The sequence below is a fragment of the Dendrobates tinctorius genome, unplaced genomic scaffold, assembly GCF_039654945.1.
Source record: "Dendrobates tinctorius isolate UK_male_01 unplaced genomic scaffold, ASM3965494v1 ptg000103l, whole genome shotgun sequence".
NCBI lineage: Eukaryota > Metazoa > Chordata > Amphibia > Anura > Dendrobatidae > Dendrobates > Dendrobates tinctorius.
This window is the reverse complement of record NW_027361771.1, coordinates 21,151,450-21,295,628: the sequence shown is the minus strand read 5'-3', so window position 1 is coordinate 21,295,628 and position 144,179 is coordinate 21,151,450. Positions and strand designations below refer to the sequence as shown.

Sequence of the window (144,179 nt, the reverse complement as noted above, 5' to 3'; positions counted from 1 at the left end):
CCCAAAAGGATCCTGTAACATCTAAAATGAATCCCTGTGCTTTCTTTTCCCGAAAGTTCTCTCCATCTGAACGTAACTATGATGTGGGGAATCGAGAACTGTTGGCCATGAAATGGGCATTTGAGGAGTGGAGACATTGGTTGGAGGGAGCTAAACATCAAGTTGTGGTCCTCACTGACCACAAGAATTTGATTTACCTAGAGTCGGCTAAACGCTTGAACCCTAGACAGGCTAGGTGGGCCTTGTTTTTTTACACGTTTTGATTTTGTGGTCTCTTTTCTTCCTGGAACTAAGAATGTCAAGACAGACGCCCTTTCTAGGAGTTTCTTTGCTGATTCTCCTGTGGTGACCAAGCCTGCTACCATCTTAGGCGAAGGGGTAGTTCTTTCTGCCATCTCCCCCGATTTGAGACTTGCTCTGCAAGAGTTCCAGGAGGACAAACCTGAGCGTTGTCCCAGTGGAAAGTTGAATGTTCCTGACCAGTGGAAGAAGAGAGTGATGTCTGAAGTTCATTGCTCTGCATTGGCTGGTCATCAAGGTATTTTTGGTACTAGAGATCTGGTGAGTCGCTCTTTTTGGTGGCCCACCTTGTCTCATGATGTCAGGAATTTTGTGCAGTCCTGTGGGACTTGCTCCCGGTCTAAATCTTGTTCTCGCTCTAGTGGGTTGTTGATGCCTTTGCCGGTCCCCAGGAGGCCATGGACCCATATTTCAATGGATTTCATCTCTGATATGCCGGTCTCTCAAAGAATGACTGTTATTTGGGTGATTTGTGATAGGTTCTCTAAGATGATTCATCTTGTACCACTCCCTAAGTTGCCATCTTCCTCTGAGTTGGTGCCCCTGTTTTTGCAACAGGTGGTTCGCTTACACGGGATTCCTGAGAACATTGTATCTGACAGAGGAGTTCAGTTTGTGTCTAGATTTTGGAGGACCTTTTGTTCCAAGCTGGGAATTCAGTTGTCCTTCTCCTCTGCTTTTCACCCTCAGACCAATGGGCAGACAGAGAGAACAAACCAGACCTTGGAGTCGTATTTGAGATGTTTTATTTCCGCTGATCAGGATGATTGGGTTTCATTTTTGCCCTTGGCCGAATTTGCTTTAAATAATAGAGCTAGTTCTGCCACTTTGAGGTCACCTTTTTTTTGTAACTTTGGGTTTCATCCTCGATTTTCTTCAGGGCAGGTGGAGCCTTCTGCCTGCCCAGGTGTTGACACTGTGGTGGAGAGAATGCACCAGATCTGGGACCAAGTGGTGGATAAGTTATCTCTCTCCCAGGAAAAGGCCCAGCGGTTTTCCAATCGACATAGGACAATTGGTCCCCAGTTTAAGATTGGTGATATGGTGTGGTTATCATCAAAAAATATTGCTATGAAGGTAGCTTCTCCTAAGTTTAAGCCTAGATTTATTGGACCTTACAAGATTTTGGAGATTATTAATCCGGTCTCTTTTCGTTTGGCTCTTCCTGTTACATTTAAAATCCATAATGTGTTCCATAAGTCCTTGTTGAAGAGGTTTGTTGAACCAGTTGTTCCTGGGGTGGCACCTCAAGACCCTGTATTGGTTGAAGGTAACATGGAATATGAGGTAGAGAAAATACTGGATTCCCGTCTGGCTAGACGGAGACTCCAGTATTTGGTTAAGTGGAAGGGTTATGGTCAGGAGGATAATTCCTGGGTCTCTGCCTCTGATATTCATGCCAAAAGATTGGTGCGTGCCTTTCATCGGGCTCACCCTGATCGCCCTGGTGGCGTGGTTGAGGGTTCGGTGACCCCTCCTCAAGGGGGAGGTACTGTTGTGAGTTCATTTTCCCCTTCGTCACTGAGGTCTGGTGAACTCCCTATTCTGGTAAGGGAAGGTAATGAGCTTGATTACCAGGCACCTGAGCCTAATGAGGATGATTGGCTGAGTGGAGTCATGGACTGGATATAAGGCTGCCGACGCCCTTCTGCCCTGCGGGTGATTTCTCTGTGGACTTCTAGGACACCAGTCTGATTCCTGCTCCTCTAAAGCTAAGTTTTCTGCTTTGCCTGTTAGCATTTGTGTTTTGTTTTTGTTTTCCTTGCTTTTCTGGATTCTGCCATTCCCTGCTGGGGTGAGCTGAATCTCCTTTTGCCGGTTGCTCTGTCTTCAGAATATTCCTGAGTACTGACATAGCTTTTTGAAGCCTAGCGTCTTCAGGGCCTTTTTCACTGTCAGTCTGTTGGCTCTTATTTTCATAGGGTTTTTCACAGATTGCAGACAGCAGCCTTCCTGTCCTTTCCTATCCAGATAGCTTGGGCCCCGTCTTTGCTCAGTCTATCTTTCTGTCTGTGTTAGTGTTTTCATCTTGCTTCACCGTCATTATATGTTGGGGGCTTCCTATTGCTTTGGGGTCTGCTGTGGGGCAGTTTAGATTTCCCCTTTCTTTCTTTAGGCCTATTTAATTCTCCAGCTGTGATCGAGGGGTCTAGGGCATCGTAGGAACCCCCCACGGCTACTGTTAGTTTTTGTGGATAGGATCAGGGGTCTGCAATCCGATAGCTGCCAACCTGTCTGGTTTTCTGGACTTAGCAAGCATTTCTGTTTTTGCCTCCTACGGTGACTCAATCATAACAGAAGTGTCAATGGGGATGTTGAAGTCGCCCATGATGATAGTAGGGATGTCCGCGGAAAGGACATGAAGTAGCCAGGTGGTGAAGTGGTCAAAGAAGGTGGTGGCTGGTCCTGGGGGGCGGTAGATGACAAGCAGTTGGAGGGGGAGTAGATGCGCACAGAGTGCACCTCAAAGGAATGGAGGGTAACAGAGGGTGGCAGTGGGATTGGGGTGAAGGAGCAGGTATCTGCCAGGAGAAAACCAACTCCTCCGCCATGTTTGCTGCTGGGGCGGGGTGTGTGAGAAAGGTGGAAGCCACCATATGAAAGTGCAGCAGGAGAGGCTGTGTCAGAAGGGGTGAGCCAGGTTTCGGTGATTCGAGGAAGGAAAGTTTGGTAGTAACAAAAAGATCATGGATGTAGGAAAGCTTGTTGCAAACAGAGCAAGTGTTCCACAGAGCTCCTGTTAGTGGGACTGGGGAAGCGGGGGCTGGGTGAATGGGTTTAAGGTTGGAGTGGTTACGGAAGGTTGTGATAGAGCGTGGATGGGAGGTAGAAATGACTGTGGGAATGTGGTGAGGAGGACCAGGATTTGGAGATATATCACCAGCAGTGAGAAGGAGCAGAGAAAATGTTAGCAGGTGGGAGCAGGAGAGGGCATGAGGGGGTTGTCTGTGTTTGGAGACAGAGGATTGTATGTTAAGGAACAGTTTTGACGAGGACGTGAGGTGGATGGGGAGGATTGAAGAAGAGATGAACAGTTCCTTACTAGTGGAATTAGCAGAAAGTGAAGGATTATTGGGGTGAAAGTGAAAACAAATAGAAACATTGTTTACAGTGACTGTGTACAGTTACCTTCAGTTCCAATTCTGATTTTAATTCTAAAATTTATCTTCACACTTCTAGAACACACTTATAGGAATCACACTGCAGACTGAAGTCTATGCAGACTTGAGCTATGCAATATATGTACAACTAAGTGCAGTCAAGTGTGAAGCAGAGAGGAGTGGTCTCTGCTCATCTTGGTCACACAATTAAGAGTGGACCAGATGCATATGATCAAGCCAGAGAAAACAAGGTCATAAATAACTCTGGGGTAAGCTGGGGTTAGCTGAAAGGCATACCATGTGAATGCTAGGTGCAGAGGCAAGTCTATGTGCAAAGCTGTGTGATGTACTATGTGCTCTTCATAGACAGACAGCAGGAGAGCTGGGTGGATGAACATACCATGTACCATGTGTGTATGGTATACTCCTGGCAGATAGATGTGTACCAGTGTGTGTATACTGCTGGCAGGTAGATGTGTACCAGTGTGTGTATACTGCTGGCAGGTAGATGTGTACCAGTGTGTGTATACTGCTGGCAGGTAGATGTGTACCAGTGTGTGTATACTGCAGGCAGGTAGATGTGTACCAGTGTGTGTATACTGCAGGCAGGTAGATGTGTACCAGTGTGTGTATACTGCAGGCAGGTAGATGTGTACCAGTGTGTGTATACTGCAGGCAGGTAGATGTGTACCAGTGTGTGTATACTGCAGGCAGGTAGATGTGTACCAGTGTGTGTATACTGCAGGCAGGTAGATGTGTACCAGTGTGTGTATACTGCTGGCAGGTAGATGTGTACCAGTGTGTGTATACTGCTGGCAGGTAGATGTGTACCAGTGTGTATACTGCTGGCAGGTAGATGTGTACCAGTGTGTATACTGCTGGCAGGTAGATGTGCACCAGTGTGTGTATACTGCTGGCAGGTAGATGTGCACCAGTGTGTGTATACTGCTGGCAGGTAGATGTGCACCAGTGTGTGTATACTGCTGGCAGGTAGATGTGCACCAGTGTGTGTATACTGCTGGCAGGTAGATGTGCACCAGTGTGTGTATACTGCTGGCAGGTAGATGTGCACCAGTGTGTGTATACTGCTGTCAGGTAGATGTGCACCAGTGTGTGTATACTGCTGTCAGGTAGATGTGCACCAGTGTGTGTATACTGCTGTCAGGTAGATGTGCACCAGTGTGTGTATACTGCTGGCAGGTAGATGTGCACCAGTGTGTGTATACTGCTGTCAGGTAGATGTGCACCAGTGTGTGTATACTGCTGTCAGGTAGATGTGCACCAGTGTGTGTATACTGCTGTCAGGTAGATGTGCACCAGTGTGTGTATACTGCTGGCAGGTAGATGTGCACCAGTGTGTGTATACTGCTGGCAGGTAGATGTGCACCAGTGTGTGTATACTGCTGGCAGGTAGATGTGCACCAGTGTGTGTATACTGCTGGCAGGTAGATGTGCACCAGTGTGTGTATACTGCTGGCAGGTAGATGTGCACCAGTGTGTGTATACTGCTGGCAGGTAGATGTGCACCAGTGTGTGTATACTGCTGGCAGGTAGATGTGCACCAGTGTGTGTATACTGCTGGCAGGTAGATGTGCACCAGTGTGTGTATACTGCTGGCAGGTAGATGTGCACCAGTGTGTGTATACTGCTGGCAGGTAGATGTGTACCAGTGTGTGTATACTGCTGGCAGGTAGATGTGTACCAGTGTGTGTATACTGCTGGCAGGTAGATGTGTACCAGTGTGTGTATACTGCTGGCAGGTAGATGTGTACCAGTGTGTGTATACTGCTGGCAGGTAGATGTGTACCAGTGTGTGTATACTGCTGGCAGGTAGATGTGTACCAGTGTGTGTATACTGCTGGCAGGTAGATGTGTACCAGTGTGTGTATACTGCTGGCAGGTAGATGTGTACCAGTATGTGTATACTGCTGGCAGGTAGATGTGTACCAGTATGTGTATACTGCTGGCAGGTAGATGTGTACCAGTATGTGTATACTGCTGGCAGGTAGATGTGTACCAGTGTGTGTATACTGCTGGCAGGTAGATGTGCACCAGTGTGTGTGTACTGCTGGCAGGTAGATGTGCACCAGTGTGTGTATACTGCTGGCAGGTAGATGTGCACCAGTGTGTGTGTACAGCTGGCAGGTAGATGTGTACCAGTGTGTGTATACTGCTGGCAGGTAGATGTGCACCAGTGTGTGTATACTGCTGGCAGGTAGAGGTGTACTAGTGTGTGTATACTGCTGGCAGGTAGATGTATACCAGTGTGTATACTGCTGGCAGGTAGAGGTGCACCAGTGTGTGTGTACTGCTGGCAGGTAGATGTGTACCAGTGTGTGTAAAATGCTGGCAGGTAGATGTGTACCAGTGTGTATACTGCTGGTAGGTAGATGTGTACTAGTGTGTGTATACTGCTGGTAGGTAGATGTGTACTAGTGTGTGTATACTGCTGGCAGGTAGATGTGTACCAGTGTGTATACTGCTGGCAGGTAGATGTGTACCAGTGTGTATACTGCTGGCAGGTAGATGTGTACCAGCGTGTGTATACTGCAGGCAGGTAGATGTGTACCAGCGTGTGTATACTGCAGGCAGGTAGATGTGTACCAGTGTGTGTATACTGCTGGCAGGTAGATGTGTACCAGTGTGTGTATACTGCTGGCAGGTAGATGTGTACCAGTGTGTATACTGCTGGCAGGTAGATGTGTACCAGTGTGTGTATACTGCTGGCAGGTAGATGTGTACCAGTGTGTGTATACTGCTGGCAGGTAGATGTGTACCAGTGTGTGTATACTGCTGGCAGGTAGATGTGTACCAGTATGTGTATACTGCTGGCAGGTAGATGTGTACCAGTATGTGTATACTGCTGGCAGGTAGATGTGTACCAGTGTGTGTATACTGCTGTCAGGTAGATGTGCACCAGTGTGTGTATACTGCTGGCAGGTAGATGTGCACCAGTGTGTGTATACTGCTGGCAGGTAGATGTGCACCAGTGTGTGTATACTGCTGGCAGGTAGATGTGCACCAGTGTGTGTATACTGCTGGCAGGTAGATGTGCACCAGTGTGTATACTGCTGGCAGGTAGATGTGCACCAGTGTGTGTATACTGCTGGCAGGTAGATGTGCACCAGTGTGTGTATACTGCTGGCAGGTAGATGTGCACCAGTGTGTGTATACTGCTGGCAGGTAGATGTGCACCAGTGTGTGTATACTGCTGGCAGGTAGATGTGCACCAGTGTGTGTATACTGCTGGCAGGTAGATGTGCACCAGTGTGTGTATACTGCTGGCAGGTAGATGTGCACCAGTGTGTGTATACTGCTGGCAGGTAGATGTGCACCAGTGTGTGTATACTGCTGGCAGGTAGATGTGCACCAGTGTGTGTATACTGCTGGCAGGTAGATGTGCACCAGTGTGTGTACACTGCTGGCAGGTAGATGTGCACCAGTGTGTGTACACTGCTGGCAGGTAGATGTGCACCAGTGTGTGTACACTGCTGGCAGGTAGATGTGCACCTGTGTGTACTGCTGGCAGGTAGATGTGCACCAGTGTGTGTATACTGCTGGCAGGTAGAGGTGTACCAGTGTGTGTATACTGCTGGCAGGTAGATGTGCACCAGTGTGTGTACTGCTGGCAGGTAGATGTGCACCAGTGTGTGTATACTGCTGGCAGGTAGATGTGCACCAGTGTGTGTATACTGCTGGCAGGTAGATGTGCACCAGTGTGTGTATACTGCTGTCAGGTAGATGTGCACCAGTGTGTGTATACTGCTGGCAGGTAGATGTGCACCAGTGTGTGTATACTGCTGGCAGGTAGATGTGTACCAGTGTGTGTATACTGCAGGCAGGTAGATGTGCACCAGTGTGTGTATACTGCTGTCAGGTAGATGTGCACCAGTGTGTGTATACTGCTGGCAGGTAGATGTGCACCAGTGTGTGTATACTGCTGGCAGGTAGATGTGTACCAGTGTGTGTATACTGCAGGCAGGTAGATGTGCACCAGTGTGTGTATACTGCTGTCAGGTAGATGTGCACCAGTGTGTGTATACTGCTGGCAGGTAGATGTGCACCAGTGTGTGTATACTGCTGGAAGGTAGAGGTGCACCAGTGTGTGTATACTGCTGGCAGGTAGATGTGCACCAGTGTGTGTATACTGCTGGCAGGTAGATGTGCACCAGTGTGTGTATACTGCTGGAAGGTAGAGGTGTACCAGTGTGTAGATGTGTAACACGTCTGTGTTGGGTGTAGACGTGCAGTGATGTCATGGTTGTACACAGGGTGTGATGTACATGTGTAGATGAGGGGATGCTCTACCTGCAGCACAGAATGGATGGACACGTACGGTACATGATGTATGGATGTATAGGAGGGTGCAGCCCGGATGATACAGGAGAATTACCCCCGGGCTCCGCCTCTGCATCACTATACACCCGGCGGGTCACAGCACAGCTGCCCTGTAACCACTCACCCATCTCCCACTACCACGCATTTGATGGCCTGCATTTCCCGGGCGAATGTGAAGCAGCTGAAGGCAAAACACCGCAGATACCGGGAGCTGGGAAGCCTGGAGGAGCCGAAGTGAGAACTGACACATCCGAATGGTCACGGAAAAAGCCGAACGTTTGTCCGAATGCTGCCGGAAACAGACGAGACGGGGTTCAACTGGAGGTATAAGGAAACGGAAATAGCCGAGTGCCAGCACGAATGCTGCCGGAAACAGACGAAACGAGGAGCCTAGAAATGGCGGAAATAGCCGAATGTTCTATGGCGACTAGTAAGAAGTAGTTGTAGAACTGAGGGGACTGGACGTGGCTGCAACAGCCCAATCTGCCATACGGGTGAGAAAGTGTCCTCTGCTGGATTAATAACAGGCAATATTACATACGTGTCTGAGTTATGAAAGCAACAAAGCATGGCCCACTCGGCTGCTTGGAAAACTTCTCCAGTCTCAGTATATGCTTGGAATGGCAAGGATCGGAATACCCCTCATCAGGAAACAAGGGAAGACCCCTTATATATGCTGTAGAAAACGCCGGAAAATGTGAATACTACTGTATTATAGGAGAAGAGGGGAATAACTCTTTTACATTTTATGAGAAAATGGAAGAAAGATGCTACCCTTTATATGTTATAGGAAAACAATGGAAGATGGAAAAACCCCTTAAATATGAGAAGAAACCTTGGGAAAGGGGATCACCATATATATATATATATATATATATATATATACACACTCACTGGCCACTTTATTAGGTACACCTGTCCAACTGTGTGTTAAGACTTAATTTCTAATCAGCCAATCACATGGCGGCAACTCAGTGCATTTAGGCATGTAGACATGGTCAAGACAATCTCCTGCAGTTCAAACCGAGCATCAGTATGGGGAAGAAAGGTGATTTGAGTGCCTTTGAACGTGGCATGATTGTTGGTGCCAGAAGGGCTGGTCTGAGTATTACAGAAACTGCTGATCTACTGGGATTTTCACGCACAACCATCTCTAGGGTTTACAGAGAATGGTCCGAAAAAGAAAAAAAATCCAGTGAGCGGCAGTTCTGTGGCCGGAAATGCCTTGTTGATGCCAGAGGTCAGAGGAGAATGGGCAGACTGGTTCGAGCTGATAGAAAGGCAACAGTGACTCAAATTGCCACCCGTTACAACCAAGGTAGGCAGAAGAGCATCTCTGAACGCACAGTGCGTCGAACTTTGAGGCAGATGGGCTACAGCAGCAGAAGACCACACTGGGTACCACTCCTCTCAGCTAAGAACAGGAAACTGAGGCTACAATTTGCACAAGCTCATCGAAATTGGACAGTAGAAGATTGGAAAAACGTTGCCTGGTCTGATGAGTCTCGATTTCTGCTGCGACATTCGGATGGTAGGGTCAGAATTTGGCGTAAACAACATGAAAGCATGGATCCATCCTGCCTTGTATCAACGGTTCAGGCTGGTGGTGGTGGTGTCATGGTGTGGGGAATTTTTTCTGGGCACTCTTTGGGCCCCTTGGTACCAATTGAGCATCGTTGCAACACCACAGCCTACCTGAGTATTGTTGCTGACCATGTCCATCCCTTTATGACCACAATGTACCCAACATCTGATGGCTACTTTCAGCAGGATAATGCGCCATGTCATAAAGCTCGAATCATCTCAGATTGGTTTCTTGAACATGACAATGAGTTTACTGTACTCAAATGGCCTCCTCAGTCACCAGATCTCAATCCAATAGAGCATCTTTGGGATGTGGTGGAACGGGAGATTCGCATCAGGGATGTGCAGCCGACAAATCTGCGCCAACTGTGTGATGCCATCATGTCAATATGGTCCAAAATCTCTGAGGAATGCTTCCAGCACCTTGTTGAATCTCTGCCACGAAGAATTGAGGCAGTTCTGAAGGCAAAAGGGGGTCCAACCCCTTACTAGCATGGTGTACCTAATAAAGTGGCCAGTGAGTGTATATATATATATAAAAATTGAGAAGATGCGGATACTACTTACATAGTATAAGAAACCATGGGAAATGCCTCTTATCTACTAGAAGAAATGGGAATCCCCCATATGTGTTATAAGAAATCATGGGGAGATGTGGATACTAGAAAAGGGCGAACTCGAACAGTAAAGTTCACTATGGAAACAACAAAAACCCTAACTGTTGCATTGATCCACTCCCGCCTGGATTACTGCAACGCTCTATTAATTGGCCTCCCTGTCACTCGACTATCCCCTCTCCAGCGGTTTTATAGGGAAAACCGCTAAAAAAACTGCTAAAAAAACGCTGTGTGTGAACACAGCCTTACAGTTTTTGCACACATGATCACTGCTCTGATGGGGCTCACAATCTAAATTCCCTATCAGTATGTCTTTGGAATGTGGGAGGAAACCGGAGTAGCCGGAGGAAACCCACGCAAATACGAGAACATACAAACTCCTTGCAGATGTCCTTGGTGAGATTTGTATTGTCTGGTGACATGAATCCCACAGCTTAGTAATGGAGAGGAGTCTATAAGACACCTATCCATTACTAATCCTATAGTTATATGTAAATAAAGACACAGCCAAAATAAAGTGTTTTATTTGAAATAAAACAAAACACACTTTTACTTTTTACTCACCTAGCGCCTAATTCCACCGAATCCTTCGTCTCCTGTAAGAAAACAAAAATATAAAACAACCACATCCCTCACCTGTCTATCGTTCTGTCCAATGTCGTAATCCATGTCTGAGGATTAATAGTTTTCAAACTGGACGGTGCCAAGATGCAACCGTCCAGGCTGAAAACCACTGGTGAATTGGCTGCTGCGAGCACAGCATCAGTGACTAGCGGTGACGTCATCGAAGATACCTCCGGTCACTGAGGCTGCGTCCCCAGCCGGACTAGTGAACTGCGGTGACCTCGTTGAGATCCTCACTAGCACCGTGAGACTCATCGCACCACAGTTCAGCACGGCTGGGGACGCAGCCTCAGTGACCGGAGGTATCTTTGATGACTTCACCGTTAGTCACTTAGGCTGCGCTTGCAGCAGTTCATTCACCAGTGGTTCTCAGCCTGGATGATCACACTGGATGTTCGGACCCCTCATTCAACAGTGAATGAGGTCCGGGTCCTGTTCTGTGTTCTGGTACCCGAACCCGAAAATTTTGAAAGGCCGGAGTCACACTACCATAGAATACGGATGAGTGCTATACGAGAAAACATCGCATAGCACTCGGCCCAGTGTTAGTCTATGAGGCAGTTCACATCATTATTTTCTCGAGCGTATTCAGCGTGCATGTAAAATTGCAGAATGCTGCAACTGTCACTGAGACTCGGCTAAGACTCACCAATGCAAGCCTATGAATGCGAGAAAAAAAAAAATCGCACAGCACTCGGACCATGCAAGTGCTGTCTGATTTTTACGCATCGGTGTCCTTTGAAAAGCCGGCAATTCATGTGCCCGCCTAGAGTAGAACCACAGTGACAGGTTAGAATAGAATAGATATATACACATAGAATACATAGATGTATAGATGTTAACACACACACATATATATATGTATAAATATCTATGTATTTATATTACATAGAACAAAAGCCGGTAATTCATCTGCCGTGTTCTGTAAAATCACTGCAGGAGCCGACAGGATAGAAAAGATGGATTACATACAGTAAATACAAATAAAATAGGTAGATATATAGATGTCTAGGACAAATACAATTAGTATAGTGTGTGTGCAGCTTAATGTACATGTATTTAATTAATAAAAGATTATTTTTCGGAAAAAAATGGCATGGGCTCCCGCGCAATTTTCGTGAGTTCATTGGCCACTTTCTCACGCTTGCAGTGTCCTCAGATACGTAATAGCAGTTCACAGGCAGACACTGAGCACATGGTACTCAGTTTCTTCGCTGGATGACAGGTTGCATGGTCTCACCATGCAGGCTGCCATCTAGTGCAGCAAATCAGGATCCATCGTGGGACTAATGGATTATAAGCATCTCTGCGGAAAGGTGAGGAATACTGTTGTTTGTTTTTTTAACCTCTTTTGCAGATGTTGAGGATATCTGTGGGAATGGGCAAGGTCGTAAGTATGGTTAATTAAGAATATTAAAGGAGTCTTTGTCATTCTTTCATTTAAAGTACTTTTTTCTGGGTGTCTGTGTTTTCTTACAATGACTATGGGGTTAGTAATGGGGGCTTCTTATTGACACCTCTCCATTACTAACCTCGGGGCTTGATGTCACCTGACAATACAAAGGTGACATCAACCCCTCAACTATCACCCCACTTGCCACCGCTACAGGGCAAGAAGGAAGAGCGAGGCTAAGTGCCAGAATTGGCACACCTTAGAGATACGCCTTTTCAGGGGCGGCTGAGAACTGATGTTTTTAGCCTGGGGGGGCAGTATCCATGGCCCCTTCCTAGGCTATTAATATCAGCCCGCGGCTGTCTGCCTAGCCTTTGCTTGTTATTAATTATAGCGGGACCCCACGTCATTTTTGGGGGGCATCCCCCATTTTAATAGCCAGTAAAGGCTAATTAAACAGCTGTGAGCTGATATTAATAGCCTGGGAAGCTACATGGGTATTACCCCCTTCCCAGGCTATAAACATCTGCCCTAGGCCATCGGCTTTCCTTCTGCTGGCTACGAAAATTGTGCGGGAGACCACGCCATTTTTTTTTTCGAAAAATAATCATTTAATATTTAAATACATGTACAGTAAGCTGCACACACACTGTACTAATTGCATTTGCCACAGACATCTGTATATCTACCTATTCTATTTGTCTTTACCGTATGTAATCCATCTATTCTATCCTGTTGGCTCCTGCAGTGATTTTACAGTACACAGCACATGAATTGTCGGCTTTTCTTGTACCCATCTATGCAATATAAATACATATACAACTCTGGAAAAAATTAAGAGACAACTGCACAGTTTTATAAAAATCAGCTTATCTACATGTCTGACCGCCATTCCATTCCAGTGTCAGTTGAATTCCAAACAGAATACACCTCATTCTACTTAATGTGCTTCTGATTAGGTGATCACCTGAACCAAATCTTATTTAACAAAGCAAAGTATAAAAAACCCTGCTGTGGTGTTCACAATCGTCTTGCAATAGGACAAGCTGGATGGCAAAACAAGTGCTAGTAATATCCCAAAAGTAATAGGAATGAAAAAATAACTTTTAACCATGCCAAAGGAGTTGAAAAGAAAAGTCTTGAGTGAGGAAAATAAGGGCTCAATTCTGGCTTTACTAGCAGAGGGATACAGTGAGCGTCATGTTGCCTCCATCCTTAAAATTTGTAAGGCCTCTTTCACACTTCAGTTTTTTACAATCAGTCACAATCCACCAGGGTTTGAAAAAAACGGATCCTCAATTTTCTTTTGAGGATCCGTTTTTTTCCCCATTGACTCCCATTAATGGCGGATTGTGACGGATTGCTGTCCGTTGCATCCGGTTTTTTTGAGGATCCGCCAAAAGTTGCTGTCCGTCACCATCATCAAAGATTTCAAAACGGAGCTTGTAACGTTTTTTCCTCTGGCGGATCCTCCAGACACTCATTTAACCCAAAATTCTTTCTGGGTGCCGGACAAAAAAAAAAAATTCTCTCTCTCTCTCTCCCAGCAGTTCCTTTAAATTTCCTCATTTTCAGGATCCGTCTGAAAACGGATCCTGTGCCATCCTATCACATCAGTTGAGAACGGATCCGCTTGTCTGACTTTTTGGCGGATTTGAACTGATGCAAAAAACTGAAGTGTGAAAGAGGCCTAAGACAGCATTACATTACAACAACATCAAGCAGCAGACATTGGGGACAACAAAGCTACAGACCGGCAGAGGGTGAAAACGACTCTCCACTGACCGGGATGACTGTCATCTTATTCGAATGTCACTCAGCAACCGCAGGATGACATCAAGTGACCTACAAAAGGAATGGCAAATGGCAGCTGGGGTGAAGTGCACAGCAAGAACAGTTTGTAACAGGCTCTTAGAGGCAGGGCTCAAGTCATGTAAAGCTAGAAAAAAGCCCTTAATCAATGAGACGCACAGGAAAGCCAGGCTCAAGTTTGCCAAAGACCATAAGGGTTGGACCATAGAGGACTGGAGTAAGGTAATCTTTGATGAGTCTAATTTTCAGCTTTGCCCAACACCTGGTTGTCTAATGGTTAGACGGAGACCTGGAGAGGCGTACAAGCCACAGTGTCTTGCACCCACTGTGAAATTTGGTGGAGATCGGAGATGATCTGTGGATGCTTCAGCAAGGCTGGAATTGGGCAGGTTAATCTTTGCGAAGTACATATGAATCAAGCCGCATACAAGGTTATCCTGGAAAAACAGTTGATTCCTTCTGCTCAGGCAATGTTCCCCAACTCTGTGGACTGTTTTTCCAGCAGGACAATGCGCCATGCCACACTGCTAGGTCAATCAATGTGTGGATGAAGGACCACTGCATCAAATCCCTGTCATGGGCAGGCCAATCTCCAGACCTGAACCCCATTGAAAACCTCTGGAATGTAATCAAGAGGAAGATGGATAGTCACAAGCCATCAAACAAAAAACTGCTTCAATTTTTGTACCAGGAGTGGCATAAGGTCACCCAAAAGCAGTGTGAAAGACTGGTGGAAAGAATGCCAAGACGCATGAAAGCTGTGATTGTGGTTATTCCACAAAATATTGATTTCTGAACTCTTCCTGAGTTAAAACATTAGTATTGTTGTTTCTATATTATGTACTTGTTTTCTTAGCATTATTTGAGGTCTGCAAGAACTGAATTTTTTTTTGTTATTTTGACCATTTCTAATTTGAAATTCGAAGACATGTTGTCAGTAGTTTATAGAATAAAAGAACAATTTACATTTCACTCAAAAATATACCTATAAAGAGAAAAATCAAACTGAAAATTTTGCAGTGGTCTCTTAATTTTTGCCAGAGCTGTATGTATATATATATAATAATAATAATAAATAAATTTTATTTCTATAGCGCCGACATACTCCGCAGCACTTTACATTTCAGAGAGGACTTGTACAGACAATAGACATTACAGCATAACAATAATCACATAGATCATAACAGATGCCAAGAGGAATGAGGGCCCTGCTCGCAAGCTTACAATCTATGAGGAAAAAAAGGGAGACACGAAAGGTGGGTGGTAACAGTTGCCCTGATTGTATGGACCAGCCATAATGTTAAGTGTGTAACAGTACAGACACAGAGGGCTAATGGATGTATAAAGCATGTGGGAACATGATGCGGGAAACCTGGTTATGGTAAAAACTTTTGGCTGTGCCACACAGAGATAGATTAGGTTAATGTTTTGAGGCGGTAGGCCAGTCTGAATAAATGAGTTTTCAGGGCACGCTTAAAATTGTGATTGGGGACTAATCGTATTGACCTGGGAAGTGCATTCCAAAGAATTGGCGCAGCACATGTATAGTCTTGGAGACGGGAGTGGGAGGTTCTGATTATTGTGGATGCTGACCTCAGGTCATCAGCAGAATGGAGGGCGCGGGTAGGATGGTATACTGAAACAAGGGAGGAGATGTAGGGTGGTGCTGAGCCCTGGAGAGCTTTGTGGTTGAGGGTAATAAGTTTGTACTGGATTCTGGAGTGGATGGGTAGCCAGTGTAATGACTGGCACAAGGTAGAGGCATCGGTGTAACGATTGGCGAGGAATATGATCCTGGCAGCAGCATTCAAGACAGATTGGAGGAGGGAGAGTTTGGTAAGAGGGAGACCGATTAGAAGAGAGTTACAATAGTCGAGACGAGAATGAATAAGAGAAACAGTAAGAGTTTTTGCTGAGTCAAAAGTAAGAAAAGGTTGAATTCTAGAAATGTTTTGAGGTGCAGATAACAAGAGCGAGCCAGTGATCGTATGTGGGGGACAAAGGAAAGCTCGGAGTCAAGTATGACCCCAAGACAACGGGCATGTTGCTGGGGAGTAATAGTGGAACCACACACGGAAATGGCAATGTCGGCTATAGGTACATTAGTAGCGGGAGGAAACACAAGGAGTTCAGTCTTTGACAGGTTCAGTTTCAGATATAGTGAGGACATGATGTTAGACACAGCGTTTAGACAATCGCTGGTGTTTTCTAGAAAGGCAGGAGTGATGTCAGGAGAAGAAGCGTATAATTGGGTGTCATCAGCATAGAGATGGTACTGGAAACCAAATCTACTGATTGTTTGACCAATAGGGGCAGTATACAAAGAGAAGAGGAGGGGGCCTAGGACTGATCCTTGAGGAACCCCAATAGTAAGGGGAAGATGAGAGGAGGAGGAGCCAGCAAAAGATACAGTAAAGGAGCTGTCAGAGAGATAGTAGGAGAACCAGGAGAGAACGGTGTCCTTGAGGCCAATGGAATGGAGCAGTGAGGAGGCGCTGATGATAAACAGTGTCGAATGCAGCAGAGAGATCAAAGAGAATTAGAATAGAGTAATGACCATTTGATTTAACTGTTAGTAGATCATTAGAGACTTTAGTGAGGGCAGTTTCAGTGTAAAGAGCGGAAACCGGATTGGAGAGGGTCGAGAAGAGAGTTATCAAAGAGATAGCGGATAAGACGGGAGTGGACCAGGCATTCCAGGAGTTTAGAGAAGAAGGGAAGATTAGAGACATGTCTATAGTAAGCGGCACAGTTTTGGTCGAGGGATGGTTTTTTAAGTAGTGGATGTATGATGGCATGCTTAAATGAGGAGGGAAAGATACCAGAAGAGAGAGAGAGGTTAAATATTTTAGTTAGGTTTGGGGTGACAGCAGGGGAAAGGGACTGGAGGAGATGTGAAGGAAATGGGTCACTGGTGCAAGTGGTTGGGCGAGAAGATGCAAGAAGCCTGCTTACTTCTTCTTTGACTGGTTCAAAATCAGAGAGTGAGCTAGATGCAGTGGGGAAGGGAGGACAGTGCATGGTATGAGGTGATTGGGAGATAATTTCCTGTCGGATCTGGTCAATTTTTTCTTTGAAGTAATTGGCCAGATCGTCAGCTCGAAGCTCCGTGGTTGGGGCCTATACTCTTGGATTGAGTAGAGAATAAAAAGTGTCAAAGAGACGTTTAGGGTTATTGGACAGTGAGGTGATGAGGGTGTTGAAAGAGGTTTGTTTTGAGAGGTGAAGGGCAGTGTTGTATGTTCGAAGCATAAACTTATAATGGATGAAATCTTCGGGTAGGTTGGATTTTCTCCACAGACGTTTGGTGCACCTGGAGCACCGCTGCAGGAAATGTGTTTGCAGGGTGTGCCAGGTTTGTCGCCGTCTGTGTTGTGGTGTTCTATGTATAGGAGGTGCAAATTCATCCAGGGCACTTTGAAGTGTTTCATTGTAATGCTTCAATGCAGAATCAGGACATGAGAGGGAGGAGATAGGGGCCAATGAAGACTGAAAGTTCTTCATAAGTTTCTGGGTGTTAATGGCCTGTATGTTTCTATAAATATGGACAGTGGGGGTGACCTGAGCAGCCTGGCAGTTCTTGATAGAGAATGAAAGAAGGTTGTGGTCAGAGAGCGGGAGAGGGGAGTTTGCAAAATCATCCACTGCACAAAGCCGAGAGAAGACCAAGTTGAGGGAGTTTCCGTCTTCATGAGTTGGAGAATTAGTAAGCTGCAAAAGGCCAAATGAGGAGGGTAGAGATAAAAGGTGAGTAGCAGATAGAGAGAGGGGAAGAGCAATGGGGGTGTTGAAATCGCCCATGATGAGGGTAGGGATGTCACAGGATAGAAAATGTGGAAGCCAAGTAGCAAAATGATCCAGGAACTCATGGGAGGGGCCGGGAGGACGATATACCACCGCCACTCGTATGGAGAAGGGGGTGTAGAGTCTGACGGCATGGACCTCAAAAGAAGGGAAGACTAGTGAGGGTAATTGAGGAATAACCTGAAAGGTACATTTTGGTGATAGGAGCAGACCAACGCCTCCACCTGCTCTATTGTCTAATCTTGGGGTATGAGAGAAGTGTAGTCCACCATCACCATAAGAAAGAGCAGCGGTAGTGTCTGACTGCTGGATCCAGGTTTCAGTAAGAGCCAGAAGGTTAAGAGAATTAGAAAGGAAAAAGTCACGAATGAAGGCGTGTTTGTTACACACTGAGCGAGAATTCCAAAGGGCACAATTAAGAGAGACAGATGGCATGCAGGGAATATTAATAAGATTAGAGGGGTATTAGAGGGTATTGTGATGCAGTGACTGCTGTGACAGCTAGGGGGCACTGTCTGGGTCATGCACACAGGCATCTCCATTATTGTGATGGAGAAAGGATGAACGACAGGATGGTAAATGACTGTTATGTATCCCAGGGTGGGTGACCCTGGGTGGAAGCTGAAATATGTGGTAATCAGCAGAGGTAATGCTGAGTGTTTGTTACTATGTATCAGGGAAGGCTTTCAGGTGGCTTGGTGAGATGGGCAGAACCAGTCACCTACAAACCCACCCAGGGGCATGTGTCTGAATTCCCAAAGTATATGTGCGTGTATGGTTGGGTGTCTAGGACCTGCAATGAGGTCATAGCCATGTGATCTGGTGGGCGTGACTACAGACCATATAAGGTGACCAGGGTAGGTCACATAGGGGAGAATGCCTGGATCTGACTGGTCCATGTGGAAGGTCCCGGAAGGCCATGTGTGAGAGCAGAGTCTGTGACAGACTGTGTTTGGGGAGCCACTGTCTGGCTGTGGTTCTGGAACCGTGAGGCGGCCTGGTGAATAAGGCACTGTCCGGAATGGTGAGCCTAGTGCGGCCGCTTCCCTGAGAGAAAGGACTAACCGAGAGTCGGCATCTGGAATATGGAACAGGAGCTCTTGCGAGGTAACCCCCGGACATGTAGATATAACTGTTGGTGCCTGTGAAATTCTATGGACATTATTGAAGTGTACAGCGTGTTTCCACCTACGCTAACTGGACAAAGAGGTCCAGCGTGTTTAGTGACAGCGTATCCAAGCCGTGTACTATGCAATTTTATGAACTATGTATGAGCCTGTGAAGTATAACATGGCTTACGGTGCGGTTTATGATGGCACAATAAACTGCATTGAACTGTTTTAAGTGAAAGTGTTCCTGTGTGCATCAATACTGCAGCCAAGTGAGTGTCCCCCAATACACTCAGTGAGCACTACCTTACAATATATACCATATATACTCGCGTATAAGTTGAGATTTTCAGCCCATTTTTTTGGGCAGAAAGTCTCCCTCTCGGCTTATACGCGAGTCATATACCAGGGGGTCGGCGGGGGAGGGGGAACGGGGGTGTCAGGTCATACTCGCCCCCCTGGCGCGTTTCTGTAGCCCCCCTGCTTCTCTCGGTCTCAGGCTCCTTCTTTCAGCGGTCACATGGTACCGCTCATTAAAGTCATGAATATGCGCATATTTATGACTTTAATGAGCGGTACCATGTGACCGCTGAAGGAAGGAGCCTGAGACCGGAAGAAGCAGGGAGCTGCAGAGACCGCGCCAGGAGGGGGTAAGTATAAGCTATATTCACCTGTCCCCGGCCTATCGCTGTGCGCTGCTTTCCACTCCGCGTCCTCTGTGATGTTCAGGTCAGAGGGTGCGGTGACGTAGTTAGTGCGCGCTGCACCCTCTGCCTCAATGTCACTGACAGAGGGACCCGGCAGACAGAGAGATGCGCAGCCATGGAGCGGGGATCGGTAAATATCGCCAGTGCCGGGATCCTGAGCCAGCGGTGACATCAGAACCTGTCCCCGCCTGCTCAGGACATCGGCACCGGGCCCCCAGCAAAGAGGTGAGAATGTAATTTTTTTTTTAATTTGCAGCAGCAGCAATATATGGGGCATAAATATGGAGCAGCATATAGGGGCATAAACTATGGAGCAGCATATGGGGGCATAATCTATGGAGCAGCATATGGAGGCATAATCTATGGAGCAGCATATGGAGGCATAATCTATGGAGCAGCAAATGGGGGCGTAATCTATGGAGCAGCATATGTGAGCATAATCTATGGAGCAGCATATGGGGGCATAGTAACATAGTTATTAAGGTTGAAGGAAGACTTTAAGTCCATCTAGTTCAACCCATATCCTATCCTAACTTGCCCTAACATGTTGATCCAGAGGAAGGCAAGAAAAAACCAATGTGGCAAACAGTAAGCTTCACATTGGGGAAAAACATTCCTTCCCGACTCCATATACGGCAATCAGATCAACGCAATATTAAGGAAACTAGTGTACATACCCTGTAATATTATGCTTTTCAAGAAAGGCATCCAGTCCCTTCTTAAATTTTAGTAGGGAATCACTCATTACAACATCATATGGCAGAGAGTTCCATAGTCTCACTGCTCTTACAGTAAAGAATCTGCTTAAATCTTTCCTCCAGACGTAGAGGATGCCCCCTTGTCCCCGTCACAGGTCTAAGAGTAAAAAAATCATTTGAAAGGTCTTTGTACTGTCCCCGCATATATTTATACATTGTAATAAGATCACCCCTAAGTCTTCGATTTTCCAAACTAAATGACCCCAAGTGTAATAACCTATCTTGGTATTGCAGACCCCCTAGTTCCCTAATAACCTTGGTCGCTCTTCTCTGCACCCGCTCCAGTTCAGCTATGTCTTTCTTATACACCGGAGACCAGAACTGAACGCAGTATTCTAAGTGTGGTCGCACTAGTGACTTATATAGAGGTAAAATTATGTTGTCCTCATGAGCATCTATGCCTCTTTTAATGCATCCCATTATTTTATTTGCCTTTGCAGCAGCTGCAGAACACTGGCCACTAAATGTGAGTTTGTCGTCCACCCATACACCCAGGTCTTTTTCAGTGACAGTTTTGCCCAGTGTTTTACAATTAAGAATTAAGCACATAATTATACATCTTTGTTCTACCCAAGTGCATGACCTTACATTTATCCCCATTAAAGCTCATTTGCCATTTATCAGCCCAAGCTTCTAGTTTACATAAATCCTCCTGTAATATAAAATTGTCCTCCTCTGTATTGATTACCCTGCAGAGTTTAGTGTCATCTGCAAATATTGAAATTCTACTCTCTATGCCCCTACAAGGTCATTAGTAAATACGTTACATGTTAAAAAGAAGCGGGCCCAATACTGACCCCTGTGGTACCCCACTGCTAACTGTGACCCAGTCCGAGTGTGGTCCATTAATAACCACCCTTTGTTTCCTATCCCTGAGTCCGCTCTTAACCCACTTACACATATTTTCCCCTATCCCCATTGTTTTCATTTAATGTATCAACCGTTTGTGTGGCACCGTATCAAAAGCTTTTGAAAAGTCCATGTACACCACATCCACTGCATTCCCTTGGTCCAGTCCGGAACTTACCTCTTCATAAAGGCTTATCAGATTAGTCTGACAGGAACGGTCCCTTGTAAACCCATGTTGATATTGGGTCATGAGGTTATTCTTCTCCAGATACTCCAGTATAGTATCTCTTAGAAAACCCTCCAGGATTTTACCCACAGTTGAGGTTAAACTTACTGGCCTATAATTTCCAAGTTCAGTTTTGTCCCCTTTTTGAATATTGGCACCACATGTCCTATACGCCAGTCCTGTGGTACAGACCCTGTTATTATGGAATCTTTAAAGATTAAAAATAATTGTTTATGGCACGAAAGGTACTGGCACTGCGGTGGATGGGAGGTTCGCATCCCTCCCTTAGGGCCTGGATTGAATTGGTAAATTCGATTATACCATACAAGCGTATGCTGTACCAAAACAGGGGATGCCCGGGTTAATTTGAGAAGATATGGGAGAGGTGGAATTCCTCTCATTTCACTTTGTAGGATGGAGATATCGCATGATAAATAGCTAATTATGTGGACACAGACTGCAAATAGTTGTTGTTTTGTAGTTATAGTAATGGTTCAGAGGTTTGACAGGCTTTATTGTTTGAATAATACCATGCAGACTAATGTAAGGTAATTGACATTATGCATTATTCTGTAAACAACCGGTATACATACACTGTTTGAAATTAATGCTTTGTGAAACATACGCTTTATATGGTATTTCTCATCATTTGCCAGTTTGTATATTGTATACCCTGTCTATGGTTTAATAAATGAATTAAAAAAAAAAAAAAGATTAAAAATAATGGTCTAGGGGGGCGTGGCATGGCAGGCGAGGAGTGAGGACGCACTCTGGAGAGCTCCCGCTCCCACACCGGTAACCGACCCGAACAGAGCCCGATACAAATCCCCTTACCCCGATGTCTACCAGGAGGAACAGGGGGAGCACATCCGCCAGTCCCGCAGCACCCGATAGCGCTCCTCATAGCATTTCCCGCTACTTTACAGGAGCGTGAAGAAAGAAGGCTGCGGGTGCCATGACAGATGCGGCGCGCAGAGTGCAGCAGGCCCTATCGCTAACAGGAAGTAAGGCACAAGAAGTAGGGGAGCGGCCCGGGGAGACGGAGGACCACAGGGGGACCCCTCGGAGAACTGGCAGTGCGACCGCAGAAGCCTCACAGATGAGGAGGCGCTCTCCCCAGGACAAAACTATCAAGCCCCTGGAAGCCAGTCTTTCACAGGGGAACCCCGCAGACAAGACAGCGCAACCACGCGCCAGTAAACCAGGTTGTGACCCGGGGGAGATGTATGTGGAACCCCTCACACCACACTCACAGGGAGAAAGTACTACCCCCCCAGATACCGACATGGATACCACCGGTGATTCTACAGCATTGGGGGGAGTAGATTCCATGATGAGAGGGCAGGCAGACTACGCCATGACACCTGCTCCTCAGGCTGGTCTGCCATCTAACACAGCTCTTCCACCTGCTCACCGACCAGATGTATCCCCAACGCCTCAGTGCGGGACGTCGACTTCTCTTTTGACCAGACACTCCGCAGCACCCATGGGAGCTGATTTCAATCTACTATATAACAAAATAAAAGATATCCCGACGAAACAGGATATGGAGCAGTACATTGCCCGTCTGGAATCTTCCTATAAGGCTGAACTTTCCATACAAAAAGATGATATCCAACAATGTGGTGAGAAAGTTGAATCCCATGATCAGCTTCTAGCCTCTCTGAATGAAAGAATGGAGGCTCAGGAAACTGTTACAGCCTCTCAAGCTAGACAGCTGCAGACCCTAGCAGAAATGCTGGATAACTCTGAGAACAGGGGACGCAGGAATAATATACGAATACGGGGATTACCCGAATCTATACTTCCCTAGGAGCTGAATACCACTCTGAGAGGCATTTTTAACTCGGTATTAGGCCCCAAGACACCCCACTGGAACTAGACCGCGCCCATAGGTCTTTGGGCCCACGTCCCGGCGAACAGAACCCACCGAGAGATGTGATATGCCGGGTACACAAGTACCAACTTAAAGATGCGGTCATGGGGGCAGCCAGGAGAGCAAAGCCCATAAACCACCTAGGCTCTCGCATACAGCTCTTTCCAGATTTGTCGAGATGGACATTACAGAGGCGCAGAGCTCTTTGCCCTCTCTTGGACGAGTTGCGGCAGCATGGCCTTCCTTACACATGGGGATTTCCATTTTGTCTTCGAGTTCAGAAGAGAGGCAGAGTGCATCGTTTAAGTCACCCTAGTGGTGTTCCAGCATTCTCGGCTGCCTTAGATATACCTGAGGTGGATATTCCTGACTGGCCACCCTTACCATCATTTTATAGAATGGAAGATCCCCGCAGAGGCCAGAACCCTCAACAACAGCGCCGTCGCGGGAGACGGCCCAAAGGACCGGGGCGCATACACCTAGAAGAAGGAGAGGCTGACTGATTAACCTGTCTTATTCTGATTTGGAGATTGTTTTGGGGTGTCCTGTTTTGAGGGAATATGTAGTTCCTAAAAGTTTATACTGGTTCAGAATTACAGACTGGGGTACCTTTAAATATTGTCAGATTTGATGATACTCAAGTTAATTACGAAATGGGATATGTTTCATTCGTTTTTATAGTTAAGATAAGATATATATGGTCTTTACCCGTTAAGCTCTCGTTTCAGGGGAACGCGACTGTTAGATCATTACGGGGTTGGGATCCGGGGGAGACGGTGTCTCCGACTCCTTTTTTGCTGTACACTTGACCCCTGGAGGCGCTGCTTCGCCACTGAGGCATGCAGCTATTAACGTCTACCTCCACCAGGTTGATTTGTCTATTGGAGTGTGCCTATCCACACTCGTATTGTTAAAACTTCTTCTACCTTTGTCTTCTTTTAACCTTTATCTACTTTCTTTGGTTATACCCACCTCCCCTATTAGCTTCTCCCTCCCCTCTCAACAGCGGGCGTTGGACTCCGGAGCCGATCCATTCTTGTAAGCGAGACTTGCATCATCGACCCCGCACTACAAACACAATGCCGGGTAAGACTGCCGCACAAAAGATCATACTGGGCTCTTTGAACACTAGAGGCTTTAATATCCCGCAGAAACGGTCACATATTTTATATGGTATGCACAAGAAAAGAGTAAATGTGCTGATCTTACAACAGACACATTTTAAAACTGGACATGTTCCTAATATTCACGATCGTTATTACACAACCTGGTTCCATAGCGCCAAACCGAACTCACCATCCCGAGGGGTGTCTATAGCGCTACACAAATCCCTCCAACATACCATATTGGACACACTGGTCGATACGGAGGGCAGATACATGATCTTGAAAATTCAGATTTTTTCAACCGCATATACTATAGCGGGATGGTACGCCCCCAGCCGAGACCAAATTCGAGCTACTAGATCTTTCTTGAGAACCATGGCTGATTTTGCTGAAGTGGTTGTTATATTAGGGGGTGACTTTAACTTGACTCTTAACCCGACATTGGATTCCACAGCGCCAAAGTCTTACTTATCTCTTCGTCAGCTGTCCTCTTTGAAAAGGGACCTTCATGATTTACGGCTCACTGATGTCTGAAGACTTTTTAATCCCAATGGGAAAGATTATACGTTCTTCTCCACACCACATAACTCACATGGCAGAATAGATTTCTTTCTTCTTAGTCATTGCGCACTGGCCTAGGACCCGAAACCGTCCATTGGAAGTTTTCTGTGGTCGGATCATGCTCCAGTCTTTTTGGACATTAGTCCTCCTGACTCAGTGATGCGACAGTGGACGTGGAGATTGAACAATAACCTTTTAAGGCTGAGTGCAGACGGGGTTTTGAGCCCTGCGGATTTTTCCGTGCAGAATGGAAGAAAACCGCAGGTCAAATGACCTGCATTTTTCCTGCGGATTTCTTCCATTTTTCACGCGGTTTTCATGCGGATTTTGTGCGGTTTTCCATTGCGGTCTTCCCCCTGCGGATTTGGTAACAGGGGAGATAGAAAACCGCACAAAAGAAGCAACATGCTGCGGATTTTGTACCGCAGGAAAACCGCGCGGAAAAATCCGCAGCGTCTGCACAGCGTTTTTTTTCATTCATTTTAAAGGTACTGTACATCACAATGCGGATATGCAACGTTTCTGCGCGGTAAAATCCGCTGCGGAAACGCTGCAAATCTGCAACGTGTGCACATGGCCTAAAAGATAATACTTGTGTGGCCGATATTAAGACTACTATAGCAGAATTCCTACAAGACCATGCACATTACACTACTGCTATGCCTATCAAATGGGAAACCCTTAAATGCATCCTTAGAGGGGTACTCATTAAGCACGGATCTCGTTTGAAACAAATAAAAAGTAGGGAAATTATAGACCTGACGGAAAAAATTTTAACGTTAGAGACGAAGCATAAGATGAATAAGGAGACGGAGACGTTGACTGACTTGATTAAATGCAGAGACGATCTGAAGTCCCTGCTAAATGAGAAGTACCGACATCATAGAAATCGTTTTAAGAGTATATTATGTGGTCAAGCTAATAAATGTGGACGTCTGTTAGCTAGATTTCCACACCCACGTAATCAGACCACATACATTTCATATCTCCAACGACATCGGGGCCAGACGACGTCGAACCCGACAGAAATCCTGGACATAATGCGACGTTATTATCATACATTATATAACATCAACGGAGATCGCCCCCCTCAAACACCCCTGGATCCTCAACCACACATAGAATCTTATAAACGGGACACCGCCCTTCCGACATTGGCCACGGACTTGACTACACCACTGGACAATGACTTTATGACTGAAGAGATTGATGAAGTCATTCAAAATACCCCGGCTGGTAAAAGCCCGGGACCGGTCGGGTTTTCCCCACATTTTTATAAGATGTTTCGTGAACAACTTAACCCCATTATGACGCTGGTGTTCAACTCCATTGCGGTTGACTCTCCGTTTGTTCCACAATCTTTAGAGGTTTTTATTACAGTAATACCGAAGCCAGGGAAGGATCCTAAAGTACTAACAAATTATCGCTCAATATATCTCATTAACGTTGATATAAAACTATACGCAAAAATCTTAGCGAACCGACTGGCTCCTCTTTTACCTTTAGTAGTACATTCGGATCAGGTGGGGTTCGTGCGGGCAAGAGAAGCGAGAGACGGCATAGGTAAGACTCATCTTGACTGCACATGCTAAATCAAAATGTAAGCCGTTGGCTTTGCTATCTATTGACGCGGAGAAGACCTTTGACCGTGTGCATTGGCGCTTCATGTTCTCGGCCCTACGACAGATGGGCCTGGGAAACCGCTTCCTGCATAGGGTCGCAGCCCTATACTCTGGTCCTTCGGCAAAGGTTAAGGTTAACGGGGCAACGTCAGAGTCTATTGCCATTGGAAACGGGACCCGGCAGGGATGCCCTCTGTCGCCCCTTTTATACGCGATAGTTATAGAACATTTGGCGATGACGATCAGGAGGAACCCCAGTGTGCACAGTCTATGGGTGGACAGTGTTCATTATAAGGTCTCTCTTTATGCGGATGACCTCCTACTGTATATATCCCAGCCACATATTACCCTCCCGTCATTGATGGAAGAGTTTCAAAAATATGGAGCAGTCAGCAATTTTAAAATTAATTTTCAGAAAACCGAAGCCCTTAACATATCCCTAGGACAGACAGAACTCACAAGAATCATGGGAAATTTCCCCTTTCGGTGGAAAACCAGGGTCATTCAATATTTGGGCGTTCAAATTCCTACTGGCATGACTGATCTATACTAACTAAATTATGTGCCTCTCTTAGAATCGACTTTGAAACGGTTGAGGGATTACGGATGGAAGAATATCTCGTGGTTTGGCAGGATGAATTAATTTAAGATGGATATTCTCCCCAGGTTTTTATACCTGTTCCAGGCGGTTCCGGTTGTACCGCCGAAGACATTCTTCCAGACCATTAGATCTGGGGTAATCCGCTTTATCTGGCAGACCTCTAAACCTCGTCTAAAATATTCTATCCTAACCGCCCCGAAGTCCAGAGGTGGGGCGGATCTTCCTGACCTGGAACTCTACCATAGGGCCTCCATACTCGCACGTTTATTTGACTGGCAATTCGGCCATCGCTCTAAACAATGGGCTCAACTGGAACAGACATCTTATAGTATCCCACTGCGCCATCTTCCATAGATCCGACGCTACGATTCGGTTGCAAACGACTTTGAGGGACCCACTGGTTTCTTGACTCGAGAGGTTTTACAGATTTGGAATCGTTTTAAACATAAAAAGAAACTGATCAGCACTCTGAATCCGTTGACACCAATATTTGGTAACCCGGATTTTCCTCTAGGGTGTCACAGAGACCAATTTTTGGGTTGGCATAGTAGTTCTGACTTACGACTGAGACAGGTACTGGTGGAAGGGAACATTCCGACATGGGATGCCTTACGGGAAAAGTTTCCCAACAGGACACTTTCCTGGATGGAATACAATCAGCTGAGATCGTTTATCCAGGGACGTTTGGTCGACCGTACTTCTCGCCCCCCCATGACACGGTTGGAAACTTTATTACAACTGCAGGACCCTCCCTCTCATCTGATTTCTCTTTTATATAAGGAATTCAACTTAGGAGACTCGGACGCGGTTCCGGGCTACATCTGAGCATGGGAGGATGAGATGGGATATAAATTTTCAGCTGAAGACCTTGACAAAGCATATCTCTTTACACACAAAATGTCTCCGGCTGGGGGCGCACAGGAGAAAAACTTTAAGATACTGACCAGGTGGTATCTGTCCCCCGTCAGATTAAAGTCCATTTTCCCGCCAGTAGATGATACCTGCTGGCGATGTGAAGCCGAGAGAGGCACGCTATTCCACATATGGTGGCAATGCCCTGCTGTACGACCCTTCTGGGAAAAGGTGTTCTGGGCCTATCAAAAGATTTCTGGAAAATATGTTCTCCCTTCCCCACAAATTGCCATCCTATCAATTCTCCCGGGTTCCATATCCACTCAAAAGAAGAGTCTTCTTCGGTTTTGCATTACCGCGGCACGCATGGTAATCCCACGCCACTGGCGTTTGACGACATCACCAACTATGGCAGAATGGTTGTCAGAATTTGCAGACATTTTCCGTATGGAGGAATTATTGGCTGAATTGGAGGGAGATAATACCCGTTTGGTCCGAGTATGGAAGCCTTGGATCTTATTCAAGGAAACTCCCGAACTACTTCGATTGGTTGAGGACGCTCCTTAAGGGTCGGCTCGGAGATTCGAAGCCCGCTTTCTTTCTTCCCCCTCCCCCCTTTTTTCCTCACCCCTTTCCTCTCCTCTTTTCCTTCTCTACTCTCTGTAAGTTTCCTCTCCCCTTTCCTAACTTCTCTCTTTCTTTGTTATTTGAAATACACCTCCACTGGTTACGAGTAAAGACGTTGTTAAACATGCTCGCAATTATTATTTTTCATATTTGACAACGGATGATGCTGACATACGGGAGGACACGCGGGGAGGAGTGACGTCTCTTCAGATTGTTTCATTATACACGAGTAAACATCGCATGGAAAATATTCATACAGCTGAATTTATCAATCTGGGGTAACAAATTCCTGTTTGTTCTCTTATATAAAATAGGTCTGATGAATATGCATCGATTTCGTCCAACTGTGACATTACGAGCCTTTGGGCCGGAAGACATCTTGCCTTTATAGGAGATTGATTATTCTGTAATCTAGTATGGCATGGTGTACAATTCTTGTTGTTTTGTATATTATATGTCTAATTGTCTTCAATAAAACAGATTCAACATAAAAATAATGGTCTATGACTGTGCTTAATTCCTGCAGTACTCGGGGGTGTATCCCATCCGGGCCCGGGGATTTGTCAATTTTAGTGATTTTTAGATGCCGCCGTACTTCCTGCTGGGTTAAGCAGGTGACATTTAATGGAGAATTTTTATCCCTGATCATGTTATCCGTCATGGGATTTTCTTGTGTAAATACTGTTGAAAAAAAGTCATTTAGCATATTGGCTTTTTCCTCATCCACCATTTCACCCAGACTATTTTTAAGGGGACCAACACTATCATTTTTTAGCTTCTTACTATTTATGTAGTTAAAGAATATTTTGGGATTATTTTTACTTTCTCTGACAATGAGTCTCTCTGTCTCAATCTTTGCTGTCTTGATTTGCTTTTTACAGAATTTATTTAATGCCTCATCACTACCTACTTGCTTTAATTCTCTAAATGCTTTATTTTTGTCACTTATTGCTCCCCTTACAGCTCTATTTAGCCATAGTGGTTTCCTCCTATTTCTCGCATGTTTATTCCCATCCGGTATATATTGTGCACAGGTCCTATTCAGGATGCTAATTAACGTCTCCCATTTTCTTTGTGTATTTTTATGTCTCAGGAAATCGTCTCAGTTAATTGCACCAAGATCATCTCTCATCCGTTGGAAATTTGCCTTCCTGAAGTTTAGTGTCCTTGTAACCCCTCTACTACACATCTTATTAAAGACTACATGAAAACTTATTATTTTGTGATCACTATTACCCAAGTGACCCTCAACCCTTACATTTGATATGCGGTCTAGCCTGTTGGTTAATATTAGGTCTAGCAGTGCCCCCCTCTCTTGTTGGGTCCTGAACCAGTTGTGAAAGGTAATGGTCTCTCATAGTTGTCAAAAACCTATTACCTTTGCTGGAACTGCAGGTTTCGGTTCCCCAATGTATTTCAGGGTAGTTGAAGTCCCCCATAATAATGACTACTCCTTGAGTCGCCGCTTCATCTATTTTCTTTATGAGGATATTCTCTGTTGCTTCCATTATTTTTGGAGACTTATAACAAACCCCTATCAGTAATTTATTATTTTTCCCCCCTCCCCTTATCTCTACCCACAGGGACTCTACATTTTCATTAGATTCATATATATTATCACGCAGGATGGGTTTTAAGGATAATTTTACATATAAACACACGCCTCCCCCTCGCTTATTTGTACGGTTATTTCTGAACAGACTATAGCCCTGTAAATTAACTGCCCAGTCTTGGCTCTCGCAGCATATGGGGCATATTATTCTATGGAGCATCTTATTGGGATCGTTGTTAACTGGGGTCATTGTTAAACTTTGTGCAGCATTATATGTGGCATATTTTGTATGGAGCATCTTATGGGGCCATCATGAACTGTATGGAGCATTATATGGGGCTCCTGATTCAATATGGATATTCAAAAACATTTAACCTACTGATGTCGCAATTAATTTTACTTTTATTGGTATCTATTTTTATTTTTGAAATTTACCAGTAGCTGCTGCATTTTCCACCCTAGGCTTATACGCGAGTCAATAAGTTTTCCCAGTTTTTTGTGGCAAATTTAGGGTGGTCGGCTTATACACGGGTCAGCTTATACACATATATATATATATATATGTGTGTGTGTCACTGATATATATACAGTTGTGCGCAAAAGTTCACATACCCCGGCAGAGTTTTTGCTTTCTTGGCCTTTGTTCAGAGAATATGAATGATAACACCAAAACTTTTTTTCCACTTATGGTTAGTGGTTGGGTGAAGCCATATATTGTCAAACTACTGTTTTCTCTTTTTAAATCATAATGACAACCCAAAACATTCAAATGACCATGATCAAAAGTTTACATACTCTGGTGATTTTGACCTGATAACATGAAGTTGACACAAATGAGTTTGAATTTCTACCAAGGATAACATCTTCACCTGTGACCTGTTTGCTTTTAATCAGTGTGTGTGCATGAAAGCTGAGTGAGTTTCTGGGATCCAGATGGACTCTTGCATCTTTCATCCAGCCACTGACATTTCTGGATTGTGAGCCATGGGGAAAGCAAAAGCATTGTCAACAGATATACAGGAAAAGGTAGTTGAACTGTATAAAACAGGAAAGGGATACAACAAAAAGATATCCAAGGAATTGATGATGACAGTCAGCAGTGTTCAAACCGTGATTAACAAATGGAAAATTAGGGGCTCTGTAAAAACAAAACCACGGTCAGGTAGACCAACAAACGTTTTGTCCACAACTGCCAGGAAAATTTTTCGTGATGCAAAGAAAAACCCACAAATAACATCAGCTGAAATACTGGTGTCCCTGAAAACTAGCGGTGTGGCTGTTTCAAGATGTACAATAAGGAGGCACTTGAACAAACATGGGCTGCATAGGTCGAGTCGCCAGAAGAAAGTCATTACTGTGCAAATGCCACAAAGTATCTCGCCTACAATACGCAAAACAGCACAGAGACAAGCCTAAAACTTCTGTAACAAGGTAATATGGAGTGATGAGACCAAAATTGAACTTTATGGCCACAACCATAAACGTTACAGAGAGGTCAACAAGGCCTATGATGAAAGGAACACCATTCCTACTGTAAAGAACGGAGGTGGATCGCTGATGTTTTGGGGATGTGTGAGCTACAAAGGCACAGGAAACTTGGTCAAAGTTGAAAGAAAGATGAATGCAGCACGTTATCAGCAAATACTGGAGGCAAATTTGCAATCATTAGCCCGGAAGCTGTGCATGGGACATACGTGGACGTTCCAACATGACAACGATCCAAAATACGAGGCCAAGTCGACCCGTCATTGGCTACAGCAGAACAAAGTGAAGGTTCTGGAGTGGCCATCTCAGTCTTCTGACCTCAGTATCATTAAGCCAATCTGGGGAGATCTCAAGCGCACAGTTCATGCTAAACAGCCCAGGATTTACAGGAACTGGAGGCTTTTTACCAAGAAGAGTGGGCAGCTTTACCGTCTGAGATAATAAAGAACTTCATCTACAACTACCACAAAAGACTTCAAGCTGTCATTGATGTTAGAAGGGGCAATATATGGTATTAAGAAATGGGGTATGTAAACTTTTGATCAGGGTTGTCTGGATGCTTTGGGCTACATAGTACATGCCACATAAAAATAACCAGAGGTCCAATAATGTATACTATGTGGCATGTACTTTGTTACAACCCATTTCAGCAAAGGTTCACATTCTTATTACTGCCATTCATTTAGTCATTTTGCACTGGTGATTATATTAGTCTGCATGATTAATAGACAACTATGATCATTTTTTATTATATTATCTACTTTATTGCACATGGCACTTTCTTGGTGCTATTATATACAGCATAAGCCACACTTTATGGGTATTGCTATTTTTGTATAGCTGGTGCAATGTGGCACCCCATGGTATGAAGTCCTTTTTCTAGTGATCCAAGCACCTTTCTATTTTTGCACTTTTTGTACATTGTTTTATCTTGAATTAATAAAAAAAAAGTTTGTATAAACTACCTTTTTGTCACCATTATATTTATGTGTGTTTGGTGATATTTTTGTGATTACCCTTATATATTATAAGGAATCATGGGAAGAAGGGAATACTAATTATATATAAGAAAACATGGTAAGAGGGGAATAACTCTTTTATGTTTTATGAGAACATGGGAGAAAATAGTACCCTTTATACATTATAAAAAAAAAAAAAACAGTGGAAGATGGAAAAACCCTTATACGTTATAAGAGAACATTGGAGGATGGGAACACCCTTATAGAAACTGCACATTCTCATCTAATACTGATTACTGAATGACTACAAATAAATAAGATTCTTTTACATATATGTCTAAGAAAACATTGGATTCATTTTGTGCTTGCTGTAAAATTAAACTGGGTTCAGGAGGTTAATTAAACAATATATTTAATTTTAGCACGGTGCTTAACCCCTTTCAGTCATGTGACGTATTATCCCGTCCATGTGCCCTGGGACTTAATTCCCAGGGACGGGATAGTACGTCACAGCGATCAGCGGCGCCCACGTGGTGAGCGCCGCTGATCACGGCCGGGTGTCAGCTGATTATCACAGCTGACACCCGGCACAATGTGTCAGGGGCGGTCACGGACCGTCCCCGACACGTTAACCCCTTGCACACTGCGATCAAACACGATCGCGGTGTACCGGGGGTTAAAGGGAAGCATCGGCAGGGAGGGGGCTCCCTCCGTGCTTCCCTGAGCCCCCCACAGCAGCGCAATGTGCAGCGCTGCTGCGGGGGGCTCCATCCCTGCAGGTCCCCGAATCCAAGATGGTGACGGGGACCTTCGGGGACCTGCACGGAGCTGGCTTCCTCATGCCTGCAAAGCGCAGGCAAGGAGGAAGCCTTGTGTATAGTGCCTGTGACAGATCGCTGATCTGTCACAGTGATCTGTGATTTGACAGATCAGCGACCTGTCACAGGACAGTGATGTCCCACCTGGGACAATGTAATAAAGTTAAAAAAAAAGTAAAAATAATTAAAAAAAAAAAAAAAAAAAAATTGCTAAATAAATAAAAAAAAAATAATTCCCTAATAAATTCATTTTTTGGAAATAAAAAAAAAACAAAAAACCAATAAAAGTACACATATTTGGTATCGCCGCGTCCGTAACGACCTGCCCTATAAAACTGTCCCACTAGTTAACCCCTTTAGCGAATCCCTTAAAAAATAAAAATAAAAAACTAAGCAAAAAATAATGCTTTATTATCATATCGCCAAACGAAAAGTGCAATAACGCGCGATCAAAAAGACGCATATAAATATCCATGGTACCGCTGAAAACGTCATCTTGTCCCGCAAAAAATGAGCCACGATACAGCATCATCAGCAAAAAAATAAAAAAGTTATAGCTCGCAGAATAAAGCGATGCAAAAATAATTATTTTTAATATAAAATTGTTTTCATTGCATAAAAAGCACCAAAACATAAAAGAAGACCTAAATGAGGTATCGCTGTAACCGTACTGACCCGAAGAAGAAAACCGCTTTATCAATTTTACCGCAGGCGGAACGGTGTAAACGCACCCCCCAAAAGAAATTCATGAAACGCTGGTTTTTGTTCATTCTGCGTCCCAAAAATCGGTAAAAAAAAGCGATCAAAAGATGTCACGTGCCAGAAAATGATACCAATAAAAACGTCAACTCGTCCCGCAAAAAATAAGACCTCACATGACTAGGTGGATCAAAATATGGAAAAATTATAGCTCTCAATATGTGGCGATGAAAAAATTATTTTTACAATAAAAAGCGTCTTTTAGCGTGTGACAGCTGCCAAACATAAAAACCGCCATAAATAGTAAATCAAACCCCCCGTTATCACCCCCTTAGTTAGGGAAAAATAATAAAATTAAAAGAAAATGTATTTATTTCCATTTTCCCATTAGGGTTAGGGCTAGGGCTGATATTAGGGTTAGGGGTGTGTTGGGGTTAGGGTTGGAGTTATAATTGGGGGGTTTCCACTGTTTGGGCACATCAGGTGCTCTCCAAACGCAACATGGCGTCTGATCTCAATTCGAGCCAATTCTGCGTTGAAAAAGTCAAACGGCGCTCCTTCCCTTCCTAGCTCTGCCATGCGCCCAAACAGTTTTACCCCCACATATGGGGCATCAGCGTACTCAGGACAAATTGCAAAAGAAATTTTGGGGTCCAATTTCTCCTGTTACCCGTAGGAAAATAAAAAAATTGGGGGCCAAAATATCATTTTTGTGGAAAAAAATGACTTTTTTCAGTTTCACGCCTGGGCGTTATAAACTTCTGTGCAGCACTTGGGGGTTCAAAGTGCTCACCACACATCTAGATAAGTTCCGTGGGGGGTCTAGTTTCCAAAATGGGGTCACTTGTGGGGAGTTTCAATAGTTTAGGTACATCAAGGGCTCTACAAACGCACAGGACACCCGCAGACCATTCCATCAAAGTCTGCATTCCAAAACGTCACTACTTCCCTTCCGAGCCCTGACGTGTGCCCATACAGTAGTTTTCTCCCACATATGAGGTATCAGCGTACTCAGGACAAATTGGACAACAACTTTTGGGGTCCAATTCCTCCTGTTACCCTTGGGAAAATAAAAAAATTGGGGACTAAATGATCAGGTTTGTGGAAGAAATACGATTTTTTTATTTTCACGCCCGGGCGTTATAAACTTCTGTGAAGCCCTTGGGGGTTCAAAGTGCTCACCACACATCTAGATAAGTTCCTTAGGGGGGTCTAGTTTCCAAACTGGGGTCACTTGTGGGGAGTGTCCACTGTTTTGGTACATCAGGGGTTTTCCAATCGCGACATGGTGTCCGATCTCAATTCCAGCCAAAAAAGTCAAATGGCGCTGCTTCCCTTCTGAGCTCTGCCATGCGCCCAAATAGTCATTTACACCCACATATGGGGTATCAGCGTACTCAGGACAAATTGCACAATAACTTTTAGGGTCCTGTTACCTTTGGGAAAAAAAAATTGGGGGTGGAAAAACATTTTTTTTGAAAAAAATGATTTTTTTAATTGTATCGCTGTACGTTATAAACTTCTGTGAAGCCCTTGTGGGTTCAAAGTTCTCAAAACATATCTAGACAAGTTCCTTGGGGGGTCTAGTTTCCAAAATGGGGTCACTTGTGGGGGGTTTCCACTGTTTAGGTACATCAGGGGCTCTCAAAACGTGACATGGCGTCCGATCTGAATTCCAGCCAATTTTGCATTGAAAAAGTCAAACGGTGCTCCTTCCCTTCTGAGCTTTGCCATGCGCCGAAACAGTGGTTCCCCCCCACATATCAGGTATCAGCGTACTCAGGACAAACTGCACAATAACTTTTGCAGTCCAGTTTCTCCTGTTACCCTTGGTAAAATAAAAAAATTGAATCGGAAGTATTTTTTTGTGAAAAAAGTTAAATGTTCATTTTTTTTTTAAATATTCAAAAAATTCATGTGACGATCCTGGAGGGTTAATAAACTTCTTGAATGTGGTTTTGAGCACCTTGAGGGGTGCAGTTTTTAGAATGGTGTCACTTTTGGGTATTTTCTATCATATATACCCCTCAAAGTGGCTTCAAATGTGATGTGGTCCGTAAAAATAAAATGGTGTTGCAAAAATGAGAAATCGCTGATCAACTTTTAACCCTTATAACTTCCTAACAAAAAAAAATTTTGGTTCCAAAATTGTGCTGATGTAAAGTAAACATGTGAGAAATGTTACTTATTAAGTTTTTCGTGTGCCGTATTTCTGTGATTTAAGGGCATAAAAATTCAAAGTTGGAAAATTGCGAAATTTTAAAAATTTTCACCAAATTTCCGTTTTTTTCACAAATAAACGCAAGTTATTTAACATGAAGTACAATATGTCACGAGAAAACAATGTCAGAATCACCATGATCCATGGAAGCGTTTCAGAGTTATTACCTCATAAAGGGAGAGTGGTCAGAATTGTAAAAATTGGCCTGGTCATGAACGTGCAAACCACCCTTGGGGGTTAACCATCGGTGAGGCTTAAGGCTATGTGCACACGTTGGAAAATGCTGCGGAAATTTCCGCAACTCCCGCCGCGGGTAAAACGCATGTAGAGTTCGCATGCGTTTTCCCGCTAAACACAAGCGTTTCGCAAGCGTATTTAGCTTGCAGAATGCTTGCGCTTTCCAAGCAATTTTAAGCATCGCTTGGAAAGGTGATTGACAGGATGGTCACACTTGTCAAGCATAGCGCTTGACAAGTGTGACCAACTTTTTACTATTGATGCTGCCTATGCAGCATCAATAGTAAAAGATAGGATGTTAAAAATAATTTAAAAAAATTTAAAAAATGGTTATTCTCTCCTTCCGACGGCCCCCGGAGTTGTCCTGCCCCTCAGCAATGCTCCCGGCATCTTCTGGTCCCAGTGATGCTTTGCGCGAAGGACCTTTGTGACGTTACGCTAGTGAGAGCGCGACGTCATCTCAGGTGATTCGCGCAAAGCATCACTGGGACCGGAAGATACTGGCAGCGTGGTGAGAGGCGGGAAGGACTCCGTGGGCCATCAGAAGGTGAGTATATCCTGATTTTTTATTTTAATTCTATTTTTTATGGGATTATGGTACCCATGGCTTGGAGGAGAGTCTCCTCTCCTCCAGACCCTGGGTACCATCCACACATGAAGCGCTCACTTCACGCATGGTGGGCGTAAAGTGAGCGTTTCAATGCAATCCTATGGGTGCGTAATCGCCATATGAACATGCTGCGTATTTTTCCGCTATGTGATTCCGCAGCGGAAAAATTCGCAGCATTAGCACAGCAATGCGGAATCCCATAGGATTGCATGGGATGTGTTTTCGCAAAAAAAAAAAAAACGCAACGTGTGCACATAGGCTAATACAAATAATAAATAAATTAAAAAAAAACTGTACAGAAGTATGAAATACAGAAAAAATCTTTTATTAAAAAGTAATTACAAAACATATAAAATGCATTACGTACAAAATAAATTATTATCCGAGGATCAGTGAATGTGCCCACAGTATTCAGAAGAGCGCTCTGGTCTCAGCACTTCATATGTGTATGGAAGGCACTTATGGCTTATTGCAGGTACAGTACTAGCAGAATAGTGTGGTTTATTTTCTCCCACTGGTGGAGCCAAGTGGAGTGCTAATATAGTTTAGGATGGCACTCTGTAGCAAGCTGGCTCTCTGTGCTTCCTCCTCTCGCATCCTTAGAATCTCAGCATCCTTCATTCTTAGCTTCTCCAGAAGGGAAGAGATCTCACCTTCTTTATCCAGCAGCATCTCACGGTGTGTATTGGCCTGTACTATAGTGAGGGAGGTAAAACACAGAGGTATCACACAATACAATATGCCATGATGGCATTATAGCAATCACTTCTACCAATTATTGCAGCATTATAGTAGGTTTATTAAGTTACAGAAAATCTATTGAATTTTTTATTTTTGTTATTTTATCAAGGGGTGGAAAGAGTTGAATAGGTTTATTATTATATGAGATGTTAAAGGGGGGATTCTGGTTAAAAGCTATTGCTAGTGATGAGTGAACGTACTGAGATTAGGTGTTATCTGATCATACTCAGGCGCTAACCAAGTGACTTTGGTGTGCTCGAATAATATGTTTGAGACCCTGTTTATTAGGCAATCCCTGCATGAGTTGAACAGCTGCGAGACATGCAACTACGGCGACTTGAGAATAGAATTCGATCATGCCAAACGTACTCTATTAAAGCACGACCATGCTCGGATAACACTTTTTCTATGTGGTACGTGCTGGTGGTGACTGCTCCATCTTAGCGGGGAACTCCTGCTCTCAGTCCACAATTGTAAATCAAGCAGAATTAACCACAAGTTCATTCTAAGGGCCTACAACCATAATAGAAGTGAGCCTGCTCATTGCATCAACCAGTCGGTATGAGATCACTTTGTCTGGGCATGTGGGCTCAAACAGTTTGATGAAAACATCTATAATAATAAATGCCCTAACCAGCTTCCGGTTGTAACAACTTCCGTCCAGTTGTAACCGGTGACGTCACCACACACACACGCACGTTAACCCTCAACACACCACACCGCCTCAACACACACTCCTCTCACCTTTCACCTCCACTCATGTCCACTCACTCTTTCACTCCACATACGTTCCTTTCTCTCACTCCGTTTCTCATACTCACACCGTCATCGTCGCTGCCCCGACATCTTCCTCCGCCGCCGCGATCCAGGCGTTCTCCAGGCCGCCGACATCGGGATCCAAAAAGATGGCGTCGGCGAAATCTCGCGAGATTACGCCGACGCCATTTTGGATCCCGATGTCGCCCATGCCAGCGACATGTTGTTGCGGCGACGCCATCTTGAATATCGCGGGACTTCACGAAATCCAAGATGGCGTCCCGCAAGAACATGTCGGCGGCCTGGAGAACGTCTGGATCCTGGATCGCGGCGGCGGAGGAAGATGTCGGGGCAGCGACGATGACGGTGTGAGTATGAGAAACGGAGTGAGAGAAAGGAACGTATGTGGAGTGAAAGAGTGAGTGGACATGAGTGGAGGTGAAAGGTGAGAGGAGTGTGTGTTGAGGCGGTGTGGTGTGTTGAGGGTTAACATGGCAAGAGGTGTGAGGCTGTGTGCACACGCTGCGGATTTTGCTGCGGTTCCGCAGCGGTTTTGGCCGCTGCGGACCCGCAGCAGTTTTTGCTGCGGTGTACAGTACCATGATTCCCTATGGGAATCAAAAACCGCAGTGCAGACGGTGCGGAATTTTCCGCGCGGATTATCTGCGGTTTTCAATCCGCAGAAAGAATTGACATGTCAATTCTTTCTGCGGATTCTCCTGCGGTTTGCCATCTCCTCTATTGAGGAGATGAAAAACCGCAGGGCAAAACCGCAGAGCAATCCGCAGGTAAAACCGCAGGTCTTTTGACCTGCGGTTTCACCTGCGGATTTTACAAAATCCGCACGGATGAATCCGCACCTAATCCGCAGCGTGTGCACACAGCCTTAACGACGTCGGCGAAATCTCGCGAGATTTCGCCGACGCCATCTTGCATTCGTGAAATTGCGTCATTTACCTCACGCCGACTTGCTGTGCGGACGCTTGGCATTGCCTGTACCACCATAACTACTGCTGCCTTGGTCCTATGCCTGTTTACTGCCGGTGTCTAATTACAGGGCCAAATTGCCTGTACTGCCATAACTATTGCTACCTTGCTACTCTGCCGGTGTCTAATTACAGGGCTAATTTGCCTCTACCGCCATAACTACTGCTGCCTTGCTCCTCTGCCGGTGTCTAATTACAGGGCTAATTTGCCTCTACCGCCATAACTACTGCTGCCTTGCTCCTCTGCCGGTGTCTAATTACAGGGCTAATTTGCCTATACCGCCATAACTACTGCTGCCTTGCTCCTCTGCCGGTGTCTAATTACAGGATCAATTTGCCTCTACCGCCATAACTACTGCTGCCTTGCTCCTCTGCCGGTGTCTAATTACAGGGCCAATTTGCCTCTACCGCCATAACTACTGCTGCCTTGCTCCTCTGCCAGTGTCTAATTACAGGATCAATTTGCCTCTACCGCCATAACTACTGCTGCATTGCTCCTCTGCTGGTGTCTAATTACAGGGCCAATTTGCCAATACCGCCATAACTACTGCTGCCTTGCTCCTCTGCCGGTGTCTAATTACAGGGCTAATTTGCCTCTACCGCCATAACTACTGCTGCCTTGCTCCTCTGCCGGTGTCTAATTACAGGGCTAATTTGCCTCTACCGCCATAACTACTGCTGCATTGCTCCTCTGCCGGTGTCTAATTACAGGATCAATTTGCCTCTACCGCCATAACTACTGCTGCCTTGCTCCTCTGCCGGTGTCTAATTACAGGGCTAATTTGCCTCTACCGCCATAACTACTGCTGCCTTGCTCCTCTGCCGGTGTCTAATTACAGAATCAATTTGCCTCTACCGCCATAACTACTGCTGCATTGCTCCTCTGCTGGTGTCTAATTACAGGGCCAATTTGCCAATACCGCCATAACTACTGCTGCCTTGCTCCTCTGCTGGTGTCTAATTACAGGATCAATTTGCCTCTACCGCCATAACTACTGCTGCCTTGCTCCTCTGCCGGTGTCTAATTACAGGATCAATTTGCCTCTACCGCCATAACTACTGCTGCATTGCTCCTCTGCTGGTGTCTAATTACAGGGCCAATTTGCCTATACCGCCATAACTACTGCTGCCTTGTTCCTCTGCCGGTGTCTAATTACAGGGCCAATTTGCCTCTACCGCCATAACTACTGCTGCCTTGCTCCTCTGCCGGTGTCTAATTACAGGGCCAATTTGCCTCTACCGCCATAACTACTGCTGCCTTGCTCCTCTGCCGGTGTCTAACTACAGGGCCAATTTGCCACTACCACTTCATAACTACTGCTGGGCAATTACAGGGTCAATTAGTATCTGTTTACTCTACAATACTCCAGGACGCCTTCTTCACTGCCAGATAACTGCCAAATAGACTCCTTTACCTGTGCCAACATGAGTCATAACAAAAAGTATGCCAATGCCAGTGAAAGGAAAGCAGCTTTAGCACTATGACAAAAACAACGCCGTGCTAATGAGACTCCTGAGGAAAAACACCATCGCCTTGAGAAGATTAAGGCTTATAAACGCCGTCGCCTCACACACGAATCCCCTAACTCTAAATCCATAAGATTGGCTGAAGAAGCCTCTGCACGCCGTCACCGCCGACAACAGACGGCCTCTTCCTCATCATTATTATTAGACTCACAACAGGATGCTTCCACATCAGCATGTGGAACAATTTACTGCTACACTTCATCCCATATGCCGTTCACTGACATAACTAATCAGCAATCTGTTTCTGCCCTATCTATACCACCATTCAATACCGATGCACAGTATGCCAATGCCAGTGAAAGGAAAGCAGCTTTAGCACTACGACAAAAACAACGCCGTGCTAATGAGACTCCTGAGGAAAAACAGCATCGACTTGACAAGATTAAGGCTTATAAACGCCGTCGTCTCACACACGAATCCCCTAACTCTAAATCTATTACATTGACTGAAGAAGCCTCTACACGCCATCACCGCCAACAACAGACGGCTTCTTCCTCATCATCTATAATAATAAATGTCCTAAGCAGCTTCCGGTTGTAACAACTTCCGTCCAGTTGTAACCGGTGACGTCACCACACACACGCACATGTTAACCCTCAACACACCACACCGCCTCAACACACACTCCTCTCACCTTTCACCTCCACTCACGTCCACTCACTCTTTCACTCCGCATACGTTCCTTTCTCTCACTCCGTTTCTCATACTCACACCGTCATCGTCGCTGCCCCGACATCTTCCTCCGCCGCCGCGATCCTGGATCCAGACGTTCTCCAGGCCGCCATGTTCTTGCGGCGACGCCATCTTGGATTTCGTGAAATCCCGCGAGATTCAAGATGGCGTCGCCGCAAGAACATGTCGCTGGCGTGGACGACTCGGGATCCAAAAAGATGGCGTCGGCGAAATCTCGCGAGATTACGCCGACGCCATTTTGGATCCCGATGTCGTCCACGCCTGCGACATGTTCTTGCGGCGACGCCATTTTGGATCGGCGAAATCCCACGATAGTCAAGATGGCGTCGCCGCAAGAACATGTCGCCGGCGAGGACGACGTCGGGATCCAAAATGGCGTCGGCGAAAACTCGCGAGATTTCGCCGACGCCATTTTGGATCCCGACGTCGTCCACGCCGGCGACATGTTCTTCCGGCGACGCTATCTTGACTATCGCGGGATTTCACGATACTCAAGATGGCGTCGCCGCAAGAACATGTCGCCGGCGTGGACAACGTCTGGATCCAGGATGGCGCCGGCGGAAGATGTCGGGGATCGTGGAGCAGCGGCGATGACAGCGTGAGTATGAGAGACGGAGTGAGAGAAGGGGTCGTATGTGGAGTGAAAGAGTGAGTGGAGATGGTGAAAGGTGAGAGGAGTGTGTGTTGATGAGTGTGTGTGTTGAGGGTTAACATGGCAAGAGGTGTGATGCTATCGCATCCTCCCGATGCGATAGCATCGGGCCATAATCTAGTTTATAATAATAAATGCCCTAAGCAGCTTCCGGTTGTAACAACTTCCGTCCAGTTGTAACCGGTGACGTCACCGCACACCTCTTTCCATATTAACCCTCAACACACCACTCCTCCTCAACACACACACTCCTCTCACCTTTCACCATCTCCACTCACGTCCACTCACTCTTTCACTCCACATACGACCCTTTCTCTCACTCTGTCTCTCATACTCACGCCGTCATCGCCGCTGATCCACGATCCCCGACATCTTCTTCCACCGGCGCCATCCTGGATCCAGACGTCCTCCACGCCGGCGATATGTTCTTGCGGCGACGCCATTTTGGATCGGTGAAATCCCGCGATAGTAAAGATGGCGTCGCCGCAAGAACATGTCGCCGGCGTGGAGGACGTCGGGATCCAAAATGGCGTCGGCGAGATTTCGCCGACGCCATTTTGGATCCCGACAGCATCCACGCCGGCGACATGTGCCTGCGGCGACGCTATTTTGGATCGGCGAAATCCCGCAATGCTCAAGATGGCGTCGCCGCTAGAACATGTCGCCGGCGAGGACGACGTCGGGATCCAAAATGGCGTCGGCGAAAACTCGCAAGATTTCGCCGACGCCATTTTGGATCCCGACGTCGTCCACGCCGGCGACATGTTCTTCCGGCGACGCCATCTTGACTATCGCGGGATTTCGCCGATCCAAAATGGCGTCGCCGCAAGAACATATCGCCGGCGTGGAGGACGTCTGGATCCAGGATGGCGCCGGTGGAAGAAGATGTCGGGGATCGTGGATCAGCGGCGATGACGGCGTGAGTATGAGAGACGGAGTGAGAGAAGGGGTCGTATGTGGAGTGAAAGAGTGAGTGGAGATGGTGAAAGGTGAGAGGAGTGTGTGTGTTGAGGGTTAACATGGCAAGAGGTGTGATGCTATCGCATCCTCCCGATGCGATAGCATCGGGCCATAATCTAGTACACTCATATTTCTTAATACAGTAACTATAGCAGTAATGCAAGCTAGATGGGAGGAGGATGTTGGCCAGCTCTCAGATGATCAGTGGGACTATGTGTTGAGTTCAGTGCCCTGTCTTTCGCTATCGGAGGCCCAGAGATTATCGCAGGTGTATCTAATACATAGGAAATATAAAACGCCTGCGTTCTTGCACAAAATCACGACAAGGAGTGACTCGTGCTGCCCCCGATGTAGCCTACCTGATGCACACCTTATGCATATGTTCTGGGAGTGTCCTCGACTTGGACGGTTCTGGAATAATGTTCTGAATACGTTGGCAAGAGTTTATGGTACAAGATTGCTCCCTGATCCAAAGGTCTGTGCGCTGGGTATTATACCGGATATTCCTGTGGAAGACCCGCGGGAGATCGGTATGGCTAGAATTCTATATGTAGCACGGAAGACTATTGCCTTGCACTGGAAGCAATCTGCACCCCCGACGGTGGAGGAGTTTATTAATAGAGTCAATAGTTCTATAAGGCTGGAAAAAGGAGTGTATATTAAAAGAAAAGCTACCGGAAAATGTGATAAAATCTGGAGCCCCTAGCTTAACACCCCGGGTTTGCCATCCCAAATTTTGCTGCTGGAGAATCTATTCCCTATGCTTCGTTAATTAAGGTACCCCTTACTACCTCTTGGTTCCATATGATCTCTTGCTTTATGAATAGGTTTCATGAATATGTCTATGGCTCATTTTGTACCATGTGCCTGACTGTTCATAGTTCTATGCTGTACAAGTCTCATCTTGTTTCATATTGTCCCCCTTAAAAATTGTTTGTGGGTTCTTTTTTGTGTGTGTTTCTCTCTTTTTTCTACTATACATTTATAGGTCACATTCTAAGGGACCCACGGTTACATTAGTTATAATTTGATAATTGGGGGGGGTTGGGTTGTGTATAAGAGGTATGTCTCAAATCTATGTTAAAGCTGCGTGTGCCTTGTCTCAATTTTGTCAGTTAAAGATGTTTAATAAAAATAATCTGATTTAAAAAGAAACTATAGCAGTAATGCAATTTAACAATCTGTCTATTGAACATTTGCAGATTTCACCGGGCTCACCGAGTGCTGCTATGTCTTCCCACATGGCATATGTAGCCCTGGTTTACACAAGCAATTTACTGGCATGTGTTATACAAAGTTCTGGCATCTATGAAGTGGTTGGTATGTCAGTTTGGGTCCTCAGACCTGCGTTTGATACCAGAAGACGCTTCTCTAATTAGCCACTGTTGTATTAATTGTATATACCACGTACAGACCTGCATTCTCCTAGGCATTACCTTTCTGCTGTCTTTCCAATGCGGAAATCTTCTCCTTCAGCCCTTCCTGTGCAGTCAACTCAGCTTCAAGGTGTCCCATCTGCTCTTGCAGCTCGACTCGGACTTTTGTTACTTCCGACAATTTTTCTTGGTCCTTCTTTGATAACTCCTGCAGGTATACAGATCATCACTTCAGATGTACCGTATGTGTACATTTCCAATCCTATGTGGCAAAGCAAATTTTGCATGTACCCAAAGCTACTAATTAAGTATACACAAGTACTACTCCAAACTAAATCTAGGCCCATTTTCTATGGCAACATGTTCTCTCCTGTGAATATAAAACACATGTTCAGAGTTATCTGCTGGCTTGCATATGTGAGCGGCAAGTACCCCACAACTGTCCTATTCTGCAAATATCTGATGCAAAAGTGAGCGCAACTGGATTACCACTTTAATATGGAGTGCTTGGCTTTCCATCCAATCTCCTCCTAATATCAGTCTAGAAATCAGTGGTGGTCTCATGGGTCAGACCTCATCAATCTAGCATTTCTCACTTTTCCACTAGCTAGCTTGTGACTGGAAAAGCCATTTGATATTTTTTTTAGTTTTTTGTCTTCCTGAATTCTGAAAGCCATAAATTTATTTTTAAAGCTTTGTAGCTATTTGAGGCTTTATTTGCAGGACAAGTCATATTTTTAGGCACCAGTTTAGGGTAAATCTATGGTAGTATTTAATTTGTTTATATTTTTTAGTGTGTGGTAATGGAAAATATGGAATTTATAATTTTTTGAAATTTTTTTTACAGCATTATCCAGAATTTTCTAAAAGTTACTCAACAGCAGCAATTGTTATAAAGTAAAAGAAACTATACTATTCTAGTTCTGTACAGTATGTACATCCAGCCACCATGCGAGCTACAAACACTAGATTGGTAAGGGCAGTAGTGTGTCAGATTCCTAGTGATCCTATGCTGATGATCTGGAAAGTCCTGGACTTTCCCTTTTATCTGTGAACATTGATATGATTCTGCCACTTCCCTGCAGACCCAAGTGTTGTTGGCATAATTAGGACAATGTTGGATTAGCATGAGTACAACTCAATGTTAGAAGTCAGAGAGGTTGTGATTTTTCCATGTGCCAACATGTAAGATCTTCTGCCCCTTGATGGAATCTGTGATTCTAGATATGTTTTTAAGTCATGCTTACCTGTTGTAAGCCATCAATTCGCCGTTTTAGACCCTCTATTTCCAGGCACAGTTGGTTGTTTTGAGCTTGAAGTTCCCCAACTTGTTGCTTCTGCTGCAAGACCTGATTCTGAGCCTGATCCCGGGACTGGGTTACAGTTCGTATCTTGTCCTGTAGAATGGCGGCATGTTGCTGCTGCTCGGAGAGAGGAAGATAACATTAACATTTCCTTAAGTCTGTGATGAGCAGATATAAGTGACGAGTATATAAATGAAACATAACTGTGGGATGGAGTCTATTCTATTCTTTCTGTTCTAGTTTTTTTTTTTTTCATCATCATATTTCAAGAGCCACAACATTTTTAATTTCCTGTTGATGTAAATTGATGAGGACTTGTTTTTTTTTTTAATGCAGGTTAAGTTGCATTATTCAACATCCCTATTTTAGGGTACATATTCATTTATTAATTTTAATATAAGTTGTGGTAGTAAAGTGGAAAAAAAGCAACAATGCCTATGTTATTTTTGTGATTTTTTTACTTATGTTATGCGCCATGAAGCAGAACATTAACTTTATTCTACAGGATATTACAATAACAATCATGTGCAGACAGCTGTTTCGTGTTCTTGCTTCCTGTCAGTACAGAACTCTCGACACCAGAATGATCTCAATCTGAATCTCCCATTGCTCCCCGAGATGCATCTCACTGATCCAAATGACACCCTGTTCTGGGCTGATGAGATGCAAGAACTATAGTGCCTTGCGAAAGTATTCGACCCCCTGGAACTTTTCATCCTTTTCCCACATATCATGCTTCAAACATAAAGACACCAAATGTAAATTTTTGGTGAAGAATCAACAACAAGTGGAACACAATTGTGAAGTTGAACGAAATTTATTTTACATTTTTGTGAAAAGTCAAAAACTGAAAAGTGGAGCGTGCAATATTATTAGTTCCCTTTAACTTAATACTTTGTTGTGCCACCTTTTGCTGCGATTACAGCTGCAAGTCGCTTGGGGTATGTCTATCAGTTTTGTACACTGAGAGACTGAAATTCTTGCCCATTCTTCCTTGCCAAACAGCTCGAGCTCAGTGAGGTTGGATGGAGATCGTTTGTGAACAGCAGTTTTCAGCTCTTTCCACAGATTCTCAATTGGTTTCAGGTCTGGACTTTTACTTGGCCATTCTAACACCTGGATACATTTATTTGTGAACCATTCCATTGTAGATTTTGCTTTATGTTTGGAATCATTGTCTTGTTGGAAGACAAATCTCCGTCCCAGTCTCAGGTCTTTTGCAGATTCCAGCAGGTTTTCTTCAAGAATGGTCCTGTATTTGGCTCCATACATCTTCCCATCAATTTTAACCATCTTCTCTGTCCCTGCTGAAGAAAAGCAGGCCCAAAACCATGATGCTGCCACCATCATGTTGGACAGTGGGGATGGTGTGTTCAGGGTGATGAGCTGTGTTGCCTTTATGCCAAACATATGGTTTGGCATTATTGCCAAAAAGTTCGATTTTGGTTTTAAATTAGAAGTCTGTTCACACCTTACCAGAGCACCTTCTTCCACATGTTTGGTGTGTCTCCCAGGTGGCTTGTTGCAAACTCTAAATGACACTTTTTATGGATATATTTGAGAAATGGCTTTCTTCTTGCCTCTCTTCCATAAAGGCCAGATCTGTGCAGTGTACGACTGATTGTTGTCCTATGGACAGACTGTCCCACCTCAGCTGTAGATCTCTGCAGTTCATCCAGAGTGATCATGAGCCTCTAAGCTGCATCTCTGATCAGTCTTCTCCTTGTTTGAGATGAAAGTTTAGAAGGACGGCCGGGTCTTGGTAGATTTGCAGTGGTATGATACTCCTTCCATTTCAATATGATCGCTTGCACAGTGCTCCTTGGGGTGTTTAAAGTTTTGGAAATTATTTTGTATCCAAATCTGGCTTTAAACTTCTCCACAACAGTATTACAGACCTGCCTGTTGTGTTCCTTGGTCTTCATGATGCTCTCTGTGCATCAAACAGAACCCTGAGACTATCACAGAGCAGGTGCATTTATACGGAGACTTGATTATACACAGGTGGATTATATTTATCATCATTAGTCATTTAGGACAACATTGGATCATTCAGAGATCCACAATGAACTTCTGGAGTGAGTTTGCTGCACTGAAAGTAAAGGGGCCGAATAATATTGCACGCCCCACTTTTCAGTTTTTGAATTTCCACAAAAATTTAAAATAACCAATAAATTTCGCTCAACTTCACAATTATGTTCCACTTGTTGATTCTTCACCAAAAATTTACATTTGGTATCTTTACGCTTGAAGCATGATATGTGGGAAAAGGTTGAAAAGTTCCAGGGGGCCGAATAGTTTCGCAAGGCACTGTATCTACAGGGTAGCTACGTACATGTGGTGGTGGGAATATAGTTTTGTTCCTTCTGGAAATCAAATTAGAATCATAGAATGTTAGACTTGGAAGGGACCTCCATGGTCATCGGTTCCAACCCCCTGCTCAATACAGGATTCACTAAACCATCCCAGACAGATCTCTGTCCAGCCTCTGTTTGAAGACTTCCATTGAAGAACTCACCACCTCTCATGGCAGCCTGTTGCACTCATTGATCGCCCTCACTGTCAAAAAGTTTTTTCTAATATCTAATCTTTATCTTCTCCCATTCAGTTTCATTGCATTGCTTCTCGTGGTTCCGTGCTCAAATGAGAATACGGATTATCCCTATAAACTGTGATATCCCTTCAGATATTTGTAGAGAGCCATTATGTCTCCTCTTAGTCTTCTTTTCTGCAAGCTATATACTCACAGATTATTTAACCATTAACATAGGACATAGTTTGCAGTCCGCTCACCATCCTGGTAGCTTTTCTCTGAACTTGCTCTAGTTTTTCAATGTCATTCTTAAAAAGGTACTGCCCAGAACTGGGCACAGTATTCTAGATAAGGCCTGACCAAGGAGGAGTAGAGGGGGGTAATTACTTCACATGATCTAGACGCTATGCTTCTCTAAATGCATCCTAGAACTGTGTTTGCCTTTTTCGGTGCTGCATCACACTGATGACTCATGTGCAGTCTGTGATCTATCAGTATATCCAAGTCTTTTTCACGCATGCTGTTGCTTAGTCTTATTCCTCCTATTCTGTAGATTAATTTTCGTTTTTCTTGTCCAGATGTAGAATCTTGAATTACTCCCTGTTAAGTACTGTTCATTGTTTAAGCTCACCTAGATCCTTCTGAATCTTTTCTCTGTGTTTTCTAGTGTTAGCCATCCCTCCATGTTGAGGGTAAGGTGTAAAAAGTTGTCAAATATAAAAAAGAGAATTTTTTAAAGGCATGCATATGCTTGAAATAAAAATGGTGGTATGTTCATCTTCCAGTGCCCCCACGGATCCAGCACTGGTCGATCCAGAGGTCTTCTCTGGCTCCGGAAGCAATGACTGCACTATTCAAAAGTCAGAGGACCACTGAAGCTTATCACAGACTGAAATGGTCCTCTGACTTCCAAACGGAGCAAGTATCGCTTCTGTAGTGAGTGTCGGCTTGCACTGGATCCACAAAGGCGCTAGAAGGTGAGTATAACACGGTTTATTATTTTAAGTGTGTGCCTTATAAAAAATATCCTATATTTCTAAAATTTCAGACAACCCCTTTAAGAGCTTCAGAACAAGAGTTCTTTATTTTTGCTAGAAACAGTATCTCTATCTGGTATTTCAGCTCATTCCCTTGACAAAATCTAAGAGCAATTACAGTCTCAACCCAAGAGGGTTGACATTTCTGGAAAATAAGCAAACTGTTTCTCCTAAGAGACAACTAAGAAAAAACATTTATTTTGCTCATTAACCTACTCCATTATTTAACATCATTTAGTCCATTTCTGGAATACTTTGTATGAGGGTAGTGTGCATAGTTGTATATGGAGGCACAATTGCTAGCTAAATTAAGAACCTAACTTCTTTCTAAAGTAATTTCCCATAAAGCAATAAAGTAAGGTGTGAACAGAGACTTCTAATTTACAAACAAATCCAATAATTTACCGTAAGCTTAGTTCTTTGGGAATACTAATAGGGTTCTAGAAGATGATCTTGTGCGGAGGTCTGAGGTCTTATAAAAAGAGAGCTCCGACCATGCTTGTTGCTGGTAGCCTATGTCAAGCACCTCTTCTGATATTTCATAGACAAATCTTCTAATATTGATATAACAAGAGAACATAGAATGGCAGATTTGCAAAAATTTGCAAAAATTCTCTGCAGCCAAAAATATGGCAGTAATCAGCAAGTGCTGAACAACAAATACAGGGTATTTAGTCGATACGTTTTTTGCAAAAAAAGTATACCAAGCTGCCTCACCAACGTCAACCGTGTCGAAGCAGTCCCTATCTAATGTATTTAATACCTGAACATCTGAACAGTGTCTTGACATGAACAGGATTCAGACAGGCTGCTCCACAGTGTGGGCTTATGGTCTGAGACAGCTCTTTTGTACACCTCACACAGGAGAGGGGTGGGGTCTCCCAAACCATGCTAAGCAAAGAAAAAAATGGATTAAAAACACATGTGAAGTGCACAAATGTGAACACGTCGGTCAGACAGTGTTCACACCACCCAGTAACTAAGATATAACAAGAGAACATAGAATGGCAGATTTGCAAAAATTTGCAAAAATTCTCTGCAGCCAAAAATATGGCAGTAATCAGCAAGTGCTGAACAACAAATACAGGGTATTCTTCTAATATTGCTTGCTGAACTGTAACGTAACTATGCACTGATATGACTGATACATTATTCTCAGTCCTGGCCAGAACTGTTATCTGTCGTTTGATTCAACAACAAGCTTTTTTTCCTGCAGACAGATACTAAAAGCAAAGATTATGCTGATCCTGTGGTTACGATTGCCTGGGGGTAAGAGATGGAGCTAATCCTCACCCCTTCCTGCTGGGCTGCGCTCCTTGCTTTCTGAATCTCTTCTTCTGCTTGAGCACGTTCATTGGCTAATGTTAACTTTATCCTGCTCAGCTCCTGAGGAGAAAGATCAATATCATCATTGATGAAAGTGATGAGCAGCAGACCTGGGTCGATTTTAATAGTAGGGTTTCCAGATAAATAAAAAGGGCTGCAAATTACAGGTATTCCAAAAATAGAACGAAGAACAAGGAAGAGGTACCGTAAATGTAATATACAGTATATCCCAAAACAGACAAAATATGCAATCCCATCACATGTTTAAGGGGTTTTCCACAAATGCAATTCAGCTTCAGCACCAGCATCCCATCCCAAGTACAAGAGTGCATGTTCCCCTAATAACAGAAGGCATAGGGCTCATATGAGACATCACTCTGCACTGAATTCTATGGAAGGTACAGAAGCAGCTGTCCAAACCTTGCTGTAGATAACCAAAAGATCCTACTACCTCCATATCACACAACTAGGGGTCCATGAAGTTGGGATACAGAGAGTTGTGTGGAGTGTAGAGCTGGTTTATCTGCCTTTGTGACTAAAGGAATATGATAGTTAGAGGTAATGATCGTATCAAAGGAATCCCTGCAAGTTACACATAGGACAGCTTAAATTACTGAAAAATCCCTTTGAGCCTTCATTGAGGTGCACAGGAGCCCACGAGTGTATAATGCTGCCACTAGGAGGCTGATACTAGGCCAATTAGCTACTCTTCAGCAAAGTACACCCACCAACTGGTTCAAAGCTAATCAGTTAGTGGGACAGCAGAAGGAGAAGAAACAAGAAACTTAAACAAATCCTAACATAGGTACAACAGGGACATGAACTGTGTCCCCCAATGAAGGCTTTTCTTATGGTACGGTAAGCATCCAAAATCCTCTTTTCACTAAAGCTTTATTAGGGGGACACAGGCGACCATGGCACATTCTAAAGCAGTTCTCAGGGTGGGATAGAAGAACAGAAGAACGCCCATAACAGGTCTAAGTCCGGGTGACTGCCGCTAGCAGAACCTTCCTGCCTAGCCTCACATGAGCCAAGACAAAGATATGCACTCTGTAAAACCTCGAGAGGGTGTAACAGCCTTGCAGAGCTGCAACGCTGAGACCTGATGACAAACGGCCCCGGAAGCCCCACTGCACGTGTTGATTGAGCCTTGACCCCAGGTGGGGACAGCCTATCCTGTGCCCAATAAGCTTCCCGGATTGCAGAATGGATCCAGAGGGAGATTGTGTCCTTGAAACCCGGAAGACCTCTGTTTTTGATTCCCGAGGTTCACCACAATGAGTCTGTGCATCTGAAAGAGATCGTTCTGAAAAGATGGAGACGGAGGGCTCTGATAAGATCCAAATTATCGAGAGACTGCTCCTGAGGGTGAGTTGGAGAAGGACAGAAAGATGGAATTACGATGTCCTAGTTAAGGCAGAAAGGGGAAAACATATTCAGAGATAAAAGAAGGAACAGGATGTATTGGTGAAGAACAAGGGAGAACAGCAGAAAAGGGTCGCCAGTTGCGAGACGCGCCTGATGGGGGTGATCGTGTAAAGTATAGCGTGGCACTACTACAGGGTGCACAAGTAGGTTACCCAGACCCAAGTGAATAATAAAGTAACTTGGCACTCAACTGAATGATCCTTTTTGAAAATAAGTTTTATTGTGGCAGTCACAAAGGACGTTTCGGCCTACAATTGGCCTTCGTCAGTCTGCTATTACAACAAGGCAGTGATTTTGGAGGTTACTGCAATGACCAACTGTCTATAACACGTGTAGTCTTGTATCAGTAGATCAGGTTACATGAACACGTGCAGGTGTAGTGCCTGGGCGTATGGACCTGGACGCAGTATCCGCTGCAAGCCCCGGACGCGTCCAGGTCCATACGCCCAGGCACTACACCTGCACGTGTTCATGTAACCTGATCTACTGATACAAGACTGTTAAAGCGCCTCAGGCATTAACCTCTTAGGATTATAAGAAATTTATTTTTCTCTAACATTAATTGGTTCAAGTATCAAAAGATATTAACCCATACCCACCAGGCATAAACTCTTACAGGCATAAAGCCCCTAGAGACTTAAGCTCCATTGCCTGTTCCAATTTCTCCCGGATTCACCAGAGCACTACACGTGTTATAGACAGTTGGTCATTGCAGTAACCTCCAAAATCACTGCCTTGTAATAGCAGACTGACGAAAGCCAATTGTAGGCCGAAACGTCCTTTGTGACTGCCACAATAAAAACTTATTTTCAAAAAGGATCATTCAGTTGATGGGGGTGATCGACACTAGAAAGGTAACTTTTCAGGAGAGCCAAGACAAAAACATCTCAAAGAACTGAAAAGGGGAACCCTGAAGAGTCTTCCGAACCAGGTTTAGATTCCAGGGATCCACTGGAGGAATAGAATGAGCAATTCCTTGTAAGAAAATCCTGACTTGGAAGTGGGAAGTTAGATTCTACTGAAAGGGCAGAGATTTGATCCTTAAGGAGAGTTGAGTTATAGCCCAGACTTGAGGCCAGAAGGGATGGAGAAGTACATGGAGACCACCTGGATGGCCTCACATACAAAACAAGGCTTTCCAAGTACAATGGTAAATATGGTATGAGGGATTTCTTGTTTTAATCATGGTTTGGATAACCTGGTCAGAGAAGCCTGCGTCTTTCAGGACTCTGGTTTCAACAGGCATGCAGTTAAATTGAGAGACTGGTGGAAGAGGGGAGCCTTGGAAAGGAGGTCTTGACAATCCAGAAGTTTCCATGGTATGTCTGCTATGAGATTGACCACTTCTGCGTACCATGCTCTCCTGGGCCAGTCAGGAGCCACAATGATGACTGACACTTCTTCCAACTTGATCTTCTTGAGGATCAGTGGCAGAGGTGGAAAAAGGTATGGAAGGTGAAACTATGACCACGGAAAAACCAGGGCATCAAAACCAATCGGGCATCAAAACCAACCGTGAGGGGGTCACGGGACCTGGACACGAAGAGAGGAACATTGCTTTTCATCCTGGATTCTATTAGGTCAACGCCGGGTATGCCCCACTGTTGACAGATTTGCCTGAACACCGATGGGTTCAGGAGCCACTTGCCTAAGGAGAGGCCCCGATGACTTAGGAAGTCGATGAGGCAGTTGTTCACTCCAGGAATGTGGACTGCTGAGATTGCAGGCACCCTCTGTTCGCCCAGGCCAGAATTCGAGAGACTTCTGACATGACGGATCTGCTTCCGGTTCCACCATGGTAATTGATGTATGCCACTGCCGTGGCATTGTCCGACAGGATGGGCACAGGGTGACCTACTGAATGGTCCTGCCAGTGCCTGAGCGAGATATAGATGGCTCAGAATTCCAAAATGTTGATTGAGAGGGAGGATTTCCGACGTTTCCAAAGGCCTTGAACCATGAAGTGTTGAAAGACTACTCCTCAACTAAGCAGTGTGGCGTCCATTTTCATGATCTGCCAGTGAAACAGGAAGAAGGCTCTCTCATGTCGAACGAGGGGAGAGAGAAGCCACTAGCCAGCGACTGTCTTACTTGCAAGTGAAAGAGAACGAGACAGTCCAGGAATTAAATGTTTTTGTCCGAACGTGACAAAAGTGCCAGCTGAAGAGGGAGTGTGAAACTGTGCAAAAGGGAACCGATTACATAGAGGCTATCATCTTGCCCAGAACACTCATGCAGGTCCGAAGTGGACAGCGTGATGGGAGTATGAGAGAATGAATTCTGCGAAGTAGAGAGGAGACTTTCTCTTTGGGAAGAACGGTGGCGCGTGCAGTATTGAAGAGCATGTCTACGTATACTAGGTGCTGGGCCAGGATCAGAGACGACTTCGCTATGTTGATGAGCCAGCCCAGGCGAGAGAGCGTGTCGAGAGTCAGATGAAGACTCTGGCAGTAGTCTCGATAGGAAGGGGCCCTGATCAGCAGATCATCCAGGTAGGGGATGACTAGAATTCTTTTGAGGCGAAGAAGAGCCAGGAAAGCGGCCATGACTTTCGTGAAGACTCTGGGAGCAGATGCTGGGCCGAAGGAGAGTACCATAAATTGAAAATGAAAATCAGGAACTGTGAAGCAGAGGACCCTTTGGTGAGATGCACAGATTGGGATGTAAAGGTAGGCATCTTGGATATCCACTGAACAGGGACATTCCGCAGGCTCCATGGAGGCAATCAGTGAGCGGAGGGATTCCATCCTGAAGCGGCAGATCCGCACTCGCTTATTTAGGCATTTGAGGTCTAGTATAGGCAGGACAGAACCATCCTTTTTTGGGACCACAAAAAAGTTTTAGTAGAAACCAGATAAGTGTTTCTCGCAGGGAAGGGGAACGATGATGCCTGAAAGAAGGAAAGACGAAATTGCCTGAAAAAAACAGACACCAGTTAAGGATCGCTTGGGACCTGGGACTTGAAGAAGCCTTAATGGGAGATAGAGTTCTCATCTATTTTGTAACTGGTGGAGACGACCTCTCTAACCCAGGTGTCTTTGACTACCAAAAGCCAAATGTCCCTGAATAGGAGAAGACAGCCGCTCACCCAGGGGGAGTCCCCTAGTGGGAACAACACGTCATGCGGAGGAAAATCTGTTTGACCTGGATCGAAAGGGCTTGCTTTGACGGCTGAACGGCTGTCGGGAAGAGGCTGGCTTAAAGGAAGGTCTCCTCTTATCCAGCTTTGCTGGGAAGCGATCATGACAGTAAGAGGTCCCAAAAGAAGAAAACTGATGAAAGGAGGGAAACTGAAGGGTGTGTTTTCTAGCAGGGGATGTTTTGGTCTCAGTTGGGGAAGGGAGGGGTACTATTCCCTCCGGTGGCATCTGAGATGATTTGATCCAGTCTGGTTCCAAATAGCCATAGACCCTGGAAATGGAGACTGGTGAGGGATTTTTGGAGGTCGTGTCTGCACTCCAACCCTTAAGCCATTGGACTCTGTGAATGGCTACAATGTCACTGGAAGCTAGCACTGAGAAGCCCACGGCGTCAAGAGATGTTTTGAGAATGTAGTTACCCATAAGGGCAATTTGATCAGGAAGATCAGCCAGTTCTTCAGAAACGGCCCCTGAAAGGATGCCTTCTTAGAATCATAGAATGTTAGAGATGGAAAGGACCTCAAGGGTCATCGTGTCCAACCGTCTGCTCAATGCAATGTAGGATTCACTCAACCATCTCAGACAGATGTCTGTCCAGCCTCTGTTTGAAGACTTCCATTGAAGAAAAATTCACCACCTTTCGTGGCAGTCTGTTCCATTCATTGATCACCCTCACTGTCAAAAAGTTTTTTCTAATATCTAATCTGTATCTTCTACCTTTCAGTTTCATTCCATTGCTTCTAGTATTTCCATGTGCAAATGAGAATAAGGATGATCCTTCTACACAGTGACATGCCTTCAGATATTTGTAGACAGCTATTTAGTCTCCTCTTCACCTTCTTTTTTGTAAGCTAAAAACATTCCCAGATGCATTAACCGTTCCTCATAGGACATACTTTGTAGTCTGCTCACCATCCTGGTAGCTCTAGTCTAAACTTGCTCCAGTTTTTCAAAGTCTTTTTTAAAATGTGGTGCTCAGAACTGGACACAGTCTTCCTGATGCAACCTGAATCAAGGAGTATTGTAATAGAGGGGGATAATTACTTCATGTTATCTAGACTCTATGCTTCTCTTAATACATCGTACAACTGTGTTTGCCTTTTTTGCTGCTGCATCACATTGTTGATTCATTTGAAGTCTGTGATCAATTAGTATACCCAAGTCTTTTTCACACATGCGGTTGCTTAGTTCTATTCTTCCGATTCTTTGGATGTAATGACGAGGGAGGTTAGCCCAGGCGAGGATTGACTTGGAGACCCAGGTGGAGGTGAAGGGGGGACAGAGCCATGCTCACGCCACCTCTAAGGCAGCCTTTGCTAGCAATTCAATGTGTCTGTCTGAAGGGTCCTTAAGGGAGCCGCTGTTCAGAAGAGAAAGGATCGTATTTGAGGACAGCAAGGAAACTGGAGGTTCCACAAAGGGAAACTCATCCAAGGTTTTGAGCAGCTAAGGAGGGAAGGGATACAAGATATCCATAAGTCTCCTTTTCACAAAGCATTTTTTCCGGGTGCTCCCACTCCTGGGGAAAAAAAATGATCAAACTCCTTATGGTTTGAGAATACCCGGGAAAAGCGTTTCACCTTCTTGAAAGAGACTGTTGGTCCTTGACGTTGAGGGTCTGATTTATGGCAAAAATCTGTCCATCATGTCCTGCAACTTGGATGCTTGTTCAGAATCATGGTATGAAACCAATTCATGGAATTCAGCTCCCAGAGCTATATGGGAAAGGGGGAGACAGAGGCTATCCTGGACGTGGAGGATAAAGGAAACCCGGACGAGGAATAAGACTGCTTCCTGGACCTAACATGCAATCTGCCATGACAGAGGAAATAGGGGGTGGATTCCAATTTGTCCCGGGTAGCGTTCGGCGTACCATCTTGCTGCTATAATAGGAAGACACTCAATGACCGAAACCAGGGTCTGGGAAACCTTGGTTATGTCGGTAACAGACTTAGATAGTGTGGCTGCCCATTCGGGGGAAGGGAGAACGTGCGCTAACTTCCCTGGCAGTGGGGAGCTCCAGGGTGGCTTGCATTGTGGGACAGCTGCAGCCAGGGTTGAGGGCCCATTGGTGAGCTGAGGGTAATTTTTTCTTACAAGAGGAACAGGCAAAGTGAAGAATAATAGGGTGGGAATGGATGGGAGATAGTCTACCTAGTGACAGACATAGGGTGTCCCAGGGGAAGACCTGCTGAGGAGTGCTGAGCCTGTTAGCACAAAGGACACAACCTACTGGTCTGAGGACTGCCTGTAACAAGGAATGGTGGTCCTGAAGTGGGTGCAGGTGTGGAGCGATAGACCTGCAGGTGTGGAGCGGGCAGCGTCTGGAGGGAAATGGTGCCGAACAAGGGATAAGAGGCGGAGTCCGGGAACAAAGCATGTGGGGAATCACACCCAGACAAGCACCTCCGATGAGAGACTGTGAGAATTGGCTTCAGATCGGAGGGTGTGGCTGGAGAAAACATGCGGAGAAAACCTGAGCTGAAAGAGAAGAAGGGGAGCATAGCTTTGAAAAGTTGGCCCCAGGGAAACCGGGGCCTCAAGTTGAGCGATCGGCCGTGAGAGGCTGCTAGTGCCACGGGAAGGAGATGAGCCCTGCCAAGAGAAAGTGTCCAGTGCTATGGAAGGGATTTGAGGCCCAGAGAAAGGAAGTTAGATTAGACCAGGAGCCTCCAAGTAACAATCCTGACGTGGTCCCAGCTCTTTTATCGCAGTATGGAAGACTATCTTCAGGTGCCACTGGTCTTTTAGCGGAATCTGGAAATGGTCCATCTCCCCCCACCCCAATACCATCTCAACATGGTGGACGACTGGGCTAGGGTAAGGTGGCAAAGAACTGTCCTCCTGGCCGCCCAGAGACACTCTTGATGTGTTAGGGAGGTTTGGTCCTGCACCGTAGACACGAGAGGGTACGATGCGGATCAGACCACATTGTACTCTCGGAGTCCAGGTGGGAAATCAGAGTGAGCTGTGACACTCTGTTGCCCATAGCCCATAGTTACAAGGTCAGCCTGAAAGAAAAAGGCAGAAAGGTTAAAAAACACACAAGTCCCTAAGGTAAAAACAGGTCTGAGAGCATACCCGTGTATCTCCTACTGACAGCAAGCTAAAACAGATTAGCTTCATGTAACCTGCTGAGGAGAAGCCAATTTTTTTGCCTAGTGGCAGCAGCATACACCGGTGGTCTCCTGTGTACCCTAATGAAGAGTTAGAAAAAAGCAACTTTGCAATTGACCTCTCATTAAAAAATAATTGCATTTTTAAGAACAGAGAGATTGTCAAATCTATAGTTAACTGCTCACTGCCTAAGCTACCGATCACCTCTGCAGTCGATCAGTGGTGGCTGGTCTCCTAGGTAAGATCACATGTTTGAAAATCTCTTTCCAATAGAGCTTACAAGTACTGATCTGAAGCTGGCCGATTTGCTGGTCATATTCTGATGATAGTTTTCTTTTAAATATTATAATACACCTTTAAAGAATACCTTTCACTGAACTGGGGCTTGCCTTTTTATTGAATAAAATAGTGGGAATCCCCAGACTGGTGATTTGTCACTATAAAATTTAGTAACAAAACTGCTCAGAAGTAGTCCGCGGCCACTCTCACTGTAAAAGAGTGAACTCACGCAAGATTTGGCTTTTTCTACTAATCCTGCGTACCTTATTAAAGGGATTGCCCACTTCTTGGACAATCCCTAATCAATCACCATAGTTCCTGCATGTACTCACCTCCTGGGAGGTGCGATGAGGAGCGATGTTGGCACCATGCAGCCATTCAGCGTCAGCTTCACTCTCACTTGCATCAGACAAAACTGACACCTGGAAGAAGTGAGAGCTGTTGCTGCTTCAGATGTCAGTTACGTCTGAAGCAAACGAGAGGGAAGCGGACGCTGATTGGCTGCAGAGGTCGCCTTAAATAACAAATTAGCCCCAGGAGAGCAGGCGCCATCACTGCTGGAACAGCGCCAGCTTTGGAGAAGAGTATAGCTGCTACTATTTTACATTGGGAAACTATAGTGATTGAGAAGTGGTGTATGTGCGCCCGACTCATAAGCGGCAGATATCGGTTGTGACATGGAGTCAGATTCTGACTCCAACAGCTGTGGGTGGAAGTGTCCGACTGACCCATATATGTAGGCTTTGCTGAGAGAGGTGTCCACATTCACCCATGCATGCAGATATTAGCATTAGGTAAGTGTTCACACTAGACAGGGAGGTCAGGGACCCATCCGGATTCATGAGATTACCTTGACAATGGTGGATGGGCTCACATTATTTGGCCAAATTTTGTGTGAAGCGTCTCGTGTATTTTTCCTATCTGTATCTGTATGCCGGAATCCCACAACCCAGACGTTTGGGCCTGACTAGTAGAATTTAGGGCCCTTTCAGGATACATTAGGGCTACTTCTGAGTGGTTTTGGTACTATGTTACATTTAGACAAATCACCAATCTGGGGCTATTCTGTATTTTATTGAATAAAAAGGAATACACAAGATTGGTCATGGTGCTATTTAAAGGGAACCTATCACTAGGTATTTGATATGTAATCTGGCAGCAACATGATGTAGGGGTAGAAACCCAGATTCCAGAGATGTCACTTGTTAGTTTGCATGCTATCATTTTGATACAATACAATCACAGTTTTATCTGCTGCAGATCTCAGAATGCTGAGCCATGTATAACTCCGCCCACATCACTGACTGGCAGCTTTCTTGACTGGTCATCAGTGATGAGGGTGAGGTTACACAGAGCAGAAGGATTAAATGGTGTGAGACCTCTAGTTATAATCTCCTGCTGATAAAACACTTATTTTATTGAAACAAAAAAACACAGTCCAGTATGTGACACATCACTAGAATCAAGGTCTCTGTCCCTACATTATGGTGCTTTCAGATTACATAGCAAAACCTCCTGACAGATTCTCTTTCAGCTGTTGCAGCTAGCGCCTTAAGTGTCTCCAAAGGAACAAGGTCCATAGTGATCATATTTTTCACTCTCTTGCAGACAGTGCATCTGATTTTACCACTGCTTGAGCGTTATAGAATGTGCAGGCGCCCCATTTCTAATCTTTTTATATGTTCTTCTTTTACTGCTGAACCAGAGATCAGTTTATGTTCTAAAAGGTGACAAACATGTCATCTCACCTCTTCAACTGCCAGCTTTGTAGCTTCAAGACGTTGCATCCTCTCCTGTGCCATCCTCTCGCTGTCCTCCATGTGACGGGTCATGTGCGCTACCTGTGAATACATAATAGCTTATGGTCAGTAATTACCCCCTTAACCCCCAAGGTTGGTTTGCACGTTCATGACCGGGCCAATTTTTACAATTCTGACCACTGTCCCTTTATAAGGTAATAACTCTGGAATGCTTCCATGGATCCTGGTGATTCTGACATTGTTTTCTCGTGACATATTGTACTTCATGTTAGTGGTAAAATTTCATTAAAATAACTTGCGTTTATTTGTGAAAAAAACGGAAATTTGGCGAAAATTTTGAAAATTTCGCAATTTTCCAACTTTGAATTTTTATGCCCTTAAATCACAGAGATACGGCACAAAAAAAACTTAATAAGTAACATTTCCCACATGTTTACTTTACATCAGCACAATTTTGGAACCCAAATTTTTTTTTCTTAGGAAGTTATAAGGGTTAAAAGTTGACCAGTGATTTCTCATTTTTACAACACCAATTTATTTCTTACGGACCACATCACATTTGAAGCCACTTTGAGGGGTCTATATGAGAGAAAATAGTGACACCATTCTAAAAACTGCACCCCTTAAGGTGCTCAAAACCACATTCAATAAGTTTATTAACCCTTCAGGTGCTTCACAGGAATTTTTTGAATATTTAAAAAAAAAAAAAAAAATGAACATTTAACTTTTTTTCACAAAAAAAATACTTCAGGTTCAATTTTTTTTATTTTACCAAGGGTAACAGGAGAAGTTGGACTGCAAATGTTATTGTGCAGTTTGTCCTGAGTACGCTGATACCTGATATGTGGGGGGGAACCACTGTTTCGGCGCATGGCAGAGCTCAGAAGGGAAGGAGCGCCGTTTGACTTTTTCAATGCAAAATTTGCTAGAATTCAGATCGGATGCCATGTCACGTTTGGAGAGCCCCTGATGTACCTAAACAGTGGAAACCCCCCACAAGTGACCCCATTTTGGAAACTAGACCCCCCAAGGACCTTATCTAGATATGTGGTGAGACCTTTGAACCAACAAGGGCTTCACAGAAGTTTATAACGTACAGCGGTACAATTAAAAAATCATATTTTTTTCCACAAAAATGATCTTTTCACCCTCAATTCTTATTTTTCCAAGGGTAACAGGACCATAAAAGTTATTGTGCAATTTGTCCTGAGTACGCTGATACCCCACATGTGGGGGGAAACCACTATTTGGGTGCATGGCAGAGCTCGGAAGGGAAGCAGCACCATTTGACGTTTTTGGCTGCAATTGAGATCGGACACCATGTCGCGTTTGGAAAGCCCCTGATGTACCAAAACAGTGAAAAACCCCCCAAAATTACACCATTTTGGAAACTAGACCCCCCAAGGAACTAATCTAGATGTGTGGTGAGCACTTTGAACCCCCAAGGGCTTCACAGAAGTTTATAATGCCTGGGCATGAAAATAAAAAAATCGTATTTTTTACACAAACATGATAATTTAGTCCCCAATTTTTTTAATTTCCCAAGGGTAACAGGAGAAATTGGACCCCAAAAGTTGTTGTCCAATTTGTCCTGAGTACACTGATATCCCATATATGGGAGAAAACTACTGTATGGGCACATGTCGGGGCTCGGAAGGGAAGTAGTGACGTTTTGGAATGCAGACTTTGATGGAATGGTCTGCGGGTGTCATGTGCGTTTGGAGAGCCCCTGATGTACCTAAACTATTGAAACTCCCCACAAGTGACCCCATTTTGGAAACTAGACCCCCCACGGAACTTATCTAGATGTGTGGTGAGCACTTTGAACCCCCAAGTGCTTCACAGAAGTTTATAACGCCCGGGCGTGAAAATAAAACATTTTTTTTCCACAAAAATGATATTTTTGCCCCAAATTTTTTATTTTCCTAAGGGTAAAAGGAGAAATTGGACCCCAAAAGTTGTTTTGCAATTTGTCCTGAGTACGCTGATACCCTATATGTGGGGGTAAAACACTGTTTGGGCGCATGGCAGAGCTTGGAAGGGAAGGAGCACCATTTGACTTTTTCAACGCAGAATTGGCTGGAATTGAGATCAGACGCCATGTTGCATTTGGAGAGCACCTGATGTGCCCAAACAGTGGAAACCCCCCAATTCTAACTCCAACCCGAACCCCAACACACCCCTAACCCTATTCTCAGCCCTAACCCTAGCCCTGGCCCTAACACTAGCCATAACCCTAATGGGAAAATGGAAATAAATACATTTTTTTAATTTTTATTATTTTTCCCTAACTAAGGGGGTGATAACGGGGGGTTTGATTTACTATTTATGGCGGTTTTTATGTTTGGCAGCTGTCACACGCTAAAAGACGCTTTTTATTGTAAAAATAGTTTTTGCATCACCACATATTGAGAGCTATAATTTTTCCATATTTTGACCCACTGAGTCATTTGAGGTCTTATTTTTTGCGGGACGAGTTGTCGCTTTTATTGGTATCATGTTCGGGCACGTGACATCTTTTGATCGCTTTTTATTTCGATTTTTGGGACGCAGAATGAACAAAAACCAGCGTTTCATGAATTTCTTTTGGGGGGTACGTTTACACCGCTCCGCCTGCAGTAAAATTGATAAAGCGGTTTTATTCTTCGGGTCAGTACGGTTACAGCGATACCTCGTGTAGGTCGTTTTTTTATGTTTTGGCGCTTTTATGCAATGAAAACAATTTTATATAAAAAATAAATATTTTTGCATCGCTTTATTCAGCGAGCTATAACTTTTTTATTTTTTCACTGAAGACGCTGTATGGCGGTTCGTTTTTTGCGGGACAAGATGACGTCTTCAGCGGTGCCATGTATATTTATATGCGTCTTTTTGATCGCGCGTTATTGCACTTTTTGTTCGGCGGTATGATAATAAATCATTATTTTTTGCTTCGTTTTTTATTTTTTAAGGGGTTCGCTAAAGGGGATAACTGATGGGACAGTTTTATAGAGCGGGTCGTTACGGACACGGTGATACCAAATATGTGTACTTTTATTGTTTTTTTTTATTTCCAAAAAATGAATTTATTAGGGAATATTTTTTTTGAATTTATTTAGCGATTTTTTTTTTAAAATTATTTTTACACTTTTTTTTTTTTTTAACTTTATTACATTGTCCCAGGTGGGACATCACTGTCCTGTGACAGATCGCTGATCTGTCACATCACAGATCACTGTGACAGATCGCTGATCTGTCACAGGCAGTGTGCAGGTTTCCTCCTTGCCTGTGCTTTGCAAGCACTGAGGAAGCCAGCTCCCTGCAGGCCCCCGTCACCATCTTGGATCCGGGGACCTGCAGGGAAAGAGCCCCCCGCAGCAGCGCTGCACATTGCGCTGCTGTGGGGGGCTCAGGGAAGCACGGAGGGAGCCCCCTCCCTGCCGATGCTTCCCTTTAACCCCCGGTACACCGCGATCGTGTTTGATCGTAGTGTGCAAGGGGTTAACGTGTCGGGGGCGGTCCATGACCGCCCCTGACACATTGTTCCGGGTGTCAGCTGTGATAATCAGCTGACACCCGGCCGCGATCAGCGGTGCTCACCACGTGGGCGCCGCTGTTCGCTGTGACGTACTATCCCGTTCCTGGGAATTAAGTCCAAGGGCACATGGACGGGATAGTATGTCACATGACAGAAATGGGTTAAAGGGGTGAGAGCCAGTAATATTAAAGGGATTTCCCCACAAGCAGGTGATAAATATATCATTGCTGGGTGTCTGACCGCTTGGACGACCACTGACACCAACAACAGATTTCCCCAATAAAATATATGAGTGAGCACGTCTCCTTTCATTTGTATAAGAATGACAGGTCAGCTATCTCAGTAAGTTCTTATATAAGTGAATGGAGAAATGGAAGGGTGATAAAATGGTTTAAGAGAAAATCCTCCTTACTGATCAGTTTATCTACATACTTCTTTCTGACGCAGCACACTGGCTTCATCTTGTGTCTGCCGAAATCTTCTTTTCTCTACTTCCAAACGTTCTGTGAACAAGACATTATTAGGACAAATACAAGAGAAGAATACCTGCATCTCATCCAGTCTCAAGTTAGGAGACGGCTGGGTCCTTACCTTCTGCCTGTACGGCCCGTAGCTTCAGCTCTGCACTCGCGGTTGTGAGTTCCTGCTTCAAGTCAAACAGTTGTTCCTGTTGCATCTTGCACTTCCTCTCCAGCTCATCCACCTATGGAGCATGAATCACAAATAATAAATCAATACATGTAACAATCACAGAACCAAACAAATTGCTCAAAGCATTTAGTGCTTCAATATCGTAAGTGAATAGGGTACTGCTCCCTATATAGGACAGTACACTTACGGTGCATCTGGATGTGTCAATTTCAACCCATCAATGCACCTTAATTAAAGACTTATTATAGCTTGACGCTCATTTACTGTCCTGTTTACAGAGACATATGAACAATGGTCACTCCCCATATAGTATCATGTTACTGGTTTGCTACTGAAAACAATTATTTATTTTTTTTACTGGAATCCATGATATGATCGCCCAACAACGAGCTATTTGCTGACATGCTTACATGGGCAAATAATTAGGAATGAGATAGTTGGTTATCTACTCATCTCAATGCATCATTCCTCAACTTCTCATAAAATGTAGGCATTTCAATTCACTGCGCAGTAATGACTAAATGAGGCCGACATGCTCTGCCAATCATTCACATAACTTAAGGGGAGCCTGTAATGTCCTCAAACACTATGAACGGGAACCTGACAGTGGGTACATGCTGCCCAATCCACGAGCAACACGTGTCAGACACCGGCTGCAGGATTCTAGACATATAGGATTAACTTGGAAATGCTGCAGCGTTCCAGAGAAAACAGGATTTTGGATGCTTACACTAAAATCTGTTTCTCGGACCCTTCATTGGGGGTGTATGCTGCTGCCACTAGGAGGCTGACACTATGAACATAAAAAGTTAGCTCCTCTGCAGTATACACTCCACCGACTGGCGCCAAGCTAATCAGCTAGTGAGAAAGCAGTAGGAGAACAACATGATAGAAATAACAGTCAACTCAACTGTAACAATAGCACACAGAAGAAAGAACAGGAGTTTTAAAAAACATGGGAGAGTGCTGTGTCCCCCAATGAAGGCTCCAAGAAACAGATTTTATGGTAAGCAACCAAAATCCTGTTTTCTCTATCGCTTCATTGGGGGACACAGGAACCATGGGACGTCCCAAAGCAGTCCCTGGGTAGGGAAACAGCAGAAACCTCCATTCAGGCCGGCTGCAAGATCCTTCTGTCTAGGCTGGCGTCCGCTGAAGCGTAGGTATGGACCCTGTAAAATTTGGCAAACGTGTGGATGGAAGACCAGGTTGCCACTTTGCAAAGTTGTAGAGAGGATACCCCATGGTGTACCACCCACTGCCCGGGTAGAATGAGCCTTATTCCCAGGGGGCGGCATTCGGTTCTTAACCCAGTAAGCCTCCAAAATTGCAGTCCTGATCCAGCGCACAACCGTAGCCTTGGAGGCCGACAGGCCTCTTCGCGCACCATCTGGAATGACGAATAGGAGATATCACTTCCTAAAGGAAGCGGTCCTAGCCAGACAGATCCTCACTGCCCTGAACAGGTCTAGCCTGTTCAATGACCGCTCCAGAAAATGATTCAGAGCCGGACAAAAGGAAGGGAGGACAATATCCTCATTCAAGTGAAAAGTAGATACCACCTTGGGAAGGAAAGAAGGCGGAGGCCACAACACCACCTTATCCTGGTGAAAAACCAAGAAGGGGGCGGGGGCGACAGGAACGAGCCGCCAACTCTGAGACGCGTCTAATGGAAGTGACAGCTACAAGAAACGCCACATTCCAGGACAGAATGGACAGGGAGACCTCTCTGAGAGGTTCAAAGGGAGCACTCTTTATGACCTCCAGAACAAGATTGAGGTCCCAGGGGTCCACGGGATTCCGGTACGGGGGAGCCGCATGCGCCACTCCCTGAAGGAAAGTTTTGACTTGAGAACGGGAGGCTAAGGACTTCTGAAATAGGATAGAGAGGGCTGATACCTGCCCCTTTAGAGAACTAAGGGCAAGGCAAGCATCAAGTCCTGCTTGGAGAAAAGCCAAAATGGAGGGAAGCGACAAAATCATTGGCGGAATGCCATTGGACTCACACTAGCGGAAATAGACCTTCCAGGTCCGATAATAAACCCTAGAAGATGACAGTTTCCTACCCTGGATCGTGGTGCGCATCACCCGGAGGAACTGCGGTTTCAACAGCCACGCCGTCAAATTGAGCGACCGAGAATTTTGGTGGCAGATTGGTCCATGTAACAGAAGATCTGGCATGTCTGGGAGCCTCCAAGGGGCATCCGCCAGAAGATTGACGATCTCTGCGAACCAAGACCTTCTGGGCCAATCTGGTGCAATCAGAATGACTGGCACCTCCTTCCGCTTTGATCTTCTTCAATAGCCTGGGAAGAAGGGGAAGGGGAGGAAACAGGTAGGGAAGCGCGAATTGCGACCAGGGAATGGCTAGAGCATTGGCGTCCACCGCAAGAGGGTCGCGGGACCTGGAGACGAACCGTGGAACCTTCCTGGTCATTTGCTAACCAACCTTGGTGAAGCCTGGACCTACCTGGTGCTGAGGGGGTTCAGCTTATCTGGAGCAGTGGTGTTGCTGCTGGATGCTGATCGGGTGCCTTTCTCTGCTGCTTGGAGCATTGGCAGCAGATAAAGCTAAGTTTTGGTTTTTAGTTGTTTTTCCCTGTTATTTTCCCTGGTGTCTTATTAGTACAGCGGTGGGACCAGTGTCCGCACTTGCCAGTTCCCTAGTAAGGGATAGGTGCAGGGTAAGTGAGGGACCTAGGTATCCTGATCGGCAACAGGTTGAAAGAACCTGTACAGGGAACGTGAGGAGAGTTCAGGGCTCTTCCTTAGAAGAGTGCAGCAGGTGTCCACTTCCACATTCCCTATTGAAGGGCCCACCATTGTAATTATGTACCCTTGTTTTGTCTTGTTGTTTGGTGACTGACCGATCGTCGGGTCGCGTCACGCAGGGCCAGTCGCCACGTGACACTGAACAGAAGGAAGGAAGCTGAGGGCCTTGCAGAGAACGAACTCACTGCTGGAAGATTGCTCTCTTCTCTTTGGGGAGAAAAACCTTTGCTTGTCGGGTATCGAACAGCATGTTCAGGAAGACAAGGCGCTGAATAGGAACAAGGCAGGACTTTTTCCTGTTGACTAGCCACCGAAACCGGGCCAAGGAGTCGAGGACGATGGACAGACTTTCCTGGGCCTGAAAGAGAGACGGAGCCTTGATGAGGATGTCGTCGAGGTACGGGATAAGCACTAGGCCCCTGATCCTCAAAATGGCCATCAATGCCGCCATGATCTTTGTGAAGACCCTGGGAGTGGTGGAGAGTCCGAACGGCAGGGCGACAAACTGGAAGTGGTTCTGCTGTACTGCGAAGCACAGGAACCTCTGATGAGCTGGGCAAATCGGAACGTGGAGGTAGGCGCCTTGGATGTCTATGGAGCACAGAAAATCCTGAGTCTCCATGGAAGCAATTACTGAGGGGAGGGAATCCATCCTGAAATGTCGCAGGTGGACTCTCTTGTTCAGTAATTTGAGATCCAGAATGGGCCGAACCGCGCCGCCCTTCTTTGGCACAACAAACAGGTTTGAATAAAAACCTGTGAAGTGTTCTCGTTTCAGTACGGGGATGATAACCCCCAAACTGAGAAGGGAGGCGATGGACACAAAGAAACCTGGAACCAGAGCAGGATCCTTTGGTGGACGGTATTCAAAGAACCGATTTCGGGGACGCAAAGTGAACTCTATCTTGTATCCTGAGGATACTACCTCCATGAAACTTACGTCCTCCACCAAGGCGAGCCAAACGTCCCTGAAAAACAGGAGATGATCACCTAGCTTGGGAGATACGCTGTTAGGCGTCGGGTTTCTGTGGCTGCACAGCAGAGATCCCGAGCCTTGCATTCGGCATTCGCCCATTCCTCTCCGGCCGTAGAGGAGGCTGCTCAGCAGACTCGTCGATCCAGGTGCTCTGCTCAGACCAGCTCTGTAGGTTTGGTTGCTGCTGCCACCTCTGGTCCAGCTATAGCAACGCATGCTGGTCAGCAGCGAGCTACTCCAGGGACTAAGTCCTCCTTTCGGTCCACTGAGCATGCTTTTGGGACGATCTCTCATTGGAGATCGGAGGTCACATGCTCAGGTCCTTCTCCAGCTCGGATTGGACCATCAGGAAGGTCCCGGAAAGACGCTGCTATAAAAGAGCCGCATGGCCACATGGTCATGCGCTAGTATAGACTCTTATGCTTATTTGTGTGTATAATGATGGATGCATGTATCTGGTGACTGACTCATTAAGACTCCCCTCCCTTTGATATGCATGTTGGTTAGGGATTCAGAGTGAGAATCAGCGCCAATGGGTGACTATACACAAGCCACTGTGCTCCCAGTAGTCTACGCACACTAGCGTCCGACTGTGCCTCCCTGCTACGGGCACTGTCATACCGCACCAGGTAGCTGTGACCGCCATGCGACGCCGTGCGCACCTCTAGCGCTTTCCTCCCCGTCCTGGGTGGTTAGTGGCGTCCGCCGAAGCGGCACTGTGTGCACTTGGTGCGAGTAAATATATTATTACCTTTTGCTGGCACCGCAGCCGCGGCGCCAAGCGCTGATGGTCTAGAGGAGCTCTAGTCCGGTGTCTCTAAGACAGGGCTCGGTGACCCTAATTAGCGCTCACTCAGCCGAGCTCTGTGAGTTCAACAGGCTCCGGCGTTTGTTTCAGTGGTTCTGTGGAGTAACAGAGTTCGCCTCCATTCACGCTGGGTGAAGTTATCCCACGTGTAAGCAAGCGTTTAGCCACCATCTTTTTCCGCCATTCCTCAGCAGCAGGTTCCATCTCTGCACGGTGGACCCCGGGCTGCGAACGCACCTGATATCTCCTTTCATATTATTTGATGCGTTCCGCAGTCCCTAACATACACTGGGCTCTGTTCCCGAGTCATGCCGAGGAAGATCTGCCAGGTCTGGGCCTGGTGGACCTACCGTGGAAGCTATGAGGACGCCAGGAAGGAGTGGGCCTGAAGGAAGCCTTCTTTCTGACCTGGTGGGTCTGCGGCCTGCGCTGACCGGAGGAATCCTCCGTCGCCGCGAACCGGCGAAAGGGGCGGAAGTGTCGCTTTAGAGAAGGCCTGCGAGGTTTGGACTGAGGAAGGAGGGAACTCGTGCCTCCAGTTGCCTCCTTAATGATCTGATCCAACATGGAGCCAAACAGACGGTCTCCTTGGAAGGGGAGGCAGGTAAGCGACTTCCTTGAGGAAAGGTCCGCTTGCCATGCTTTGAGCCAAATGTTCCTCCGGATGGCCACCATTTTGCTGGATGCCTGAGCAGCGCAGGATGCGGCATCCAGGGAGGAAGAAACCAAATATTTCCCTGCATAGGAAATCTAGTCTGCAAGGTCAGCAAGCTCCCTTGGTGGAGCTCCCACAATGATGTCCTTACGAAGTTGTTTGGCCCATCTGACTATGGCCTTTGAGACCCAGGCAGAGGCAAAGGCCGGGGATAATGTAGAAGCCGACGCTTCAAAGGCTGATTTTACCAGCGATTCTATAATTCTATTGTTGGAATCCTTGAGGGATGCTGCATTAGAAAGAGGGAGGAACGTGTTGATGAACAGTCTGGAGACTGGCAGGTCCGCAGCAGGGGAAACCGTCCAGTTAGCGGTGAGTTCAGGGGAGATGGGGTATAGGATGCCGAGGTGCTTCCTTCTTTGAAAGCTCCTGGTCGGATTCTCCCTTTCCCTCTTGAGTATCTCCACAAATTCAGTGTGTGGGGCAAAGACCTTGGAAGGTGGTTTTGACCGTCTGAACGAAACCGCCTGATCTGCGGGTTCCGTAGAGGTATCCTTGATGCTTAAGGTCTGGTTGACCTCTACAATCAGGCTCTGCACCATGTCTGTCATGCTGGAGGCCTGTTTTGAATCCAGGTCCGACTCATCTTCTGAAAGCGCGACGCCTTGCCTGATTCAGGAGAGGAGGATCCGTAAGAGGGATCTTGCCGTGAAGGACCGGCTGGTGAGATGGAGCGGGAAGAGGATCTAGAACGGTGCTCCTGTCTTGCGGCCTGAGTTGGAAGGGCCAGGCGGTGAATCTTGTGACCCACTGGCGACTGGGATAGGGGTCTCAGACACGCCTGGGGCAGAAAGGGACTCCTGGGTAGTGGGTACCGTGGGGTTGCTACAGGTCTGGCAGAGGGAAGTGGACTGACCTGAAGGGAATCTGCTATTGCAAGAAGAGCACGCAAAGTGTCTGACCAGAGTAGAGGAAGAAGAGAAAGAGGAAACTAGAGGACATGCAGGTTCTCCTTTGTGCTTAGGCATGGTGAGCAGACCCACTAACTGATGCCAGAAGGGTAGGAGACAGAAAAGAAGCAGAGGAGAGTGTCAGTTCTGCAGGGCAGAGCTACTCACGGTATCCTGTAGTCTGCTCCTAAGCGGTGATGAGCCGAGCCGAGTGCAGACTGGCATGCAGAGCTTCTGAGAGAAGGAGCTGTCCGGGTGCACAAGCCGGAAGATGGCGTCTAGCAGGGGACCCGGCCGGTGAAAAAACGTGTGCTGCTGGAAGGAATCCCGCTCTCAGCAGCTGGAAGAGGGGCGGAGCTAAGCGTAGGGTCGGGGGGAGCAATATGGCGGTGGCTCCAGCCTACAGTGGAGGCTGAGAGTAGTGGGCGGAGCCTCACGCCGCGCCAGGAAGAGGAGAGGGAGAGACGGGAGGGAGAAAAGCCCGCCAAAAAAATGTCCACAGGACCAGGAAAGAAATATCAAACGTGCAATCATATAATCCCCTTAAAAACATGAAACTTTAATAAATTGAGGTAAAAAACACCCCCCAAGTGCAATAACACAATTGACAAACCCTATACATTAATAAGCTACGATAGCCCTACGCTAGCCTGCTATCCATTCTGACAGTGGAGGTTGGCACCCTAAAAGATACGATTATTTGGCGCCCCCACTCCGCGGCGGCTGTCCCAGACTCACCCTAAATGACCCTTATAAACTACAGGTGGTAGAACAATAAGTAAGCAAATAAAAGAGATGAAAAAGATAGTGCTTAATATAATACACAGGCTATTAATGTACAATATATAAAAGACAGGCTATTACATGTAAACATAGAGAAACCTTTTGTATAATCAATAGATAGTAGCAAGTCTTGTCTTTTTGGGTATTACGGTAATAGACTACGCGTCGAGGCTGGAAGCTAAGTTTGGGTTAACCCCCCAGCTGATTCTTTGATTTTTTTCTGGCAATTGATATCATCCATTGCCTTCTATGGGAACCAATATGGATATAATTCTGATGTTCCTTTATTGAACCACGCAATTTTTTACCTCTTGTTTGTGCTTGTCTGATTTACTGCAGAGAGATTGTTTTTGGCTCTGATAATCTGATAATGCATTTGGAATCTATGTTCTCTGTAATCTATTAATACCCAAAAAGACAAGATTGCTACTATGATGCTAAATGAGCATTGATAATATGACTGTACTTAATGGTGTTATTCAAGAGCCAGGGGCCGACACCCGTTATCTATATTTTGTTGTAAATGATGATTTACTATATCATGTCACCAAGCAGAGAGATTAGGTGAGGGAGCAGTTATTGGTGACAGGGCTGTACAGACGCAGGGTGTTAGACCTGGCACATACTCATGTGTTAGGTGGTCATCTGGGGGTAGACACCCAGGAACGGAACCTCCATAGGTTCTACTGGGCTGGCTGTCACCTGGAGATCATGAACTATTTTAGGTCCTGTACCACCTGCTAGCTGACGTCCCCGATGCCTCATTTCCGTAGTCCCTTAGTGCCATTACCCATCATTGAGGTCCCGTTTGATTGCATAGCCATGGATCTAGTGGGACACCTGGTCAAGTCCGCAGAGGGCATCAGTATATCCTGGTGGAACTGGACTATACTACATGGTGTCAGGACACTGTACCACTTTGAAAGTTTATGGCTTGGGAGTTAGTCCATATCTTTTGTAAAATGTGATTGCCTAAGTAGATCCCAACGGACCTAGGGACTACATTCATTTCAAAGGAGATGAGAGGGGTGAGAGATCCTACAAAACCATGCAAATTATACAAATCGGGACCTAATTGTACCATCCATAGACAGACGGTCTGGTGGAAAGGTTTAATAAAACTAAGGCTATGCTTACGAAGGTCATAGAGGACAGCAAAGACTGTGACTGGGTTGTTCTCTGTTAGAGAGGTTCCACAGGTCTCTACAGAGATTTCTCCGTTTGAGCATCTTGGATATAGTGAAGGAGACCTGGGAAGCAGAGACTACACCCTACAGAAGTGGGATCGATCATGTCACCCATATGCAAGAAAGGACTGCTGAAGTGATGCCCATCATGAGAGAGCAACTCTTACAGGCGCAAAGGCCCAGTCACAAGTGTACAACCGTTTGGCAAGGGTCAGACAATTCAGCCCTGGAAATCAGGTACTAATACTGGTACCCACGGTAGAAAGCAATGTTCTTGCCAAATGGCAGGGCCCCTACAAAGTGGTCAAAAAGATTGGCAAGGTCAATTATAAAGTCCACCAACCGGGAAGAAGGAAGCCCTACCTGGTGTACCACGTCAATCTGATGAAGCCATGGCGGATAGGGACCCTGTGAAAGCTCCACGTTTGCAAGTTAAGCCCGAAGATGATATGAAGGATGTCAAGGTGGCAGAAACGCTGTCAGCTGCCCAGAAGCAGCTGTGACGAAAATTTCTTAATAGGAACAGAGACCTGTTTTCAGTGTGGTCAGGTTGTACTCAAGTCATAGAACAAGAAGCCCTCACAGAGCTTCATGTACTAGTGAATTTGAAACCATATCGGATTCCCTGAGCCTATCGAGAGGTAATCTCAAAGGAGGTGAAACAAATGTTAAGCCTAGGTTTCATTGAAAAGTCCAAGAGCGGCTGGTCAAGTCCTATCATCTTGGTGCCAAAACGACAAGGAAAAAGGCAGTTCTGCACTAACTACCGGAAGCTGAATGAAGTTTCTAAATTTGACACTTATCCAATGTCCAGTGCTGACAAACATGGTTGTTTCCAGTATGTCAGGATGCCATTTGAGTTGCAAGGTGCTCGAGCTACCTTCCAGACAGCCATGGACCGTATCCTAGCTAACAAGAAATGCACAGCAGCCTAACTGGATAATATTGTGATCTTCAGCCAGGATTGGGAAAACCATCTAGGCTTTAAGGAAGGCGGAACTTTGAACCAACAAACGGGATCTTTATGTGTGCACCCATGTTTACGAGAGAGCCGATACCTTACATTATGCATTGTGAAATCTTAGGACACAATAGGTCTAAAACACCTAGACTTTGAGTACATTACAGACGCAGAACTAGCGATACCTTATTGCGGTAGAGCAGTGCTTTCTCATTGACAGCTACCATTTCTTGTCGGAGTTTTGCTTCCCGCATTGCAGATTCCTAAAGAAATTATGCATAGAAAACTGGATTAAATGCAATTACATACAACCGACCCCGCTTCCTGCCCTTAAATTTCACTACATTATCCCTATATGTCTGTGCACAAAACCTGTTAACTCTTGACTTTAACTGCATAAGTACTGTAAGTAGTAGGTGTTGTGTGAGAGGTCTGCTTGTTTTCTACGGCATAAGTTGAAGTTTTATATATAGCACTATTTTGAGGTATATAATATGGTCCAAAACTTTTATTATTACAGCAGCAATTCTACATTTTTTTAGATTTGTTTTTATGGTGTTCAGTCTTGTGTTAATAAAAAATATTATCGTTACTACGAAGATATTAGGGAGTTGTTCTTTTACTACTTCATTCATTTTTTTTTTTTTTTTTAGTGGGCTAAGCTGCAGTTTACTTTTGTACCATTTTAGGGTATACAATTTATTTATAATAAATTTGTGCGCTAAGCTGTGATAAAAAAAAAAAAAGTTTTCTTTATGTTCATCATGCAGAATAAACAACACGTTAGTTCTATAGGATAAATGTTTTTTTTTCTTCTTGCTTTCCTTTTAGTCCCTGTAGAGGACTGTATTAGAAGAGTATTGTAGTGTGTTATGTCTGGCAGGACATAGATGGCAGACCTGGGGGTGACCCTGATGGCACCCTGTAGGGAATAGATGGGGCAACATTTATTGAATATGGCACCTGATAGATTAAACAGCTGGGATCATTGTAATTTCCATTGTTGGCTGTTGTGACCGATGCAGACATAGCTTCCGTGCCTTTAAAATTCCCACATTACTCACTTAAGGAGCATGCCACTAACTATTTAGCATTAGTTATGAGCGCAAGTGTTCGTTTGGCCAGGGTCACACTTGGGAGCGGGGGTGTCAGATCATACTTACCCCCTCCTGGCGTCTCTGCAGCCCCTGCTTCTCCAAGGTCTCCGGCGCCTGTGTTCAGTGGTCACGTGGTACCGCTCATTAAAGTCATGAATATGCACATATTCATGACTTTAATGAGTGGTACCACGTGACCGCTGAAGGAAGGAAGAGCTGCCGGAGACCGTGTGAGAAGGGGCTGCAGAGACCGCGCCAGGAGGGGGTAAGTATACGCGATATTCACATGTCCCCATTCCACTGCCGCGCGCCACTCTGTCCTCTGCGTCCTCTGGCTGTGACGTTCAGGTCAGAGGGCGCGATGACGTGGCTAGTGCGCGCCCTCTGCCTGAACAGTCACTGACTGAGGACCCGGAAGACAGAGCAGCGTGCGACGGTGGAACGGGGACAGGTGAATATCTCAGGTGTCGGGGCATGAGCCAGCGGCGACACCGGCACCTGGCCCCCATAGCGCACCGGTGTCCCTGCCTGCTCAGGACACCGGCACCTGGCCTCCAGTGACGAGAGACGAGTATGTCAGTTTTTTTTTCTTTATTCGCAGGTGCATATGGGGCCATAACCTTTACGGAGCAGCATATGGGGCATAATCTATGGAGCATCTTATGGGGCAGCATATGGGGCATAATCTATGGAGCATCTTATGGGGCAACATATGGGGCATAATCTATGGAGCAGCATATGGGGCATAATCTATGGAGCATCTTATGGGGCAGCATATGAGGCATAATCTATGAGGCAGCATATGGGGCATAATCTATGGGTCAGCATATGGGGCATATTCTATGGAGCATCTTATGGGGCAGCATATGGGGCATAATCTATGAGGCAGCATATGGGGCATAATCTATGGGGCATATTCTATGGAGCATCTTATGGGGCCATTATTAACTTTTGTGCAGAATTATATGGGGTGTATTTTGTATGGGCATCTTATGGGGCCATCATATGGGACTCCTGATTCAATATGGATATTCAAAAACATTTAACCTACTAATGGCTCAATTAATTTTACTTTTATTGGTATCTATTTTTATTTTTAAAATTTACCAGTAGCTGCTGCATTTTCCACCCTAGGCTTATACTCGAGTCAATAAGTTTTCCCAGTTTTTTGTGGCAAAATTAGGGGGGTCGGCTTATACTCGGGTCGGGTTATACTCGAGTATATACGGTGCTTTTCTCCCATTACAAAAAAATCAATGTTCCATAAAATCATGTACTTCACATATACTTAAGCAATATCAGGGCAAAACATAGTAAGCCACATGGTGCACCTGTAAAAGGGTACTCCTACTTGACGCATTTATCAGCTGCTTTATGGAGGTGCCATAGACTTTGAGTAGAGAGATGGAGTGAATGGTTGCTCCATTCAAATAGTAATCTTCTGGCTTTAAAAGACCAGCGATCTCCATTCTAACAACTAGCAGCTGAGCCTTGGCAAGCGAGCCCCCTCCAATATAGCACTTATCATATATCCAGTGGATAGGTGACAAATGCTTCAGGATGGAATACCTTTTCAAGTGCGCCTTTCTCCTAGAAACAGTACCTGTTAAAGGCACATCATACTGTTATCTGCAATTCTGCCTGTCCCACAGCTCCCCTGAGCTGCACCCCGTCCCTCACACCTCTCCTGACCTCCTTCTCCTTCCTCAGTTCCTTGGCATGTAGTTCTCTCATGCTGGAGCTTTCCCGCTTTGTTTGAGTCAGGATCACCCCAAGGTCTTGCACTTTCTGCTGTGATAAAGCCAGGGCGGCATCAGTCATGTGTAACCTGCAAACAGAAGACATGCTTACAACCTGTTAGGAGTTTAACACTGCTCGAACCACGTGCAGCATTGATCAGACGCTAGCTGTTTTATAGCAGCCATGTATAGTGTACTCTGAAATGGTGCAGCGCTTCATCAGTCTCCGGCAGCTTCTCTCTGACCCGCTCTCCCAGACTGACGGGGCTTTCCCTATACACCCACACAGAGTAAGGGACAAGGAAAAGCTGCTGGGATCCGGTCTCGGACTAGTCAACGAAGACGCATAGTCTCCGGACAGCTTTTAAAAGTAGATTTTCTCTGAAGAGAGGTGAAATTTTGCAGGTTGTATCTTAATCAAACATCCAGAGTTTCAACAAGATTGGTATAGGACATGCGGCATGTATACTTATGAATGAAAAGTAAGGCAGCCCATTAGTTTGCTTTGATCATTGATCTTTCATAATTAGGACCCTTGATGCACAGTAGAATAGAACCAAATTCCTATTCACACAGCAGATAGTTTGTCACAATGTACGATTCTGGACACTCTCCCGTGAGCTAATCACATCGGCAGTACAAGTCTTTTTCTTTTACCTTCATTGATACATTGTAACAAGCTGCAGCTGTACGAAAGCAGAACGTGATACGAATGAAAATTTCCATATATGCAAATTGCCTCTTCAGAGAGAAAGAGGACTTGAACTCCATAGCACCACCAACTGAAAAGTAGCGATCCTACCAAGTCTCAATCGACCTTTTAAACGAGTCTTGCAATATGACTTAGGATAAAAGTCAAATCAGAATCTCAATTTCCATAAAATAATTACTTCATAATTATACAAAAATACATATTTGTATTACTAATTTGTCAAAAAACATCACATAAATTGTCATAAGAACATATGTAGATAAAAACGCAACAAAACAGAGGAGAGGCTGATGCTGGACAAAGTACTATTAAGCATAACGCATTACCATGAAAAGCCACGAGGTGGCAGACGGCGCATACAAAATAGTGGCAGCTCTATATTATAATAGAAAATGTAAAGGTAATGTCTTGAAAATGGTGCAACGTAATGCACTGAAATCCAGAGCATGTACACATAACACAGTACTGACCACTCATTGAGTAAAGAGGGGTCACCGCATTACCCTCCACCCCAACCTGCGTTTGACCCTCCTTCATCTAGGGGTAAGAGGTGGATGAACAGGAGGTTTATATTAATAGGAAGGCAGTAATTGGTTGGAACAGTAATTACCTAGTAGCTGCAGCTTGCCACAGTAAAAGTACCAAAAAAAAAAAAGTATACTATATAAATAACTAGCTGAAGAGCCCGGCGCTGCCCGGGCATAGTAACTAACTACGGTTAGTTATAACAAATTATAATGATAGTGTATAGCCCCGCCCACTCCGCATAGCCACATTCACTATAATATCCCACATCATCCCGTCAGCCAGAGCTACCGGACTACTACACCTAATATCCCACATCGTCCCGTCAGCCAGATCCACTGGACTACTACTCATAATATCCCACATCATCCCATCAGCCAAAGCCACTGGACTACTACCCCTAATATCCCACATCATCCCGTCAGCCAGAGCCACCAGACTACTACCCCTAATATCCCACATCGTCCCGTCAGCCAGAGCCACCAGACTACTACTCCTAATATCCCACATCATCCCGTCAGCCAGAGCCACAGGACAACTACCCCTAATATCCCACATCATCCCGTCAGCCAGAGCCACCGGACTATTACCCCTAATAACCCACATCATCCCGTCAGCCAGAGCCACCGGACTATTTCCCCTAATATCCCACATCGTCCCGTCAGCCAGAGCCACCGGACTACTACCACTAATATCCCACATCATCCCGTCAGCCAGAGCCACCGGACTACTACCCCTAATATCCCACATCATCCCATCAGCCAGAGCCACCGGACTATTACCCCTAATATCCCACATCATCCCGTCAGCCAGAGCCACTGGACTACTACCACTAATATCCCACATCATCCAGTCAGCCAGAGCCACCGGACTACTACTCCTAATATCCCACATCATCCCGTCAGCCAGAGCCACCGGACTACTACCCCTAATATCCCACATCATCCCGTCAGCCAGAGCCACCGGACTATTACCCCTAATATCCCACATCATCCTGTCAGCCAGAGCCACCGGACTATTACCCCTAATATCCCACATCATCCCGTCAGCCAGAGCCACCGGACTACTACCACTAATATCCCACATCATCCCGTCAGCCAGAGCCACCGGACTATTACCCCTAATATCCCACATCATCCCGTCAGCCAGAGCCACCGGACTATTACCCCTAATATCCCACATCATCCCGTCAGCCAGAGCCACCGGACTACTACCACTAATATCCCACATCATCCCGTCAGCCAGAGCCACCGGACTATTACCCCTAATATCCCACATCGTCCCGTCAGCCAGAGCCACCGGACTATTACCCCTAATATCCCACATCATCCCGTCAGCCAGAGCCACCGGACTACTACCCCTAATATGCCACATCGTCCCGTCAGCCAGAGCCACCAGACAACTACCACTAATATTTCACATCATCCCGTCAGCGTGAAGTCAGAACCAGAGCGCTGAGTGGAACGGTCCTAACTTCAATACTGGGGATCCCTTTAAGAGAGGCCTGGCGTCAGAACCAGAGCGCTGAGTGGATTTGCCCTGACTTCCATACCAATGATCCCTTTAATAGAAGCCTGGGGTTAGAATCAGAGCGCTGAGGGATTTACCCTATCTTCCATACCGGAGATCCCTTTAAGAGAGGCCTGGGGTCAGTACCAAAGCGCAGAGTGGATTTTCCCTCACTTTCGTACCGACGATCCCTTTAAGAGGGGACTTGGGTCAGAACCAGAGCCCTGAATGGATTTGCTCTAACTTCCATACCGGGGATCCCTTTAAGAGAGCCTGGGAACAGAACCAGAGCGCTGAGTGTGACTTGCATACCAATGATCACTTTAATAGAACCCTGGGGTCAGAATCAGATCGCCGAGGGATTTGCCCTAACTTCCATACAGGAGATCCCTTTAAGAGAGCCTGGGTTCAGTACCAGAGCATTTGAAGGCAATTGCCCTGACTTCCATACTGGGGATCCCTTTAAAAGAGGCCTGGGGACAGAATTAAAGCGCTGGATAGATTTGGCCTGACTTCCATACCGGAGATCCCTTTAAGGGCCTGGGGTCAGTACCAAAGTGCAGAGTGGATTTGCCCTAAATTCCATACCAATGATCCCTTTAAGAGACCCTGGGGTCAGAACCACAGAGCTGTGTGGAACGGTCCTAACTTCCATACCGGGGATCCCTTTAAGAGAGGCCTGGGGTCAAAACCAAAGTGCTGGATGGATTTGCTCTGACTTCCATACCAATGATCCCTTTAAGAGGGAAGATGTGCCTACAGGATGGAGGATGTGTGATGTGTATATAGGCACGGGAGGGGATTCATTTCTGTCGTGTGCTCTCTGCTCCTTTCAGGGGGGGCAGACAACGGCCGGGAGCTTATGTTCCCAGGGATGCTAGATTTCTCCCACCATGTTAGTGTCTGCTGAGGTGTTGTCAAGTGGGAAAACTGTTGGTCATAGCAACCAATCACAGCTCAGCTTCTTTTGAACAGCTCTGGTGAAATGAAAGATGCTTCATGATTGGTTGGTGATACACAAACACACATTCATTTATTTATTTATATATATACTAGCTGAAGAGCCCGGCGCTGCCCAGGCATAGTAACTAACTGTGGTTAGTTATAACAAATTATAATTATCCTCCATCCCATAGTCCCGTGCCCATATACCCATCATACATATCCACCATCCCATAGGCCTGTGCCCATATACCAATCATACATATCCTCCATCCCATAGTTGAGTGCCCATATACCCATCACACATCCTCCATCCCATTCCCATATACCCATCATACGTGTACATATCCTCCATCCCATAGTCCCGTGCCCATATACCCATCATATATATCCTCCATCCCATAGTCCAGTGCCCATATACCCATCACACATCCTCCATCCCATAGTCCCGTGCCCATATACCCATCATACATATCCTCCATCCCATAGTCCCGTGCCCATATACCCATCTTACATATCCGCCATCCCATAGTCCATGCCCATATACCCATCATACATATTCTCCATCCCATAGTCCCATGCCCATATACCCATCATACATATTCGCATCCCATAGTCGAGTGCCCATATACCCATCACACATCCTTCATCTCATACTCCCATGCCCATATACCCATCATACATATCCTCCATCCCATAGTCCCGTGCCATATACCCATCATACATATCCGCCATCCCATAGTCCCATGCCCATATACCCGTCATACATATCCTCCATCCCATAGTCCAGTGCCCATATACCCATCACACATCCTCCATCCCATAGTCCTGTGCCCATATACCCATTATGACATCATCATCACCATAGCAACCGTTATGACATAACCATCACCATTGCAACCTATTAAGACATCATCGTCACCATGGCAACCATTGTGACAGCATCTTCGTCATTGCAACCTATTATGACATTAGCGTCGTCATGGCAACCATTATGACATCATGAGGGGCGGGGCTTGATACACACACACACTTTTTCCCCATTATGTAGATAAGGGAAAAATTGTTTGGTGAATTGGAACGCGCAGGGTTAAAATTTCGCCTCACAACATAGCCTATGACGCTCTCGGTGTCCAGACGTGTGACTGTGCCAAATTTTGTGGCTGTAGCTGCGACGGTGCGGATGCCAATCCCGGACATACACACACACGCACATACATACACACCCACATTGAGCTTTATATATTAGACATACACTCACTGGCCACTTTATTAGGTACACCTGTCCAACTGTGTGTTAAGACTTAATTTCTAATCAGCCAATCACATGGCGGCAACTCAGTGCATTTAGGCATGTAGACATGGTCAAGACAATCTCCTGCAGTTCAAACCGAGCATCAGTATGGGGAAGAAAGGTGATTTGAGTGCCTTTGAACGTGGCATGATTGTTGGTGCCAGAAGGGCTGGTCTGAGTATTTCAGAAACTGCTGATCTACTGGGATTTTCACGCACAACCATCTCTAGGGTTTACAGAGAATGGTCCGAAAAAGAAAAAAAATCCAGTGAGCGGCAGTTCTGTGGCCGGAAATGCCTTGTTGATGCCAGAGGTCAGAGGAGAATGGGCATACTGGTTCGAGCTGATAGAAAGGCAACAGTGACTCAAATTGCCACCCGTTACAACCAAGGTAGGCAGAAGAGCATCTCTGAACGCACAGTGCGTCGAACTTTGAGGCAGATGGGCTACAGCAGCAGAAGACCACACTGGGTACCACTCCTCTCAGCTAAGAACAGGCATCTGATGGCTACTTTCAGCAGGATAATGCGCCATGTCATAAAGCTCGAATCATCTCAGATTGGTTTCTTGAACATGACAATGAGTTTACTGTACTCAAATGGCCTCCTCAGTCACCAGATCTCAATCCAATAGAGCATCTTTGGGATGTGGTGGAACGGGAGATTCGCATCAGGGATGTGCAGCCGACAAATCTGCGCCAACTGTGTGATGCCATCATGTCAATATGGTCCAAAATCTCTGAGGAATGCTTCCAGCACCTTGTTGAATCTCTGCCACGAAGAATTGAGGCAGTTCTGAAGGCTAAAGGGGGTCCAACCCGTTACTAGCATGGTGTACCTAATAAAGTGGCCAGTGAGTGTATATATATCTATAATATAACGGGCTTAGCGTCACTCTCTCCGAAGCCTTTATAGACTGCGCAAGCGCGACGCGCCTGCGCAGTCTGGCTCCAGACAGAATGAGGCAGCCAGCGGTGAGGAGTGTGTATGGCGCCCGGAGATGGCGGTATGCTTACATATCGCAATCTCTGGTACCATACTTACATACTTACCTGACCGAGAAGAGCGTTGCCACGGGGCTTCTCTTCGGGCGGAGACCGAGGCAGGAGTGCGGCCGGAATCGCGCATGCGCATAGCGCGATCCGGCGCCATTTTACTGAAGACACATTTGCAGTGTGTCTTCAGCAATATGGTGCCGGACAGCGCTATGGGCATGCGCGTACTCCGGCGCCATATTCCTCCCTCGGCCTCCAGCAGAACGTGACAGCGCTGGACACAGGGAAGAAAGGTGAGTATAAATGTTTTTTTTTTTTTGTATGTGTGTATTGTAGCAATTGGGTAAGGATTAAAACATAACTTTTAATTCGCAAATAAGATACAAAGTGCAAGGTGCTCAAAACAAACAACACATAAAAGAAAACTGGTGTGCTAGTATGGAAATCCCAATGCTTCTTAGGCAAACGCCTATAGATAGGGTATAGGAAAATCCTACTGCTATTAGGGCAACCGCCTGTAGATAGGGTATAAGAAAAATCGACAGGATGGCATATAATCTCTACCACCAATTATAGCGTCTTATCAGACAAAACCACAAGTATAAATATTGCACCTAATAATGCCCTTCAATTACTGTAAATTGGTGCTTGTAAATTTATTGCAGAATGCCCACACAGGTAAATTCTATTGCAACTGCCCACATAGGCCTATTGGCATTGGTATAACAGCAAGTTCTATTATCACAGTTCATTGCACCTGTCCACATATACCTATCAGTCTTAGTATAGTAGCAAACTCTAATAATGGGATATTGCATCATAAAAATCCATTACAGATAGCCAAGTATATATATAGCACAGTATTTTGCCCAGTCTTTTTTAACTCAGCACTGCATAACACATCCAAATAGTTTTTGTAAAAATGTGCAGTAACTATAACATGGGTCTATGCATAAATACGTCTAGTGCACTATTTAACACTAGCACAACCAGCTTAACCCCTAATTGAGCCGCAGTCATCAGCTCCTGGTTCCTAGGGGACTTTAAGAATTGCACATAAATATACAGGTCATGATTCTATATGAGACTTATCATAGTCATGCATACCCTTATTCAAACCACATTCTGCTGATAACTGGTTACTTAGGCTACTTTCACACTTCAGGTTTTCGGCGTCAGGCGCGATCCGGCGTCATGCCGGAACGCCGGATCCGGCAAATGTTTAGTAAAACCGGATGTGACGGATCCGGTTTTCTGCCGGATCCGTCTTTTTCTTGACAGACAAAACCGGATCCGTCTCATCCGGTCCATCCGTTTTTCTATCCGTTTTTCGACGGATTACGCCGGATCCGGTTTTTAAAATTGACCCTTGTGGCCTTCCGAACGGGATTGGCTACTGGAAAACTATATATAGCATGTTCCTACAGCCCTTCTTTGACAGGTTGTAGAGGAGAAAGTGCAGGTTGGAGAGAAGAGCAAGTTGCTGGCGAAGATGGATGTTGTGATTGGAAATATTTTGGCGGATTTTACAGCGGAGGCGAATCGTTTGAGGGTGATTGTTCTGGAGAAGGAGAGAGCGAGACAGCAGCGCATCAGGCATCGTAGACGACGTTTGTGGATCCACCCCATCACAGCCAAGAGAATGACGCGTGGGGTCTATTCTACACTCTGCATGGACCTTCGACGAAACCCGGATAAATTTTTTGGATATGTTAGGATGAAAATGGAGAATTTTGATTACTTGGTGGAGCGCATTGCACACCTCATAAGAAAAGCGGACACCTATTGCCGCTTCTCTGTTTCACCCGCAGAGCGTCTGATGGTGACTTTAAGGTAAGCCACATTTATTGGATATGCTCGCATCAGAGCACACTTTCACTGCAATCTTGTTGGTGGTAGTTTGTATCTCCAAGTGTTATAGGTCAGTTTTGGTATGTAATGCTGTGATTTAAAACTAATTTATTGTTTTTTAATTCCCCACAGATTTCTTGCAACTGGAGAATCCCTTTCGTCACTGCATTTCCAGTACAGACTCGGGATTTCCACCATATCTGGAATAGTGAAGTACACATGCCGTGCACTGTGGGACTCCTTAGCTGAAGAGTTTTTACCAGAGCCCACAACAGAGAGGTGGATTGAAATTGCTGACAAGTTTCAACAGATATGTCAGTTTCCCAACTGCTTGGGCGCTGTGGACGGGAAACATATCCGCATTGTAAAGCCAGCTGGATCGGGATCGGAATATTTCAATTACAAGAAATATTTTTCAATTGTCCTCATGGCCATCGCTGACGCGGAATACAAATTTATTGCGGTTGATATTGGGGCCTATGGCCGCTCCAATGACTCTCAAGTTTTCAAACTGTCTGCCATGGGGCGTAAACTGTATGGAAACACCTTCCAGTTCCCACAACCTAGACCGCTGCCGTAAACATCTGGTCCACCTATGCCATTTGTCTGTGTAGGGGATGAAGCCTTCCAGCTGTCAGAAGACCTTTTGAAACCGTACTCTAGCAGAGGATTGACAAGACCAAAACGCATTATTAATTACCGCCTCACAAGAGCAAGAAGAATGGTTGAATGTACCTTTGGTATTCTGACAGCCAAATGGCGGGTCCTATTGACTGCGATCAACCTCAAGACAGAAACTGTGGACGAGGTGATCAAAGCTTGCGTGGTACTCCACAATTTTGTTATCTGCAAGGAACCCATTTCCATTGAGGACACCTCTGAAGAAACCACCTTGCAAGATTACCAAGACATTACCACTAGAAGTTCTGTGACGGTTTCAGTAATGAGGGACAATTTTGCACTATACTTTATGTCACCTCAAGGCAGAGTACACTGGCAGGAAGGCAGAGTACACTGGCAGGATGACAGAGTGTGAAAGATTTGTGCCCAACCAAACTTGTGTACCTTCTGTACCAACAGTATATACCTTTGCCAACCAAAGTTGGCTATCTTGTCATGGTCTCTATTTTTAGCTTTAGGCCACAGGTGTGTACCTGGTTGTGTTTTATGCAAAGTATTTCACCTTTTAACAAAAGTTGTGTACATTGTTATGAAATCACCAACAATAAACACAACTTTTTAGGTGAAATACTTTGCTTCAAACACAACCAGGAACACAACTGTGCCAAAAAGCTAAAATTTACCCACAGTTATATACCTAGTTTTGAATACCATTTCACCTTTTAAATACCCTGTATTTAACCTTTTTCGCCGCAGAAAGAAATGACAGACAACCAGTGTAAAATAATTTAACTTTTATTGAAAAATGTTTTTTTTAGTAAACTTTTTTAAAATTTTAATAAACTTGTTTAATAAAGCTTTGAAACCATAAAACTGGTCATTTTTATTTAAATACACACATTATAAATCTGTGTAGTGTGTGGTGGAAATACTGCTGTAGGGGCTGCGGGACACTTCGACACTGGGAGTGTGGAGAGAGGACTGGGATCGTGGTGGGGAAGGAACAGTTAGAGGTGAAGGTGTGGAAAAAACTACAGAATGGGTGGACATGTGGGAAGCAGAAGAGGTGGTGGGTGGTGGAGTGGAGGGTTGGGCAGGGACTGTAGGAGCAGATGATGTTGATGGCAAGTTGTATGGGGAAGGAGTTTGGTACGGGGCAGGTTGCTGGAAGTGGGGAGATGTCTGGTACGGGGCAGGTTGCTGGAAGTGGGGAGATGTCTGGTACGGGGCAGGTTGCTGGAAGTGGGGAGATGTCTGGTACGGGGCAGGTTGCTGGAAGTGGGGAGATGTCTGGTACTGGGGAGGTTGCTGGTACTGGGGAGTTTGCAGGTACTGGGGAGGTTGCTGGTACTGGGGAGGTTGCTGGTACTGGGGAGGTTGCTGGTACTGGGGAGGTTGCTAGGTTGCTGGTACTGGGGAGGTTGCTGGTACTGGGGAGGTTGCTGGTGCTGGGGAGGTGGATGGTGCTGGGGAGGTGGATGGTGCTGGGGAGGTGGATGGTATGTAATAGGAGGGGGAGGATGGAAAGTGGCTGGAGGGGGTGTAGATGTAATAGGAGGGGGAGGATGGAAAGTGGCTGGAGGGGGTGTAGATGTAATAGGAGGGGGAGGATGGAAAGTGGCTGGAGGGGGTGCAGGTGGAGGAATTACTGTGGTGGGAGGAGGAGGTTGGGAGGTAACTTGCTGGAGAGCAGCGTGGCATGAATGCATTACATGCATCTGCTGGGCAGGAGAGAGCGTTTCCATGCGCTCCACAACAGACCTGAAAAAGGTGTGGTTTGGCGAAGATCTTGCTTCTGAATGCATGGTTTGCAGAAGTGTCTTCACCTCCAGAATGCTGGAGTTGATCTGCTGATAGCCTGCGGAGATTTGCTCTGACAAGACTTTTAGACAGTTCTGGAAAGATGCATTCAGATGCAAGAACTCTGGCGCATAAGTCTTTTCCTGACCCCTCTGCCGCTGCCGCCCAGTACCCGCAGGTGTACTAGAGGTGGCAGGGGCAGAAGGGTGGGGTAAAGGGAAAGCGATCTCCTCACCAGCAGCTTCATGTAATGTAGGCGGCCACGATGCTCCTGTGCTGGTGGATGGGACAGATGGGTCGAATGTGTGGGAAGGCTGGGAAGGTGCAGATGTACCGGGGCGGTCGAAGTGTCCCTCGGTGCCGGTCTCCTCAGGGATCGCCTCAGAAGGGTCCAATCATGCAGGCTCCCGAGTGCTGCTCACCGTGCTGTGGAATAAAGAGAAAAAAAAACAATTAAAATAGTGACATGGTATGGCCCTGGCTGAAAAAAAAAAGTTACATCTAAACATTTTTTTGTCACATGTGGTGTGTAATATTTACCTTCTGGTGAGCATTGTCTCCCAGAGGAACGACAGGGCTCGTGCGTACTTGTACTTGCTCCTGCGTCCTCCAGATCCACTCGGGGCCCGCATCTCTTTATTGAACTCCTTCTTGAAACGATCCCTCACAGACCGCCACCGCTTCACAATTCTCTCCCCTGAAACGAGAAAGGACAAAGTGGTTAGTATACAACATCAGTGTTTCCCAAACTCCAGTCCTCATGGTCCCCAGGGGTCATGTTTTCAGGATTTCCAAAGTAAATAGAAATCCTGAACACATGATCCGTGGGGACCACGAGGAGTGGAGTTCGGGAAACACTGGTTTAAATCAAGCAACCGGTACTGTATATACTTACGCTCTTTAATCTGGGCCCGAGCTTCGAGGTCCTCCCAGCGGTCCACAAGGAGCGAACAGATTTCCTCCCAGAGTCGTCGGGTAACGATCAGGTCAGCGTGGCGTCGGTCAGCCATATTCCAGAGCGGCTCCCTTTCTCTGACGAGATCGATGAGGCGGTCCACATCAATCCCTCCATCCTCACCGTCAGAGTCGGGAGCACGCTGTGAAGGCTGTTAAAGAAAAAGACAAAAATAACATAATTAGCCTCCACAAAAGAAATGAAATAAAAAGTGCAAAAAAAACAAAGCAAAAATATTTATACTTACACGCTGGTGACCGCCGCGTTGCTGTCGCCGACGACCCTGGGAGGCACTGCGAGGACCTCTTGGCCGAGTACCAGATTGGGAAGACTAGAGAAGAAAACAAAAAATGTTATGTCTTTGGATGTAGGCATTTGTTTGCTGTGTGTGGTCTGCAGAACATTGTTTTCTATGTGTTGTGTGTAGTGTGATGTTGTGTTTCTGCGTTTGATGCAAAAAACTTACCAATTGTGAGCCCACTCCAAGTGTCTGTCCACCCCTTCCTTCTTCTTCTGGGAGCTCCTCTTCATCTTGTGATTCCTGTTTTGAAATAAAAGGCAATGAATACACATATATTACAGAGATGATGGATTTTGGAAATAAAAACTTACCGTCAAACGCTGACGATGCGAGGGAGGGCTCCCTGAAGATGTGCTGTCTTCCTCATGGCCAGACTCCATGGCTGTGGGTGGTGTTTCTGCTGCTGCCATTGCTGCTGCTGCATCTATTGGGCGGCTGTTGAATAAAGAGAAACAAAGGGCCAATGAATATCTTGATATTCCATAGCCCTAGTTTAGAGGAATGGGGGATTTGATAATTACCGTCTCTCATCTGCTGCTGGACTCCCCTCCCGCTGTTCAGCATGCTGCTCCATTTGGGGTGGTGCTGATGGTGCTGCTGCTGCAGATGTCTGCTGCCTTCTCCTGCTCCTGGTTCTTGGCTTGGGTGGCATGTTGGGTGTGGCTGTGGGTCCCATTGTCTTGCTTTTATATATGTCCTGTGGGCAGAGCTACTGAGCATGCTCAGACCAAAGAAACCGGATCCGGCCGGCGGATCCGGCGCATTGCGGCGCTCATAGGCTTTCATTGTATGAAAAAGCCGGACACGCCGGATCCGGCGTGTCCGCCTTTTTCGACGGATACAAAAAACGTTACAGTCAACGTTTTTTCCAGACGCCAGATCGCGTCACATTGCCGGATCCGGCGAAAATCGGATGAAACGCATGGCCATCCGGCTCGATCCGGCTCTAATGCAAGTCAATGGGGGGGAAACCGGATCCGGCATTGCATTTCGACGGATCCGGTTTTAGTCAAAAGCGCCGGATCGCGCCTGAAGCAGAAAACCTGATGTGTGAAAGAGGCCTTAGCATGACATAGAAACAGACCCTGTGGCATATAAAAGGAACGGTCTCACCAAATTTCAGGTTCTGGTCAAAAGTGCCTTCATCCCCATAGTGGTGAATGTGCTACCCCTTCTACCGACACGTTTCGTTTACTCATCAGGGGAGTCAGATGGGGCCACAGTAGCCAAGCGTTACAGGTGGCCGTTTCGTGCCCAAACCGCCATAATGCCTCCGGCAGCCATTTTCCCAGAGGCCACAGCATCAAGGCACTGGAAGTGCAGAGGCTCCAGGCTTTCACAAAATGTCACCGGAGCCCCTGCGCCACCAAGTACCGTCGAACCAGTCTGGGTCATATCATCGCCGGACCACCAAACACCTCCTGTGCCTCTGCTCCAGCAGTGCTGCCAATCCCCCCAGGGTAAGCTGAATTTAGGACTGTAAGAAAGACCCCCATTTGAACCATAAGGCTAAGTGCACACGTACCGGAACTCTGACGGAAATTACCGCGAGAATTCCGGAATTCCAGTCCGCGGGAAAATCGCATTTTAAATTCCCGCGATTTTCCCGCGGAAAAACTAGCATTTTGCAAGCGTATTTAGCTTGCAAAATGCTAGCGTTCTCCAAGCGATCTGGAGCATCGCTTGGAGAACTGATTGACAGGTTGGTCACACTCGTCAAACAGTGTTTGACAAGTGTGACCAACTTTTTACTACTGAGGCCGCCTATGCAGCATCAGTAGTAAAAGATAGAATGTAAAAAAAAAATAAAAAATACTGTTATTCTTACCTTCCGACGTCCCGCGCAGGCGTTCCCAGTAATCCTTTGCGAAAATGCCCGCGATGACGTCAGTTCTCGCGGGATCGCGACGTCTCGCGGTAATTCGCGATGACGTCGCCCGAATGACCGTGAGACTTCGCGATCCCGCGAGATCGGACGCCATCGCGGGCATTTTCGCAAAGGATTACTGGGAACGGGAGCGTGGAGAGGCGGGAAGGCTGCGGGGGACGCCGGAAGGTAAGAATAACAATATTTTTTATTTTATAATTCTATTTTTTACAGGGATATGGTACCCAAAGCCCGGAGGACAGTCTCCTCTCCTCCGGACCGTGGGTACCATCCGCAATTGTTCTGCTTACTTTCCGCATGGTGTGCACAGCCACATGCGGGAAGTAAGTGGAACAATGCATTCCTATGGGTGCGGGATCGCCGCGATTCCGCAAAATAATGAGCATGCTGCGTTTTTTACCGCGAAGCGATTCCGCCGCGGTAAAAACCGCAGCATTAGCACAGCATTGCGGAATCCCATAGGAATGCATGGGATGCTTATTTTTTGCGTTTTCGCGGCAAAATCGCGCGGTTAAAACTGCCGCGGAAACGCGAAAAAAACGCCACGTGTGAACTCAGCCTTAATCTTTTTTCCCTATTTTCCTTCTGCCACATAATCTTCTTTTCTCATGATGCCATCTATTTTGTGAAGTGCACCAGTCCCTCTTGTAGCAAAACAACCCCATAATATGATGCTGCTGTTCTTAGGCTTCCAAGCTTCTTTTTTTCCTCCAAACATAACGATGGTCTTTATGCCTAAAAAGTCCAATTTTAGTTTGATAAGATCACGGAACATGTCTCCAAAAATTGAGGTCTTTGCTCCTGTGTGCATTTGCAAACATTAATCTGGCTTTTTTATGTTTCTTTTGGAGTAATGGCTTCTTCCTGACAGAGTGGCCTTTCATCCCATGTTGATACAGTATTAATTTCACTGTGGATATTGACACAATCTTACAAGTGTCCGTCATCACCTTCACAAGGTCTTTTGCTTTTGTCCTTGCGTTGATATGCACATGTCGGACCAAAGCACTTTCATCGCTGGGACACAGAACGCGTCTCCTTCCTGAGCGGTATGATGGCTGGACATTCTCATCTTGTTTGTACTTGTGTATAATTCCACAGATGAACGAGGCGCCTTCAGGTATCTTGAAATTTAAACTAAGGATGATCCAGACTTGTGCAAGTCCACAATTCTCTTCCTGATATCTTGGCTGATTTCTTGAGACTTTCCCATGATGCTTTACAAAGAAGCAGTGTGTTTCAAGTGTGCATTAAAATACATCCACAGGTGTGTCTCAGAAGCTTCCAAACACATGGTATCATCATATGGGCAGTCCAGAATTGTTTAAAGGCACAGTAATCTTAGTGTATGTAAACTTTTGACTTTGCCGTACGTAATAAAAATGCCTTAAAACATCCTCTCTCTCTCTCTCTCTCATTATTCTGGCATTTGGCAAATGGTAATAATTATGGTAATCCTAACTGACCTAAAATGGAAAAGGTTTATTCTGATTTCATGTCAGATATTGAGGAAAAACATGAATGTGTGTCTTTTTATATAGTGTATGTAAACTTCTGATTTCATATACGCAAGTTCGGTGTTACCATTATCGTACTGACCTGTAGAATGATGCTATGTTATTTTTACCATACAATGAACGATGTAAAAAGTGAAAACAAAACCCCCCAAAATAATGGTGGAATTGCATTTTTTCACCATTTCTTCCCATTTGGATTTTTGTACAGTTTTTCAGTTCACTGTATGATACAGATTCAAAACTACAACTCCTCCAGCAAAAAAACAAGCCACCATACTGCTATGTGGACACAAATAAAAAAATATGGCTCTTGGGAGAAAAGGAGAATAAAAAACAAAGGGCAAAAATGAAAATGGGCTGTGGAGGGAAGGGATAAAATGCTGAAGTCAATCTTTGATTTAAGTAGAATGATTCTTGTGGAGTGTCTACTTGGGCACTAACAGTCCATTGTGTGACCGCAAGGAAAAAAAAAAATTGCCTTTCATGGCAACCGTCGTCTTGCTGAAGGCATCCTGTCGCTCTGATCATGGCACTCTAGTGAAGCCCCGCCTTGGGATGGACTTCACAAGAGAATGTGATTATCAGGTTCAATTCCCTGGGGGAGGGAGGGGGACTCAAAAAGTATACCAGCACGATGGAGGCTAAAAGTATACTGACTGTGCCCTTTACTGGGTGAGTGAATAATGGGGAAATAAACACGTTTGACATATACACCAGGCACTTTCTTGGCACCAGAAATGGGATGTAAATCATAGCTGGGGCTTCACCTAATCTAATGATAACAATGACTCACAGAAGTCCTTACTTGGAGGTCAGGGAATTTACTGCAGATTTCCTGTCGTCCAATGCCTCTTGAAGCTTGCTGACATGTAAAGTTGTCGTTCTAATAGTAACGGAAAGAGGAGAGAAAAATTAAGAAATAAAAATCATGATTTTCAAGATGAAGTTAACCTGCAGGCAGACCAACCTTGTGGAGCGGCTCATTTCTTCTCTCTGTTTATCAATGGTTCCCATTAAGTCCAGGAACTATAGGAATGCCCACATAGTTATGGAAAGAAATAGAATCTGGAAAGAAAAAAAAACAAAAAACCTTTGCACATCACCCACCTGCTTCTTCTTCTCCTGCTTCAAGTTCTGTACCTCCTTGGTCAAGATCTGCCTCTGATTTATAGTCTCCTTCTTTACCGTATGACTCTCCAGGTTATAATCTATGGAGTGTTCTGTAGCAGAGACACAAATACAATCCCTATTTGACCCTTTAAGGTTGAGGTTGGGGAAATTTTCAGTCTAGTGGGTTATAAAAGGCTGACCCATCTGAAATGTTCCATTAGAATGGAGCGGTGGCCGCTTATTTCCGAAACTGCTACGTTGTCTCTGCATGGGACAGCCTGAAATTGCAGAGGCTCTCCGTGGTCGTACCCATGCCTATACACAAGTCATCATCTACAGTCCACGTAAAGGAAGAACAGTCCAGCTCTATGATCACGGGGAATTCTTTGATGATGGACATCATGACTAAAATTGTACTAATAATAATAATAATCATAATAATCTTTATATAGCGCCAACATTTTTTCACATTATACCCACAAACTTAAATGTATTTTATTGGGATTTTATGTGATATAACAACACAAAGTTCCAATTATATGTGAAGTGTAAAGGAAATTAAACATGGTTTCCTAATTATTTTAAAAATAACAATCTGTGAATTGTGATGTGGATTTGTATTCAGCCCAATGTAATCTGAACATCTGACAGAGCACTATTCTATTCTATCCATCATCTAAAAATGGAAGGAGTATGGCACAAATCTACGAAGACAGGGCAGTCCACATAAACCATCGCAAGCAAGGAGAACATATTGAAGCAGCCAAAAGGCCCATGGTCACTCTAGAGGAGCTGCAAAAATCCACAGCTCAGGTGGGGAGAATTCACGGAGATGTACAGTCTGTACAAAAAAGCTGGCCTCTTCGCATGAGAAGAGTGCACCGGGAAAGTCATTAGGGAACAGCAACCATCCTTGATGGAAGAAATTAAGTGCCTTTTTCCCAGCCGACACCTTCTCCTAGTGTCCCTTAAGCTAAAAGGAGGAAGCTTAATCTAGAGGAGGAAGGGAATGATGACTCTCAGGATGAAACGTCAATCCCAGACGAATCTTTGGAAGAAGGCAAATTAATCCTGGACCCAGAGGTCTCCCAACAGGAGAGATATTACTTCTCCTCAGGTGACATAGAGGAACTCCTCACGGCAGTAAGGAGGACCATGGAGATTGAGGAGGAGGAGAAGACTGCCCAGACGATACAGGAAGAAATGTTCAGGGGTCTCCGTTCTAGGAAGAAGCAGGTGTTTCCCATTCATAAAAACATCTGGGCCCTGGTGCTAGAGGAGTGGGAATCCCCAGAAAAGAGGACAGGTACAGGAAATATGAAAGAGGTTAAATAACCCCTCCCACATCCTCCCCCTCAGTGTTATTATAAAAGGAGCAGGAGAAGGAATGCTTCAAATTATATTTTAGTCTCCTTGTCTGAAAAGAACAAAAAAGAAAGCAAAAGGGAGGGATTTACCCGTGCTGTTTTGGTGGGTTACTAGAAACCGAATTACCGGTAAGTCTAATTCTATTTTCTCTAGTAACCCCCCACGACAGCACACTGGAGCAGTACCCAAGAGTAATGTTTAGGAAGGGACTATAGCTCGGAGGACTTTTCACCCGAAGGCTAAGTCCTCTTCCGACATCAGGTCTAGCCTGTAATGCTTGGAGAACATATGGACCGAGGACCAGGTAGCAGCTCTGCATAGCAGCCTGATGGAAGCACTGGCTTTCTTGGCCCAGGAGACAGATGTTGCTCTGGTAGAGTGAGCCGTAAATTTCTCTTGTGGTGGATTGCTCTGTTGATCCAGTTGGCGATCGTGGATTTTGAAGTCTTCTAACCTTATTCTGTCCTCAAAGGTGAACAAACAGGTTTTGGTCCTTCCTAGTTTTTTCCATCACTTGAAAATAATGGAGTACCGTTCTCCAAACATCCAAAATGTGGAACTGTTCTTCTTTATTTCCTGGCTCTTGACAAGAAGGAGGGAAGAATTATCTCCTGAGACTTGTAAAACTCTGAGACCACTTTGGGAAGAAATGGCATGCACGGTACCGTATAGGGAACGTGCCTCTGACTGCGGAGCCCCCTAGGAGAAAGCTAGAAGGAAACTCTGTGCAGTGCCCAGTTTCCTCCTCCCACTACTCCCCAGGTGATGCCATAATTGGGACGCCCAACTGACCAACGGGAAGAAAGAGGAAGGGGCTTCTGGCCACACCCTCAGGGTTTAAATTCAGGCACCCAGGGTCAGTGCCTTCCTCTTTCTCCCCGGCTGACCCTTGGAAGCTGTTGTCCCACCCTCCCTTATATACTTGTGAACGTGCTGTGCTACTATTGTTAAAATGTTCAAAAAAAAAATAAATTTATTATTCTTGTTATTACGTCACAGCGATAGTGTAGAGGGGGGCAAAGGTTCGTAACCTCTCATCAGCTTGCTCGCCCAGCGGTCACTGACGGGGCCTTCAGCGATGAGTCCGTTGCGAATTGTACTTGCCTCTCTGTGCTTTTCAAATTAATAAACTGTGACTGACCTGTTAAATCCATCCAGGCCGGTCCTTTTTTTTTTATTAAGGGATTGGCGGGAGGAGGGAAAAGGCCCTGTTTACATCACACGGGTCTCTGCAGTCTGACGGATCCAGTCACAGAATAAGTCGTTCAGGTCCTTCACCCACTCTCCTGGCTGTAGTTATCGCTACCAGGAAGGATGCTTTCTTGGAGAGTCCATCTACATCTATGGATGACAAGGGCTCAAAAGGTGGTAGTGTGAGCCCCTTCAGGACCACATGGAGGTCCCAGGATGGTACCAAATTCGTGGCTCTAGAACGTATGCGAGATGCTGCTGTCATAAACTTTCCAATCCATCGGTGGCCAGCTAACGTCTGGTCAAAATATGAGCTTAGAGCCGCCACCTGGACTTTGAGGGTGCTAGGTCTGAGACTCTCTGTAACACCCGTCCCCGCCAGGGTCCTCGTCCTCCTACTGTGGTGCCGTACCTCCGTGGGGCCCCCAGCAGGGTCCCCGCTCTCGGTCCACTTCTTGCCGCTCTGCTCCTGCCCCTGCTTCTTGGCGCGCGGCCAGCACATCCCCGGGTATGAGACTAAGACCACGTGCTCTCTCGGTCTCTTAAAGAGACAGCACGTATTTTTCAAAATGTGATTAACCAATGATAACATTGTGTGTACTACTTCTGGCCCCTCTGCCATAGATAGGACGCCGGAACAACAAGCGTTTCCTGTTGCTAGTTTCCGGTTCAGTTATCTGACGTTCCTGTAATCTGTTGTGCTTTGCCTGTGTCCTGTCATTACCCAACTAATACTGCTTGTCTTCTTAGACTATCTGCGGCTTGCTACTCCATCCTTGGGACGACACCAGTGCTGCCTGTGCAAGTTCCATCCGGCTCAGACGTCAGTCTCTCCGTTACCTACGATGACGTCAGTACTGCCTGTCAGCTCCATCCCAACCCGCCACATCTCGCCTGTCGAGCTCTACACTATCTGATAGCCCTGTTTGTGCACCCATTTCGCTGGGCCAGCTTCCACGTGTCCGGGGTCTAACTGGAGGTAGCACCTGTGTCCCTCGGACAATCCACTCTAATCCTGTTTGAGGGGTCTTACTACGTGTGTCTGGGGTTCGCATAGTCACGCCACCTTCGGAGCCCCTCGGACTGTGGTCCAGTGGTTCCACCAAAATAGCAATAAACGAATGAGCACTTCATCATCTGTGCCTCCGCTTCCATTCGTTACACCCTTCTTTAAACCCTTCTTGCAGAAAATCCAGGATCCGTGCTAAGTTCGGTTGGTGCGTGTTAGGTTGTTCTGGTGCAATTATCTTGACCTTTTCCAATCTTATCTTTTGTAGAAGCCTTGGTAGGATTGGTAATGGAGGGAAGGCATAAGTCAGTCTGAATCTCCATGGGTGGGCTAACGCATTGTAGGGATTCAACTCGCTCAGGAGGCACGTTCCTTTAAAAGTTCATAGGGTTTATTCCTTCATAACCAATAAAGCAGCACATAACACAAGGAATAGCCTTTAGCTCAGGCAAAAGCAAGCATAAGTGTCCATGATTTCAGGCTCAGTCCTGGAGCCTCAGCAAACTCAGGAGGCTTATCCGTCCTCACATACAGCCAATATCCACAGGCCTCACCGGGTCAGCAGCCTCAGCACGTGGTCTTCAGGAAAGTAGCACACCTTCCTCCACATAGGTGTCATGATCCAGCGTGGATCTGACAGATTAAATGGATAAGTGAACTTTTTTTTTCCTTTGGCTTGGTGCCAAAGTGGTGTGATTGCCCCCTGTGGCCATTAGAATTATTACACGTGGTGTCGTTCATTCTAAGTTGCGACGGTGGTGGTGAGTGGTAGTGCACTTTAGTTTCTTTGGTTTAGTGCACGTAATTATAAATCAGGTGTGAGGCTCTTTAAAAGAGTTCAGGTGGGTTTGATGACTGTTGGTGATATTGTGAGTTCATCATTTGGGAAGAAAGCCTGGGTGATGAAGGAGCTGAACATGAGTCCTGCGCAGCCCAGCCAGAAGGGACGAGTGGCAGCTAGGTGGTCTGCAAGAAGGGCTGGCATGACGTGGTGGAGTCACAGTTTATGGTGTCGGCAGGAAGTGCTTGCATGGCATGGTGGAGTGACGACTATGGAGAGAGTTGCACTCAGCATGCGGGATTTGGTTGCTGAGAGCTGGACTCAAGCATGCTTGACTTTTTGGGCAGGAGCTGAACTCATCTTTGGGACTCTGTTACTGGACAACTGGTGGTGGACTCTGCTCCAAGGCTGCACTATGGTGAAGGATCCAGTTATGGAGATGGATCCAGGTGGAGAAGATGCACACAGGTGGTGGGCTCTGTTGCTAGGAGCGTACGCAACAGAGCAAAGCTAAGTGGTGTTTCCCCTGTATTGTCATTTTCCCTCATGTGTGTTTAGTGCAGTGGTGGGATTAGTTTCCGCACCGACCAATTCCCTAGTGAGGGTTTAGGTTCAGGGCGAGCTAGGGTTTTTAGGTTCCTGTGTGTCGCCCGGGGCGGAACCGGCATAACGAACGTTAGGAGTGCAGGGACACTGGCTCAGCGGAGTACTGGAGGTCTCCACTTCCCTATTCCCTATTGCAGGGCAAACCATTGTTAATATTACCCAGGTTCCCCTTTATTATTTAAATTCGCCTACCTGGAGGCGGGGTTTCCAGACTACTTTATATATACGTGTAATATCTAAATTCGCCAGTTGGAGGCGGTGTATCCAGCTGCATGTCCTATTATTTAAATTCGCCCAACTGGAGGTGTATCCAGGGTCACGTGTGTCATATGGGTTCGCCTTGCGGTACTCGCTGCGTCCAGACAAACGTGACCGTGACAATAGGCCTTCCACATGGCCCAATCAGATCCATGCGCTCTCTCTCATGTGATCTACTCTGGTTACCTTATATGGTCCATAGCCACGCCCACCGGGTCACATGGCTATGACCTCATCACAGGTCCTTCAAGCATTCACACACATATATTTTATTATGACACTCATAAACACACCCCTTGCTGGATTTGTAGATAGTTCTCGCTGACACAGTGTAACAACAGCTCAGCAGTGCCTCTGCTGATCAACACACATTTTCCAGCTTCCATCCCAAGGCCACCTACCTTGGGATACATAACGGTCATTCAGCATCCTATACCCATTACCACAATGGATATGCCTGTAGGCCTGTCCTGGGACACCCACAGGGGTTTCAGTGCTTTCAGACTGATTATAACCCGATGGGACCCATTTGTTTTTTTTATATGAGGAACAGGTTTGAATAATGTCCCGTTTCTTTCCCTTTCGGGACTATGGAGACTATCTTTGTAGATAATAGGCCATTCACTCCTGCTATCAAGGTGGACTGTAGCTCTGGAGATGAGAGTCGCTCCAGCGACCTGATTTGCCCTTCCCCTTGCACTGAGGTGTATGCTCTTGCTGGGGGCGAAAGGGCCTTTTTGCTAGTATTCTTAGGTTCAGGTAAGGTCTTCTTTTTATCCGAAGCCTTCTCTAACAGCTTGTCGAGGGCAGGGCCAAACATGTATTTCCCTTTGAAGGGGATAGAACACAACTTCATTTTTGAAGTCATGTCCCCACTCCAGGAGCTTAACCACAGAGTTTGATAACCCTGACAATCTTGGTGCCACTCTTATGGATTCTGCAAAGGCATCTGCTAAGAACCCTGTTGCTTTCTGGAGGAGAGGTAGAGAAGCTAGGATGTCCTCTCTGGGAGTACCTGTGGACAGGTGTTCCTCCACTTGCCCCAGCCAACAGTACATCGATCGGGCCACATAGGTAGATACAGAGTTTTTATTTAATAAAGATGCTAAGGTTTCACATGATTTCCTCAGTAGCCCATCCATCTTACGCTCCAGAGGGTCCTTCAACTGTGGCGACCGGACTTCCAGCACCTGTGAACACCATCTGCGCTGTATTGCTTATGTGTTCCATTGTGGAACACAAGAATTCTGCCTCTGGTATGCTGAAGCTGGCCGGCGTGTGACATCAACTCCTGCCGCCGGCTTCAGACCCGGAAGTTCTCGCGAGTGTGCGCCCAGCATGACACGCTGCCTGGATCTGCAACCCCGGCGGAGGAGAGGAGGCTGGAGAGCTCAGAGAGGCCTCCAGCCGAAGAAGCCCCCACAGAACTTACTTAAAGATGTGGACTGGAGGGGGTCCTGAACGGAGAAGTGAGCAGCGCTCGGGGATGAGAGGCAAGTCTGCTCCCCTGCTTGTATCTATTTTCCCCCCAATTACTGTTGCTGTCACAGCACACCGTGGATGACCTCTCCATCCCTAGAAGGGACAGGAAAGAACACTCATGGGGAGGATTTGGGAGGGGTTATTTAACCTCTTTGATATTTCCTGTCCCTATTAAGAAAGGGGTAACATCTTCCGGTGTGCTGTTGTGGGGGGTTACTGGAGAAAAATTATCACTTACCTGCAGGATAGGTGACAACTTGCTGATCAGTGGTAACCTGACTGTTGGGACATGCACCAGTCTGCAGAGTTTTTATCCCATACGAAGAACATTGATTCACAGTACTAAGTGGAGAAGCAGATCACACACATGCCCACCTTTCCGTTCATTCTCTAAGGGACTGCAGGAAAAAGTCTAGTAAAGCACTTGCAGCCACTCAGAGAAATAGTGGAGTGGAGGTCTCACATGAACATCAGGGCTGTGGAGTCAGTAAGTCAAACCTCGGACTCCAAAATTTCCCCAATGCCACTGCAATGCCTCACTGAGCATGTACCTAAAGTGCAACACCAGCACTGGTTACTACTGAGCATGTACATTAAGTGCAGCACAGATTTTTATAAGACATTTCCTAACTTTCATAAATTCTAATAAAAACATTTAAAGCAAATACTGCACTGTACTACTGTACCAATTTATTAGACTCCACCAAAATGGTCACTAACTCCAGTTCTACAGCACTGAAACACTGCCGCTCCATTCTAATGGGGCTAAAGGTGGCCAGATCTGCTGATCAGTGTGGGTCTCAGCAGTTGGATCCCCACAGATCAACAAGTTATCCTGTAATAGGTAATAACGTGTTTAAACTTGATAATCCCCTTTTAAAAAATATGCATTTTTTTTCTACAGACGCTATGTATCACAGTACATAGCAGTGCAGACTGCACCATGAGTATTGTTATTCATAGAAACTAATCCATGATCACATCAAATGCTGATGTGGTGATCAGAGGCTTTAGAAACCAAACAGCATCTCCCAGTCTGATGATCCAAATCACCAAACACATGATTGTCTCGTTATATAAAATGTATAACTGCTACCAGGCGGGATGTGGATATTGATATAGATGGGGTTGTAGCCACACAATGTTTTTATCCCAACCCTGCAACTGACAAATAAAAATGCGGCATACAGTCAGATATATTATGCAAACTGGGGGTTTAAATGAATGAGAATACTAACAATGCCAGAAGAGGGTAAAATGAACACTCATCTCCATATAAGTGCTACAAATCTAAGGGTGATTTTCTCTCATCAGAAGGCTCCACAAACAAAGGTCACCTTTGGGATCATTCCTGGTATACCCATAAACTGTATGAGATATTAATAGACAATTAGGCATACTACAGTATCAAATGACAAGTGACTGAGACTCTGGGGACAAGCACTCATCATAGGGATGAGCACTGCAAATACAGTACCTACAACTGTAAATTAGGAAAATGCTCAGTTTTCAGCTGCAATTACTTGCAAATCTAACGTATAGTCAAAAACGAGTCTTTCCATTATCTTGGCAGTCCATTTAAGGGTAAATTGCCACAATAAAAGGTAGTCAGCACTTGAGCCCCCTTCTTTTAGCTATAGTGCAAAGAGCCGCTGTGAAGTGCGGCTGTCACCCTGGAGAGCTTGGTATCATGTGGTCTCTCATATACTTAGGCAGCACCTTACATGGCAGTTGCCCAACTCCCATACACAAGCGACTCAGAGTGCAAGTTAAGGGGGGGAGATGTTGCTGCCAGGACGTCTCTGGGGATGGCTTGTATTCCACTGAAAATAAGGGTTTTGTCATTAACATGTCTGATAACTTTTTCCTCTGGAACAGTAGGGAGATGCCAGTACACATTAGATGGTCAATTGGCCCTGTGAAAATCTGAGGCTTCTCGAATCTGCATAGCTTTAACCCTTTCAAAGCTGCAGGATAAATACTGTGGTGTGAAAAAGTGTTTGCTCCGCCTTGATTTCCTCTTCTTTTGCATGTTTGTCACGCTTAAATGTTTCAGTTCACCAAACAAATTTGAATATTAGACAAAGATAACACAAGTAATCACAAAATGCAGTTTATAATTTAAGGTCTTTATTAATAAAAGGAAAATGAAATCCAAACCTACAAGGCCCTGTGTGAAAAAGTGACCTAATAACTGGTTGGGTGACCCTTAGCAGCAACAACTGCATTCAAGCGATTGCGATAACTGGCAATGCGACTTTTACAACTCTTTGGAGGAATTTTGGCCCACTCATCTTTGCAGAATTGTAATTCAGCCACATAGGATGGTTTTCGAGCGTGAACCACCTTTTTAAGGTCATGCCACAGCACCTCTATCGGATTGAGCTCAGGAATTTGACTAGGCCGCTCCAAAGTCTTAATTTTGTTTTCCTTAAGCCATTCAGAGGTGGACTTGCTGGTGTGTTTTGGATCATTGTCCTGCTGCATAACCCAAGTGAACTTGAGCTTGAGGTCATGAACAGATGGCCGGACATTCTCCTTTAGGATTTTTTGGTAGACAGAATTCATTTCCATTTACCACAGCAAGTCTTAGAGGTCCTGAAACAACAAAACAGGCCCAGACCATCACACTACCACCACCACATTTTACTGTTGGTATGATGATCCTTTTCTGAAATGCTCTATTACTTCTACACCAGATGTAATGGGACATGCACCTTCCAAAAAGTTCAACTTTTGTCTCGTCAGTCCACAGAGTATTCTCCCAAAAGTCTTGGGGATCATCAAGTTGCTTTCTGTCAAAACTGAGACAAGCCTTTAAGTTCTTATTGCTCAGCAGTGGTTTTGTCTTGGAACTCTGCAATGCAGGCCCCTTTTGGCCAGTCTTTCTTATGGTGGAGTCATGAACACTGACCTTAACTGAGGCAAGTGAGGCCTGCAGTTCTTTGGATGTTGTTGTGGGGTCGTTTGTGACATCTTGGATGAGTCATCGCTGAGCTCTTGGGGCAATTTTGGTGGGCCAGCCACTCCTGGGGAAGGCTCACCACTGTTCCATGTTTCGACCATTTGTTAATAATGGCTCTCACTGTGGTTTGCTACAGTCCCAAGGCTTTAGAAATGGCTTTATAACCTTTTTCGGACTGATCATGATGTCTAGCTTTTGAGGTTCTTTAGGTCTACTTCACTTTGTCAGGCAAGTCCTATTTAAGTGATTTCTTGATTGAGAACAGGTGCGGCAGTAATCAGGTCTGCGTGTGACTAGAAAAATTGAACTTAGCTTCCAAAAGATATGATAAACCACAGTTAATGTTTTAAGGGGGAGGGGCTATCAATTTTTAATACAGGGCACTGTAGGTTTGGATTTCTTTTTCCTTTAATAATTGTCACGGACACCGCCGGTACTCACCGGCGCGTGCCCGCTCCCCGGCGCATCGCCACCCCTCAGCGCGTCCCAGCGGCTGCTGCTCTCTTCAGATCCTGGCGCGTCAGTGCCCGGCGCATACGCGCCTGCTCTCTCTCTTCTGCAAGGGTCCCTGGGAGCGCTGACCCGGTGGCTCCGCCCCCAACATGGCGGCGCCCACCGGGTATTTCTGCACGGCGTCAGCAAAGGTAAGACGCCTGATTATCACAGCGGGCTAGCGCTGGCGTCCTTGCGCATAGCGCCGACTCACACCTCAGGTCCCCTGCCTCAGCTGTGCCTGTCAGCCCTGTACTCAGCCGTGCCTTTCCGCCCTGTGTCAGCCCTGCCTCAGTCCTGTGTTCTGTCCTGCCTGTCTGCCCTGTGTCTCAGCCGTGTTCATCCCCACTCCGGTATCCCTCGTGGTGGGTCCACATCCCCGGTACCTTCCTATAGACGCCTCTTTATTTTTGTACCTTTTTTCTTTTCAGCTTAAAGCCCCTGCCAGTTCTGGTCTCTCTGGCTCCGTTGACCCCCCTGTGCCTTCCGTTCCAGAGTACTGCCTCCAGTCCTGCTCTCTCGTGCTCACTCTAACATGCCCTGAATCGCCCTTTGGCTCCGGCTGTTGTGGTTCTATCTACCTTGGGCCTGCTCCTAACACTCCCTGTATAGGGGGTGGTCTTCACCTGGTCCGCTCGCCCTTGGGGGCTCTGTAGCCACGACCCAGAGAGTCCACTCCCGGGTTCTTCACCAAACTAACCCTATCCCTAACAATAAAGATCTTTATTTATAAACTGCATTTTGTGTTTACTTTTGTTATCTTTGTCTAATATTTAAATCTGTTTAGTGATCTGAAACATTTCAGTGTGACAACCATGCAAAAGAACAGGAAATCAGGAAGCGGGCAAACACTTTTTCCCATCACTGTATATATGAAATGGCAGCAATTACAGCTTATTGCTGGGTTGTCCACCTTTGAGGAAAATTTTTTTTTTCGACTTAAATGCATGCATGTTGAGCTAAAAATCATTTTTTGCAATTGGGTTTCATGGCCTACTTACTAATATTAAGATTTCGACACCAGAGCTCTATACACGAGTAGTAATAATTCTGGAAGCACACTGAGCACAGATCTTCAGAATTATAAAATGGCAGATGCCTGGATATTCAGGGCTGGGACTACCCCCTTCCTCTATAGCAAAAGGCTTTGTTTCCTACTGATGGCTTCTACATATATATTCACTCTGGTTAAAGAACAGGAGACGTTCCTTTGTTATCTAAAGCATAATGGGAGGAGAAGCAGAGATATCATGGGACATAAATAAGAACCTAAGAGACTTGGTGAAGCACACAGGTTCCCACACCTGTGTCTACTGCACAGTGTTGACAACTCCGCTTGTGCTACAGGGTAGTCCTCAATGCACCGGACATGAAAAGCAATGATGCGGTTCTAATGCTTAAAATGTGTTCATGTTTTAAACTAGTCTGATTTTAGATCGGGGTTACCGATCTAATCACATCTGTGCATAAGATCACTGTTAACATTACACCCATTGAATACATCCTTAGGTATTTGAAGACCTGATGCGTGTAGGCCCTACTGAAATAACCATAGCCAGACAGTTGTATATGACCCCAACTGTCAAGAGCATAGAGAGTTTAGGAATAAAGCTAGCTGGCTCATTGCCATGGAAAAAAATATCTATACAAAAAGGAGAGGGGGGGGGGGGGGAGAATACAGTACTATGGCCAATGTTGTTGGATGGGTCAGGTCTATCAAAGGCTGCTCGGACTAGATAAAGCATCTTTGGACTAAGCATGTTTTGTTCTTTGATTAATCATCATGCTGAATATCACTGACTTATGTATAAACTTCATAAATATCTGTACAATACTCTATATTGTAGAAGGAACAACTGGATTTGCAATGTACCTACTCCCGTGCTTGCTTTAATTGACCATCAGATGATACAGTATTCCTTATTACTCTACTTAGGCCAAGTACACGTTGTAGACTTGTCACGGATTTGCGGTACAGATTCCGCACCACAAATCCATAGCAATTTACAGTAGAATACAAAGAAATTGGATTTTCAAAATCCTAGTCAGACATTCTGGAAAAAAAAGATGCATGGAAATGAAAGTGTGGTGGGGAGTGCAAATTTGTAGCAGGCTCATTATATTTTCACCCTACTCAATGCAAATCTGAAGCCTGATCCACAATAAAATCCGCAAAGAAAACATTCAGGTTTGTAACCAAATCTGCAGCAGAAATTTTCTGAAGCATGTCAACATAGCGTTATGGCCTGTGCACATGTTGCAGGTTTCTCACATTTTGATGGCGTTTATTCTTATTCTGCACCGATTTGTCACAAACCGAAAGGGTTTGCAAATGACCGAAAAGTGAATGAGAATTCTGAAATATGCACACATTGCTTATTTTTGACGTGCAGATTTAAATCTGACACTTGTCAATTCTTTCAGCATTTTTGCTGCAAATTTCACCCATAATAATGAGTGGGGAAAAATACACACCAAAAATGCATGTAAAAAAAAAAAACGCATTAAAAAGACACGTATTTTATGCTGCATATTTCTGCCAAGAAATGGTGCAAAAATTTCTGCACCAAATACATAACATGAGCACATACCCCTAGTCTCTAATTCTATATTACAGGGAGACACTCAATTGCAGGTAGATATTACATATTCATAGGAAATAAGCCAGCAAGTTAGGAGACATGGAGTCACCACAAATAGTCAACTAAGTAATTCATTTTTTGATTAGGATCAAACAGCTCAACCTCATGATACTAATAGATCACAGACTGAATATGAGTCAACAGTGTGATGCAGCAGCAAAAAAGGCAAATGCAATTCTAGGATGTATTAACAGAAGCATACAGTCTAGATCACATGATGTCATTATTGCCCTGTACTCCTTGTACTCCTCTTTGGTCAGACCTCATCTGGAATATTGTGTCCAGTTTTGGGCACCACATTTTAAAAAAAGACATCAACAAACTGGAGCAAGTTCAGAAAAGAGCGACCAGAATGGTGACCGGTCTGAAAACCCTGTCTTATGAGGAAAGGTTGTAGGATTTGGGAATGTTTAGTTTGCAAAAGAGAAGACTGAGAGGAGACTTAATAGCTGTCTACAAATATCTCAAGGGTTGTCACATTGTAGAAGGATCAACTTTATTCTCATTTGCACAAGGAAAGACTAGAAGCATTGGGATGAAACTGAATGGGAGGAGACACAGATTAGATATTAGAAAAAACTTTTTTACAGTTAGAGTGATCAATGAGTGGAACAGGCTGCCACGAGAAGTGGTGAGTTCTCCTTCAATGGAAGTCTTCAAACAGAGGCTGGACAGGCATCTGACTGGGATGATTTAGCGAATCCTGCTTTGAGCAGGGGGTTGTACCAGATGGCCCAGGAGGTCCCTTCCAACTCTACGATTCTATATGCTTTTCTTACCAATAGCCTTTAAGATGTCACTGGGGATGTTGTTTCCTGACAGCTCCATCTTCAGTATGGTTCTATTGCTCTGAAGACAGTCATGAAGGGCACGTCCACCCAGGAGACCAATATTATTCCATCGCAAGTCTGTGGGGAGCGATACCAATGTACCAAAGACTGTCTATTATTATCTGGCTGCAGAGTACATAGGAGTATTAGTCTTATGATTGTGTATGTATGCATCAGTCAAGATATACATCTACATATAGGGCCGCCAGTCTTCTGCTCGGCTTCAATCAGATATAAAACTGAATGTTGCATCAGGCTAACCCTCAAATGTCACCACATATGTCTCAGCCTTATCAGGAGGATCACCGAATTACTAACGACCCTGCCAACATCGCCAATAGGAAACTTGTGTACTCCATACCTAATTCTCGTAGAGTGAGGTTCTGTTTCACTGCTGTGGATAATTCTTCTGCCCCTTTATGGTTGATCTGGTTGTTGCGGAGATCTAATCTTTGAAGAGTTTGGTTACAGCTAAGTCCATCGCACAAAAGGGAAAATCCATCTTCCCACATGCCGAGGTTGTTCCACTCCAACGTCAGACTGGAATAAACAGCAAACATTAAAAAACCGACTAGCAGTAGACCTGGTCTGTGTACATAATGATGACCTGGAAGAATTGGGCATACTGGTTCCTGTACATTATGCGGCAGATGAACCCTGTAATGTGCGTTCCATAAATAAGTAGTACATGGAAACATAAAACCTCGAAATGATTCTGATTTCAGCATCTCATCATTCTCTGTCTGAAGCATAAAAGGTTATTTCTCTAATGATATAATAATGATGTAAGGACTACTATGACACTACCATTAGCTAACAGACAGAATCCGGACATCACGGACCTGGTTACAGAGGTGTTGTGTCTCAAGAGCTTTCCCAATGCTTCTGCACCTTCACCACGCAGGTTATTACCCTGGAAGAAAACAGACTGTCTTACTCCAGAAAGCCATGAAAAACCTCTGGAAAGTCGAATAAATTCACACTGACCTTCAGGTCCAGGTTCTTTGCTACAGCATTATTGCGGAGGCCTTGCAAAATAAGTTTTAAACCTGTAAAAACACAAAAGGACTATCAATAATGCGTAATGACAAGTACATTAGCGCGCATACTTTTGGCAATGTTGGGCACTTACCATCTTCGCTGAGCATGCAGTCACTGAGGAGGACATGTGAGAAGGTAACATCATTCTGCAGGAGGAGACCCAGGACCTGGCATGACTCCATGGAGAGATTCTGGGTGGATAAATCCAGTTTCCCTTGTCCACAGGACTCTTTCATCTTCTGTAATTCCTTTAGTATTGCATCTTGGGGTTCTGCACCCTTCTCCTGGCACAGCATGATATATAACCGTTTCAGTTCATCCATCACTTAAGTGCTAGCAGGACTCAAACTCTTCCGCCTTCAGGAAAACCAAGCAGTGACAAGTATGAGGTGTATTAAGAAAAAAATGACTTATGAGTATCACACACTACCAGTACATGAAAATGCACCCATTCATGTGACGTAGTCCGAGTACACACTGTGACGCAGGAACTTACCGCAGACCTTTCGATCCAAACTTGAGAACCTTATATATGCTTAGGAGGCAACAATTTGGGTCAAGAGACACGCAGCCAGTCCGCGCATTAGTCATTACCCAGAGAGTGACATACGGATGTGTGAATGCTGCACTAGTAGGATTTGCTGCAGATTTTAAATAAATGCATCACGGGATAAAAGCCACGCAGATTTTTTAAATGAAAAACGTGGATGAGGTGAGGGGCAATCTCAACCACCTTGCTGATTTTTCGCCGAAAAAAATTTGCAGCAAATTGACCTTTGTGATCATACCCTAAGAGGGTCAATATAAAGTGTAGGTCCATGTGCAGCAGATTTCTGCATGGCAAGCATATGGATATTCCTGCAGGTTTGCAGCATTGACAATGGTGAAAATTCACAGCGTCTAAGTGATTGTTATATACTTGTTTCCACTTGCCTGCTCCAGTGACCCAGATGTTACCTGAGCAGTCACAGGTATGTCCATGTGAAGTATGAACCTGCCATGAAGGTGCACAGGGATCTGTAGGAAATGCTGAGTTGTCAGAAAGCCTTCTACTGACATCTGCTCATCCTAATAGGTCTATTCTAATTAGAGCCAATTATATTTGGATCTGTGTCTTCCCCAGGTTGTTTACGGAACATGGAGAGGCGAAGCTGCAGAACCATGGACCCTTCTGAAATAAGGTCACCTTGTCAATGGTAATGGATTTATACGTTTTTTTATATAAAAAAAAAATTGATGTTTTTAAGTGTGTAGCAACGGTGTAGCTCATTTAATCATTGATTGCGGAGAGCTGATGAATAGTGGGTGTCTATAATTTCCATTCATACAGCAAACTGGTCCCCCAAACTGACATTAGGTGGGATTACTGCCCTAACAACTATGACCTCAAACACTGAACCCAACCCTGCACTCACCATAATAACCCCACCGTGGCGGTATAGACAGAGCAACAATTACCTGCAGTGGAAACACATGCCCACCCGACTCCCTTTCACTTCTATGGGGTTTGCTCAGATGGCCATTGCATGGCTGCAGACACTGCACTACCAGTCTAGTCGTGGCACTATAGACACAAGTTGCCATAAGACCCTACACAGAGTGTGAGTGCGTGTATATATATATATATATATATATATATATATATATATACACATACTGTACTGGTGCACTGTATGGAAATAACACCCCAGACAGCCACTTACCTGTACCAGCTATCGTTTTCTCCATGTACACATAACATGTAACCAGGAAGGCACTGTGCTCAATCTGTCAGACCCAAAAGACTACAGAGAGATAATGACTCCATTACTGACGCCATTTTATCAAAGCCGCCTAATAAAAACTAAGTAGCCTTTTATCTTCGGAAACATGGCCGACCTCGGTGATGTCACTAGAAGTTGTGGAGACAAATATATGCATTACAGTGCGCGCTCTTGTGTTTAGAATTCTGTTTGGAAATTTACCGTGGGAGATTGATTGCTGGAGACGTTTATGATTGACAGGTCCATCCACCAATCAGCTGCTCGCTCAGCTCCGTGGACAGATTAGAGGAGGAGAACGGCTGCGCGGCAGATAGAAAGGATGGAGCGGGAAGAAGAGTCGGTGGAGTTTCGTAAGGCAAGTGTTACGTTGCTTCTCTTGTCATGGAGGTGCTTACTAAGCATAAAGTTCTGTGTGGTGTGCCTGCATGTCCCGCCATGGAGTGTGTGTTCTGACACAGAATACTGCATACATCCATGATGACGTACCTATGGGACCAAGAGCAAGCTGCCCCAGTGTCCCCATAGCAGTGAATGCCAGCATCCTTCTGCCGTCACTGGACCTTTAGGTTGTGTGCACACGCTGCAGATTCTGCTGCGGATCCGCAGCGGTTTTGGTCCTGCGGGCTGCGGTGTACAGTAATTATAATCAATGGAAATAGAAATCCGCAGTGCCCACGGTGCAGAATTTTCCGCGCGGATTTGCTGCGGTTTCAAAACCGCAGCATGTCACTTCTTTGTGCAGATTCCGCTGCGGTTTGGCACCTGCTCCATGACAGGTGTCAAACTGCAGGGGAAACCCGCAGGCAAAACCACAGAAAATCTTCAGATAACTCGCAGGTCTTTTGACCTGCGGATTTACACAAATCCGCGCTGAAAATTCCGCAGGACAATCCGCAGCGTGTGCACACACCCATAGGCCCCTTTTACACGTCAGTGTAGTGACCGTTTCCTCACGTACCGGAGACACTGACACACATAGACCCATTCAAATAAATTGGACTGTTCACATGTCAGTGTGTTTTCACGGACCGTGTCCAAAACATGCAGAAATGTCCATTTTCACCTGGACACACGGGACACAAAACATGCCGCACACAGAGAACAGTGCACACTATCCTCCATGTGCACAGACGGCCGCCAAAGACGTAGCGTTACTGTAAGCTGCTGTTCGTCGGTGGAAATTGCTGAACACAGCTGTCCTTATTCTCCCCTGCTCTGCCGAAGGAGAATGAATGAAAAACCCGATATGGGTTCCCCCTATGTTTTTAAACCAACCCGGCAAAACTCAATAGTTTGGGCTGCTATTCTCAGGCTGGTAAGGGACCATGGATATTGCCCCCTCCCAACCTAAAAACAGCAGCCTGCAGCTGCCCTGAAAAGGCACATCTATTGGATGCGCCAATTCTGAAGCTTTGCCCGGCTCTTCTCACTTGCCCTGTAGCGGTGGCAAGTGGTGTTAATGTTTGTGGGGTTGGTGTCACCTTTGTATTGTAAGGTGACATCAAGCCCACGGCTTAGTAATGGAGAGGTGTCAATAAGACACCTATCCATTACTAATGCTATACTTGGTAAAGGGTTAAATAAACACCACACAGTAAGAATAAATTATTTTAATGAAATCATACACCACACAGTTTTGCCATCTTTATTGTACTGCTAATTCAAGCAACACCCTCGATCTCCTGCAAAAAAAATTAAAATAATAAACCAACAATATACCATATCTGTCCGGCGTTCAGTCCCACGCCGTAATCCATATCGGGGGAATGTACAGTTTACAGCTGGAGAGGTGGTAATGTGACCACTACTGGGGACTGAATTAGAAGCAGCTGGCGCAGGCTCAGTGACTAGCGGTGACGTCACTAAGTCTGTGCTCGCTGCCAGCATGAACTCCTGTGACCTCAGGACCGTGGGAGAATGCAAGTGATGAGGTCACGGCAGTTCAAGCTTTGTCACAGTGACCTCATCAATTGCATTATTCCACAGTCCGGAGGTCACAGCAGGTCAGTTTTTCATTCATTCATTCTCCTCTGCTCGCGCTGATCGCGGCAGAGCAGGGGAGATTGGATGACAGCCGCGTTCAGCACCTGCCGCCAGGGAACAGCGCTTACAGTAGCGCTTCTTCCCCGTCGGCCATCCCTATGGTACTGATGCCGCACAAGGGTGGCACACGGTTGCCGCACGTAGTACACACACGGACACTGATATCTCCGGTATTGGTTTTTCCGGTACCGGAAATATCAGGACGTGTGAAACTGGCCTTAATGTGGGGACTCAAATGATTATTTCAACATGAAAAATGCTTTTATTCCGCTAATGTTGTGAAATATAAACTTCCACATGGTGTAGATGGAGGTGCCCACTAATGAAAGTTTTATTTATACCGCACATGAAATGGCCCAACATATAATACCAAAGATAGCAAGCACTGACTCAGGGGAAGAAGAGATATTATGGCTTGTTTATGTTGCCTGGGAGACCGACCACTGTGACTGTCTAGCATGTAAACACTGTCCTCCAGTGATGCAGCCAGCTGTAGCACAATGTTAAAAAAACGTGAAGGCTAGACGGTAGTGGTGGTCGGTCTCCTAGACGATGAGCTATACACAAAACAAATGTTAAGGTCTCAAAAACTACATTGTGTGTGTACAAGCACTTCCCAACAATATCTGTCTCTAAAGTTGGGACTAATAACTCTGGCCTTAATAGGGGCTGGTCCTGACAGGGTTAATGGCCACTCTTTTTCTTACAGAGCCTAGTCTCCAAACTGCTGAACATGCACCTGGAAGAAGAGAAGACTAAAAGTAATGACCATACACCTGCTTATACCCACTAGATAAATGGCAGCCGACAGTAGACAGCCATTTCATCTGATCGTCATATGGAAGTCAGATGGTACCTGTCTGCAAAAACTATGGTCACGTTTTGTTTAGTCATTGTCGGCTGAAACTACAGGTGTACAGTGTAAGGGTGAGTGCACACAATGTGGATTCATCTGCGGATTTTTCCGCTTATTTGCAGGTAAATCCGCAGTAAAGTGACCTGCGGTTTTACCTGCGGATTTGCCAGCGGTTTTCCCCTGCAGTTTGACACCTGGACAATGAAACAGGTATCAAACTGCTGCGGAATCCGCAGAAAGAATTGACACGCTGCAGCAAATCCGCGCAGAAAAATCTGCAGAATGTGCACTGCGGTTTTTAAATCCCATTGATTTGCATTGTACTGTACACTGTCTGCGGATCTGCTGCGGATCAGCGGTGCCAAATCCGCTGCGGATCCGCAGCAAAATCCACAATGTGTACACATACCCTAATGGTCTGACCATATACTAGCGGACAATCATCTGCACTATTATTCCTGTAAAGAATGGCTAAATAGGTAATTTATGTGTAAAAAAAAACCAATATGAGCACGAGCAAAGGATCCAAGTTAAGCTACATCAGAACCAAAAACTGTACGATGTATCCAGTATTACACACATATTTGTAATGACATTTGTGGATGGAACCCACGGTCCGGAAGGAGAGGAGACTGTCCTCCGGGCTGTGGGTACCATATCCCTGTAAAAAATAGAACTAAAATATAAAAAAAATCGGGTTATATTCACCTTCCAACGTCCCGCGCAACGTCCCCAGGCTTCAGCGATACACGTGGCAGGTCCCTTTGCCTGTGATGCATTGCGATAACCTTTGCTGACGTCACGTCTCGCGATACTGTAGCGGTCACGCAAGACCGCGACGTCATTGCCGCAATGCATCGCTGGGAACGGGACCTGCCGGAGCATGGCGGAGGCCTGGGGACGCTGCGCGGGACGTCGGAAGGTGAATATAACCCGATTTTTTTAAACATTTTTAAATTATTTTTAACATTAGATCTTTTACTACTAATGCCGCATAGGTAGCTTCAATAGTAAAAAGTTGGTCACAGTAGTCAAACACTATGTTTGACGAGTGTGACCAACCTGTTAATCAGTTCTCCAAGCGATGCTACAGATTGCTTGGAAAACGCTAGCATTCTGCAAGCTAATTACGCTTGCAAATTGCTAGTCTTTCCGCGGGAATTTAAAATGCAATTTTCCCGCGGAATGGAATTCCGGAATTCTCGCGGGAATTCCGCTACGTGTGAACCCAGCCTTAAACCTGCAGCTTGTCAATTCTTTCTGCTTATTTGGTTGCAGATTTTACCCATACTAATGAGTGGGAAAAACCCATCAAAAGCCCTTGTAAAAATGCACGTATTTTATGCTGCGCTTTTCCTGCCAACACATTAGTATTTGAGCAAATGTTTCTGCTGGAAATACTGAACGTGAGAACAAACCCTAATACTCGGGGGGGGGGGGGGGACATCCCTTATATATTGTGGCAATCTACCATGATAGCTACCCCCAGATATCAATATATATGCGGAATAATGACCCATAGCAATTATGTAAGGCTTCTCAATCACAGTAATTAAAGAGAAAAGGTGAAGCCACGTATGGGACAGGAGCCGGGGGACCAGACTCGCATTATGCTGACCCTAAATCTTACCCCTTACCCAGCTGCAGATGTTGAGAACCTAATCATGATGCAACATGCGTCCCTACGCTACACTGTCTATCCCACAGAATCCTTTTAAATGCCGCTATCACCAATTATATTAACCCCTTCACCAGGGCTGTGGAGTCGGTAAGCCACAGTTGCGACTCCGACTCCTGGATTTTATCAGGCTCCGACTCCGGCTCCGACTCCTTCATAAATGGCCAATTCATAACAACAAATTTACTGTTGTAAAATATTAAACATCGTGCTTATTCAGTTTCTCACCATCATATAAGTAATCAGACCGCTTAGAGCAAAAACTACATTTATTAGAATACAATTAGAATATAGCAAATAACTTTTATAAACTTTTCTAAACTGTAAGTAAATATGCAATAAACACTTTTATGCAGATAATAATAAGAAATCTATAAATTTGTCCTCAGAAAAAGTATTGCCTCTGTCAGATTCTCCTTCATGGATGCCCTCAAATCTGATCTAATTATTTTGAGAGCAGAGAACAACCTCTCTACACTAACTTGTGTTGGTGGCAAAGCAGTAACCACTCGGGCAACATCTCTGACAATGTCAGGATACAGAGGAATCGCTTGTTGCACTGTTATTTTTGATGAACGGTCAAATTTCTCAATTTCTTTTAGTGCACATGAAAAATTCTGCTGAAATGTACTGGCTGTGTTCCTTGATGGGGATGACTCTTCTTCTATGCGGGAACGCTTTGCACGGTCCTTGTGATCCAAATATTTTTCGAAATTAAATTCTTCATCAGTTGATGATGAGGGTGAAGATGTGGCAGGACGACCAAATTCTTCTTGTTCCTCCTGACTGTTCTGCAACCCTTTCATCCTTACTGCTATTTCAAACAGAGCTTCTTTTCCTTTACTTAGCTGTTGATCATCTAGAAGAATCCGATGCATTGGGTCTACATAAACAGCTGCCAAAAGAATGTTATTTTGTAATAGTAGCTCCTCTCTCCGTTTCATTGATGTAGCAATGCCACTTGCAATTAACCCTCTTTGGGACAGGCGAAACATCAGGTTCTTCCACTCCTTTAAGAAAATACCGGGAGTTAAGTCCTCTGCTTGTAATTTTTTAGTCGCTGTAAATGGGTGCTCTAGCAATTTTTCCAGCTCAGTCACCTGATTCCACTGACTTTCATTTAGCGTCAGTTGAGGGTTAGCCATGTCTACAAGAAAGGTTTTCAGTTCAACCAAGCGCTGAATCATTAAGTAAGTACTGCCCCATCGTGTGGCTTGATCAATAATTGCCCCTTTTCCAGCACGTCTCTTCAAAATTGAGTCAACTTTAGGGGTTCTGGCAACAGTAGCCAATTTTCTCACCTTGCCAATCAGTGCAGCAGCATGTTCATCTTGCAGACTGTCTCTTATAGCCAGCTGTAGCGTATGCACAACACAGCGCATGTGATGAATGAAAGAAGATATTGACACAGTTTCAACAAGATCATCTAAACTATCATGTTGCTGTTCATCTGAAGCAACTTCAGTTTGCTCCTCAGTTACAATACTGTGTTCCTCTATTTCAAACATTTCTGTGTCTGTGGACCCAGAATGTTCTTCTAGCTGCTGGTCACCATCATTACTCTCATTCATTAGCTTAATAGTACTTATCATATTTGAAGCATTGTCAGTTACGACAGAAAGAACTTGCTCTTTTTTAAGTTCATAGTCTTGCAGAACCTTTTCCACCAAGACCTGGAGAAACTCACTGGTGTGATGAGCTTTGGTGTCTTTTACTGCCAATGTCTTGGTAACTATTTCATTTTTGTCACAAACAAATCGGACATTGATGGCAAAATAATTCACTCTGTGACGTGTGCAGGCATCCATTTTAAGAAACAGAAAGCGTCCCTTGAGAGTTTTTTTAAGTTCTTCCTTTTGTTTAAAAGCTTCTTCGATTACTAATTTTCTAATACTCTCTCTCTCCAGAAAAACACCAAGCTTGCGGGCCATTTCCCCATTCAGACACACAAAAGCTGGTCGTGAAAATAATGAAATAGGCACACTATCCTTTACAACAAGCTCTATGATCTGTTTTTTAAATGTATCTACTGTCATTGTCACAGTAACTTTGTCACTGACAAAATATCTTGCAACTGATGGCTGCAAAGTTCTCTGCTCCTTTGTTTGGCTGGAAGAGCTGGGCACTGGTTCATTGGTTTGGATGCAGTCTTTCTCATCCACTGCTTTCAGTACTTCTGGATGAAAGCGCTGTAAATGTCTCTTTAGATTAGAAGCTCTGGTAGGAGCATTTTTATCTTTGCCTGAATATGCACTCATCTTGGCTTCACAGCATTTGTTTTCATCTGGATCATTTGTCATACACTGACAGACATAATGTTTTCTATCTTGAGTGATGGTGAAATGTTCAAATACAGCTGATTTAATGTGATGCTTCTTTGACATTCTCAGGTTTTTAATTCTGCATTCACAATCCAAATGACAATTGTTTTTCCTAAAAACAATTGTACAAAAATATTGCCAGGTCGTACAACTGATATAGCGGTCAGTAATACTGTTATTATTCCTCATGTACTCACAGTTAACTGATGCAAAGTTTGTTGAAAGGATAATACTTCTTACAGTCTTCCTCTTCTGAGTAGCAGGCAGCTGTGAGATGCTTGGAAGACGCACACCTAGTATGATCTAGTCTAGAGGAGGAGCTTTACTACTAAGAATTTGCAACACATTTTCACTTTCATACATTGTAAGTAGGGGGGTTGGGGCAGCATGAGGTTAACCAAGTATAAGATTAGATAAGGGCAGTGGAGAACAGTGACACACAAGAAGTAAGAAATGTCTCTATCTACAGCAGAACTGCTTATCACTGTTGTTCATAGTTTGATAGAACATATATATTTGAGTAACATTTATAAAATTCATATGAAAGTTCAATTATGAAATATTAATACATTTTTTTTTAAAGCTGGAGTCGGAGTCGGTACATTTCTACCGACTCCGACTCTAACCAAAACTAACTCCGACTCCACGACTCCGACTCCACAGCCCTGCCCTTCACCCCCAAGGGTGGTTTGCACGTTCATGACCGGGCCAATTTTTACAATTCTGACCACTGTCCATTTATGAGGTCATAACTCTGGAACGCTTCCATGGATCCCAGTGATTCTGACATTGTTTTCTCGTGACATATTGTACTTCATGATAGTGGTAAAATTTCATTCAAATAACTTGCGTTTATTTGTGAGAAAAACGGAAATTTGGTGAAAATTTCGCAATTTTCCAACTTTGAATTTTTATGCCCTTAAATCACAGAGATACGGCACACAAAAAACTTGATAACTAACATTTCCCACATGTTTACTTTACATCAGCACAATTTTGGAACCAAGGGTTAAAAATTGACCAGCGATTTCTCATTTTTGCAACACCATTATATTGTTACGGACCACATCACATTTGAAGCCACTTTGAGGGGTCTATATGATAGAAAATACCCAAAAGTGACACCATTCTAAAAACTGCACCCCTTAAGGTGCTCAAAACCACATTCAAGAAGTTTATTAACCCTTTAGGTGCGTCACAGGAATTTTTTTGAATATTTAAAAAAAAAAAATGAACATCTAACTTTTTTTCACAAAAAAAATACTTCAGGTTCAATTTTTTTATTTTACCAAGCGTAACAGGAGAAATTGTACTGCAAAAGTTATTGTGCAATTTGTCCTGAGTACGCTGATACCTGATATGTGGGGGGGAACGACTGTTTCGGCGCATGGCAGAGCTCAGAATGGAAGGAGCGCCGTTTGACTTTTTCAATGCAAAATTGGCTGGAATTCAGATCGGACGCCATGTCACGTTTGGAGAGTCCCTGATGTACCTAAACAGTGGAAACACCCTGCAAGTGACCCCATTTTGGAAAATAGACCCCCCCAAGGAACTTATCTAGATATGTGGTGAGAACTTTGAACCCACAAGGGCTTCACAGAAGTTTATAACGTACAGCGGTACAATTAAAAAATCATATTTTTTCCACAAAAATGATCTTTTCACCCCCAATTTTTATTTTCCCAAGGGTAACAGGATCCTAAAAGTTATTGTGCAATTTGTCCTGAGTACGCTGATACCCCACATGTGGGGGTAAACCACTATTTGGGCGCATGGCAGAGCTCGGAAGGGAAGCAGCGCCATTTGACGTTTTTGGCTGGAATTGAGATCGGACACCATGTCGCGATTGGAAAACCCCTGATGTACCAAAACAGTGGAAACCCCCCACAAATGACACCATTTTGTAAACTAGACCCCCCAAGGAACTTATCTAGATGTGTGGTGAGCACTTTGAACCCCCCAGTGCTTCTCAGAAGTTTATAACGCCCGGGCGTGAAAATAAAAAATTTGTATTTTTTCCACAAACATGATCTTTTAGTCACCATTTTTTTTATTTTCCCAAGGGTAACAGGAGAAATTGGACCTCAAAAGTTGTTGTCCAATTTGTCCTGAGTACGCTGGTACCCCATATGTGGGAGAAAACTACTGTATCAGCACACGTCGGGGCTCAGAAGGGAAGTAGTGACGTTTTGGAATGCAGACTTTGATGGAATGGTCTGCGGGTGTCATGTTGCCTTTGGAGAGCCCCTAATGTACCTAAACAGTGGAAACCCCAACAAATGACCCTATTTTGGAAACTAGATCCCCTAAGGAACTTATCTAGATGTGTGGTGAGCACTTTGAACCCCCAAGTGCTTCACAGAAGTTTATAATGCCCGGGCATGAAAATAAAAAAATCATTTTTTTCCACAAAAATGATATTTTTGCCCCCAATTTTTTATTTTCCTAAGGGTAACAGGAGAAATTGGACCCCAAAAGTTGTTTTGCAATTTGTCCTGAGTAGGCGGATACCCTACATGTGGGGGTAAAACACTGTTTGGGCGCATGGCAGAGCTTGGATGGGAAGGAGCACCATTTGACTTTTTCAACTCAGAATTGGCTGGAATTGAGATCAGACGCCATGTTGCATTTGGAGAGCCCCTGATGTGCCCAAACAGTGGAAACCCCCAATTCTAACTCCAACCCGAACCCCAACACACCCCTAACCCTAATCTCAGCCCTAACCCAAAGCCCTGGACCTAACCCTAGCCCTAACCCTAATGGGAAAATGGAAATACATACATTTTTTTTATTTTATTATTTTTCCCTAACTAAGGGGGTGATAACGGGGGGTTTGATTTACTATTTATGGCGGTTTTTATGTTTGGCAGCTGTCGCACGCTAAAAGACGCTTTTTATTATAAAAATAGTTTTTGCATCACCACATATTGAGAGCTATAATTTTTCCATATTTTGACCCACCGAGTCATGTGAGGGCTTATTTTTTGCGGGACGAGTTGACGTTTTTATTGGTACCATTTTCGGGCACGTGACATTTTTTGATCGCTTTTTATTCCGATTTTTGGGACGCAGAATGAACAAAAACCAGCGTTTCATGAATTTCTTTTTGGGGGGTGCGTTTACACCGTTCCGCGTGCGGTAAAATTGATAAAGCGGTTTTATTCTTCAGGTCGGTACGGTTACAGCGATACCTCACTTAGGTCATTTTTTTATGTTTTGGTGGTTTTATGCAATGAAAACTATTTTATATAAAAAATAATTATTTTTGCATCGCTTTATTCTGCGAGCTATAACTTTTTTATTTTTTCGCTGATGATGCTGTATGGTGGCTCGTTTTTTGCGGGACAAGATGACGTTTTCAGCGGTACCATGGATATTTATATGCGTCTTTTTGATCGCGCGTTATTACACTTTTTGTGTGGCGGTATGATAATAAATCATTATTTTTTGCTTCGTTTTTTATTTTTTAAGGGGTTCGCTAAAGGGGTTAACTAATGGGACAGTTTTATAGGGCAGGTCGTTACGGACGCGGCGATACCTAATGTGTACTTTTATTGTTTTTTGTGTTTTTTTTCTTTTATTTCCAAAAAATGGATTTATTGGGGGAATATTTTTTTTTTTTTTCTAATTTATTTGGCGATTTTTAAAAAAAATTATTTTAACACTTTTTTTTTTTTTTAACTTTATTACATAGTCCCAGGTGGGACATCACTGTCCTGTGACAGATCGCTGATCTGTCACATCACAGGCACTACTGCAGACTTCCTCATGCCTGCGCTTTGCAGGCACTGAGGAAGCCAGCTCCCTGCAGGCCCCCGAAGGCCCCCGTCGCCATCTTGGATTCGGGGGCCTGCAGGGAAAGAGCCCCCCGCAGCAGCGCTGCACATTGCGCTGCTGTGGGGGGCTCAGGGAAGCACGGAGGGAGCCCCCTTCCTGCCGATGCTTCCCTTTAACCCTCGGTACACCGCGATCATGTGCAAGGGGTTAACGTGTCGGGGGCGGTCCGTGACCGCCCCTGACACATTGTGCCGGGTGTCAGCTGTGATAATCAGCTGACACCCGGCCGCGATCAGCGGCGCTCGCCACGTGGGCGACTCTGATCGCGCTAGACGTACTATCCCGTCCATGGGCATAGGGGCCCGGGTCCCATGGACGGGATAGTATGTATGATGTCAGAAAGGGGTTAAAGAAGTTAAACTGCTGCGATTGGATCCAGCTCCGTTCGCATGAGTTGGACTTGGTATTATAATATAATAATAAATTTTACTTCTACAGCGCCGACATATTCCGCAGCACTTTACATTTCAGAGGGGATTTGTACAGACAATAGACAATACAGCATAAAAATAATCACATAGATCATAACAGATACCAAGAGGAATGAGGGCCCTGCTCGCAAGCTTACAATCTATGAGGGAAAAGGGGGAGACACGAATGGTGGGTGGTAACAGTTGCCCTGATTGTATGGACCAGCCATAATGTTAAGTGTGTAACAGTACAGACACAGAGGGCTAATAGATGCATAAAGCATGTGGGAACATGATGCGGGGAACCTGGTTATAGGAAAACTTTTGACTGTGCCACACAGGGATAGATTAGGTTAATATGTTGAGGCGATAGGCCAGTCTGAATAAATGCGTTTTCAGGGCACTCTTAAAAATGTCGGGATTGGGGACTAATCGTATTGACCTGGGAAGTGCATTCCAAAGAATTGGCGCAGCACGTGTAAAGTCTTGGAGACGGGAGTGGGAGGTTCTGATTATTGAGGATGCTAACCTCAGGTCATCAGCAGAACGGAGGGTGCGGGTATTGGCTGTACGAGGAAATGTTCCCGTGATGATTCTTTACGTTGCACAAAATAACGCAACGTCTTACATTTCCAGCAAAGTGGATGGGATTTATAGAGATCTTGTGTCTGCCGTGCTTTTTTTTTTTTTACTCCGCGTAAACTGACCTGTTTGAAATCTGCAACATTTTAATTTCTTTTACGGGTACGCAGGGCTGTGGAGTCGGAATAAAATGGACCGACTCCGACTCCTAAAATATATAATAAATTGGGTACAGTAATTCAATGCAGAATGTGCTGAATATTTTTCATAGGAATTTGGGAAAGTTATGCAGTATGAGGTTCTGCGGAACAATATGAGGTTCTGCCCCCCCCCAGGTTTGATCCTGGCTACGCCCATGGCGTGAATATAGCCTGAAGATCTAGGCTTTGTCTTAGCTGGGATAAGTCAGTGATATATTACACACACACAAATATATACAGTTGTGGCCAAAAGTATTGACACCCCTGCAATTCTGTCAGATAATACTCAGTTTCTTCCTGAAAATTATTGCAAACACAAATTCTTTGGTATTATTATCTTCATTTAATTTGTCTTAAATGAAAAAGCACAAAAAGAATTGTCCTAAAGCCAAATTGGATATAATTCCACACCAAACATAAAAAAGAGGGTGGACAAAAGTATTGGCACTGTTTGAAAAATCATGTGATGCTTCTCTAATTTGTGTAATTAACAGCACCTGTAACTTACCTGTGGCACCTAACAGGTGTTGGCAATAACTAAATCACACTTGCAGCCAGTTGACATGGATTAAAGTTTACTCAACCTCTGTCCTTGTGTGTACCACATTGAGCATGGAGAAAAGAAAGAAGACCAAAGAACTGTCTGAGGACTTGAGAAACCAAACTGTGAGGAAGCATGAGCAATCTCAAGGCTACAAGTCCATCTCCAAAGACCTGAATGTTCCTGTGTCTACCCTGCACAGTGTCATCAAGAAGTTTAAAGCCCATGGCACTGTGGCTAACCTCCCTAGATGTGGACGGAAAAGAAAAATTGACAAGAGATTTCAACCCAAGATTGTGCGGATGTTGGATAAAGAATCTCGACTAACATCCAAACAAGTTCAAGCTGCCCTGCAGTCCAAGGGTACAACAGTGTCAACCCGTACTATCCGTCGGCATCTGATATGAAAAGGGACTGTATGGTAGGAGACCCAGGAAGACCCCACTTCTTACCCCGAGACATAAAAAAGCCAGGCTGGTGTTTGCCAAAACTTACCTGAAAAAGCCTAAAACATTTTGGAAGAATGTTCTCTGGTCAGATGAGACAAAAGTAGAGCTTTTTGGGCAAAGGCATCAACATAGAGTTTACAGGAGAAAAAAGGCATTCAAAGAAAAGAACACGGTCCCTACAGTCAAACATGGCGGAGGTTCCCTGATGTTTTGGGGTTGCTTTGCTGCCTCTGGCACTGGACTGCTTGACCGTGTGCATGGCATTATGAAGTCTGAAGACTACCAACAAATTTTGCAGCATAATGTAGGGCCCAGTGTGAGAAAGCTGGGTCTCCCTCAGAGGTCATGGGTCTTCCAGCAGGACAATGACCCAAATCACACTTCAAAAAGCACTAGAAAATGGTTTGAGAGAAAGCACTGGAGACTTCTAAGGTGGCCAGCAATGAGTCCAGACCTGAATCTCATAGAACACCTGTGGAGAGATCTAAAAATGGCAGTTTGGAGAAGGCACCCTTCTAATATCAGGGACCTGGAGCAAGTTGCCAAAGAAGAATGGTCTAAAATTCCAGCAGAGCATTGTAAGAAACTCATTGATGGTTACCGGAAGCGGTTGGTTGCAGTTATTTTGGCTAAAGGTTGTGCAACCAAGTATTAGGCTGAGGGTGCTAATACTTTTGTCTGGCCCATTTTTGGAGTTTTGTGTGAAATGATCAATGTTTTGCTTTTTGCTTTATTCTCTTTTGTGTTTTTTCATTTAAAGGGAATCTGTCACCCCTTTTTTGAGATATCACTTTTGGTCTGTACAGTGTGTGTGTGTATGTGTGCGTGTGTGTGTATATATATATATATATATCTATATCACAGTTGTGGCCAAAAGTATTGACACCCCTGCAATTCTGTCAGATAATACTCAGTTTCTTCCTGAGAATGATTGCAAACACAAATTCTTTGGTATTATTATCTTCATTTAATTTGTCTTAAAGGGAATCTGTCACCCCTTTTTTGAGATATCATATAATGATATCATTCAGTGTGTCACATAAGGATTCTCTTAGTACTTTTGCTTCCCCCTGACCCCGCACCTTTCATGCATAAATACCTTGTTTATATCGGTTCAGATGTATGTAAACTGCCTCTGTCCGGTCCGCTGGGTGGGGCTTATTTAACTGCTCCCCCCTCCCTGTCTTGCTCTACGCATTTCTTCTTGTGTAGAGCAAGACAGGAAGGGGGGGAGCAGTTGAATAAGCCCCGCCCATCGGAGCGGACCGTGGCAGTTTACATACATCTGAACCGATATAAAAAAAGTATTTATGCATGAAAGGTGCGGGGTCAGGGGGAATCAAAAGTACTAAGAGAATCCTTTTGTGACACACAATTGAATATCATTATATGATATCTCAAAAAAGGGGTGACAGATTCCCGTTAAGACAAATTAAATGAAGATAATAATACCAAAGAAATTGTGTTTGCAATCATTTTCAGGAAGAAACTGAGTATTATCTGACAGAATTGCAGGGGTGTCAATACTTTTGGCCACAATTGTGTGTGTGTATTATATAATATTGTACAGACCAAAAGTTTGGACACACCTCAAAGAGTTTTCTTTATTTCCATGACAATGAAAAATTGTAGATTCACTCTGAAGGCATCAAAACTATGAATTAACACATGTGGAATTATATAGTTAACAAAAAAGTGTGAAACAACTGAAAATATGTCTTATATTCTACGTTCTTCAAAGTAACCACCTTTTGCTTTGATTACTGCTTTGCACACTCTTGGCATTCTCTTGATGAGCTTCAACAGTCTTGAAGGAGTTCCCAGAGATGCTTAGCACTTGTTGGCCCTTTTGCCTTCACTCTGCGGTCCAGCTCACCCCAAACCACCTCGATTGGGTTCAGGTCTGGTGACTGTGGAGGCCAGGTCATCTGGCGTAGCACCCCATCACTCTCCTTCTTTTTCAAATAGCCCTTACACAGCCTGGAGGTGTGTTTGGGGTCATTGTCCTGTTGAAAAATAAATGATGGTCCAACTAAACGCAAACCGGATGGAATAGCATGCCGCTGCAAGATGCTGTGGTAGCCATGTTGGTTCAGTATGCCTTCAATTTTGAATAAATCCCTAACAGCGTCATCAGCAAAGCACCCCCACACCATCACACCTCCTCCTCCATGCTTCACGGTGGGAACCAGGCATGTAGAGTCCATCCATTTGCCTTTTCTGCGTTGCACAAAGACACGGTGGTTGGAACCAAAGATCTCAAATTTGGACTCATCAGACCAAAGCACAGATTTCCACTGGTCTAATGCCCATTCCTTGTGTTCTTTAGCCCAAACAAGTCTCTTCTGCTTGTTGCCTGTCCTTAGCAGTGGTTTCCTAGCAGCTATTTTACCATGAAGGCCTGCTGCACAAAGTCTCCTCTTAACAGTTGTTGTAGAGATGTGTCTGCTGCTAGAACTCTGTGTGGCATTGACCTGGTCTCTAATCTGAGCTGCTGTTAACCTACGATTTCTGAGGCTGGTGACTCGGATGAACTTATCCTCCGCAGCAGAGGTGACTCTTGGTCTTCCTTTTCTGGGGCGGTCCTCATGTGAGCCAGTTTCTTTGTAGCACTTGATGGTTTTTGCCACTGCACTTGGGGACACTTTCAAAGTTTCCCCAATTTTTCAGACTGACTGACCTTCATTTCTTAAAGTAATGATGGCCACTCGTTTTTTTTTACTTAGCTGCTTTTTTCTTACCATAATACAAATTCTAACAGTCTATTCAGTAGGACTATGAGCTGTGTATCCATCAGACTTCTGCACAACACAACTGATAGTCCCAACCCCATTTATAAGGCAAGAAATCCCACTTGTTAAACCTGACATGGCACATCTGTGAAGTGAAAACCATTTCCGGTGACTACCTCTTGAAGCTCATCAAGAGAATGCCAAGAGTGTGCAAAGCAGAAATCAAAGCAAAAGGTGGCTACTTTGAAGAACCTAGAATATAAGACATACAGTATTTTCAGTTGTTTCACACTTTTTTGGTAATTATATAATTCCATATGTGTTAATTCATAGTTTTGATGCCTTCAGAATGAATCTACAATTTTCATAGTCATGGAAATAAAGAAAACTCTTTGAGAAGGTGTGTCCAAACTTTTGGTCTGTACTGTGTATGTGTAATATATATATATGTTAGGAATCTGGGTCCTTCTATGCCTATGCTGAGAACCAGATTCTCACATTTGTCTCCAGAGGCTAAGTCCTTTTTCCCTGCTTCTGAGCATGCTCACGGGATGAGCTCTCATTGGAGTTCAGGAGTCAAGTGCTCAGGTCCTGCTCCTGATTTCATTGGTTCTGCTCTGGAGATTATCGGAAGGTCCCGTACGCTATAAAAAGTGCGCATGGCTGTTCTGCCATTCGCTAGTATTTTCTATACTTGCTGCTGTGTGTTTGATGATGGATGCTTGGACTGGTGACTGACTCATTAAATATCCCCCTCCTTGGTTATTACGAGTGTGTGAGTGATTGGGTCAGCCAGTAGCAGCGCTAGCGTCAGCGCGCTCAAGCTCCATCTGTTGCAGCAGCCAGCGTCCTGCTTTGCGCCTGCTATATTGCGCTTGCAGTCCGTATTGGCGTTCGCAGTGGCGACGCCGTGCACACCTTCAGTTACGGTAAGTCTGTTCAGTTGTAGTGACGTTACCAAACTACTCCGGTCTCTGACTAGCGTACGTGTGCCGCTGTGATCCTGAGCACTTAACAAGTTCAGCGTACCTTTTCTATTGTTTTCCTGTGCAGCTCTGTGTTCCTAAAACAGAGACTGCTTGGTTGCACTTGGGTGATTCAGAACCCTGTGCACACTACCGTTTAAGTGTTCTGCCTCTCTAGCAGCGGTTACCACACCTGCCGCACGGTGGACCCCGGGCGGCGAACACGCTTTATTTATATTTTTTTAGCGTGTTCCGCTGTCCATAACATATATATATATATATAAAATCACTATGACTTATCTCAGCTAAGACAAAGCCTAGATCCTCAGGCTACATTCACACCATGGGCATAGCCAGGATCAAACCTAGGGTGGGGCAGAACCTCATATTGCACCGCAGAACCTCATACTGCACACCTCAGCTGCTGCAGGACCTCATACTGCACACCCCTACACTTCAAAATAAAGCCTGCACCTTAAGAAGATGTGGTGATGAATGCAGTCTATTTATTCCAACTATCAATTGATGTTGATGTGTTACTGGGCAGCTATGAGGTGTACCTGACTGGTGCTGAAAAAAAAAAAAGGAGTGTTAGTCTGTGTGCTACCCGGCTTTCATTCTTTTTGGTACAGATAAGATATGGATAAATGGATAGAGCAGATTTCTAATCTGCTTTTGCTATTGAAAACATTATCTATGAGCTCAAAAACCTTTCAGGTGATGCGGTTTTTTAAAAAGCTGATCTGCTTTTGCAGCTGAAAAACGTATCCTCAAAAAAGCAGGAAAAACGCTGTGTGTGAATGTAGCCTTAGATCAGGAATAGAACAGTCATTTATAGGACATTTCATAACTTTCCCAAATTCCTATGAAAAAATATTCACATTCTGCACTGAACTACTGTACCCAATTTATTATATATTTTAGGAGTCGGTCCATTTTATTCCGACTCCGACTCCACAGCCCTGCGTACACGTAAAAGAAATTAAAATGTTGCAGATTTCAAACAGGTCAGTTTACACGGAGTAAAAAAAAAAAAAAAGCACCGCAAACACAAGATCTCTATAAATCCCATTAAGTTTGCTGGAACTGTAAGACGTTGCGTTATTTTGTGCAAGGTAAAGAATCATCACGGGAACATTTCCTCATACAGCCAATACCGAGTCCAAATCATGCGAAAGGAGCTGGATCCAATCGCAGCACTTTAACCTCTTTAATATAATTGGTGATAGCGGCATTTAAAGGGATTCTGTGGGATAGACAGTGTAGCGTAGGGATGCACGTTGCATCATGATTAGTTTCTCAACCCCTGCAGCTGGGTAAGGGGTAAGATTTAGGGTCAGCATAATGCGAGTCTGGTCCCCCGACTCCTGTCCCATACGTGGCTTCACCTTTTCTCTTTAATTACTGTGATTATGAGAAGCCTTACATAATTGCTATGGGTCATTATTCCGCATATATATTGATATCTGGGGGTAGCTATCATGGTAGATTGCCACCATATATAATACTGAGGTAAAATACTAACCAAATACTGAGGTAAAATACTGACCAAACACTGAGGTATAAAACTCATGAAATACTGAGGTAAAATACTGACCAAACACTCATTACGGGAAATGTTTGTGTTTTTTGTCAGTCAGTACAAATAAAATAGAATAATACAACTTTTTTTTGTATGTACCCCAAAATGTGACCAATAAAAGCATACATCCCAACTTTTGAAGAAAGAGGGACAGAGGTTGCGGCAAATCTTAGGCCACGCCATGTCCATGCCTTAACCACTCCCAGAGAAAGAAAGAGGGGAAAGAAAGAAGAGAGAGAAATAGGGAAAAGAAAGATAGAAAGAACAGAGAGAGAGAGAGAGAAAGAAAGCAGGGAAAGAAAGAGAGAACAGAGAGAAACAAAAAGAAAGAATAGAGAGAGGGAAAAAAAAAGAGCGGAAAGAAAGACCAGAGAGGGAGAGAGAAAGAAAGAGGGGAAAGAAAGAACAGAGAGAAAGAGGGGGAAGAAAAAGAACAGAGAGAAAGAGGGGAAAGAACAGAGAGAGAGAACAAGAGAGAAAGAGTGAGGGGAAGAAAGAACAGAGAGAGAAAGAGAGTGGGCAGAAAAAAAGAACAGAGAAAAAAACAAAGAGGGGAAAGAAATAACAGAGAGGGAGAGAGAAAGAGAGGGGAAAGAAATAAAGACCAGAGAGAAAGATGGGAAAGAAAGAGAAAGATTAGAGAGAGAAAGGGGAAAGAAAGAACAGAGAGAGAAAGGAAGAGAAGAGAGAAAGAAAGAGAGGAAATAAAGAACAGAGAAAAAAAGAACAGAGAGAGAAAGAAAGATTCTATAAAGATACTATAGCAGCCTGGCTCCCATTGTAATGCCCACCTGAGCCTCCAGGTGCAGGACATATCATGATCCGCTCACATGGCCGGCATCCCCGATTCCAAGGTGATCCCGCTGTCGGAGGAGGACATGGTGATGGATCTGAAGCATTCCCTGAAGTGCCTCCATGGTTCCATCACAATCTCCTCCCGAAATTACCTAATTTCTGGTCAGCTTCTAGTACGTCACTTCCGGTGGAACGTCATGTGCGAATTTTAAAGTGCTCTGGGCTCCACCATGTACTCCTGTGTCCGCAGGAAAAGTAAGCTCCCGGCCGGGACAGACTCTCTCTCAAAATTGGGACTGTCCTGCTGGATCCGGGGCGGTTGGGAGGTATGAATGCTCCCCACCATACACCTTGTTCACGCATGGCTCCGCACACCTCATACACACACGGTTCTGCTTTGTATGCCTCGTACACACGGCTCCGCTCTGTACACCTCGCACACACGGCTCCTTTCAGTACACACAGCTCCACTCTATAAACCTCGTACACATGCGGCCATGCTCTGTACACCTTGTACACACATTGCTCCATTCCGTAAACCTTGTACATATGCGGCTTTGTTCCATACACCTCGTACACACGTGGCTTCACTCAGTACACCCCCTACACACATGGCTCTGCTCTGCTCCGTAAACACACGGCTCAGCTCCATACATTTTGTACACACAGGGCTCCGTTCCATACACCTTGTACACACGTGGCTCCGCTCCGCACACCTCGTACACACAGCTCCGCTCTGTACGCATCTCTGCTCTGTACACCTCATACACACGTGGCTCCGCTCCATACACCTCGTACACACATGACTCTGCTCCGTATACCTCTACACACACATGGCTCCGCTCCGTACACCTCGTACACACACACGCCTCCGCGCCGTACACCTCGTACACACGTGGCTCCGCTCCATATACCTCGTACACACACATGGCTCTGCTCCGTATGCCTCTACACACACGGCTCTGCTCCATACACACATGGCTCCACTCCGTACACCTCGTACACACGGCTCTGCTCCATACACCTCGTACAAGCACGACTCCGCTCCATACACCTCGTACACGTAGCTCTGCTCCGTATACCTCGTACACACACAGCTACGCTCCATACACCTCGTACACACACACGGCCTTAGCTCCATACACCTCACACACGTGACTGCGCTCCGTATACCTCGTACACACACACATTGCTCCGCTCCATACAGCTCGTACACACACACACGGCTCCGCTTCGTATACCTCGTACACACACATGGCTCTGCTCCGTATACTTCTACACATATGGCTCCGCTCCGTACACCTCGTACACACGTGGCTCCACTCCATACACATGTGGCTCCACTCTGTACACCTCGTACACACACAAGGCTCCGCTCCATACACATGTGGATCTGATCCATACACCTCGTACACACGTGGCTCCGCTCCGTATACCTCTACACACACATGGCTCCGCTCCATACACCTCGTACACACACAAGGCTCCGCTCCATACACATGTGGATCTGATCCATACACCTCGTACACGTGGCTCCGCTCCGTATACCTCTACACACACATGGCTCCGCTCCATACACCTCGTACACACACAAGGCTCCGCTCCATACACATGTGGATCTGATCCATACACCTCGTACACATGTGGCTCCACTCCGTATACCTCTACACACATGGCTCCACTCCATATACCTCGTACACACACAAGGCTCCGCTCCGTATACCTCGTACACACATGGCTCTGCTCCATACACCTCGTACACACATGGCTCCGCTCCATACACCTCATACACACGTGGCTCTGCTCCGTATACCTCGTACACACTCATGGCTCCGCTCCATACACCTCGTACACACACACGGCTCCGCTCCATACACCTCATACACACGTGGCTCCGCTCCGTATACCTCTACACACACATGGCTCCGCTCCATACACCTCGTACACACACAAGGCTCCGCTCCATACACATGTGGATCTGATCCATACACCTCGTACACATGTGGCTCCGCTCCGTATACCTCTACACACATGGCTCTGCTCCATACACCTCGTACACACACAAGGCTCCGCTCCATACACATGTGGATCTGATCCATACACCTCGTACACATGTGGCTCCGCTCCGTATACCTCTACACACATGGCTCCGCTCCATACACCTCGTACACACACAAGGCTCCGCTCCATACACATGTGGATCTGATCCATACACCTCGTACACATGTGGCTCCGCTCCTTATACCTCTACACACACATGGCTCCGCTCCGTATACCTCGTACACACACATGGCTCCTCTCCATACACCTCATACACACGTGGCTCCGCTCCGTATACCTCGTACACACACATGTCTCCGCTTCGTACACCCCGTACACACACTACTCCACTCTGCATATCCCATACACACACGGGTCTGCTACATCCACCCTGTAAACCCCTCCTGACCACACGCATAATCTTCCTCTCACCAGCATCATGACAACCAGCACAGCAGAGTCCTGCACAAACCGAGCCCATGATCATGTGACTCTTGACTCCTCCCCTCCTGTGACCTCATCACAGGTCCTGTGCAGACAGAAGCAACAGCCTAGCATGTCATCGCGTGCTGTGGGGGGTCTCTGGGAGGGTGAGAATAGGGTCAGTGCATGGGGGGGCGTGGCAGCTCAGTGCAATGCGGGGAAAAAGAGTCCCGCTTGGGACAGGCAGTCAAAAACGAGACTGTCCTGCCATATTCGGGACGCTTGGGAGCTATGTAATAGTACGGTTTGCTCTGCAAACGACAACCTCTCACACAGCCTCACTGACAATAAAATAAAGTTGTGAGTCTTAATTGTACAGACCTGGAAAATTCTGTTACCTGGTAATTATTACTGCACTGTGCCTCCATGAAGATAAAACTTAAAAAAAAAAATTGCGTTTTTTTTTTTTTTTTTTTTACACCATTTCACCCCACATAGAATTTTTCTTTCCAAATTTTCAGTACGGACTGCGATATTACTTTGGCATGATGTTGGTCACATTCTGGCCAGTACTTCTCTTCTGTTCATAGCCACCTGTACATTATGAGCCCATTCAAGGATCTTTTGTGGCTGATATGCATTTTAACAGATTGTCTTTCTTGTATTTCAGTCAGTGGTGACTCCATATTACTTCTGTCAGAGCTACTTAAAGTATTTGTCCATGGTAAGTACACTAGCCACTTCTTATGGAGCTGGAGGGTCTCCTCAGTTAGGGACCGGACCTCATGCCTTCAAGACTCGGTAATATCAATACAATTGCGGTAACCACCACCCCTGTTTTATCAACTGGTCATAACTGAGTACTTGGAAAAATTCCTTCTAGAGACCCACAAGACCTATTATGCACCTTCCAGCATGGAGAGCAATATGTTGTCCTTGATACACAGAATGTGTTATGGAGACGTATTATGTACACCGTTTGTAAGAAAAAGACATCTGTCCGTTCAGTTCAACCTATTCTCCTACAGTGTTGAGAAGAGAAAATCCCTCATGAAGCAAAAGCTGATTTTAGTGTACAAAAGCTGATTTTATGGTAGAAAAAAATTCCCAACTCCAGTAGAGACTGAGGTGGATAATCCGAGGTTTATTCTTTCACCAGTATCCATCACTGTTAACCCAACTTTTGAAGAACAGACAGAGATAAACTGTGGCGTGTTGCATGCTGCGGCAAGTTTTGGTCATGCACATCTACCATTTCTTTCTCCCCTGGCAGGAGGAGATGTCAGAGGGGCGGTAGCAGTGATGGACATTCAGGAGACACCTGGGGACTGTCCCGCCGCATCCAGGAAAGTTGGGACTAGAGATGAACTGATCGATTCACAGGACTTCGGTACAGCTTCCAGGTCAGTGGTACCTGGCGGCTGGATGGAAATCCTGAGAATCTCTTGCCTCCCGGTGCGGCTTTTGATTAGCCAGGGCTGGTGCAATGTTATTTTTGCATCATTCATCATCCCTAGTTGGGACATATGGATTTATTTTTGTTCAGTTGTAGCAGCCAGAAAGTTCTCATTTTTATATAAGCTTCACTAATATGACATCTGACTTTGTTCACACATAGCAAAAAAACAGCAGTATTTACACTATCTGCAGGTGTCCGCACCAAACTGCATCTTAGCTACTTTTTTTAATACCTTTTCCCCCTTATTTGATCCTTTTTTGGTGCAGATGTGACGTCACGTGAAATCCGCAGTAAATTTGCACAAAATCCGCAGGTAAAACGCAGGTCATTTTACCTGCGGATTTAGCAAAATCAGCAACGTGTGCACATACCCTAAGTCCGCAGGAAATCCGCAGATAAAATGCAGGCGTTTTGACCTGCGGATTCTGCAGATTTCACGCAGAAAAATCTGCACACGAATCCGCAACGTGTGCACATACCCTTAGCTTCTGATTGCAGTTATAGCGGTTGTGAGTTCAAGTCCCAGGGAGACTTTCAAAAAAAGAAAATGTCATGTTTAGTAATTTTATAGGAACAAAAATCTAGCGGTGAAGAAAAAAAAAGTCAGAATGCATGGACATAGAAATACACTGCCATATACAGAAGTATCTCTCTGAACCTGTATAAACTGCTTCTAAGGGTTACTGCCTGCAATACAGCTAAAGATTACAAAATTCTTCTATCTTCATGCGAGATGTGATTCACAGGCAGCAGCTCTAGTTATGAGCATCACATCACGAGTTCAAGTCTCAGAAAGACCAGATCACAAGGGAAGGGAATGGTTTATTTAATGTATGTCAGAGCAGAGATGTGGCCCCACCCACCCTAGGAGGAGGAGCCACGTAGCGATGACTGTCAGAGAGGGTGAGTATTAGATGTCAGGACAAAGCCATGATGTGACAGCACTGAGCCCTCAAATTCGGAAAGTCCTGCTGAATCCAGGAATGTTGGGAGCTATACTTTTAAGACTACTACAAATCCAGGCCCCTTTAACCATGACTGTTCCTTCAGCAGAGAGTTCCGTAGTCTCACTGCTCTTAGACTCAAGAAGTATTGCTGTGAATTATAGGCTTAGGAGATCGCACTGTATTATTACTGCTAATGAGGGAGAAAGTACCACTGTTATTCTGCACATACATACAATATATATCATACACGTGGTGCCTCAGTAGGCACTTTTTGTTCCTTCTATTACTGGGTATATCATATTTTATTAATTTCTTCCTAGTGCTGGTACCCATATTTATTATTATTCCTTTAGAGTTATAAACCTTTCATGGTAGGCGTTCCCCAGCCATTACCTGTGTTGTCTCATTCATTTACTTGATTTTAGAATGGTGTGTGTATATATAAAATTTATACCGTGATTTCTCCTGCGCCGCACTGGGGGACACAGACAGTGGGTGTTATGCTGCTTGCCACTAGGAGGACACTAAGTGAACACTCCCCTGCAGTATACACCCTCTCGCTGACTGGGAATTCCCCAGTTTTCTTGCTTAGTGTCTGTAGGAGGCACTTGGGTCTGGCTTCAGACCCCACCGTTTTTATTTTCATTTTTGAATTTCCTGTAAATTTTTATTTTTTAAGTAACGGAGTGAAGAGGCGACGGATTCCTTTCAACGGCCCGCGCTCCCCCGAACCAACAACAGGCGAGCATGCGGAGTATATCTCCCCGTACACTTTCCTGCGACGACTGGGGAATACCTGATTCTTCTGGGCGACTGTTCCTTTACAGTGCCAGTCTCCCCGCACGGATATGAGGGCAAGCGCACAGAGTGCAGGGAGAAGACTTTGGAAGCATTTTCGTATGCCCTTAATCAGCCCCATGGCCTCTCCATCCCCCTGCCCATAGGGAGGGTCGATTGAGGTATACCCCTTTAAGAACTCCGGCTCTGCTACATCACCCGGGAGCCTCGTAGGATGAGATCTGAAGGCTCCTGGACAGCGCAGCCGGCGCGAGCACCGGATTGGAGGTATGGGGTTGGGTCCTAGTCCCTGGGAGAAGCGCTGACCTAGTCTCAGCGGCGGTATACCGGCCCCCCGTCACGGCTCCCCGCTCCCCCCTTCACCCGGCGCTCGCCGCGGGTAGGCCCAAAAAATTTAGTCCCCAGCTTTTCGGCCTGCTAGGCCGCAATTTACATAGCGCCGCCCACGTCTTTGGCGCTTCTCGTTCTGTACGAGAGGCGCCCTGCTAGTCTCGGGGGCCATGTCCTTAACCCCTTCTCTGCACCTCGGGCTCTGTGACGGCTGCGGGGGTGCGCGCACGGATGGACAGCACCTGGTGACGCTACAGGGCCACCACTATTCCTCCCAGGGACACAGCATCAGGACCGAGGGTAAGCTGTGTTTGCCCTGAGAAAAGCTTAACCCCTTCTCTGCACATTCCCTGCAGCTACAGCCCAGCCTCTGCTTGTAACCCTTTCAGGGGCACTATGTCTCCATCTAAAGAGGCAAAATGGGGGCTACTAAGAAGCACACTGCGTTCTTTACCGCTTGTACCACTTGCAAGAATGCCTTGCTCAGTGCCCAGACTAATCCGCTATGCACGGATTGCAACCCGGCTTGTGTTAAAACGCCATCCGCCGCCGCTGCAAGGTGCTCCCTGCGTTTAGTCCCCCTGAGTGGGCTGCGTCCTTGTCGTGGTCTGTGGAGTCACTGACCAAGGCTATAGACTCCCTCCGGGAATCCTCTTTAAGTCAGAACGCGTCTTTATCGCCCGAGGAGGGTTTTGGCGACGGCCGGGAACCGTCCACCAGCAGGGGCCATGCTCGTTCAAGGGATCCTCAGGTCTCTAGAAAGTGGACCCATGACGCATCCCCTAGTCACGCTTACGCTTCAGCATTGGCGAGTTCTGTCTCTCGCTCTCCCTTTCCTAATGTTCGCAGAAGAACATGACTCTGAATTCGAGTCCCTCAGAATTCCCCAAATGTCCATGAGTCGCTTGATTCTCTTACAGATTCAGAGTCAATCAACAAGTTTCTGACGTTGGACGAGGAGAATATTCCCGCTCCGGAACACGTTATCTCCTTTAAGAAGTCTAGACGTGTACACAAGGTATTTGCCAGCCATCCGGAGTTTAAGGACGTTGTCCAGAAACATAGGAACCGACCACATAAATGAATAACAGGGCAAAAGCCTATCGAGGCTAAATACCACTTTACTCCAGATCTAATTAAGGATTGGTTACAGTCCCCCTCGGTGGATCCTCCTGTATCGTGTTTTGCTTCTAAAACGCTTCGATCCGTTTCTGAGGGCTCTTCAGTCAGAAACCCCTCCGATCGTCAAATTGACCACCTCACTCATTCAGTTTTTGGAGCTTCAGGAGCGGCACTTTTCCCATCTTTCGCGGCGACTTGAGTAGCTAAGGCAATGGCCACTTGGGCAGAAGTCTTAATTACTGCCTTCCAAGGTAGCAGTCTTCCTCCGAAGACAACCAGTGTTGCCAAGCAGATAATTCATGCAGGGGATTTTGTAGTGGACGCCTCTTTAGATGCCGCTAATGGCGCTGCTCAGGCAGCCGCTAATAGTCTCCATTAGAAGAGCCGTATGGCTATGCGACTGGTGGGCAGACTCCACCTCCAAGAAATCAATGACTTCTCTGCCCTATCAAACTGGTCGCCTATTTGGAGAAACTAGACCAGCTCATTTCTGACACTACCGGGGTGAAGAGTAAGTTTCTTCCCCAACAAAGGGCTGTCCGGCCGTTTTCGGAATCAACAGCCGACTCGGTTTTCGACATTTTCCCAACAGCTCCAGCTGGTCCTCCACAACCTTCTCTTCCGGATCAGGTCATTTCCCGCGTGGAGACAGAGGTTCTCAGGTCTAACCTAACCGCTCTTGGAAACCCAGGCCAAGACCATCTGGATCTAGGGGAGCCGATCCCATAGATCCTCTACTCAATGACTTCTTGTGGTATCCGGCAGACACCGACAAAGTAGGCGGCCGTCTGCTGTCATTCAGTCACAGCCTTCGGGCCATTCATGCGCCGCAAAGGGACGGAGTCATCCTTCTGGTCCCTCAAAACGAATGGTTCAGTGGTTTTTATTCAAACCTTTTTGTGGTTCCAAAGAAGGAAGGAACGATGCGGCCCACACTGGACCTCAAGCTGTTAAATCCGTTTGTCACGGTACGGCGATTCCGAATGGAATTCCTCCGATCGGTTGTCGCCTCCATGTAAAAAGGAGAGTCCCTAGCATCCATCGGTATCAAAGATGCTTACCTTCACATCCCGATTTGCCCGTCCCACCAGCAGTTCCTGCATTTTGCAATTCGAGAGGAACACTTCCAGTTCGTTGCCTTGCCCTTCGGACTCGCCACCGCCTCCAGGGTCTTTACCAAGGTTATGGCGGCAGTCATGGCCATTCTTCACACTCAGGGACTGGTGGTATTGCTGTATGTGGACGACCTGCTGATCAAGGTTTCGTCCCTTCCAGCCTGCAAGGGATCTGTGGAAATCACAGTACATACACTTTCTCGCCTGGGTCGGAAGGTAAACTTTGGAAAATCTTCCCCAACACCGGTCCAGCAGATTTCCTTTTTTGGAAATGATCTTAGACACTTCCCGTGGGTTGGTCATTCTCCCACCAGAAAAGGCCTGAGCCTTACTACAGGCAGCGCGGACTCTATCCCGACCGGTTTCTCACTCCATACGTTTCAGCATGATAGTTCTCAGAAGGATGGTGGCAGCGATGGGAGCGGTCCCATTCGCACAGTTCCATTTGCTCCTTTTACAACATGCGTTGCTGTTAACTTGAGACAAGAACCTGTTCTCCCTGGACCGCCGGTTCCTTCTGTCCCTGCGGGTCAGACAAGCCCCCAAGCGGTGGACACTGAAATCCTTCCTGAATCAAGGGAAGTCCTTTCTCCCAGTACGATGGTCGGTGGTGACCACCGACGCCAGTCTTCTGGACTGGTGTGCGTTTTTTTCGTCACCACACGGCACAGGGTCGTTGGTTAATTTGAGAGTCACGTCTCCCCATTAACATCTTGGACATTCGAGCGATCAGATTAGCCCTACTGAGTTTCCACCATCTCGCAGGTCACCTCATCAGGATCCAATCCGACAACGCCACGGCTGTGGCGTATATCAACCGTCAGGGGGGTACTCGGAGCAAGATGGCCATGCATGAAGTGAGTCACATCCTCCACTGGGCCGAGACCAACCATTCGCCGATCTCAGCAATCCACACCCCGGGTGTAGACAATTGGGCGGTAGATTTTCTCAGTTGCCAAGGCCTTGCCTCAGGAGAGTGGTCTCTTCATCCGGAAGTTTTTTCAGCAGACTTGCCACCGCTGGGGGACTCTGGATGTGGATCTTATGGCCTCAAGACTAAACATCATGGTTCCTAGATTCATTGCCCGATTGCGCGATCCGTTTGCCATCGGAGCGGACGCCCTAGTTCTGCCGTGGCACCGGTTTCGGCTCCCGTGCATTTTTCCCCTCTTCCCTTGCTCCTGAGGTTTATCAAGAAAATCCGAGCAGAGGGATTACCAGTGATTCTAGTCGCGCCGGCCATGGTACGCAGAACTGGAACAACTAGTCTCCAACGTTCTCTGGCGACTTCCAGATCGCATGGATCTACTCTCATAGGGCCGATTTACCACCAGAACTCTGGGGCCCTGTCTTTGATGGTGTGGTCGTTGAATCCTGGTTAGCACAGGCTATTTTTTTTTCTCACGACGGGATCTCCACTATGATTAGTGCTAGGAAGCCCATGTCCATACACCTTTATCACCGCACCTGGAAAACCTTCTTGTGGTGCAAGGACTATGGTTGATCCCCTCTGGTATTCCATATTGGAGTTCCTGCAATCCAGATTAAAGTCAGGCCTCACGCTTAGCTCACTCAAAGGCCAGATTTTCAGCCTTGTCGGTCCTATTCCAACGCAAATTGCCACTAACCTACAGGTGTAGCCGTTCATTCAGGGAGTTTCCCATGTGGCGACTCCCTATATAAAGGGCCATTGGAATCATGGGACCTTAACTTGGTTTTCGGAGCCCTACAGGAGGCTCCTTCCGAACCACTGCAGGACGTACCACTAGCTATTCTTTCTTGAAAGGAGGTCTTTCTAGTGGCAATTACGTCAATCAGACTAGATTCGGAATTGGCGCCCGTCTTGCCATCCTCCATTCCTGAATTTTCATGAGGACAAGGCAGTTCTCAGGACGTCCCCGTCTTTCCTGCTCAAAGTCGTGTCTTTCTTTCATCTCAACGAGGAAATTGTTTTGCCTTCCTTCTGTCTGGCACCACTGCATTGCATTGAGAGGGCCCTCCACAACCTGAATGTGGTTAGGGCTCTGAGACGGTACATCTCGCGGATGGCCCCCTTACACACGTCAGATGCCCTGTTCGTTCTTCCACAGGGGCATAGGAAGGGTCTAGCCGCTTCAAAAGCCACGCTAGCCAGGTGGATTCGCTTGGCTATTCAGGAATCCTACCGTGACAGGGACACACCTGTCCCAGCAGGGATTAAGGCGCATTCTACCCGTTCAGTGGGCGCCTCTTGGGCCATTCAGCACCAGGCGTCGGCAGAACAGGTCGGCAAGGCTGCGACTTGGTCCAGCCTGCATACCTTTACAAAACATTACCAAATTCATTCTCAGGCCTCTGCAGATGCAGCTCTTGGCAGACGCATCCTGCAATCGGCAGTACCAGTGTTGAGTAAGTGGTATATGGGGTATTAGCAGTTGTATGCTCCCCACCCAAGGACTGCTTTAGGACATCCCACTGTCTGTGTCTGTGAGGCGTAGGAGAAATAGGGATTTTTGTGTACTCACTGTAAAATCCTTTTCTCTGAGCCAATCATTGGGGGGGACAGCACCCACCCTGTTTAGCCTATTGGCTCACTGTAGCATTCTAAGGTTTTGACAGAGTTATGGTTACTGTCATTTGTTTAATGCTCCTACTGCTTTTTCACCGAACTGGAGAAATCTCAGCCAGCGAGAGTGTGTATACTGCAGGGGAGTTAACTTTTTTCTGTGTTCACGTAGTGTCCTCCTAGTGGCAAGCAGCATAACACCCACTGTCTGTGTCCCCCAATGATTGTCTCGGAGAAAAGGATTTTACGGTTAGTACACACAAATCCCTATTTTAAACAGGCTTGCATTTTCTCTTCTTGGTGTTTCTGCTACATAAATGCATATTAGCCTTTACATATGGATTGTTAGCGTAGGTGTTTACATGTTCACAGCTAGATCCAAAGTCTGCTCTCTACTTAGAGTTGTAATTAGGAGATGGGGGTCTGTGCTTAGGAGGTGACACTCATGCCAATTCCAGTCTCTAACAGTATAGAACCCTTTTCAAGTGGATAGGTGATAAGTGTTAGCTCAATGGGTTTCCCAACAAGTGGACCCCCCTCCTATCACAAAAGTCTCATTTAAATGAGTTGCCCAAATGCAGCACTTGACTATCTCTTGCAGTCCCATAGACTTTGATTAACCCCCCTTCCCAGCACATGATGTACAGTAGTAATACATCCTTGGCTGGGTCCCCATATCGTTGCAGGCTCAGGAAATGAGCCTGCTTCATACTCTGCAGGTTCTGGTTGTTTTACATAGCCAACATCTGCTTAAAGGTTTATTCAGACATCTTTGCAAATCAGCCCTGCAATTCACGGACTGGCTACGGCTCTCCTGACCTGAGTGTGACAGCCTCTTAGACATACATGTGTAGTGACCCAGTCCAGAGTGTGTCCGTCCCTTTAAGTAATCCTGGATTGGGAGTGACTTCTGTACACTATTGCTCACTCTCTGTGCCTCTACATTATTCCCTGCATTTGTGAGCTGTAATTCTCTGTCTCTAGTCACCTCCATTTTGATGCAACGCATTTCTCATTTGCTGTGTTCTGGCGCCATCTAATGGTGAAAGTGTACAGTGACTCATAATTATTGTTTTGTAAGGATCGGAGATGTGAATTCGGTCTCCTATTGGCCATCTCCTAATCACATGGTGACTAGGAGGAGCTGTTTTCCAGGCAAGAATGTTCTTTAGTCTGAGGGATGTCTTCAGGGAGAGCAGAACACAGTGGAGGCTGTTTTTACCTCAAGATCTCCTTCAGGCCTAAGAGCCTGAGTTCCCTTTTTCTGACTGGATTCACCACAGTTTTTGCATTCACCTATAAGTGATATCATTCAAAAGTTTTTCTGACTGGTTACACTACAGTTTTTACATTCACCTATGCCGTGACACACTATGGAGCTAACCCCGAGTACAGGTCTGTAACCTTTAATTGCTGCGTCTACCTTCTTCTGTAAAATACCAATAGACATTGTCCAGTGTTCTTAAAGCTCCAGACCCCAATCACATCTCAGTATCTAAGTGTGAACTGTAATTACCTTGCATTACCCATGAGAGACTGTTCCTTATTTGTTCCAAGTTATATTTCCCGTTCCTGCTGAAGTAAAAGCAACTGTTATCCCCGAGACCGGTGTGTGTCATTATTCCTTCAGCTGCGGATACCGTGTGGGGGTGAGTAACAGGGAACGTTCGGCTTGGTCATTACAAATCAATAAAGCCGTCACGCTCAGGTCGGGGGACCCACTGCCAGTCTGTGCATTAACAGTCCATGTTGGGACCAATTTTCATGGACGTCTGCATTAGCCCAAAGACTTCAGAGGCCGGAGTTAACTCTACTGCCATTTAGTCAGTTAAATAAAGCAGTTAATAACTGACTCTGGTAATAAAGTGTTTCGGCATTCAAATTATACGTGGTGATGCCTGCACTCACGGGCTCACAGTGCCCCTCTTCGACATGATCATGGGGTGTTCTGATGGGTTTTCACAGCACCTGGGGCGCTGCTGAAGACCCCGATGGCTGCAATCTTTGCCTTCCTGTGAAGATCAGCTTATGGCAGGGCTTCATAGCAGAATGTAATTTTGTCTATATACTGCAATACATTGAAATTACTTACCTTTTTCCCAATGAAACATACATTTTTAGTGTTGTCACATCTCTAAGAAAAATGTATCAAAATATATAAATTACTTAACCTGAGTGGTAAGTGCTGCAAAGAGAAAAAAATTAACTACAATTTTTTTTTTAATTCTTCCCTAAAATAAAATGCAGTGATCAATATTGTATGTAACACACACAGTAGTATCAACAAATTCTTTAATCCCTGACATAGGTCCATGAATAAAAAAGAAAGTTAACACCGCGTAATCCTTTGGACCTGGAAAATCATGTTGGCAAGTCATTCTTACTGCACAATGAACGGCATAAAAGTGAAAAAGAAAGTGTGCCAAAATTGCATTTTATTTTCACAATTCCACTGCAGATTTTTTTTTTTTTAGGTTTTCCAGTACATTGTATGGTAAAATGAATGGTGTCATTTAAAATTCCCCCCCCCCCCCCCCCCCCAAAAAAAAGTATGGCTCTTGGAAGAAGGGTAGGAATGAAAACGAAAATTTGCCTCACCGAGAAGAGGTTAAAGCGGCAGTGAGCACTCTTACCTGTTGTTCCATTCAGCCAAAGATCCTTTCTCTAATTAATAGGACCAGAGCAATCTAATGCTAATTACCATAATGGTGGTAAGGTGGAGTTTTTATTTTAAGAAAAGTCCCCAAAGGTGGAATAAGCAGCTATTTTTCTCCGGACAGATTGATGTTAAGTCAGTGCAGTGATCTTATGTTGCTATATCTGTAAAGAGTAACTAAACTTTGAATATGATTTTTTTTTTTCCACATTTGTAAGGCAATTTCATTGCTTGCATATCGGTGGGGGTCCCTGTCTGCTGTGCGCACACATAGCGGAGTACAGATTAAAAGGAGAACCTGTCACCTCGTTTTTGAGCTATGAGCTGCGGCCACTGCCTTTCGGGGCTTATCTACAGCATTCTAAAATGCTGTAGATAAGCCCCCGATCTAACTAGAAAGATAAGGAAAACAAGTTTTAGTATACTCACGCAGGGGCGGTCTGGTCCGATGGGTGTCGCAGGTCTGGCGCTTCCCATCTTACGATGTCATCTTCCTTGCTTTGCGTCGTGGCTCCTGCGCAGGTGTACTGATCTTCCCTGTTGAGGGCAGAGCCAAGTACTGCAGTGCGCAGGTGTCAGGAAAGGTCAGAGAGGCCCAGCGCCTGCGCACTGCAGTACTTTGCTCTGCCCTCAACAGGGAAGATCAGTACACCTATGCAGGAGCTGCGACACGAAGCAAGGAAGATGATGACGTCGCATGAAGATAGGAGGCGCTGGACCCGGACCTGTGACGCCCATTGGACAGGACTGCCCCCCCCCCCCGGGTGAGTATAATAAAACTTGTTTTTCTTTCAGGTTAGATCGAAAGGCAGTGGCCGCAGCTCATAGCTCAAAAACGAGGTGACAGGTTCCCTTTAAATAGAAGGCATGAGCTTCCTATTGAATCATACACCAATCCTGTCTGCTGATCTGTTCAGGGACCTATTAATCGATTGGTGGGGACCTCAGGACTCGGGCCCCCACAGATCTGCACCAATGAAAGTGTCTGCCACATATGCAACATCATTTTCAAACTTTAGTTACAATTTAACAGAGATACGCACATACCTGGTGCATCCTGAAAGGTGTGGCTAAGCGCTTTAATTCCACCTAGAAATCCTGCAAGATGGAGACTTCTATCTCCAGTACCTTTGCCATGAACTAACTGTATGGCATTGCTTTTACAGAGGCAGCTGCCCGAGCAGCGCGTCAGGCCCTGGCTGAAGATTTGACTATGGTGGATATAGAACATGTGGAGAAGATGCTGCCTCAGCTGGTAAGTACCAGACCCTTCATGTAACACACAGCAGGTCTAGTATCCCGTTCCTTTCAATAATTTCTCCTTTCTTCTAGCTGCTGGATTTCTAGATGGGCACTTGTGGCATGCCCATGTTCTGATCATCTGTACCAGACTATCCACAGTCCAATGTACTATTAAAGATACCACCAAGACCGACCATCTCGTTTTCTACAAGACCTATGACTATATTCCCAATATATAACGTTTTATCATAGCTTTTCAAGAAAAAAAACATAACCAGATAAGTTTCAATTTTCTGAAAACCACAAACCTTTCAAATGTGTTTATTAAACCTGTCAGCCAAAAGCTAATGCCTGGTTATAAATTTTCCTAGCTTCTTACCAACACCACCCTAGATCTGGTAGGAAACACACCATTACTGCGTCTATGCTTTTTCCGATAGTGCTTCCACATTTGTGGAGAAGTGTGGTTGTCACCCTCATAACTACCTTGTTAACGCTTGCCTGCTGGAGCGTCTACTGGTTGTTAACTCGTTATCTTCCAAACATCTAGGAATTCATAGCAGAAATTGTTCAGCAACTATTGTATATGTATATTCTCACCAGTAGATGGCGATATTCTATTGTATTAATAATCGCTACATTTTTATAGGAAACTGTTGTGTAACACAATTTGTAATACTGATGTAACGTTCAAAGCAAAAATGCACAAATGGAAAAAAAGTGTTTCTTTATAGATTTTACTCATAAGGCATGTACTCGGATCGGAATAACAGTAAAACTACCGACAATTGTAATGGAAGACATAGGTTGGAATGATGGCACCTGTCGAGGAGTGGGATGTATGTTGATGTATTATTCACGAACAAGATCTAGGCACCAATTATTATAGCTCTGCAGGGGCTTTTAGACCAACACCTCTTGAACCTCCTTTTAGGATCTCTTCTGGATGGTGCATCCACATAGAATGTATGTATGAATCACAAGAAATTGTAAAGAATTGAAGCACTCACCCAATCCTTGCTGATGTGTTACTTTATTCCAGGAGTAGGGTAACATCATAAAGTGCAGGTAGGTAGCAGGGCAGTTTAAAAGGTGAAAAAAAGCCTGACAAACTAAACTACCTCCCATTTCACATGGAAAAAGATGCTGTCATAAATCACTGAACCATCTGCTGTCTCTGTTCTGCTCCTGTCTGCAGGAGACTTCTCCTAACCTTGTACTGCTAAATGTAACTTCTTGTCTAAAGCACACAGGAACCCAGCTAATTTTGTGCTGTCTTTTCCCGTTATTGTCTCTGAAAGTTTC

At 45.4% G+C, this 144,179-nt stretch overlaps 3 protein-coding genes across 7 annotated transcripts in view; 1 reads left to right on the top strand and 2 right to left on the bottom strand.

Annotated features, from left to right (window-relative positions):
* Positions 1-8,054, bottom strand: part of RAC3 (Rac family small GTPase 3) — a 27,003-nt gene extending 18,949 nt beyond the window's left edge. Inside the window, exon 1 of the mRNA XM_073588132.1 lies at positions 7,864-8,054. Within this exon, the coding sequence (XP_073444233.1) occupies positions 7,864-7,898 (35 nt within the window). The 5' untranslated portion in view covers positions 7,899-8,054. The remainder of the gene's footprint in view (positions 1-7,863) is intronic.
* Positions 8,055-37,357: 29,303 nt separating this feature from the next.
* On the bottom strand, positions 37,358-109,480 carry LRRC45 (leucine rich repeat containing 45). 4 transcript variants are annotated; one of them, XM_073588126.1, is made up of 19 exons: positions 109,147-109,254; positions 108,377-108,460; positions 107,535-107,800; positions 107,390-107,451; positions 107,245-107,315; positions 106,764-106,942; positions 106,352-106,480; positions 92,776-92,888; positions 92,636-92,694; positions 92,474-92,551; positions 76,713-76,848; positions 74,109-74,186; positions 64,772-64,883; positions 64,613-64,683; positions 60,652-60,744; positions 50,907-50,999; positions 45,987-46,160; positions 44,800-44,947; positions 37,358-37,743 (listed from the first exon to the last, which is right to left on the bottom strand). In XM_073588126.1, exons 3-19 carry the CDS (start codon positions 107,764-107,766, stop codon positions 37,550-37,552), a joined length of 2,022 nt encoding a protein of 673 aa, XP_073444227.1. In that variant the 5' UTR covers positions 107,767-107,800; positions 108,377-108,460; positions 109,147-109,254; the 3' UTR covers positions 37,358-37,549. The 4 variants fall into 4 exon arrangements, with proteins under 4 accessions (XP_073444227.1, XP_073444226.1, XP_073444228.1 ...); XM_073588125.1 differs by lacking the exon at positions 108,377-108,460 and having other exon boundaries at positions 109,147-109,279; XM_073588127.1 differs by lacking the exon at positions 109,147-109,254 and having other exon boundaries at positions 108,401-108,439.
* CENPX (centromere protein X) lies at positions 109,413-143,217 on the top strand. Of its 2 annotated transcripts, XM_073588130.1 has the most exons (5): positions 109,434-109,561; positions 111,959-112,010; positions 131,331-131,384; positions 142,799-142,887; positions 142,965-143,217. In XM_073588130.1, the coding sequence occupies exons 1-5, from the start codon at positions 109,526-109,528 to the stop codon at positions 142,977-142,979; spliced, it is 246 nt and encodes an 81-aa protein (XP_073444231.1). In that variant the 5' UTR covers positions 109,434-109,525; the 3' UTR covers positions 142,980-143,217. The 2 variants fall into 2 exon arrangements, with proteins under 2 accessions (XP_073444230.1, XP_073444231.1); XM_073588129.1 differs by lacking the exons at positions 142,799-142,887; positions 142,965-143,217 and adding an exon at positions 131,934-132,344 and having other exon boundaries at positions 109,413-109,561.
* The last annotated feature ends 962 nt before the right edge of the window (positions 143,218-144,179 follow it).

Bases quoted from the DNA above. Each gene is read 5' to 3' on its own strand.
- CENPX (XM_073588129.1), top strand. From the start codon at position 109,526: ATGGAGCGGGAAGAAGAGTCGGTGGAGTTTCGTAAG. The intron at 112,011-131,330 runs GTAATGACCATA...CTTGTATTTCAG, and splicing joins GGAAGAAGAGAAGACTAAAA to TCAGTGGTGACTCCATATTA. The intron at 131,385-131,933 runs GTAAGTACACTA...CTCCCCTGGCAG, and splicing joins ACTTAAAGTATTTGTCCATG to GAGGAGATGTCAGAGGGGCG.
- LRRC45 (XM_073588125.1), bottom strand. From the start codon at position 107,766: ATGGATGAACTGAAACGGTTATATATCATGCTGTGCCAGGAGAAGGGT. The intron at 92,695-92,775 runs GTGGGTGATGTG...GCATTCCTATAG, and splicing joins AGCAGGAGAAGAAGAAGCAG to TTCCTGGACTTAATGGGAAC. The intron at 64,684-64,771 runs GTAAGGACCCAG...TCTTGTTCACAG, and splicing joins ACGGGCCGTACAGGCAGAAG to AACGTTTGGAAGTAGAGAAA.